A 144,179-nucleotide genomic window follows, 5' to 3' on the forward strand; every position below is an offset into this window, starting at 1 on the left:
GATTTACCACAGTCTGTGACTAATGACACCGGTGTAGTGTCAGAAAGTGTACCAGTGCATTGACTGTAGAAGGAGCATGTGCTTTCTTACTTCTTTCTGTACCCTTTGACAGAAAACACAAATTGGCCACCATTATGGACATGACATTTAATTTGAATTTTAAATGGGATTAATTCGTAAATCTTAACTGCCTTGTTGAGTTTTCTAAGACCAGTCCTTCTGACTTCAGATTCTGGAATGGCTCTTTGATGTTGTCGGCACAATGCGTTGATAATGAAGGGACTGTGGTTTTACTGGTTGGCACTCTGTGTCCTTCTCAAACACCCACAGCCACACAGCCCCTGAGTGCCGCCCCCTTCTATTACAACGGTTGGATTTTCAAATCAGAACAACGAGAGGTCTCAACATTTGAGAGAACCAATCAAACGCGGCACACAATTTCTGAGCGACTATTGCATTAACTAACACCCTCTTATCCAGAGCAGTGTGGTCACAGCTCTTTTGAGATGTGTAAGTGGGTGAAAAAAAGTGCCTGTTCTAATTCATCAAAAAAGAGAGAGAAAAAAGCTATAGAAAGTGCCTATTAAGTGCCAAATAAAGTGACAGGGTTGACCATAACAGCTTTGAGATTTAATCTGAAATCAGCCATAAATGGGCAACAGGTAGCCTAGCGGTTAAGAGCTTTGGGCCAGTAGACTAATAGTCGCTGGTTTAAATCCCCAAGCTGAATAGGTGATAGATCTGTCGATGTGTACTTGAGAAAGGTACTTAACCCTAATTGCTACAGGGTTGCCATCAATAATGTCTGATCCCTGACTATGACCCCAGTCTCAGAGGGTGTCTCAGGGGGAGTGGGATATGCGAAAAACTAATTTCCAATCCACACATGTATAATAAACGCAAAAAAGACAAATGTAAGCACCCACCTAATTATACATCTATTATTATTATACATCTATTTGTGGCAGGGGAAATGGAAGCTTGTTATGTGCAACAGGAAGGGGCAACTGAATTTACGCTTCACAATTGTTTTTGTAATTGTTGAAACATTTCTAGCCTGTCTATCTATGGGTACCAGAGTTGACGTGTTGTGCTCGACCCACTCAGTTTTCCACCAGAAAACACCAGACATTTTCCAAAAAGAGTAGGACCAGCTCACCTGCTTTCACACTATAATTTGACAATTAGATGTTCAATGTTTCTTTTGAAAATAATATTAAAAAGGAATAGTTTCACCATTTTAAAACAAGTCCAGTTCACCTAACAGAGTTGACCTTAATTATTTATTTATTTTTACGTTAAAATTCATGACGAATCACATGAAAAAAAAATTATCTGCAGAAATGACTTGGTCAAAAAAACTAAATAACTTGGGCTTTACAATGATGGTGAAAAATGTTGGGGTTTAAGTGAATTACAATCTTCCTGGAAGTCAAAGGAGGTACATGGAGGGACATGTCAAAATGCTGCATTTTGGCACTTTAGCAAGTCTTTATTCATAATAAAACCGTATTCATTGAATTCTCCATGTGGTCTATATTAAAGGGCACTTCATTGAATATAAGAGGCATTTGGTGAACAATTTCCACTTAAAATATTGAAGGGACGCAAAAGTCCCCCATTTTGTGGAACAACCCAGCAGATATTCACACAGTTAACATATTATATAAATGAATACATTTCGCAATGACTGAAGATGGAATTAGGTTTAGTACAAAAAACATTTATCACAGTGGGCTATTTCCTCCAACAAAAATAGCTTGGCCTGGCAATACGCCCCTAAAAATAGTACATTCACGTGATGCTATTTTGTATCCATTCGTTATCTCCCTCACTCAAATATGCATGTTAGTGCACATACAGTTGAAGTCGGAAGTTTACATACACTTAGGTTGGAGTCATTAAAACTCGTTTTTCAACCACTCCACAAATTTCTTGTTAACAAACTATAGTTTTGGCAAGTTGGTTAGGACATCTACTTTGTGCATGACACAAGTAATTTTTCCAACAATTGTTTACAGACAGATTATTTCACGTATAATTCACTGTATCACAATTCCAGTTTACAAGCACTAAGTTGACTGTGGCTTTAAACAGCTTGGAAAATTACAGAAAATGATGTCATGCCTTGAGAAGCTTCTGATAGGCTAAAAGGCTAATTGACATAATTTCAGTCAATTCGAGGTGTACCTGTGGATGTATTTCAAGGCATAACCCCAACTCAGTGCCTCTTTGCTTGACATCATGGGAAAATCAAAACAAATCAGCCAAGACCTCAGAAAAAAATGGTAGACCTCCACAAGTCTGGTTCATCCCTGGGAGCAATTTCCAAATGCCTGAAGGTACCACGTTTATCTGTACAAACAATAATACGCAAGTATAAACACCATGTGACCACACAACCATCATACCACTCATGAAGGAGACGCGTCCTAGAGATGAACGTACTTTGGTGCGAGAAGTGCAAATCAATCCCAGTACAACAGCAAAGGACCTTGTGAAGATGCTGGAGGAAACCGGTACAAAAGTATCTATATCCACAGTAAAACAAGTTCTATATCGACATAACCTGAAAGGCCGCTCAGCAAGGAAGAAGCAATTGCTCCAAAACCGCCATAAAAAATCCAGACTAATGTTTGCAGCTGCACATGGGGACAAAGATCGTACTTTTTGGAGAAATGTCCTCTGGTCTGATGAAACAAAAACAGAACTGTTTGGCCATAATGACCACCATTATGTTTGGAGAAAAAAGGGGAGACTTGCAAGCCGAAAAACACCATCCCAACCATCAAGCATGGGGGTGGCAGCATCATGTTGTGGGGGTTCTTTAATGCAGGAGGGCCTGGTGCACTTCACAAAATAGATGGCAACACGAGGAAGGAAAATGATGTGGATATATTGAAGCAACATCTCAAGACATCAGTCGGGAAGTTAAAGCTTGGTCGTAAATGGGTCTTCCAAATGGACAATGACCCCAAGCATACTTCCAAAGTTGTGGCAAAATGGCTTAAGGACAACAAAGTTAAGGTATTGGAGTGGCCATCACAAAGCCCTGACCTCAAACCCATTGCACATTTGTCTGCAGAACTGAAAAAGTGTGCGTGAGCAAGGAGGCCTACAAATCTGACTCAGTTACAACAGCTCTGCCGGGAGGAACGGGCCAAAATTCACCCAACTTATTGTGGGAAGCTTGTGGAAGGCCATCCGAAACGTTTGACCCAAGTTAAACTATTTAAAGGTAATGGTATCAAATACTAATTGAGTGTATGTACACTTCTGACCCACTGGGAATGTGATGAAAGAAATAAAAGCTGAAATAAATCATTCTCTCTACTATTATTCTGACATTTCACATTCTTAAAATAAAGTGGTGAACCTAACTGACCTAAGACAGGTACTTTTTGCTTGGATTCAATGTCAGGAATTGTGAAAAACAGAGTTTAAATGTATTCGGCTAAAGTGTATGTAAACTCTCGACTTCAACTGTAGGTTGCATCCCAAATGGCACCCCATTCCCTACATAGTGCATTACTTTTGACCAGGTTGTTGACCATTGTGTGGGGAATCTGTTCCACATAGAAAAACTGCCACTTCTGCCACACATGTTCATTAGTGAGGTATTTCTGTTCACAATGACAAAAATATACCTTGACCTTTTTCATTAGGTGATGTGTCATAGCTGAACACAGTGGTAGCCATCATGATTTGAGGCACACAGGCATGGGTTAAAAATAACCCACACGCAGCATCATCTGAATTCACGTGTATCTTCTCTTAGCAGACAATGGGGTGCTGTGACTCAATTTATTGCAGTAGCAAGAATTCCAACTACTGTACAGTATGTTGAGTATATCTCCATTAGATAAAACTCCCATAGATACAATTCCCATAGTAGCTTATCTTACTTAACCTGTTGTGAACCTCAAATAGCCAACACATTTAAAAAAAAATTAGAACATGTAGTATTTAGAAATGTAGGAACCTGGAAACTTGGAACCTGGAAAATAATAAGGAAGTAGAAGGCAGACTCTATCCAAAGTCAAGATTTGCAGGATACAATTCCATTGGGAATAGGCCTTTCTTAGTTCGCATAAATGCAGTTCAGTAACAGTCAAATATGGAGTATTCTGCAGGGTGCATCTTATACAATTCATTATAGAAGACCAGTATGCAATTTCATGTTTCATTTCATTAAAATGAAAACAAGTTAAATTAAATTGGATTTATACTCTTTGGATGGGGAAAAAACAATAATGCAGGCTATGCAAAACATGACTGCAATCACCCTAGTGTAGCTTTGAACTATGCTATATAATCTTCGATTTTCAAACTCATCCTGCCTCAATACCCCAGGCAAGTTCAAAGTCTGTTTGGCTTGAAAATAAATGGTTTAGTAATTGCAATGGGAGATCTGCATGGGAAAGCCCAGTCGGCAGTGGATGGGCGCAACGTGACCTGACAACAAGGAACCTCCGGGAAAACTGTCAGTCCCAAACTATGTGCAAAGGAAAGATCTTTAGGGGGTGCACGACAAACGACGCTTAAAATAAATACTATTTTAGACACGGTTTCAGTTGTAAATATGGTCTAAACTTACTTAATATACGTTTGAAATATATTTTAATAAATATGGTAAAAAAATAAGGTCCTGGTGATATTGTTTTTAGTAATTTATTTGGTCGTAGTTTGATCGTCGCATACCTCCCGGAGATGACATCCTGTGGTTGGGAGGCGGAGACGGGACCCCCGTTGACGTCAGTTGGCCTGTCTGTTTCCTGCAATAGAAAGTGAGAGAGGGAGAAGCGACAAAAACAGACCTTTACCCTTAAGGTGTGTTACACCAGAAATCCCTGACAACTATTAAGACCTCACTTGTAAGTATATATATATATATATATATATATATATATATATATATATATATATATATATATATATATATATATATATATGTGTGTGTGTGTAATGTATGAATTTAGTTTGTGGATATTTATTTGTCGTAAATGTGGTTGAAACTTTGGGCTTCATGCATGTGGAAGTGTTCTGGGGTAGTACTCTCACTGGGCGATCGTGTATGCTACAACGCCTGACGCCTGTCGGAGACGTTCTTGCTGGTTCGGCTAGTTATTTGTATTCAATGTATTCACCGTTGTGTTTCTTTTAGCTCACGCCTGTGCTTTCACGTTTGCAAAGAAGGAATGTCAAATTTTGGGATCAAACAAGTTAAGCTTTCAGAACCGTCGTTGCTTACCGTAGAATCGTTGTTTTTGTGTAACGTTATACGTCTGCAGCATTCGAATGTGGTGTGTGTAATGTTGCTGTCTTGCTTGCTACTGAATGTGCCTGTCTATTGAGCCAATAGGTAAGCCTGATCTATTGCCATTTATCTGATACATTAGCCATTTGTCTGATACATAGATATTGCGCAACAGATGAGAAAGTGTTCAAAAATACTGTCGCATATTTGTTGAATTAGGGAAGTGCCGCCGTAGTGTTGCAGAGAGCGAGGGGTTTTCCCTGACTCCTCCCTCAGTTAAAGCGCGTTCATGTGTTGCTTGTGCTACAGGCATAAAATACGCTATAACCCAGTCATTGTTTTTTATTTAGACTGCATTCCCTCACAATAAGATACGACTGTTGTGATGTAACATGGACTGTATAAAGACATTGATGCATGGCTACAAGGAAACAATGTTGTTCACCTGTTTTAGATGTGTCACTTGATGCCACCGTTATTGGTTAGATAGATAGAGGCATTTGATTATGTCACAGGGGTTTGGCTAATCAGTGTTCATATTTCACAATGAAGGACATCATGTCCATTGTTTTTTACATGTTACAATGTTGCTGTAAAATGCTGCAAGGTGACTGGAAGGAATCCTCCTAGGTGTGTGTTGAATGAGGCGTAAGTCTGTCGTCAGGGATTTAGAGAGAACATTCTTTTCGGACAGCTATAGGACTAGGCCTACTGCAACATTTACTCCGCCGCTTATTGTGGCATCCTCATCAAGCTGTCAGTTTCGGGGTGTTTCCTCAAAAAATTCTCAGCTGACACGCGCGCCGCACACGCACGTCTCGCTCTCCTCCAAATCACCAGCATCGTCTGAACTTAAGGTATTCGACCTGTCCTTCGTTCTCCCTGGGAGGCAGGTGGGAGCTTATGAACATGTTTGATTGTATGACTTTCATTGTCGTTCTTACTGGGCTCTGTGACCTGGTGCATGCGCTGTGTACATTACTGCCGATATATTTTGCGAGCTCAATGATGTCATTGCTGTAGCAGCGCACGTGTATCAGTATATGGTAAAACAATCCTACGGCTGTAGTAACGGACTGTTATGTAACATTGGCAAACGGAACAGACTGGATGTTGGAACAAAATGTACAGTGGAAGGGATTGATCTAGGAAGATCATGTAGGGAATTATCTATAAGCATAATACAGTATATACTATGTAAAATGTCTAGTCATTTTAAATACATTTATTGTTATGTATAGATAATGTATAGACTATAGTAATGCATGTGAATTTCTATAGATCATGTCTATAGAAATGTATGGGAGGGACTGAGGGAGCTCTGCTGATCATTCATTCTGCTTGTTCTTTTCTTTGCCTTGGGTTTTTGAAAGGTCAAGATTTGATATAATTTAGCTTCAACATACTGCTGATGGTGTCTGCTGATGTTTTTTTTGCAGAGCTCAGATTTGCATGAAGTCTAAAATTAGTCCCTTTTCATCCACTGTAAAAAGGGTATCATTAGCAGCAATACAATAAGATTAAACAGATACTATACAGCTATGAGATCAAGATGCCCTTTCAGTGTTTGCTTATGTCTGATGGTGATGCAATGATCTAATGCATGTTCACTTTTATAAGAAGATTTGTCTGATTGTAGCCCGCTAACCGTGTAAGCACCCTGGAGCGCTGACTACCCGCCAGACACAAGGCCTTATTGTTTGCGTCTTTCGTCACCTGAAACGTGTGTGTCATCAGAGCGAAGGGCAGGGCAGTGTATCTGACATCAACTCAATCACTTGTGTACCAAAAAAACAGCCATCTCCTCTTGGTTTAGATCAGATTATAGATAGCCACTCCAGGTTTATATTTATATGGAGAGAGATGCATTCACATCTCAGAGTTGGTCCAGAACTCACCTGATATCGGTAGAGGAGCACCCTGTCAGTGGTGCTGTATTGGATATTATGCCATGCCATCAAACTTAGCAGGAGCCTCCCTATGGGCAACATATGTTGACAAGACGTTGATAACCGTCTTTTCAACGTATTGTGCTCACTGGGCTTTGTTTTGTGTACGTTTGGACTGGAACAAGAATGTAAGCCTTGTACGTTTGGACTGGAACAAGAATGTAAGCCTTGTACGTTTGAACTGGAATTAGAATTTATACTGTGTACGTTTGGACTGGAACAAGAATGTAAGCCTTGTACGTTTGAACTGGAATTAGAATTTATACTGTGTACGTTTGGACTGGAACAAGAATGTAAGCCTTGTACGTTTGGACTGGAACAAGAATGTAAGCCTTGTATGTTTGAACTGGAATTAGAATTTATACTGTGTACGTTTGGACTGGAACAAGAATGTAAGCCTTGTACGTTTGGACTGGAACAAGAATGTAAGCCTTGTACGTTTGAACTGGAATTAGAATTTATACTGTGTACGTTTGGACTGGAACAAGAATGTAAGCCTTGTACGTTTGAACTGGAATTAGAATTTATACTGTGTACGTTTGGACTGGAACAAGAATGTAAGCCTTGTACGTTTGGACTGGAACAAGAATGTAAGCCTTGTACGTTTGAACTGGAATTAGAATTTATACTGTGTACGTTTGGACTGGAACAAGAATGTAAGCCTTGTACGTTTGGACTGGAACAAGAATGTAAGCCTTGTACGTTTGGACTGGAACAAGAATGTAAGCCTTGTACGTTTGGACTGGAACAAGAATGTAAGTCTTGTACGTTTGGACTGGAACAAGAATGTAAGCCTTGTACGTTTGGACTGGAATTAGAATTTATACTGTGTACGTTTGGACTGGAATTAGAATTTATACTGTGTACGTTTGGACTGGAATTAGAATTTATACTGTGTACGTTTGGACTGGAATTAGAATTTATACTGTGTACGTTTGGATTGCAATACGAATTTAGACTATGTACGTTTTGACTAGAATAAAAATTTAGACCGTGCAAGTTTGGACTGGAATTAGAATTTAGACAGGGACAACTGTTAAACTGACAGACGCAACAACAGCAGTGTCCTTTCTGATTCTTGCCAAGTGAGAGGACGGGAGACTGCACACAGACAGCCATAGACACACACTCACACACACTTAGTAAGAAGATAAGGGCTGCTTAGTGTTTATTGATCTATGGTGTGTTGAGCTGACACTGACCCTCTCTATGTGTGCTTTGTAGATGAACCCAGAGAGTGTTCGTGGTCCACCTGCATTAGAGAATTGACAACCTTTCAGAAGATGTGTCAGTGAAACAACCAACAAGAAAAGATGCCGCGAACCAAGCAGAACAACCCGAAGAACCTTAAAGGTAAGTTGCCAACCTGAATTGCTGCGTTTTAAATGTCTGTGTGTGTAGGCCTATGTCATGTCATGCTACTGTGTGCTGTGTTGTTACATTTTTGGAGGGCATGTATTGTGTATGTTTTTATTGATTTGATCAAACTCAGGACTCCCTGTAAATTGTTACTAAGTGTACTATCCTGGGTAAACAAATGAAAGGTCTTAAAAAAAAAACAAAGGTCATCTTAGTTCAGACTTTAATTTAATATTCAAAGGCGAGAGATGGAGGGAGAAATAGATAGAAGGGATCACTGAGCCATCTGTCCTCCCACAGTCCCCTAGTCCCTTACAGACTGCTGTCCACACTTGCCCCCTACCCACTTCTCTATCCACACTTGCTGACCAAATGTCTATAGAATCTGCTGAGCTGTGGTTGTCCACTTTCCTTTTGTGATTTTTTTCGTTTTGTCTTTTGTAACACAATTGTCTTCACTATTAGTGCTTAGTTTTCCAATCTGTGTGTGCTGTGGAACCTATAGGAAACACCTAGAATCGATTGTGTCGTTCTATGGTGGAACCTCCCTTTATGTCGTTGGAGTCCATATGTTAGTGTGTAGGCTATAACGGCTTATGTTTACAAGTGCATGACTGTTAATCAACAACAGAGCTTTTCTTCGACTTTATCATTTGCCTTTGATAGGCTAATTATCGAACAATTATGCGTTATCGCAGAGGCGAAGTGTCTGTCAGAACCTAAGGCATGTACACTAGTAATGGATTTATTTAGATGTTTGTGTGTGTTTCTATGTGTGTTGCATGCAAAGTCCATAAGAATCAAATTAGAAAGAAACGTACTTTGCCAATGTCGGCAAGCAGCGACCAGTATTTGAATGTTTATTTATTATAACACCCACACCCACAAATTTAATGCTTTGAGCTTACTTGGCCAAACAATGTAAATAATTTAGTTTTATAACAGCAGATTGCCTGAAGGAGCACACATTAGGCCAGTTACTGTTTTAGAGCGAGTGGAAACGCCCAGTTTTATTAGTAGCAGGGCTAGGCAGAGGTAATGTAAATGTCATGTAATGTGGGTATATCCATGCCAACTGTCCATATGTGGACTAAAGGGTGGGGTTGGGGCAACATCATTTTGATGAGCTGTTAGAAAGTTAGGATCAATCAATGTGAATGAGCAAATTCAAAAGAAGAAATGCCAGTCACCTAAAGGCAGGACCTAATTAATTAAGGAATGGAAGGAAGATGATATGATGATATGATATTTCCTCCATTGTTTCCTCTGGCAAAGTATGGATTTTGTTTTGTTACACATGCAAATACTGCAGTGAACAAGGATGTCCTGTCCCGTTCTCTCCTCTGCATTCCTCTGTTCCTCTTACCCCATAGTCCCCTCTCATACAGAGTAGGACCTGAATTTGACCACCCCGTTGCAGGAGAAATTTCCACTTTGAAATTTCCGACTTGATTTTCCCTTACAAAAAATGTTTCAACCCCTACAAAAATACCCATGAATTTTAATCCATATAATAATCCAAATTTCCTGATGCTGCAGGATTATTTTGCTGCTGTACAAAACTGGCTCATATTTAGATCCAACATCTGTGGTCTCGCTCTCTTTTGCCATCTGAAGTTACTCAGTGTAGGTTCAATAGGAGCTCAACGAAATGAGATGATCAGATATATTAAAAATAATAGTTGTTACTTGGTGCCTGTAGATGTAAATCCACCATTACAAATAGTATAAGAGTATTTTACAGCTTCTGGTACTTTATATTGAATAGACATGGGGTTGTTTACAGCTTCTGTATTGTGGCTTTTGACCTTTGACCTGTTTCATCACCTCCCCCTCTGTGCTCAGGGGTTAATTAGTCAGACAGGAAATGCTATGCTGCTTAGTGCGTGGCGTGGCATGCTATCACAGGCAAACTCACATTCTGCTGAAGTGAGAGTCATACCACTTAGATCCTTGTAACGTTCTTCTTGGGAACCCCACACACCCTCCTCCCATTCCATTTAAAAAAAAATGTGTGTGATTATGAAGGCATAAGTTTCAAGTTTTAATGTCACATGCACCAATACAGTGAAATGCCTTTCTTGCAAACTCTAACCCCAACGATGCAGTAATCAATAACAATGTAATACTGAAAATAACAAAGTAGAACCAAAACAAAAAATATATCAAAACAAGAAGAACACAATAAAATAAGTAAGCGTACTATATACAGGGTCAGTTCCAGTACCATATCTACAATGTGCAGGCATACTGGATCGATAGATGTAGCTATGTATAAGGGTAAGGTGACTAGGCATCAGAATATATGAAGAATATATGTGTGTGAGCAAATTATGTTTTTGTATGTGTGTTGGAGTATCAGTGTGCATAGTGTGTAGGGCCCTGTGAGTGTGCATAGAGAGACTGTATTTTATTGTTATTTTTGCACTAAGTTAAACTCTAATAGTCCGTGTAGCCATTTTCTTAGCCATTTAGCAGTCTTATGCCATGGGGATAGAAGCTGTTCAGGAGCCTGTTGGTATCAGACTTGCACTAGTACAGCTTGCCGTGCGAAAGCAGAGAGAACAGTCTATGGCTTGAGTGGTTTGAGACTAACGATTTTCCAGGCCTTCCTTTCATACTGCCTGATAGAAAGGTCCTGGATGACAGGGAGCTCGGCCCCAGTGATATACTGGGCTGTCCACGCCACCCTCTGTAGCACCACGCGATTGGGGGCAGTGTTATTGCCATACCAAGCAGTGATGCAGCCAGTCAAGATGCTCTCAATGCTACAGCTTTAAAACATTTTGAGGATTTGAGGGCCCATGCCAAACCTTTTCATCCTCCTGAGGGGGAAGAGGCGCTGTTGTGCCTTCGTCACAATTGTGCGGTGTGTGTGGACCATTTAGTGATTTGGACAGAGGAACTTGAAGCTCTCGACCCACTCCACTGTTGAGGGAGATCTATAGATCTGTTGGGCTCGTCTATGGATCTGTTGGGGCGGTATGCAAATCAATGGGCCCGCGACCTTGCGGATATTGACCTGATTAAAGACTTTACTCACATCGGCCTCGGTGAGTGAGATCACCCAATCTTCTGGGTCGGTGGCAACCCTCACACCTTGCACAATGTTGTTATTGTCAAAGCATGCATAAAATGCATCGAGTTCATCTGGTAGAGAGGCATTTTTGGCCAGATCGAGGCTGGGTCTTCCTTTGTATTCCATAATGGACTGTAGCCTCTGCCACACGCGCCAGGTGTCGAAGCCTGTGTAATATCATTCCACATTATTCCTATATTGTCCTTTTGCTCGTTTGATGACTCTGCGGTGGTCATTTCAGGATTTCTTGTACTTTTTCTATTCTCAGCCGTAGCCTCGGTTGTCTGCGATAGCCCTGTGTGGGGTAGCCCTATCTAACCTCAGTGTTAATCCATGGCTTTTGATTGGGGAAGCAGCAAAATGTAACTGTCGCCGAATCATTTCCTAATGAAGCCGGTGATGGAGGTGGTTAGCTCGTCAATGTTATCGGCAGAATCTCTAAACATATTCCAATCAGCGCTAGAAAAGCAGTCCTGTAGCATAATCACTGATTCTGGAGACCATTTCTCAACGGAGTGAGTCACGGGTAATTCGTGTTTCAGCTTCTGCTTGTAAACAGGAAGCAGGAATACGGAGTCATGATCTGATTTTACGAATGGCAAATGAGGGAGAGCCTTGTATACTTGCTTGTGGGTTAAACAGTGGTCTAGGACTTTATCACCCCAAGTGGCGAGGGAGATGTGTTGATGGAAGTTGTGCATCACGTGTCTTAATGAATTAAAATCGCCGGCAAGAAGGATGTTTTCCTGCTTGGTTATAGCCTTGTACATTTCCTTAAGTCCCAGCTTGTTATTTTTCTTGTCCTGAGGTGATATACAACAGTCACGATAACAGCTAAAAACTCTCTCGGGAGGTAAAAAGGTTGGCATTTGACCATCAGGTATTCCAAAATGGGTGAACCATGGGTCGACACTTCCACCATGCTCGAGACAGCACACCAGTTGTTGTTGATGAAGCGGCAACCCCCTCCCCCCTTGATTTCCCAGAATCCACTGTCCTGTCGGCACGGTGAATGGAGAATCCATCAAGTTGGAGAGCCAACTTGTCCGAGAGCCATGTTTCAGAACAGCAGAGAATATTGCAGTTGCGAGACTCCCGTTGGTAGCAAATTCGCGATCGGAGGTCATCCATCTTATTATCAAGTGACTATACATTGGCCAGTAGAATGGAGGGAAGAGGTGCCTGGGTTTCCCTTCGCCTTAATCTTGCCAGGATCCCCCTTCTCTTGCCTCTGTAACGTTGGCGTTTTCTTATGGGTAGCCCGAAAATTCGATCAGAATTACAGAAAGAGCCCAGGGCAGATAATCCGGAAATGAGGGAAGTAATTAGTTCTATCCTAGGGATATAGTGTACTTGCCTATTAATGTTATGTAATATTTAATGTTTTGTGTGGACCCCAGGAAGAGTAGCTGCTTCTTTAGCAGTAGCTAATGGGGATCCTAATAAAGTACTAAAATACTCCCCAAACTGACTCTTGCCATCACATGATAATGCTCAGACCTCAAGGCAACGTTACTGTATGTAACCTGACAGATTTTTTATTTTTTTTAATTGAAACTTTATTTAACTAGGCAAGTCAGTTAAGAACAAATTCTTATTTTCAATGACGGCCTAGGAACTGTGGGTTAACTGCCTGTTCAGGGGCAGAATGACAGATTTGTACCTTGTCAGCTCGGGGATTTGAACTTGCAACCTTTCGGTTACAATGACGGACTACCAAAAGGCAAAAGGTCTCCTGCGGGGAAGGGGGCTGGGATTAAAAATAAATTTAGTAAAAATGTAGGACAAAACGCACGTCACGAAAGAGAGACAACACTACATAAAGAGAGACCTAAGACAACAACATAGCATGGCAGCAACACATGACAACACAGCATGGTAGCAACACAACATCAAATCAAAATCAAATTTATTCATATAGCCCTTCGTACATCAGCTGATATCTCAAAGTGCTGTACAGAAACCCAGCCTAAAACCCCAAACAGCAAGCAATGCAGGTGTAAAAGCACGGTGGCTAGGGAAAACTCCCTAGAAAGGCCAAAACCTAGGAAGAAACCTAGAGAGGAACCAGGCTATGTGGGGTGGCCAGTCCTCTTCTGGCTGTGTCGGGTGGAGATTATAACAGAACATGGCCAAGATGTTCAAATGTTCATAAATGACCAACATGGTCAAATAATAATAAGGCAGAACAGTTGAAACTGGAGTAGCAGCACGGCCAGGTGGACTGGGGACAGCAAGGAGTCATCATGTCAGGTAGTCCTGAGGCATGATCCTAGGGCTCAGGTCCTCTCGGAGAGAGAAAGAAAGAGAGAAAGAGAGAATTAGAGAGAGCACACTTAAATTCACACAGGACACAGAATAGGACAGAAGAAGTACTCCAGATATAACAAACTGACCATAGCCCCCGACACATAAACTACTGCAGCATAAATACTGGAGGCTGAGACATGACAACAACATGGTAGAAACACAACATGGCAGCAGCACAACATGGTAGCAGCACAAAACAGGGTACAAACATTATCGGTCACAGACAACAGCACAAAGGGCAAGAAGGTAGAGACAACAATACATCACGCAAAGCACCCACAACTGTCAGTAAGAGTGTCCATGATTGAGTCTTTGAATGAAGAAATTGAGAAAACTGTCCAGTTTGAGTGTTTGTTGACGCTCGTTCCAGTCGCTAGCTGTTGGGAGCTGAAAAGACAAGCGACCCAGGGATGTGTGTGCTTTGGGAACCTTTAACAGAATGTGACTGGCAGAACGGGTGTTATATGTGGAGGAGTGAGGCCTAAGAGGGTTTTATAAATAAGCGTCAACCAGTGGGTCTTGCGACGGGTATACAGAGATTACCAATTTACAGAAGAGCATAGAGTGCAGTGACGAGCACCCTTAACTGCCAATCTATAAATTATGTCTCCGTAATCTAGCATGGGTAAGATTGTCATCTGAATCAAGGTTAGTTTGGCAGCTGGGGTGAAAGAGGAGCAATTTACGATATATCTAGACTTGGTTTCCTCTAACTTTAGCTTGCATCGTTGATATGTACTGAGAGAAGGACAGTGTACCGTCTAGCCATACTCCCAAGTACGTGTACGTGGTGACTACCTCAAGCTCTAAAACCTCAGAGGTAGTAATCACACCTGTGGGGAGAGGGGCATTCTTCTTATCAAACCACATTACCTTTGTTTTGGAGGAGTTCAGAACAAGGTTAAGGGTAGAGAAAGTTTATTGGACACCAAGAAAGTTTTGTTTTAGAGCGTTTAACACAAAATCTGAGGAGGGGCCAGCTGAGTATAAGATTGTATCATATGCATATACATGGATGAGAAAGTTTCCCACTGCTTGAGCTATGTTGTTGATGTAAATTGAGAAGAGCGTGGGGCCTAGGATCGAGCCCTTGGGGTACACCCTTAGTGACAGGCAGTGGCTGAGACAGCAGATGTTCTGACTTTATACACTGCACACTGTGAGAAGAAAGGTAGTTAGCAAACCAGGCCAAAGACCCCTCAGAGACACCAATACTCCTTACCTGGGCCACAAGAATGGAATGGTCTACCATATCTAACGCTTTGGCCAAGTCAATAAAATAGCAGCACAACACTGCTTAGAATCAAGGGCAATGGTGACATCATTGAGGACCTTTACGTTTGCAGTGACACGTCCATAACCTGAGCGGAAACCAGATTGCATACAAGAGAGAATACTATAGACATCAAGAAAGACAGTCAGTTGATTATTGACAAGTTTTTCCAACACTTTTGATAAACATGGCAAAATAAAAATAGGCCTATAGCAGTTAGGATCAGCTTGATCTCACCCTTTAAATAAAGGACAAAGCGTGGCTGCCTTTCAAGCAATGGTAACCTCCCCAGAGAGGAGAGCCAGGTTAAAAAGGTCAGAGATGGTCTTGGTGATTATAGGGGTAGCAACCTTAAAGAAAACCCAGATACGTTTAAGGAGCTCCTTTGGCACCTTGGACTCAGTGTCCGCCTGCAGGGAGAAACTTTGTAGCGGGGCAGGGGAAAAAGAGAGAGGAGCATTGGAGATAGGGGATTTAGAAGGGGTGGGAGATGAGGAAATGTTGGATGGGCAACGAGGCATGGCTGAGTCAAATAGGAATCCTGACTTAATGAAGTGGTGATTTTTAAAGAGCATTAAAGAGCTCAGCCATCAGTAATAACCACATCGTCAACTTTAAGGGACATGGGCAGCTGTGAGGAGGAGGGTTTATTCTCCAGGTCTTGAACTGTTTTCCAGAACTTCTTGGGGTTAGACCAACAGAGAGAGAACTGCTCCTTAAAGTAACTAACTTTGGCCTTCCGGATAGCCTGAGTGCACTTACTGTATTTCTCATTTACCTGAACGAGAGCCAGTCAGCCTGAGTATGTGTGTACCGAGCCGTTCACCAAATGCAATTCTTTAGGTGTAGTAACTCCCAGTCAAACCAGAGGTTGAACAAGTTTTTAATTGTCATTTTCATTATGGGGCATGTTTGTTAACAATATCACTTGAAATAAAAACAAAAGTCCAAGCATCTTCGACAGAGCTGTCAAGCTGATTCTATACCAATATACAGAGGCCAGGTCATGAAGGAGGGCTTGCTCATTAAAGTCTTTTAACAAGCGTCTATGACAAATCAGGACAGGTCGTTTCCTTGAGCAGCCATTACGAACACAGGCTGTTAAACAGTCATCTTTATGATCATAACAGAAAACACCAGACTGATACCTATCAGGATTATTTGTGAGGATAACATCGAGGAGAGTGGTCTTTTCTGGGTGTTTGGAGTCATACCTTGAGGGATTGGTAATAATCTGAGAAAGATTTAGGAAGTCCCATTGCTTTAGGACTTGGTCAGGTGGTTTAAGCATGTCCCAGTTTAGGTCACCTCGCAGGAGAAATTCAGACTTAGTGTAATGGGCCAGGAGAGAGCTTTTGGCAGGTAGGGTACAGGCAGGTGCTGATGGAGGACGATAACACCCAGCAACAGTCAACAAAGAGCTATTTGAAAGTTTAATGCTTAAAACCAGCAAATCAAATTGCATTGATAAGATGGCTATTAAAGTTATTTTTAGTCTAATACAATGAGTTAAATAAATATGAGAAGAAATATCAAACTCCAGGAAAACAAAACAGTGGCTTTGCCATCTTGACCATTGTGGAGAGGTTAGAGTCTATTTGATTGAGTGTGTGGACAGGTGTCTTTTATACAGGTAACGAGTTCAAACAGGTGCAGTTAATACAGGTAATGAGTGGAGAACAGGAGGGCTTCTTAAAGAAAAACTAACAGGTCTGTGAGAGCCGGAATTCTTACTGGTTGGTAGGTGATCAAATACTTATGTCATGCAATAAAATGCAAATGAATTACTTACAAATCATACAATGTGATTTTCTGGATTTTTGTTTTAGATTCCGTCTCTCACAGTTGAAGTGTACCTATGATAAAAAATTACAGGCCTCTACATGCTTTGTAAGTAGGAAACACAGCCAATTTTGCAGGTTATCAAATACTTGTTCTCCCCACTGTACTCAGTACCTCTTTGCTTGACATCATGGGAAAATCAGCCAAGACCTCAGAAAAAAAGATAGACCTCCACAAGTCTGATTCATCCTTGGGAGCAATACCCAAACACCTGAAGGTACCACGTTCATCTGTACAAACAATAGTACGCAAGTATAAACACCATGGGACCACGCAGCCGTCATACCGCTCAGGAAGGAGATGCGTTCTGTCTCCTAGAGATGAAAGTACTTTGGTGCGAGAAGTGCAAATCAATCCCAGTACAACAGCAAAGGATCTTGTGAAGATGATGGAGGAAACAGGTACAAAAGTATCTATATCCACAGTAAAACAAGTTCTATATCGACAGAAAGGCCGCTCAGCAAGGAAGAAGCCACTGCTCCAAAACCGGCATGAAAAAGCCAGACTATGATTTGCAACTGCACATGGGGACAAAGATTGTACTTTTTGGAGAAATGTCCTCTGGTCTGATAAAACAAAAATAGAACTGTTTGGCCATAATGAAAATCATTATGTTTGCAGGAAAAAGGGGGAGGCTTGCAAGCCGAAGAACACCATCCCAACCGTGAAGCACGGGGGTGGCAACATCATGTTGTGGGGGTGCTTTGCTGCAGGAGGGACTGGTGCACTTCACAAAATAGATGGCATCATGAGGATGGAAGATTATGTGAATATATTGAAGCAACATCTCAAAACGTCAGTCAGGAAGTTAATGCTTGGTCGCAAATGGGTCTTCCAAATGGACAATGACCACAAGCATACTTCCAAGTTGTGGCAAAACATCTTAAGGACAACAAAGTCAAGGTATTGGAGTCGCCATCACAAAGCCCTGACCTCAATTCTATAGAAAATTTGTTGGCAGATCTGAAAAAGCATGTGCAAGCAAGGAGGCCTACAAACCTGACTCAATTACACCAGCTCTGTCAGGAGGATTGGGCCAACATTTACCCAATTTATTGTGGGACGCTTGTGGAAGGCTACCTGAAATGTTTGATCCAAGTGAAACAATTTAAAGGCAATGCTACGAAATACTAATTGAGTGTATGTAAACTTCTGACCCACTGGGAATGTGATGAAAGAAATACAAGCTGAAATAAATAATTCTCTCTACTATTATTCTGACCTTTCACATTCTTAAAATATAGTGGTGATCCTAACTGACCTAAGACGGAGAATTTCTTCCAAGATTAAATGTCAGGAATTGTGAAAAACTGAGTTTAAATGTATTTGGCTACGGTGTATGTAAACTTCCGACTTCAACTGTAAATATTTTTGAAAATATTAAAAATCAGTGTTTAAGGCCAAAGTTCCCTCCATTTTCTTTTTGGCTTGAAGCTCTGTACTGACTACTGGTACCATGGTTACCAACAATCACGTCAGTGAGGGAACCACCCTTGTGTGTATTTGTCTGTGTGTCACCATGTATTCTCTTTAGTTTCTCACATTGGTCCTGTCAAGAGATACACAAGATTCATTGTTTTATTGACTCTCAACCCAGCTGTATGGGCAGGGTGCAAACAGGTGAAGTTAAAACAGGGTGAAGCTCCGATGTGTGTGTGTGATGTCAACATGACAGGAATGCTGTGACGCAGTTTGCGGGTAGCAAAGCAGGAAGTCAGGAACTCCGGACCCCCATCCAGGTCTTCTGTTTATTTCAAACAGCTGGTTTCCAACAGCTTTGGCTTGGCAGGCGCCAGGTCACAACAGTAGTTCCCCTTGGTTTCGCCTGCCACTTCCCCCGTCACTGACTGACAGATTCACACTCTATGGCCATCATACATACATTCACCATTGACACACATCTCCTTGGGATCTGCTTTTTTTTCTTGATTAAAAATGCAAAGTATTTGCTGAAAATGTAATTATTCTCCATACCAAGTGTCCATGATCTTGGATTTTTTCTTGTGTTGGATTATTAATGTCAGTAGTCTTGTAAACTTTATGATGTGTAGACTGGTACTGTTCAGTTTATGTTGTGTTTGGTCGGTGTTGACTTGCAGTAGCATAGCACCTCAGCTCACCCCCTAGCTACCCTCATCTCATATTTCTTTTTATTGTGCCCCTGAAAATGCCCAGTCTTGTTAACCACACCAGTTTTTATTATAGCACCGAGCTTGCATTCCTCCTGTCTTATAAAAGGTTTAATCTCACCAAGGCTCAGTATGTCTGGACCCCTGCTTTAGCAAACAAAGCACTGTCTGCAAAATGGTGAACAATTGCTATGCAGGGGTCCACACTTTTAACAAGGTTTTACATTTTACCCCTTTAGAGGGAAAAATACATTCAATCTCTGCAAACTGTATAGGCTATTGCATTAACTGGGTAATAGCTTAGGTTGATATAGTGTGTGCTCTGTGTGTGTATAACGGCTCTGTTAGCCAGTTGAATATTTCACAAATACTGTAGTTTCTGACCATACCAACATCACTCTGTCTGTGTCCCAATAAGCACCCTATTCCCTATATATTACTTTACCCTATGGGCCCTGGTTGAAAGTAGTGCACTACATAGTATAGAGAATAGGATGCCATTCGGGATATAGTCTGTTAATAATCAACCCATGGATCTGCAATCAATGATTTCATTGCTGCCAGTGGTTACTGGTTAGGTATTTTGGGGTCAGAGTCCCTGGTCTAACTCACACAGTAAACTAGAGAAATGGGAGACACACACACTCATTCTCACTTGTTTGTGGTTTCAAGACTACAATAATGTGTTTTTTTCTTCCTGCTTGGTGCATGTATTTACTGTATTTATTTAGGCTATTCACTTGTCTTTTTATGGTTTCAAGACTACAATAATGTGTTCTTTTCTTCCTGCTTGGTGCGTGTATTTACTGTATTTATTTAGGCTATTCACTTGTCTTTTTATGGTTTCAAGACTACAATAATGTGTTCTTTTCTTCCTGCTTGGTGCGTGTATTTACTGTATTTATTTAGGCTATTCACTTGTCTTTTTATGGTTTCAAGACTACAATAATGTGTTCTTTTCTTCCTGCTTGGTGCGTGTATTTACTGTATTTATTTAGGCTATTCACTTGTCTTTTTATGGTTTCAAGACTACAATAATGTGTTCTTTTCTTCCTGCTTGGTGCGTGTATTTACTGTATTTATTTAGGCTATTCACTTGTCTTTTTATGGTTTCAAGACTACAATAATGTGTTCTTTTCTTCCTGCTTGGTGCGTGTATTTACTGTATTTATTTAGGCTATTCACTTGTCTTTTTATGGTTTCAAGGACACAGTTTTTTTTCTTTCTGTAATGCATTTGCTGTAGTTAAGCCTATATATTTATTTACAGGATTTTATTTCGTTAAACAAAACTAACACACTCAGAAGGGGGAAGGGTAACATGATATCTTGTCTCTATTTGGTCAAGAGGTTAAAGAGCGACTGCCTTTTAAAAAGCAATGAATCCCTTTGAAAATGTCCTATGTGGTATTGATGTGTCAGAAACAGCTATTCTAGTGTCAAAATTTAGTACAAAGTGTAAATACGATAATTTTGGTCAGTCTTGTCGAAAATGGGTAAATGTCACATCCATGTGTCACAACGGGTTTTGATTTGACTGTTCATTTGACTGTTCATTTACCCACTAACATGGGGTGGACAGCTGCGGTGATTGCTCTCTATTCAATGGCAGTCTGTTTACATAAGACAACCCGTCACACATTTTTTTTACTTGAGAAAATGCTGCACCACACACCTTAATTGCAAAATTGCACATCTAATGCGTCTTGAGTTATCTTAGACTAATTCTGGGGATTTTTCAGGAAGTGAAATAGGCTTCTGCGTCTACAGTGTCTCATGGGGGACAAACATCATTAACCAAACGCGGAATCGGTCAGGAAACACCTCCAAGACTGAAGTCTAGTTTTTCTAATGAGCAACAGAAAACACGTGCCAATCTGTGTGTTCAGTGGCTCTTTAAGAGTGCTCTGTGCTGCTGGTCTGGCTCCTCTCCTCTGTTAGCTCTGCCCTACCAGGCCTCTGATGACTGCTCCCCTGCCCTGTCCTGATGCCCAGTGCACCCCTCTGAATTCCCAGCTCAGGGCCACCGGAGGGTCAGGGTCTGAAAAGTCACTATGGGCCCAGGTCAAAAGTAGTGCACTATAAAGGGAATAGGGTGCCATTTGTGACGCAGTCTGGGAGATTCCCTTTCCCTCCATACTTAGGTCCTCCTCTCAGGACAGGACCCCCATCCTGTAAGCAGTTAGGTCAGTTTAGTAAGCACTTTACCCAGGGCTGGATTGGAGCCTGGATTGGACCCTATATGCTTGACACCAGATTCTTAATATCCTAAGTAAATAGCCCAACAAGCATGCTCTATATTACTGGCCAGGTCTCTCTTGTAAAATAGGTCTCATGACCTCAATGAGACATCCTGGATAAATAAAGGTGAAATCAATCAAACGATATGTTGTATAGCATAGTGTCTGTCTGTCTACTGTACTTTTGAGTTTAGCTCAGCTAGAGTCAATGGTGCGTTGAAAGAGCTAACACCCTGACTCCTGGCATGGATTTCTACACGTTGTGTCATGCTTAGGAAGCCAAACCAGTCCCTCTGTACTGTACCTCCTCCTTCAAATTAATGTGTTAGAAACCAGCAAGATTCACACAAAGGGAACTTCTGCCCCAGAGGCAGGAAGGACCCAGGGTTTTAGCAACAGTAACTAGTACAACAGACAGGCTGGGACGGGTTCATGGATGTCTGTTTAACTTAGTGTTGACCTCTGAGAACGGGAGAAGCCTTTCACTTTGAGAGGAAAGAGGAAGGGAGGGAGGTGAGAAAGACAGGGGGGGGGACAAGGGAGACAAAATATAATTTTTATTGTCATATTTTGTGTGAATTAAATTGAATACGTTGAAAATACACACACCGGCTGTTCACTCTGTCATCTGTAATATGGGTTAAATTCTAAGCCATTTCCTATACAAGAGCGAAAAGGCAGTGTGTTTTAATGCTCACTGTGTTTTCACTTCAACTGGAAGCCACCAAAGAGACCATAGCCAATGTGATAGATTTATATTCAACAACGGAAAAGTAGACCTATGTTTTCCAATATGTAGTTTAGCTGTAACTCTTGACAACATTAGAATACCTTTTTTCCCCACCATTTAGTAGGGATTCAAACCATCAGGGGTGTCTCTCCAGTCTCCAAGAGCAGCTTGGGGGGTGTCTTTTCTCTAAAGAGGTGGGAGTTCACTGACAAATCACCTAGCCTAGAGGAGAGGGCAGGTCTGCTCTGATGACCTCTCCATTGCCGGCAAACATATGTTCTTGAGGAAGCACTTAACCAATGGCCAATTTCCAACAATCTCAGATGGCAGCAGTCCATTCAGGTAATTAGATATTTTTGGATGTGAATTTCCAATGAAATAGGCCAGAACTCGTTGATAGTTACTTGGATAGGAACCCAACCCACGACTTGACTCTCAGGCCCTCGAGCTACAGTTGAGTTAACTTCATACTAGTTCATTTTTTAAGCTGTGGGATTAGAACGCTTGTGTTGTTTTCTTGTTCTCAGTTTTATATTTTCTCTCTCTCTCACTGTTTGAGGCCTGCTTTCTTTTATTCCTCCCACCTCCTCTCAAACCATGCGCTCTTTTCAGACAGTTTCGGTTTGAATGTCTGTCAAAAACACTGCCTGTTTATCAGGCACTATATGGTGACTAATACCAGTGCTCACACCACCCACATGTCTGCGCAGAGAAGGCCCTGTGTGTGTGTGTGTCTAGTGTGTGTTGCCTGCGTCCTACTGTGAAGGCAGTGAAACATTTTTATTTCTGTTCAGTCCTTCCAGTACTTCTCAGAATGTGCCATACCCTTTAAAATGGAACTCAAGACAGTTTATTAATTGATTGTCAACTGTATAATTTACTTGTCAGGGTTGAGACATCCTATTTTGATGTTAAATCCATTTGAACTTGATCACCTTTTGATAGCACCTTTTTGGATTTGAACGAAGCCTTCCATACATACTAGTGATGCACCGATATGTCATTTTTGGCCGATACCTGATATTTTCCTTGCCAAAAAAACGATACCGATAACCGATATATTTTTTTTCTTCAGCTTTTTAAGCATTCTAGTACAGTTAAATAGTTAACACACACATTAATTCAGCGGTCTAAGGCACTGCATCTCATTGCAAGAGGCGTCACTACAGTCTGTATCACATCCGGCCGTGATTGGGAGTCCCATAGGGCGGCGCACAATTGGCCCGGCATCGTCCGGGCCGTCATTGTAACTAAGAACGTGTTCTTAACTGACATGCCAAGTTATATAAAGGTTACACACACACACACACACACACACACACACACACACACACACACACACACACACACACACACACACACACACACACACACACACACACACACACACACACACACACACACACAGAGACAAAAAATGTATTTTGTTGGCATTTTACGTATGTCCCCATAATCAAAACCTATTGATTTTACTTACTTGCTGTGCTGTCTCGTTGTTCATTTGTTCAGTCATTTCATTCTCAACCAGGGTTTTTATGGAACGCCGTTTGGGTCTTTGCATGTCAAAAAAGATACACGTCAAATAACACTTTTGATGTGTCAAATAACCTTGTTGACCAATCAGGACATGAATATGACTGCACATCACATAATTAAACGCGTTCATACATTTTTTACGTAGTTATTACACACTGATTACACTATCACTTGTATCTCATATGTCACAACGATTCATCACCACATGATGCTGGTAAAGTTGACTCGCGCACCTACAGTGCTGGTCACAAAATAAAGCTAGCTAGCTCATGGATGCAAACATTGTTCTTTTGCCAAAAACATAGCAAAACGACAATCTGTTTCAAGACCTCCAGTTAGCTAGCTAACTACATAGCTATGTGTCATCATCTAAAATAACCCTAATTTATAAGACAGTTTTTATTTGATTAAATGGTGGTCAGACTCATCTATGTGAAGCTAGCCACAATAAGGTTTAGCCACAATAGTGGACTTTGCGGTTAGCCTTCAACATAAAAGTATGGCATAATTCTACTATTTGTATTCATTTGCATCACTGTCAGTGACGTACTTTTACTTTTACTTTGAATGCAAACTGCAAATTCCACGATTGTGCCTAATCCTTATTGTGGCTAGTTTCACAACACAAACCCGGTCCTGTTTGAGCCTTACTAAATCAAATTTATTTGTCACATACACATGGTTAGCATATGTTAATGCGAGAGTAGCGAAATGCTTGTGCTTCTAGTTCCGACAATGCAGTAATAACCAACGAGTAATCTAACCTAACAATTCCAAAACTACTACCTTATACACACAAGTGTAAAGGGATAAAGAATATGTACATAAAGATATATGAATGAGTGATGGTACAGAACGGCATAGACAAGATGCAGTAGATGGTATCAAGTACAGTATATACATATGAGATGAGTAATGTAGGGAACGTAAACAAAGTGGCATAGTTTAAAGTGGCTAGTGATACATGTATTACATAAAGATGCAGTAGATGATATAGAGTACAGTATATACATATACATATGAGATGAGTAAAGTAGGGTATGTAAACATCCTATTAAGTAGCATTGTTTAAAGTGGCTAGTGATATATTTTACATCAATTTCAATCAATTCCCATTATTAAAGTGGCTGGAGTCAGTGTGTTGGCAGCAGCAACTCAATGTTAGTGGTGGCTGTTTAACAGTCTGATGGCCTTGAGATAGAAGCTGTTTTTCAGCCTCTGCACCTCTGCACCTGTACTGACCTGCACTGACCTCACCTTCTGGATAATTGCGGGGTGAACAGGTAGTGGCTCGGGTGGTTGTTGGCCTTGATGATCTTTATGGCCTTCCTGTGACATCGGGTGGTGTAGGTGTAGGTGTCCTGGAGGGCAGGTAGTTTGCCCCCGGTGATGCGTTGTGCAGACCTCACCACCCTCTGGAGAGCCTTACGGTTGTGGGCGGAGCAGTTGCCGTACCAGGCGGTGATACAGCCCGACAGGATGCTCTCGATTGTGCATATGTAGAAGTTTCTGAGTACTTTTGGTGGTAAGCTGAATTTCTTCAGCCTCCGGAGGTTGAAGAGGCGCTGCTGCGCTTTCTTCACGACGCTGTCTGTGTGGGTGGACCAATTCAGTTTGTCCGCAATGTGTATGCCGAGGAACTTAAAACTTACTACCCTCTCCACTACTGTCCCATCAATGTGGATATGTGGGTGCTCCCTCTGCTGTTTCCTGAAGTCCACAATCACCTCCTTTGTTTTGTTGACGTTGAGTGTGAGATTATTTTCCTGACACCACACTCCGAGGGCCCTCACCTCCTCCCTGTAGGCCATCTCGTCATTGTTGGTAATATATACAGCAACTTTGCACAGCCCACAATCAACAGCGTGATCGACTCTATGCAAAGGAGATATGTCGCGCTGTATGAGGCAAATAGTGGTCACCAGATACTGCCTGGTTTTCTGATCCATGCACCTACCTTTTTTTATGGTATCTGTGACCAACATTCCCAGTCATGTGAAATCCAATTGACTGATTCCCATATATGAACTGTAACTCAATAAAATCTTTGTTATTGTTGCATTTATATTTTTGGTGGACTGGTGGCCATCTTTGTGGTATTTAATTAGAAATTACAATTTCAGTTAAATTTCAAATTCAATGTTGCACCAGAAAAATTGCAGTTGTCTGAAGGGATATGCCCATTCTATGAGTTGTATTTCTATGATTGAAATGACACCCACCCATTTTTCAAGAGCATGTTGTGTCTCAACTAATGGTGGGCACAACACCATAACCTCAGATTATGTAAAATAGGGTCTAACTTATAACATATGTGAATATGCAAAACGCTTTTTCGTAGATATTAAGTAGTAGATCCCGAAATTCCCAATAAAAATACAATATAGTCATTAAGCTGGAATTGTGTAGTAATGCGAATAGGAAATGTATGTTCACCAGTAGGCATGTCCCAAAACCTTGCTCATCACTACTCAAATGACATTATCAGTACTGACCTATCATTCATGTATGTAGTCAAACAAGGTATTATTGAGTAGAACTTGTAAGGTAGTGATGAATAGTAAATACATTTAAAAAAATCATAAGGTTGTGGCAATATACTGCCACCTGGTGGCGACTACAAACAATTGCATAATAGGAACTATTACCAATTGATGGCCCTCCAAAATAAATATTAGTGCTTCAAAAATTACTTATAAGTCCTTGAATTTGACTTGCCGCTGTCTGTATGAACCCTGTTACCCAGAAAGACACACAGCTGTAGTCACTGCCAAATGTGATTATAATGTATTGACTCAGGGGTGTAAATGATATATTTCTGTATTTCATTTTCAATAAATTGGAAATTCTTTAAATATTTTTTTTCACTTTGCCATTATGGGGTACTGTGTGTAAAAAAATCTAAACGTTTTCATCCATTTTGAATTGGGGCTGTAAACACCTCAAAATGTGGAATAAGTGAAGAGGTATGAATACTTTCTGAAGGCACCGTATGAATAAGTGAATGGGTATGAATACTTTCTGAAGGCACTGTATGAATACTTTCTGAAGGCACTGTATGAATACTTTCTGAAGGCACTGTATGAATACTTTCTGAAGGCACTGTATGAATACTTTCTGAAGGCACTGTAGGAATACTTTCTGAAGGCACTGTAGGAATACTTTCTGAAGGCACTGTATGAATACTTTGTGAAGGCACTGTAGGAATACTTTCTGAAGGCACTGTATGAATACTTTCTGAAGGCACTGTATGAATACTTTCTGAAGGCACTGTATGAATACTTTTTGAAGGCACTGTATGAATACTTTTTGAAGGCACTGTATGAATACTTTTTGAAGGCACTGTATGAATACTTTTTGAAGGCACTGTATGAATACTTTCTGAAGGCACTGTATGAATACTTTCTGAAGGCACTGTATGAATACTTTCCGAAGCCACTGTATGAATACTTTCTGAAGGCACTGTATGAATACTTTTTGAAGGCACTGTATGAATACTTTTTGAAGGCACTGTATGAATACTTTCTGAAGGCACTGTATGAATACTTTCTGAAGGCACTGTATGAATACTTTCTGAAGGCACTGTATGCGTCTCTCACCTCAACCAACCACTATTTAGAACACTACTCCCTGATGCCAGTAGGTCTGACCTCCTGACTGGCCCTCCCTATAGTGTGTGTGTGTGTGTTTATGTGCCTTCTCTATCTGTGTGGGTTAGTAATGGTGACTATTTCTCAATCCGTTGGACTGAATCATTGATTGTGCAATTGTTCACTCGTTTTAAACTGAAGTTCAAGTGAAGAGCTGGCGAACAGAGGCCTCCCCACTACACCCCCTGATCACACATACGTACGTAGACACACACACACACACACACACACACGCACGCACGCACACGCACGCACGTACGTACGTACGTACGTACAGACACACACACGTTCCATAGGTGAGCTCAACAGCCCGGGGCTCCATTCCAACACCACTTCCTGGAACCTTGGTATAGCGGCATTGATGTTGCTTAGAAAGGGACATGTTTGCAATTTGACTGACCCGGACTGAGGGGAAAAACCGCATGGGAGCGGTCGAGCCCCCTTACAATTGCATCCCTCCTCGTCAGCACTATAAATCTGGAACCGTGGGAGAAGTCCCCTGCGGTCATGAAATGGTCCAATGATTGGACCTAGTGTGGTTTTGACACCCGTTCAGGAATCACGACACAGCGGGGGAAGTAAAGTAGATCCTCCCTCTATCTGATCTGCTTTAGAGAATGTGTCATTCCCAGAGAAATGCCTCTTGAACAAAACACTACACCTCTGTGTGGAGTTCACACACTGCGTTCTGTTTTCCCTCAGGCTCCTTTTATGATTGGGGAAAATGTGAGTTAATTCACTTCAGTTCAAATAAAAAAGGATTTGGAAAAACAGCTTTGTGTGAAAAAGAGAGGCAGTAGAACTGACGTATGCCAGCCGGAAACCCTTAATAGGGTGGTTGTGTGGGGGTGTATTTGTGTGTCTTTGTGTGTGAGTGCAGTGTGCTGGCAATGCCTAATGGTTTGCACAAGCGAATCCTGATGTAGCAGTTGCCAGGGCAACGGATCAGCATGAGTCTTAGTGTGCAGGTGCTGTTCCTTGTGTCCTACTCCTGGAGCCTCCTACGATGAGATAGAGGGAGGAAGGGAAGGAGGACAGGGAGCACTGGGCAGCTCAGGTAAGACTGATAAAATGGGTTTGATAGAAGTAGTGAAGTACGTAAATGAGGGAGAGAGTGATTTTAAGAAAGCCTAGTTACAACACTAACAGGGGATGAAATAAAGGTGGAAAAATAACAGAGGAAGAAAAAGGGGTAAGAAGAAGAATTTCACGCAAAAAGGACTCCAGAGTCTTTGAGGACAGTCCTGGACCTCAGCTGACGCTCGTTAGGGCCCGTAAGAAACATCATACTCCTGCAAAGAGCAGGGATGACTGAGGGAGAGAATGAGAAGTAGAGAAGAGTAGTTAACAGAGTAGGAGCAACAATGCAATAAACTCAGCAAGCCAGAGTGACTGGCAGAAGAATAGAGGTGTGGAGATCGGGGGGGGGGGCTTATGGCTATTGGGAGGGTTGGCACAGTGTCAAGACAGAGTGTGTGGATGCACGTCAGCTTAGATCTACCGGCCAAAGAGGACAGCCATGCAGTGTTACCCCCCCTAAAGTCTCTTTTCGCTTTCTGCTCCACAGTGACATACTGAAGGAAAAATAATAGCAGCCAGCCTCCTCGCTGGCAACAATGATATGCTCTCTGAGTCCCTGAGTCTCTGGGCTGGGGTTTGAATCACCACTGTTCTCATAATGTTTCCCTCTTTTATTCCCTTTTCCATTCACCATCTCTAGTCCAATAATGGAACCCCTCAAATCATCAAATAGCATTTATTCCTTGGCCTGTAAGTGTACCATTTGACTTTTTGGTTATAGGGCTCTGGTCAAAAGTAGTGCACTATGTAGGGAATAGGGTGCCATTTGAGATGCAATCCATGTCAACAACCTATTGGCAGTGGTGGTCATTACTATTAATGACACACAGTTCGTTGCCTGAACTTAATAGCTAAGCAGATCATTAATTCAATGTCAACATTTATATTCTGCATTCATACAGTGGACACACATTAGACCGTACACCATCTGACGCACACACATTAAAGAGCCGTTACATACTTAGGTTGACACACACACACACATTAGCATATGCAGGGCTGTATGATATTAGCACAAATGACTCCCGTCTCTCTTTTTCACGCACGCATGTATACACACCCTTTCTCCAGCTTTGCTATACGATGTTGTCTTTGACTACAGGTGACAAACAGGCTTTGGCCGGTGATGTGTGTTTGACAGTAGGTGGTCTCGACCTACCAGATGTTGGGGCTGACACATGGGTTGAGAGGGGCAGGTGGGTGGACAGAAGGGAAGTTAGGTGGAATTTATGTGGTGGTTGGGTTAAGGTCATGCTAAAGGCTTAAAGTTGTATCTCTAGCGACACGGCTGTACCGATGCATCAAGTCTGTAACCAACAGGACCCTGAACAGCTTCTACCTCCAAGCCATAAGACTGCTAAATAGTTTGTCCATGAAGCTATTGTTTACCTATTTTACGATCTGCGTTGACCCTATTTTGACTCGTGACATACACTGCTGCTACTGTTTTTTTATCTATCCTGTTGCCTAGTCACTTTATCCCTACCTATATTTACATATCTACCTCAGTTACCTCGTACCCCTGCATATCGACTCGGTACTGGTACCCCGCGTATATAGCCAAGTTATCGTTACTCATTGTGTATTTATTCCTCGTGTAATTATTTTTCTATTATAAAAAAAATATACACTGCTCAAAAAAATAAAGGGAACACTAAAATAACACATCCTAGAGCTGAATGAATGAAATATTCTCATTAAATACGTTTTTCTTTACATTGTTGAATGTGCTGACAGCAAAATCACACAAAAATTATCAACTGAAATCAAATTTATCAACCCATGGAGGTCTGGATTTGGAGTCACACTCAAAATTAAAGTGGAAAACCACTACACTACAGGCTGATCCAACTTTGATGTAATGTCCTTAAAACAAGTCAAAATGAGGCTCAGTAGTGTGTGTGGCCTCCACGTGCCTGTATGACCTCCCTACACCGCCTGGGCATGCTCCCGATGAGGTGGCGGATGGTCTCCTGAGGGATCTCCTCCCAGACCTAGACAAAAGCATCCACCAACTCCTGGACAGTCTGGTGGAGAGAGCGAGACATGATGTCCCAGATGTGCTCAATTGGATTCAGGTCTGGGGAACCGGCGGGCCAGTCCATAGCATCAATGCCTTCCTCTTGCAGGAACTGCTGACACACTCCAGCCACATGAGGTCTAGCATTGTCTTGCATTAGGATGAACCCAGGGCCAACCGCACCAGCATATGGTCTCACAAGGGGTCTGAGGATCTCATCTCGGTACCTAATGGCAGTCAGGCTACCTCTGGGGAGCACATGGAGGGCTGTGCGGCCCCAGTGTGAACCTGCTTTCATCTGTGAAGAGCACAGGGTGCCAGTGGCAAATTTGCCAATCTTGGTGTTCTCTGGCAAATGCCAAACGTCCTGCACGGTGTTGGGCTATAAGCACAACCCCCACCTGTGGACGTCGGGCCCTCATACCACCCTCATGGAGTCTGTTTCTGACTGTTTGAGCAGACACATGCACATTTGTGGCCTGCTGGAGGTCATTTTGCAGGGCTCTGGCAGTGCTCCTCTTGCTCCTCCTTGCACAAAGGCAGAGGTAGCGGTCCTGCTGCTGGGTTGTTGCCCTCCTACGGCCTCCTCCACATCTCCTGATGTACTGGCCTGTCTCCTGGTAGTGCCTCCATGCTCTGGACACTACGCTGACAGACACAGAAAACCTTCTTGCCACAGCTCGCATTGATGTGCCATCCTGGATGACCTGCACTACCTGAGCCACTTGTGTGGGTTGTAGATGCCGTCTCATGCTACCACTAGAGTGAAAGCACCGCCAGCATTCAAAAGTGACCAAAACATCAGCCAGGAAGCATAGGAACTGAGAAGTGGTCCGTTGTCACCACCTGCAGAACCACTCCTTTATTGGGGGTGTCTTGCTAATTGCCTATAATTTCCACCTGTTGTCTATTCCATTTGCACAACAGCATGTGAAATTTATTGTCAATCAGTGTTGCTTCCTAAGTGGACAGTTTGATTTCACAGAAGTGTGATTGACTTGGAGTTACATTGTGTTGTTTAAGTGTTCCCTTTATTTTTTTGAGCAGTATATATATATATATATATATATATATATATATATATATATATATATCTGCATTGTTGGGAAGTAAGCATTTGTTTATAAAGCATGTGACATTTATGTGTTAAGGGATTGGTTTTGCATGGGCTGTCTGTCACCACAACACTGTGGACTGTAAGCTCTCCTATCCTCAGCACACCTGTGTGTGTGTGGCTCTCAGGTTGCTCTGAAATGATACCCTATTCCCTATGTACAGTAGTGCACTACTCCTATTCCCTATTTACTGCACTACTTTTGACCAGAGCCCATTACGTTTGACTAGAGCCTTTGACCAGAGCCCTGGTCAAAAGTAGTGAACATTTAGGGATTAAGGTGTGATTTGTGACACAGCCTCCATGGTGTGTTGAGGGGCAGGACATTCTGAGGTAATTTGTCTTCAAGGTCCAGTAGAATGATGCTGAAGGTTCTCTGTAAAAAGCAACACAACAGGCCATCAATCTGACATTATTGGGAAGATTTATTCTACACAGGTTTTGTTTTGTTAACTGCTGCTGTGTATTTTTTCGTTGTAATATACTGTTCAAGGTCCAGTTGAAGGATGGTCTGAAATGAACAGCACAACCAGCAATCTAAAGCCATTCTCTGTAGAGAATTGCTCCACGATGCTTATGTAATGTTAATTGGTGCTTTGTGTGTTTGCTGGTGTAACCTGACAGATATTCCTGCCTGGTTTTGTGAGGATTAGTGCTGAGCGATTCTGTGCTTTTTGAAGTTGTTTCGGTTCGATTATTTAAAGAAATATCACGGTTTCGGTTTCAATATTATTTTTGTAAAGATTTAATGTATAATGAAATAATGACATGACAATTATTATTATTTTCAATTGAAATTCCAAAGCTCAAAATAGTGAACATTCAATTACCAAAACATTGAAAATATTCCATTGTCTCTGTCAGGTCCACATTGGGTAGACATCAATAGAAAAATAAGAAATTACTATGAAATAATAAAATATTTCAGTTGTGTATATTACTTTAGTTTTTATTTGATTACTATTCATTTTTATTCCTTAGTCATCATCTCATCTTTACTCAGACAGTTGCAGTCAGCCAGCCAGACCATCTTATCTATGTGCTCCCAATACTGTGCTATTTAACTAGCCTGCCTAAGTATGCTGCAGAGCTGTCTGACTAAATTATCTTACTAGTTCTTCAAAGTAGATAAGACGTACTTTCACAAACTGTCTCTGTCCCTCTCGTCGTTGTGTACATTCCTCAATTAGTTGTTTTAATAATTGAACCCCCCTCAGTACCGGTAATGATGGTCTTGTGTGTGGGTGTGGGTGTGTATGGATTTGTAGGAAGGGAGAGGAGGTGGAGGAGGAATTGAGTGTATAGGCCTATGGTCTAAAGTGTGTGCTGGTGTCAGCATGGCCCTATCCTTGGTTGTGTGGACCTGATGGATTCTAGCGGGTGGGTCGATGTTGACATATTGAAAGACCCCCACTGTGGGTGTGTGAGTCATCAGGAACATGAATGTGGGGTCAGCAGGGTCAGTCAGGTCAATATTATACACACACACACTCACTAATTTACTCCTGAGGGATCGGGTTCAGACAGTTCCTGACCTTTCACCTCTCAGACAGTGTACAGGCAGCAGAGCCCGTACTGACAGGTAGCAGTCAGGTGTAAGGGGTGGATGTATTGTCTGGACTCTGGAGGATCTGGTTTACGATGGGAAACTCATGCTCCACTCCTCCTTACAGGTCAAGCTCTGGCATCAAGCCTCCATCAGCTATCGAGTACTTCCCAAATGGCACCCCATTCCCTATTTAGTACACTACTTTTGACCATAGTCCTGGTCAAAAGTAGTGCACTAACTAGAGAATGGGTGCCATTTGAGATACAGCACTTCAGTTTGTTGACCAGACTCACTGTGGAAACAGCCTTTTCTAATGGAAAAGCCAGTCAGCCATGACACCAGTGTTTCTTTCCAAGCTGCCTCCCAAATGGCATCCTATACCTAGTAAACAGTGCACTATGTAGGGAATAAGATACCATTTGGGACTCCCAAAGAAAATGTGAAAAATGTTGACCAAGGCCCTGGATATTGAGGGTGTGAAAGAGAGCAAGTAGGAGATGAGGTGTTGGAGAAAGAAAGAGAGGGGGGGGGGGGGGTGTCTACTGTAAAAAGAGTTGAAGGGGCCTATGCCAACAGAGCTGACTGAGGCCCGTTTGTGTTGCTCTACATAGTTCTACGTACATTTGTGCGGCTGTGTCTGCTCTGTTTGCGTAGCCTTTGTTGAGCTCTTAAGGAGGCAATGAAAATAACTGTATGAGTAAGGGGGATGGAGGAGGGGAAGGGGAAGGGGGGATGAAGGAGGAGGGGGTTGACTGCCTGCTGGTTGTGTAACATGTGGGCCGTCTTCCTTTAGCAGCTGTTGCCATGGGGAAAAATGGTGAAGGGAGGTGTTTTCTGAGCTCACTACGCCTCACTCGCATACTCAGGAGAGAGAGACTCTGACTGTCTGGGGATTTCTAAGCTCCCTGCGACTGTCCTCAACCGACGTGTGTTGTCTGTCTGTCTGTCTGTCTGTCTGTCTGTCTGTCTGTCTGTCGAGGCTGAGAGAAGGTGCTCAAATTGTATGATTGTTTTTTCGAGATACTGTAGATCCTACTGAAACTGGATTGTGTTTCTAAACAAAGCATAAATTCTGTTTTAGAGGCCCTATCATTTGCCTGGATATTATCATGAACTAGACTATACTTTATTTTATAGAGCATGAGAGTGCGTGTGCTCTCACATGGTGTGTGTGTTTATGACTACAAATCCTGCAATGAAACTGCTGGGCTGGGACTCAATGCTCCCTCAGGTGTTCCTTATAAATATATATATATAGAGCTATAAAAAATAAACTGTGTCTCTCCCAGTTTTTCTGTGTGTGTGAGTGCGTTTGCACGTGTGTGGGTGCGCCAATGACTAACTGGGGTGGGTCTCAGGAGTGTGTTGGTGGAGTCACTGTAACCAGGTGACTGACAGACAGACAGAGAGAGAGGGCTGCTGTAGCACCAGCTTGCAGAGAGAAGAATACAGCTGAGACCAAGCAGCAAGTACACAGCACACAATGTGCAGCACTCCCTCTGCTGAGACTTCCTGGTGTGTGTTTCTGTGACAGAGCGGGAGATTCTGTGTGTGTTTGTTCGTGTGTGTGTTCGTGTGTGTGTGTGTGAGAGAGAGAGTGGGAGAGAAATAGTGAGAGTGTGTGTGTATACTGTGTGTGTGAGATAGCGAGAGGGAGTGAGCGTGTGTGTGTGCACTTTTCCCTGTTTCTCTTTTTATGTGTGAGTGTGTATGTGTGTGTCTGTTTCTATGTAGGAATGTGTGTTTGTGTGTGTCTGTTTCTCTGTCTTTCTCTTTCTCTGTGTGTGTGTGTGTGTGTGTGAGTGAGAGAGAGAGTGTGTGTATACTGTGCATATGTTTATCTTTTTATGTGTGTGTGTGTGTTTCTATGTGAGAACGTGTGTTTGTTTGTGTCTGTTTCTCTGTGTCTATTTCTGTCCTGCTATGTGTGTATGTGTGTGTTAGCTTCACTCATTAGTCCCTGTTTGTGTATTAGCTACAGATGTCCTCCTCGGCAGGAGCGAAGTGAGAACTCATGGTCCAGCAGCAGATAGGATCAATGCACAGGACAGATTGATGTGTATTCAAAGCTGATGTGGGGCCATGGGATGTTGTTGTGCACCACAAGTGGGTTAGCGGCTAATCTGCTCTGCTGTTGAGCAGTGTGTGTGTGTGTGCAGAGACGTCTTGCCCATCGGGGGCACAAGGGTACACCCCCTCAGATTTGTCAAGTTTTTATTTTATTTTTAGAACGTTCATTTAATAACTACACATAATTTTTTATCATGATTATTCATAATCATATCTGTCAGCTCTATTTTGAGGAGGGGGCACAGTGACTGGAACCCCCCCCCTTATTCTCCTTAGTAAGGGTCTCCTTTCAAGGTGCACCACGGAGAAAAGACACGCGTTGTTTGATTTGACTTTAGCTGCCGGTGATGGGCAGGACTCGCAGGAGGTATGTTTGTAAATTCATTTGCTCAAGATAGGTAGCCTATTGATTCCTTCTCGATTAATATAATGAACATGTTTTGTTGTTTCTCTGTAACACTAGCAACATCCATTTTAGGAAGTTGGCTTTAGCTAGCCAGCTAGATAGGTTCCCTGTCTCCCAACCAATAACTAGGTACCAAGCCAATTCAGGCTATCAATGGAGTTCGAGTCACTTGTCTAACTATCTTAGATTGCATGCCTGCTAGCAAGGTTGCTAGACTTTAGAAAAGCAAAGCATTTACTAAATGTACTGAATAAGACACATCTTTTCCCCCCAGATTTTACTAGAGACACAGAGAAGGATATTTAGTTTCTTTAAAAAAAGGATACAGACAGGTCAAGAGGTATGCTTAGATTACAGAACATACTTGGGTTAAATGTAATCTGGCATTTTATGATAATATCATGATATTTGTGTATTAATTATGATGCCATGATATGTGCCTGTATTGATGATGTGTGTTAATTATTTTTTTATTTCACCTTTATTTAACCAGGTAGGCCAGTTCAGAACATGTTCTCATTTACAACTATGACCTGGCCAAGATAAAACAAAGCAGTGCGACACAAACAACAACATAGAGTTACATATGGAATAAACAAAAGTACAGTCAATAACACAATAGAAAAGTCTATATACAGTGGTGTGTGAAAATGAGGTAAGATTAGGGAGGTAAGGCAATAAAGAGTCATATTGGCGAAATAATGACAATTTATCAATTAAACACTGGAGTGATAGATGTGCAGAAGATGAATGTGCAAGTAGAGATACTGGAGTGCAAAGGAGCAAAACAATAAATAACAATATGGGGATGAGGTAGTTGGGTGGGCTATTTACAGATGAACTATGTACAGGTGCAATGATCTGTAAGCTGCTCTGACAGCTGATGCTTAAAGTTAGTGAGGGTGATATGTGTCTCTAGGTTCAGTGATTTTTGCAATTTGTTCCAGTCATTGGCAGCAGAGAACTGGAAGGAAAGGCGGCCAATGAGGAATTGGCTTTGGGGGATGATCAGTGGAGTACCTGCTGGAGCGCATGCTACGAGTGACCAGTGAGCTGAGATAAGGCGGGGCTTTACCGAGCAAAGACTTATAGATAACCTGGAGCCAGTGGGTTCGGCGACGAATATGAAGTGAGGGCCAGCCAACGAGAGCATACAGGTTGCAGTGGTGGATAGTATATGTGGCTTTGGTGACAAAACGGATGGCACTGTGATAGACTGCATCCAATTTGCTGAGTAGACTGTTGGGGGCTATTTTGTAAATGACATCGCCAAAGTCAAGGATCGGTAGGATTGTCAGTTTTACAAGGGTATGTTTGGCAGCATGAGTGAAGGATGCTTTGTTGCAAAATAGGAAGTTGATTCTAGATTTAATTTTGGATTGGATATGCTTAATGTGAGTCTGGAAGGAGAGTTTACAGTCTAACCAGACACCTAGGTATTTGTAGTTGTCCACATATTCAAAGTCAGAACTGTCCAGAGTAGTGATGCTAGATGGGCGGGCAGGTGCGGGCAGCGATCAGTTGAAGAGCATGCATTTAGTTTTACTTGCATTTAAGAGCAGTTGGAGGCCACGGAAGGAGAGTTGTATGGCATTGAAGCTCGTCTGGAGGTTTGTTAACACAGTGTCCAAAGAAGGGCCTGAAGAATTCAGAATGGTGTCGTCTGTGTAGAGGTGGATCAGAGAATCACCAGCAGCAAGAGCGACATCATTGATGTATACAGAGAAGAGAGTCGGCCCAAGAATAGAACCCTGTGGCACCCCCATAGAGACTGCCAGAGGTCCAGACAACAGGCCCTCCGATTTGACACACTGAACTATATCAGAGAAGTATTTGGTGAAGGAGGCGAGGCAGTCATTTGAAAAACCAAGGCTGTTAAGTCTGCCAATAAGAATGCGATGATTGACAGAGTCGAAAGACTTGGCCAGGTCGATGACTACGGCTGCACAGTAATGTCTTTTATCGATGGCGGTTGTAATGTTGTTTAGGACCTTGAGCGTGGCTGAGGTGTACCCATGACCAGCACAGAAACCAGATTGCATAGCGGAGAAGGTACGGTGGTATTCGAAATGGTCGGTGGTCTGTTTGTTAACTTGGCTTTCGAAGACCTTAGAATGGCAGGGTAGGATAGATATAGATCTAACAGTTTGGGTCTAGAGTGTCTCCCCCTTTGAAGAGGGGGATGACCGCGGCAGCTTTACAATCTTTGGGGATTATGATCCCATGTACTGTGTTGTAATGTGGATGTAATATCCTAGGCATGTTAGTGCAGTCTGTTGTGTGATTAACAACAGTCAGTCTAACACCCTCATTAAAATTACAATTGAACATAATGACTTGAACACAATTCTCCAACCCCCCTACAATAATGGGTGCATTACGCCTCTGTGTGTCTGTATTTGTGTGAAGCGGAATTAGGCACCAGATCTTTTTTTCCCCCAGCATCCTGCTTTGGTTAGATTGTTTTGAGAGAGATATAGCCACGTTAATCTGTATTTATTACTTATTTTATTATTACAGATTTTATTTTCAATGATTCTATTTTTCTCTCTCTGAGTAGTTGCGAAGGGCCCGTAAATAAGCATTTAGTCTACACATGTTGTTTTACGAAGCATGTGACAAATAAGATTTGATTTGAGTGAGTGAGCGAGCGAGCGAGAGAGCTGACGCTTTGGTAGGGGAAGTCGGCACAATGGCAGCCAGGGCTTTCCCTGATTTAGAGCAGGGATTAAAAAAACTGGAGGAGATAGAAACGAAAAAAAGGAAAAGCAAGGCAGAAAGAAAGAGAAGGAAGGGAAGCTTGGCTGCATGCTAGCTGCCGCTCCAGCAAAAGGGGAGGCAGGCAGAAGTGTAAAGAGAAAGCTCAGACTCTTGTCTCACTCAGTGGAGTTTTGAGTGAGTGAAGTTCTCAGACAGACAGACCGTGACCAGACGGAGCTCTGCTCTGCTGTGGCATTTCAGGAGTTGAGGAGGGGGCAAGAAGGAATGTCAGCCGGTTATTGTTCTGGAGGAGCATGTCTGACTGACCGACTGTGTGGGGAATGTTAGGTCAGGTGTTCCCCTGTAAGCTACAAGTCGTCTGACTCGAAGGAAAGACGAGAAGAGAAGACAGAGACTTCAGACTACACAACAGAACCGAGTTCTCTGCCTCTTGCACAGGTATTGTGATGTGTTTGTGCGTGCGTTGATTTATGGCTGTGTGTTATTGAAACAGCATTATATACTCATATAGAGCTTGTTGAGTTTCAGTTTTCTCCTCTACTGTATCAATGGTTTTCATTTGGAGATATAGATATTTTAGGGCCGATATTGATTTTTGGGGGTCAAGGGGGCCGATGTCTGATATTTTAGACCGATATTCAAAAGCATTATATTTGTAAATTTTTATGACAAATATTCCCAGAGATTAATGCATACATTTTTTACTAAATTAACTACAAAGCAACATAATTGTAATACTTGAATACTCATTTGAATGGTAAATATTTTGATAAACTGTATGAATTAAGATGGCATAGGCCTACTCACAAAACAGGTGAATGTGGAGTCAGTAAGAGTGTGTGCATGCATTGAGTAATTGAGCTTGTGTTCCTTCCACTTGGGACTTACACAGAGTGGACAAAACATTAAGAACACCTTCCTAATATTGAGTTTGATTAAAAATCCTTCTTTAACCTGTCTCCTCCCCTTCATCGTCACTGATTTGAAGTGGATTTAACAAGTGACTCAAATGGCTAGTTAAGCTATCTGTCAAGAAATGGGTGTATTGTAACTTGATCCTACTGTTACATATCTCCCCATCGCTCATATCACTTGCTGCTGTTTACTGCTACTATGAGAACTAGCTCAATGGCAATGACATTTGCAACCAATCCATACAGTCTGCCCATTGTTTGTGAAGTGAGAATGCACACTCGCTCGTGCTGATCTACAGCTTTCTTGGACCCTAACCTGCAGGAAGATTCTTAAGTTGCTAAACCTATTTCCAACCTTTATTTAGGCCGCTTAAAACACTTCCTACTTTCCCTATTACAACAATCATCAAATCTGACTGTCAACTGTCAATTTACGGATACGATTGCGGCTGGTCAGATCATCACACCAGTAAATAGCTAGCCTTACTCCCCAAGTCAGATGGCTCGTTGCCAAAAATGGTGCATGTTCAAAAGGATAACCAGCTAATGTCGGATAGCTACATTGGCTATTATCTCCCGATATCTTAGCAGGGGTGTTTATCTAGCCAGCTACAGTAGCTAGCATAGTAGCTAATCTAGCTAATACCACAGATGATTCGTTATAATCTTTACTAACAGGGCACATAGCTATCTGCTTAGCTAGCTAGCTTGTTTATTGCATGCATGTCCGGGAATGTCGACACAAGCTTTATTATTAGTGAATTAACTAAATTAATATTTCTAGTCACAGCTAGCTTGCTGCTGATTTTCCTAGCTAGACATTCCTCTGCATTCTGCAGGGCTCGTGGCTCAGGCGGTGAGTGTCGACTGGCATACAGTACCAACAGTTTTGCTATGTAAAGGGGCTATCGGCAAAGCCAACAGAGAAGGGCTGATAGAATAGAAAAGGCCAATATCGGCCCGATATATCGGCTGATTATCGGTCCTTCACGATTCTCATTGATCCCCCTCTTTCTTTACCTCCTCTACTGTAGTCATGGTTCTGATTGACTCCTTCTCTCTTCACCTCCTTTTGTTATCTCTCACCTCCTTTCATCTAACTTCTTAGACCATTAAGAGTGCTGCTGCTACTTTGTGGTGTTTTTGTGTGGCACTGTGAACTGTTTGTCATATCCTGTCCAGGCGGAGTTGGGATTGAGGCCTCCCTTTTCCCTGATCCTTTTTTAATTTGTTTTTACCTTTACTGTAAAATAATACGTATCAAGGTTGGACGGTGGTATGTTATGGATGATGTGTAACATCTTAAAGAGTGCCTGTGTCTTTAAGAGTGTATAATAAGGAAAATAGCCTAGTGGGAATATGTTTTTTGTTCATATGTGCCCAACCAGATGATGCAGGTAGCCTAGTAGTTAGGGCGTTTGACCAGTCACCGATAGGTAAAAATCAGCCGTTCTGCCTCTGAACAAGGCAGTTAACCCACTGTTCCCCAGTAGGCCTTCATTGTAAGCAAGAATTTGTTTTTAACTTACTTGCCTAGTCAAATAAAGGTTCCGTTTAAAAAATGTAAATGCAGGCTACTCTCTGTCTGTTGGCCTTGACATTGGCAGGATGGTTGATGTTGGTCATGGGCTAACAAGGCTAAATGCTAACTCCACTCCCACTAACTCCTCAGTCAGTCCAATCATTGAGTGAGTCCTTAAGCAGGGCTTACTTACTGCACATGTTTGTGGTGTGTTTCTTCATGGGCAGAGTGACGTAGGACCAAGGAGGACGAGGTGAACCCAGCAGGATGAGCTGCTGGATGGGGGGTGGTTACATAACAGACAGCCAAGTCCTACAGATGAGAGCTGCGTGTGTGTGCTCGCGCATATGTGTGAGAGGAGGTGGTCTTGACTGACTCTTCCACCCACCATTAGCTCATCAGCTCACTTAGCTCATTCAGACACAATCCATGCTATGCATGGTTTAATATTAGCTAGCCCCTATCACAGCAATAGGGTGATGTGTGTTTGTGCATGTTTGTCTGTGTGTGGTGCATGCGCACAGTCATGTTTGTGTTTATGTGTGTAAGGTTGTACATTTGTGTGTGTGTGTGTGTGTGTGTGTGTGTGTGTGTGTGTGTGTGTGTGTGTGTGTGTGTGTGTGTGTGTGTGTGTGTGTGTGTGTGTGTGTGTGTGTGTGTGTGTGTGTGTGTGTGTGTGTGTGTGTGTGTGAGAGAGAGATCTCCCTCCCTCAGTGTTTTGTTCCACATAGCCATGGTCACCCTGCTTTATTTCATCAAGGTATTTTAATGACATAATCATCCTACTACCTCTGCTAGAGGTACAAGGACACCTTCATCTCAAATGGCACCCTATTCCCTTTATAGTGCACTACTTTTGACCAGGGCCCAACATTCACCATGATGAAATTAAAGGGTGGAAAAAACTAGCTCACGGGATTGTTACGATTTCTTTACCATCTGGGTGCAGTAATACTCTGTAACAGTGGTCTGATACACAACATTAACCTGATGTTCAGTGGATGTCTTTGTTTTGTTACGCTGTTATACGGGTGCAAAAGAGATGGAGGGGAAAAAAGGAGAGAGGAGAGAGAGTGGGAAGAGAGAGATGGAAAGAGTGAGGAGTGGGAGAGATGGAGAGTGTGGGGGGAGGGTAGAGAGAAGGCTCTCCTCTGTCAGCGATGTTCCACTGGGTGTGATTATGTAACGTTACCTCCTGCCTGCCTGTCGGTGATTGGCACCGAGTAACAACATGAGGCAGAGGCATGGCAGCAGCAACAACAACAGCAAGGTAGCTAGCAAGCAGTGCCTCTCTCCTCTCAGCCTACTGAGACCCTCCTTTCTGTGGACTGGTGTAAGACTCCACTGATTTTATGCCATTTTGCAACAGTAACACAAGCTGTTAACAATCCCGTAAGTGCACATTTTTGACAATCCTCGTGTCTTCCTTATCTTTCATATTTTGCTATAATAAGTGAAGAACATTTTATTTTTTGTGCACTGTTGTTCAAAAGACAGGCTGACATTATCTTTGATGAAGGTCTTGGCCAAGCAGTTAATTTCAGATGCATAAAGGAGCATTTGAACGTGGCCTTTCTGTCCCATTCCTGCAGTTCTGATCACAACCATATTTGACACAAACACTATGCTGTGGTCTAGAGAAAAGACTGATAGAAATGCCTCTCATAGGGAATGTTATTAAAGAAGAGGCAGGCTTCTTCAATACAGTCGTTGTTCATCTGCTGTTTTGTCACTCTGGATGGGAGGCAGGGGGGTTGATCGAAGCAATTGCTTTAAATCAGAGGAATTCTTGTAATTTCATGTTTGTGTGTGTGACTGTGTGAATTGTAAAATATAACCCTATGAATATTACACACACACACACACACACACACACACACACACACACACACACACACACACACACACACACACACACACACACACACACACACACACACACACACACACACACACACACACACACACACACACACACACACACACACACACACACACAAACTCAGATGTTTGTGTCCTGCTGTGAAACTTCCATTAATACACACACACAGAAACACTCTTTATCGTCCATTAACACACACACAATACCAGTGAGAAGTTTGGACATCCCTACTCATTCCAGGGTTTCTTTATTTTTACTATTTTTCACATTGTAGAATATTATTTAAGACATCAAAACTATGAGGAATCATGTAGTAACCAAAAAAGTGTTAAATCAAAATATATTTTATATTTGAGATTCTTCAAAGTAGCCACCCCTTACCTTGATGATAGCTTTGTACACTCTTGGCATTCTCTCGACCAGCTTCATGAGTCAGTCACCTGGAATGCATTTCAATTAACATGTGTGCCTTGGTAAAAGATCCTTTGTGGAATTGCTTTCCTTAATGCAACTGAGCCAATCAGTTGTGACAAGGTAGGGGTAGTATACAGAAGATAGCCCTATATAGTAAAATACCAAGTCCATATTTTGGCAAGAACAGCTCAAAAAAGCAAAGAGAAACGACAGTCCATCATTATATAGGACATGAAGGTCAGTCAATCCGGAAAATGTAAAGAACTTTGAAAGTTTCTTCAAATGCCGTCGCAAGAACCATCAAGCGCCGTGATGAAACTGGCTCTCATGAGGACTGCCACAGGAAAGGAAGACCCAGAGTTCAAATCAAATTTGATTTGTCACATGCGCCGAATACAACAGATGTGGGTGGGCCTTACAGTGAAATGCTTACTTACAAGCCCTTAACCAACAATGCAGTTAAGTCAAATGAAGTGTTAAGTAAAAAATAGATAATAGTAATAACAGTAACAAATACTTAAAGAGCAGCAGTAAAATAACAATAGCGAGGCTACATACAGGGGGTACCGGTACAGAGTCAATGTGAGGGGGCACCGGTTAGTCAAGTTTATTGAGGTAAAATGTAATAAGAAAAGCTAAATATGTCCATTTAAAATATCAAATTGATCAGAAGGTGTAGTGTAGACATTGTTAATGTTGTAAATGACTATTGTTGCTGAAAACGGCAGATTTTTTTATGGAATATCTACATAGGCCGTAGAGGCCCATTTTATAAGCAACCATCACTCCTGTGTTCCAATGGCACGTTGTGTTAGCTAATCCAAGTTTATCATTTTTAAAAGGCTAATTAATCATTAGAAAAACCCTTTTGCAAATACAGTATGTTAGCACAACTGAAAACTGTTGTTCTGATTTTAAAGAAGCAACAAAACTGGCCTTTAGACTAGTTGAGTATCTGGAGCATCAGCATTTGTGGGTTCGATTACAGGCTCAAAATGGCCAGAAACAAAGCACTTTCTTCTGAAACTCATCAGTCTATTCTTGTTCTGAAAAATGAAGGCTATTCCATGCAAGAAATTGCCAAGAAACTGATGATCTGGTACAACACTGTGCTACTCCCTTCACAGAACAGCGTGAACTGGCTCTAACCAGAATAGAAATTGGGAGGACCCGGTGCACCACGGTGCAAGAGGACAAGTACATTAAAGTGTCTAGTTTAAGAAACAGATGCATCACAAGTCCTCAAGTGGCAGCTTTGTTAAATAGTACCCGCAAAACAACAGTCTCAACGTCAACAGTGAAGAGGCGACTCCGGGATGCTGGCCTTCTAAGCAGAGTTCCTCCGTCCAGTGTCTGTGTTCTTTGCCCATCTTAATATTTTTTTTATTGGTCAGTCTGAAATGTGGCTTTTTCTTTGCAACTCTGCCTAGAAGGGCAGAATCCCGGAGTCGCCTCTTCACTGTTGACGTTGAGACTGGTGTTTTGGGGGTAGAAGCTGTTAAGAAGTCTTTTGGATTTAGACTTGGTGCTTCAGTGCCACTTGCCATGCGGTAGTAGAGAGAACAGTCTATGACTAGGGTGGCTGGAGTCTGACAATTTTTAGGGCCTTCCTCTGACACCGGTATAGAGGTCCTGGATGGCAGGAACCTTGGCCCCAGTGACGTGCTGGGCCGTACGCAATACCCTCTGTAGTGCCTTGTGGTCGGAGGCTGAGCAGGTATCATACCAGGCAGTGATGCAACCAGTAAGGATGCTCTCGATGGTGCAGCTGTATAACTTTGAGGTTCTGAGGACCTCTGCTGCCGAGGATAAGTTCATTAGAGTTAACTGCACCTCAGATTGCGGCCCAAATAAATGCTACAGAGTTCAAGTAACAGACATCTCAACATCAACTGTTCAGAGGAGACTGCGTGGAATCAGGCCTTCTTGGTCAAATTGCTGCAAAGAAACCACTACTAAAGGATACCAATAATAATAAGAGACTTGCTAGGGCTATAAAACACGAGCAATGGACATTAAAGCCTTGGAAATCTGTCCTTTGGTCTGATGAGTCGAAATTTGAGATTTTTGGTTCCAACCGCTGTGTCTTTGTGAGACACAGAGTTAGAGAGCAGATCTCTGCATGTGCTATTCCCACCGAGAAGCATGGGGGAGGAGGTGTGATGGTGCTTTGCTGGTGACACCAGCATGGCTACCACAGCATTCTGCAGTGTTATCCCATCTGGTTTGCGCATAGTGGGACTATCATTTATTTTTCAACTGGACAATGACCCAACACACCTCCAGGCTGTGTAAGGGCTATTTGACCTAGCAGAGTGATGGAGTGCTGCATCAGATAACCTGGCCTCCACAATCACCTGACCCTAACCCAATTCAGAGTGAAGGAAAAGCAGCCAACAAGTGCTCAGCATATGTGAGTACTCCTTCAAGACTGTTGTAAAAGCATTCCAGGTGAATCTGGTTGAGAGAATGCCAAGAGTGTGCAAAGCTGTCATCAAGGTGGCTAGTTTGAAGAATCTCAAATAATTTCTTTAACACTTGTTTTGGTTACTACATAATTTCATATGTGTAATTTCATAGTTTTGATGTCTTCACTATTATTCTACAATGGCAGATATATAAAAAAAAGAAAAGCCCTTAAATGAGTAGGTGTGTCCGAACTTTTGACTCTGTAGTTCTTTGTTGTTTACAGGCAGAGACCCTTATTCCTGTCTAAAATTACCACAGTACACTACTGCCAAATTATCCCAGTGTCTCCCTAATTAGTGTTGGGTTTGTTTTCACTGTTTGGGTTTTGTTTTGCAACGATTTACTGGAACACATACGTTTATTTACCACCACTTCACAGTGACATTGCAAAAAACAGTGTGGTCACTCACTAGGGTAGTGTCCCAAATGGCACCTTATTCCTATGTACAAATGTGCACTTCTTTTGATCAGGGTCGATACAACTCTGGTAAAAAGTAGTGCACTGTATAGGGAATAGGGTGCCATTTGGGAAACAGCCTGTGTTTGTCCCTGGCCTTGGTAAATATTTATCTGATTGGGTGAAGCCACTTGTTTAGGTTGGCTGGTTATTTTAGCCTTCAGGACTTCCACTAATAGCCATATCCAAAACTGAAACCCAGGGAAGTTCCCTCTTTATATAGCCAGGCCCAAATAATCAGGCCAAACCTCCATTCAGGTTTCTAACTGCTCTAACACTAAAAGGGCATGATAATAATTTTCACAATTTCAGAGTATTATTCCAAACTCAGTGTGGAAATATACAGGTATTTTGGAAACGCTTGAGAAATGAGGGCTACAGTGTCTATTGAACGCAGGTGGTCCCACATAAGTGTGGTTCCTGATTTAATTAATAAATTAACTTCCCATCATGCTTAGCCATCATGCTTAGGGTCATGTATAAAAATGCTGGGCAGGCCAATATTTTGCCCATTATTTTGGCTACCATGGCTACACCCTCATAGAATGACAATGCTAGGGCACGAATTGTCACTGATTGGTCTGATGAGCATGAAAACGATGTAAACCATATGCAATGGCCGTCTCAGTCACCAGATCTCGACTCAACTTAACACTTGTGAGATTCTGGGGAGTTTTCCACCACAGTCAACAAAACTACAAATGCAATTTCTCGTGGGAGAATGGTGTTGCATTCCTCCAATAGAGTTCCAGACATATAAAACATAGGAAAATCACGTTTTTGGCTATACAGGGCCTTTAAGTTGTTTAAGTGTAGATGAAGTTTTAGTTGAACAATGAATTGAGTGATTAATTTTGAAAGATGGCTTTAAGAAGATGCCACATTAATTGTGTATCCCCAGTTTTGCTATAGGCCTACGATCTGTTAAATTTCTCTCTAAATAAGTAGGCCTACCCAATTAATGTTTTTGCGCATATAGTAAGTTAACACCACAGCTGCTAAGACAAAGAACAAAGTTTGAGTTGTTTACCAGGTCTGAGAGAGGAGAAAATAATTACCTGGCTCACTCAACACCTGTATCTCCTCCTTGTTGAGTTAGAAGTTGGGCAGAAGGCAGTTGGCAGAGCCTACCACCCCAACTCCCGTCCTCCCCCCTCCGCTCCTCCCTTCCATCTCCTTCCACCATTGCCTCTGGCACTTCAGACAAACGCTCTTGCTCCAAAAAGAGAGCAAGAAAAAGAGAGCTGAGCGAGAGAGAAAAAAGGAGAGAGCTGAGAGCCGGAACCCCTGGAGGGTACCAGAGCTTCTTCTAGTGACGTCACCATACTCCACCACTGTGTTTGGGCTGGCCCAGCTCCCCTCCTTCCTCTTCCCCATCCCTCTTATCTCCTCCTTCCCTCTCTTCTGCCCTGACAGGAATTCCCCACCTTGTCGCCAAGTTACTGCGGCTACCGCTGCAGCTCCACAGCTGTTTGGCCAAAAATGATGACTTATGACTGTGTTGACTGATGTATGAGTATGTAAGCTATACAAAAGACTTGTTGTTTGCGTTTCAGGACAAAGGCCAGTCATCAAGTGTTTGTTGAATGTGAGATCAGACTAGCTAGCTTCTATATAGTATCTGGATGGAGAGATACATACTTTACAGTAGTCAGTAGGTAGGCTAGCGGTTAGAGCATTGGGCCAGTAACCGAAAGGTCACTAGTTTGAATACCCGACAAGGTGAATAATTTGTCTGTGCCTTTGAGCAAGGCACTTTAATTACTCCAGGATCACTGTTGATAATGGCAGACCCTGCTTGGCCCAGCTCCCCTCCACTCTCTGAGGGTCTCGGAGGGAGTGGGAATTAAAAAAATATCTCCATTTCACACACGTGAAATGGGAGAAATATACGCGCCCACTCATGCTATTATATATACCCCCCGTGACTTATACAGTGTGTGTGTGTGAGCTGAATGGGTGGACTGCTCCCCAGGGGTTGAGGGAGCGTTCAGGGTTGAGTGCCGCTAACTGCCACCGTCCACAGCAACGTGTTTGATGAGAGCAGAGATGACAGGGAGCAGCTCGGCTGCTGTCACTCATAGAGCAACTGTAACAACAATGGCAACCAATTTAATATGGACATTCATATGGTAAGGGACCAGGGATGGGGGAACCGACATGTTAAGAATGAAATAGAGTTCATGTAGCCTTCAGTTTTTGCCTCAGAACACTACTCCTGTCTGTTTTAAAGTTTATCCACAGGAGATCTATCTGAAGCAAATGTTAAATGAACATGCAAGGTGTAGTTTTTTTTTAGATAGAACAGCTTGTTAGTGTAACCGGTGTGAAATGGCTAGCTAGTTAGCGGGGTGAGCGCTAATAGCGTTTCTTAGGCGTAGTTTTTTTTTCAGGGTAGCCTAATATTAATGTACCACACACCCGTGCTGAATTTCTCCACACCTACTTCTGGAGTTGTGACTGAGGCCATGTCCGAGATGACACCCTATTCCCTATATCCCACCCCTAGGGCTCTGGTCAAAGGTAGGGCACTATATACTGTAGGGAATAGGGTGCTCTTTAGGACTCAGACCTGCAGTGAGTGAGTGGCAGAGGCTTCTCCAAACGACCTGCTTCAGCTAATGACTGTGTTGATGTAGCATTTAGCTTTAGCCAAGTGTGCAGAAGACATGGCAACTTCGGGCTAAAGTATCTAATTAATTAATGTGATTACGGAATGCATAAAAAAAAGTAATCTTAGTCTCAGCCGTGCGACAATCACCCAGCCCTCAGCTTACCTCGGCTGGTCCAAGGGCTTGTGTGAGGTTTGTTGTGCATGTGTATGTGTGTGACTGCATGTGAAGGTTGTTTTTACACTGAATTTAATGGAACATGCTTCCATTAAAGGCCCCGGTCGCCTTTGCTGGCTGTCTGTCCGTGGAGTCAGTTGAGTGGAACCGCAGTCTGGATGTTCATTCTGTCACACACACACACGCGCACACACACACACACACACACACACACACACACACACACACACACACACACACACACACACACACACACACACACACACACACACACACACACACACACACACACACACACACTAGCTCTGGTTCACGGCCCCTAGAAGAACCGACCAATGGGGAACTTGAGATTTTGATCCAATCAACTTTGACGTGTGGCTTGTTTTGTTTCCCGTTTTGGGGTTTTATGCAGAGAAAGGAAAGAGTGTGTGTGTGTGTGTGTGTATGTGTGTATTTGGGCTGGTTGTAACATTTAAATTATAATTTCTCTCCCCTGTCTTAATCAATCAGGAAGTGATACCAATCACATGGACTGATTTCTCTATTTTCTTTTCCCTAATTTCTTTACTAAATTTGCGTTTTGTTTAATTTGTTTTGTTTTATTTTATCTATTTATCTATTTCAATTAGATCAATCTTTACCCATTCCACTGATAGAACATATTTTCTGACATTTTACATTCCGTGAGTGATTTGTAAGACACATTGAATCACATACCTGTTTTATGTGTTCCTGATTGTTTGTTAAATGTAAATATCAACCAGCAATGTCATTTAGTTCTGTTTTCTAGAGCCAGTCTGAATCATTGGGTCTATTTCAGCACCATAATCACACCTTCCATGATTGGCAACTGAGAAAGAAACAAATCATAATTTAGCTCTGCTTGGCGATGTGTTTTGGTTTGGCAGTCTGTCTCTTTATTTACACAGGACAGATTTTTGTCTAATAGCGATGGAAGTTTCAGAATTCACATTTGTCACCACCCGCGCCATTACGCAGACACACACCCACACTAACCCCCCAACCAACACATCTTAATCTGACCACTGTAGTTTTATTTGCAGTACCAGTCAAATGTTGACACACCTACTCATTAAAAGGTTCTCTTACATTTGACTATTTATCTACATTGTAGAATAGATAGAAGACACCAAAACTATGAAATTACACATATGGAATTACAGTATGTAGTAACCAAAAAGTGCTAAACAAATCTAAATATATTTGAGATTCTTCAAAGTATCCACCCTTTGCCTTGATGACAGCTTTGCACACTCTTGGCAATCTCTCAACCAGCTTCACCTGGAATGCTTTTCCAACAGTCTTTAAGGAGTTCCCACATATGCTGAGCACTTGTTGGTTGCTTATTCTACAATGTAGAAAATAGTAAAAATAATGAAAAACCCTTGAATAGGTCGGTGTGTCCAAACTTTTGACTGATACTGTTCAAGGAAGATTCCCACCAATCAATGGACGCCTGTTTGCTGCCTGCCGGTCTACTGCCTGCCTGCCTGCCTACCTACCTCCCACTGTTTCCTGTGGGGCCAGCCGCACTGTAAAGAACCCACACCAAAACTTGTGTGTGTGTGTGTACATGTTCAAAACCAAACTTGTAAGTTGTGACTGGGTGTTTGACTCAGTTTGTGCATAATGCATGTTGTGTCCATTCACTACCTTGCCTATACACACCACACCACAACCATCTCCCTCCCAGTCTATCCCAATGGAACGAGACGCGCCCAGCCCCAACAGGAAACGCTGCACCATACCATCCTCCCACGCTGCCTCCCCTCCTCCTGTCCTCGCAGAGTGCTTAGTAGTCGGAAGCTGATCCCGTAACTGCAGAGACAGAGAGACGGAGCGAGATTCGCCTGAATTATTTGTTCGTCATGCTGCACGGCTTTTGAGAAGCGAAACTCTCAAACATGCAGTCAGCACTGAAGTCTGCGTGGTTCCCTTTTTATTTTTAATTCTCCTCGTTCTCTGCCCCCCCCCCTCTCTCTCTCTCTCTCTCCATCCCTCCCTCCTTGTCCACTAGGATTGACTGAGAGAGTCGGAGCACTCAGCACAGCACTGCAGTCTAGCACAGGATAGTCTGGGTGGTTATTTCTTTCTCATCCTCACACACTCTCTCCATACCTCCTGGTCTATTAAGGCTGATGGAGCCAGTCTTTCCAGTGAGTGTCTGTGGGAGTGGGGAAGGTCAAAGCAGTGTGCACTAGCCTGTAAGTCTGCTGATGATGATAGACTGTTGGGTAATAGGACACTAGTCACTGGGCTTCCTCATCTCATCTACCACAGTGTGTGTGTCACCCACTGACCGTAACCAGGAGGAGCTTACTGTACTTCCTAGAATACTGGGTGTAGGTTCTTCTTTTTTTGGTATCTTTTCTTGTCTGTGATTGGTTGTTTTCCCCAGACCCATAGGCGTCTCCAATGGTTTCTTGTAAGGGTGTGACCCAAACATGTGTCAGACAGACCGTACTGTACAGTAGCTATCTGCTTCAGGAGGTCCCTGCTGAGAGCTGCAGAAAAAGCAATATCTTATTTTCAGATGACAGGAAGAGTGCCCGAGGAGGAGGTAGCTCTTTGAGTTACACAATCTTCATCTCTCTCCCTTGCTGTGACAGAGAAGTGGGGGATGGCTGTCTGTTCCTGTCTCATCTGCAGCAGCATCAGTCTCACTTTTCCCCTCTCTCAATTCAGTGGGGCTTTATTGGCATTGGAAACATTTTATATTGTCTAAGCAAGTGAAATAAACAAACAAAAGTGAGAGGACAACAGCATCAACAAAAAAATATTAGAAATATTAGAAATGAGTTTCCTCATTTTGTGGACAGTGTGTACATAGCCCGTCTTTTCCCAAGGGCCAGATCTGCCTACAACGGCCTCTCTCAATAGCAAGGCTATGCTTACTGAGTCTGGACATAGTCAAAGATTTTCTTAATTTAGGGTCAGTTAGTGGTCAGGTATTCTGCCACTGTGTTCTCTCTGTTTATTGCCAGATACAAAGTGCCCTATTGGCCCTGGTCAAAAGTAGTGCATTATATAGGGGATGGAGTGTAATTTGGAATGCAGCCAATAATAAAGCCATCCACCATACTGTTTGCTCTGCAGCCCACCAGGCATTGTGCTCCATTGTTGAACTGAACACACATATGCCAATCACAGATTGACTTAGTTGTTTGGCATAGTGGGCATGGCTAGGCCCAGGCACCAGAAGGGCAGAGCAGGCTGTTGAGCGGAGCTAAATGTGTTACTGCCTGGCAGGGGGAGGTGGGCAGGCAGGGGACGAGGAGCCTGGTGGTTTTCTAGTAGCAGGCCGAGACAGGTAGCAGGTAGTGGGTGCTGCCTGTCACGAGGAGAGCCTCAGTCCGAGCCAGGCGTTTGCTGCAGAGGTGCCCTGCACCTCATGGGCACACTCCTCCAATTGTATTAATTTGGGCCTAATGCTGACAAGGGGCCCTGTTTAATTGAAAAGTTAGAGCAAGCTATGCTCCTCCTCCTCCTTGCTGTGGCTTGGTGTTTCGGGAATTCACTAACATGTGGGCGTTGTAGCCAAGTCAATTATGTTTCACATGTGGTGGTTGTGATTTGTCATTTTTGGTCCATGGTGACCAGTTTAATCACATTCCACCTCACACTGAAGTGAGCAAAGAGGGGGCAGTGTGTGTGCGTGTGTGCGCGTGCGTGTGTGTGTGTGTGTGGGGGGGGGGGGCAGCCTGCAATGAGGACAGGATTCCTGGTTGTCATGGTAGCGCCAACGATGACTCGTTTTAGGCCCACGGCTCTGCAGCTTAATTGACATGCATCCTGCCCTCACAAGCCACTTCCACCACCAATCTGATCCCCAGTTGTAATCACGTTGCCTGGATCAAAGTTTGACATGAGGGTCTTTACCGGGAGACTTTTCTGCATCCCAAATGGTACCAAAAAGTAGTGCACCAAATAAGGAATAGGGTGCCATTTTTCATGCTGCCTCTATTAATGGGCTGCTGACTGGGCCCATCATATAAGAGATTTGAGAGTGAGGGAGAGGTAAAACAGAGTGAGAGACAATGTAAAGGGAGTAAAATATGGAGAGAGAGGGGTTAAAGGGAGACTCGATGTTACACAGTAAATGTTAGTTTTGTTCGATAAAGTCCCTCTTATGTCCAAAACCGTTTTGTTGGCACGTTTTGTTCAGTAATCTATTGGCTCAAAGGCGGTCACAGCAGGCAGACGAAAAATCCAAATAGTACCAGTGAAGATCGTATAAACATGTCAAACGATGTTTATAATCAATCCTCAGGTTGTTTTTTGTCTAAATAATCAATAATATTTCAACCGGACAATAGCGTTGTCAATATAAAAGAAAAACGAAAGGTTGTTGCGCGCACCAAACAGCTCTGGGACTTTCCACTGTCCACTCATTGAAAGTGATCATTCTCCTCATTTTTCGGAATAAAAGCCTGAGACAATTTCTAAAGACTGTTCACAGCTGGTGGAAGCAATAGGGAATATCCTCAATGAAATGATCAAATATACAGACAACAAATTCCAATTGGCTATACTAAAACTCTTTAACATCATCCTTAGCTCTGGCATCTTCCCCAATATTTGGAACCAAGGACTGATCACCCCAATCCACAAAAATGGAGACAAATTTGACCCCAATAACTACCGTGGAATATGCGTCAACAGTAACCTTGGGAAAATCCTCTGCATTATCATTAACAGCAGACTCATGCACTTCCTCAATGAAAACAATGTACTGAGCAAATGTCAAATTGGCTTTTTACCAAATTACCGTACAACAGACCATGTATTCACCCTGCACACCCTAATTGACAACCAAACAAACCAAAACAAAGGCAAAGTCTTCTCATGCTTTGTTGATTTCAAAAAAGCCTTCGACTCAATTTGGCATGAGGGTCTGCTATACAAACTGATGGAAAGTGGTGTGGGGGTAAAACATACGACATCATAAAATCCATGTACACAAACAACAAGTGTGCGGTTAAAATTGGAAAAAACACACAAATTTCTTCACACAGGGTCGTGGGGTTAGACAGGGATGCAGCTTAAGCCCCACCCTCTTCAACATATATATCAACGAACTGGCGCGGGCACTAGAAAAGTCTGCAGCACCCGGCCTCACCCTACTAGAATCTGAAGTCAAATGTCTGCTGTTTGCTGATGATCTGGTGCTTCTGTCACCAACCAAGGAGGGCCTACAGCAGCACCTAGATCTTATGCACAGATTCTGTCAGACCTGGGCCCTGACAGTAAATCTCAGTAAGACCAAAATAATGGTGTTCCAAAAAGGTCCAGTCACCAGGACCACAAATACAAATTCCATCTCGACACTGTTGCCCTAGAGCACACAAAAAACTATACATACCTTGGCCTAAACATCAGCGCCACAGGTAACTTCCACAAAGCTATGAACGATCTGAGAGACAAGGCAAGAAGGGCATTCTATGCCATCAAAAGGAACATAAATTTCAACATACCAATTAGGATTTGGCTAAAAATACTTGAATCAGTCATAGAGCCCATTGCCCTTTATGGTTGTGAGGTCTGGGGTCCGCTCACCAACCAAGACTTTACAAAATGGGACAAACACCAAATTGAGACTCTGCACGCAGAATTCTGCAAAAATATCCTCTGTGTACAACGTAGAACACCAAATAATGCATGCAGAGCAGAATTAGGCCGATACCCACTAATTATCAAAATCCAGAAAAGAGCTGTTAAATTCTATAACCACCTAAAAGGAAGCGATTCCCAAACCTTCCACAACAAAGCCATCACCTACAGAGAGATGAACCTGGAGAAGAGTCCCTAAGCAAGCTGGTCCTGGGGCTCTGTTCACAAACACACCCTACAGAGCCCCATGACAGCAGCACAATTAGACCCAACCAAATCATGAGAAAACAAAAAGATAATTACTTGACACATTGGAAAGAATTAACAAAAAAACAGAGCAAACTAGAATGCTATTTGGCCCTACACAGAGAGTACACAGCGGCAGAATACCTGACCACTGTGACTGACCCAAAATTAAGGAAAGCTTTGACTATGTACAGACTCAGCGAGCATAGCCTTGCTATTGAGAAAGGCCGCCGTAGGCAGACATGGCTCTCAAGAGAAGACAGGCTATGTGCTCACTGCCCACAAAATGAGGTGGAAACTGAGCTGCACTTCCTAACCTCCTGCCCAATGTATGACCATATTAGAGAGACATATTTCCCTCAGATTACACAGATCCACAAAGAATTCGAAAACAAATCCAATTTTGAAAAACTCCCATATCTACTGGGTGAAATTCCACAGTGTGCCATCAGAGCAGCAAGATTTGTGACCTGTTGCCACGAGAAAAGGGCAACCAGTGAAGAACACGCACCATTGTAAATACAACCCATATCTATGCTTATTTATTTTATCTTGTGTCCTTTACCATTTGTACATTGTAAAAACACTGTATATATATATATAATATGACATTTGTAATGTCTTTATTGTTTTGAAACTTCTGTATGTGTGATGTCTACTGTTAATTTTTATTGTTTACCTTACTTGCTTTGGCAATGTTAACACATGTTTCCCATGCCAATAAAGCCCCTTGAATTGAATTGAATTGAATGCAATCTGGGTCATATCCCTTTATATAGTGGATAGGCTTTCAATGGAAAAACACCCATTTAAAGATAATAGCACTTCCTGGATGGATTTTCCTCAGGTTTTAGCCTGCCATATCAATTCTGTAATGCTCAGACATGATTTTAACAGTTTTGGAAACGTTAGTGTTTTTTCTATCTAAGCCTACCAACTTTATGCATATCCTAGTTTACTTTGGGCACACTTCTCATCTGGAGGTGACAATACTACCCCCTTCCCCAAACAGGTTTTAAGAACAAATTATTATTCACAATGACAGCCTAGGAACAGTGGGTTACCTGCCTTGTTCGGGGGCAGAACGACAGATTTTTACCTTGTCAGCTTGGGGATTTGATCTGGCAACCTTTTGGTTACTGGCCCAATGCTCTAACCACTAGGCTACCTGCCACCCCCCAAAGAATTTAGGCTGTTCTGGAGGCAAAGGGGGTCTGACCCTGTACTAGATGGGTGTACCTAATAAACTGGTCATTGAGTGTACATAAAACATGTCGTTATATACATGCAATTGTCAGGACCAACTCTTAAAATGAATGATCAAGGAAAACAAAATCACAAAAATGTTGTTCAAAATGGGGAAAATAATCCCTGAATGCATTAGTTGAACCCTCAAGTTGAGCATAAAGCTTTAAAAAATAACAAACAAATGAAATGGTTGGTGGAAACATAATTGGCTTTTCTAGCACTAAGGTTAAGAGTATATGAACATTGTTTCCAGATAAAAGTTACTGTATCTGACCTGGCAGATTCAATGAAACATTCATGTTCTATGACAGAGTGGAATTTATTGGAATTGCACTGAATGAAATGCTATTTTCTGTCACTCAAACTGAAATTCTAATTCTACATTCTGTGGGGTGTGGACAATTCAATTTGAATTTCAACTCATGAGTTGAAAGGGAATTAATTCTGAATTTATCACAACCATTACACTGGGTGTTATGTTCCAGTTTTGCTGCTTGAATACATGGTGAAAGCAGCTGTCTAAGTTGTAATAATTAACTAATTAAAATCAAGGAATTCATCTATGAAAGTGTAACCAAAGGGTGGTATAACCTACTTGTACTACTACAGACTCTGCCTAGGTCGTGCAGTGCCTTGTGTCAAAACAGCTGCATTGAACTGATTTATAGTCTCTGCTTTCTTGTATGAAAGCATCTTATGAACTTCAGATTTTTCTGTTTTCCTTAAGCCTGCACTCGACAGCAGTCCAGTCACTGGCAACCATAACATAGCTTCATGAGTTCAATACCCTAAAACAAATGTTGACCCTCCCTCCGTTTAAATTCCAGTCAGGCATGTGTCCCAAATGGCACTATATTCCCTATATAGTGCACTAGTCTTAGAGGGCTCTGTTCAAAAGCAGTGCACTATATAGGGAATAGGGTGCCATTTGGGATACGAACGTTTTAGATGATTGTGCTCTGTTCATCGTCACCGGCAACATAAATGCAGTGTTTATTTTTGTACGTTATATTTGATTAATCATGTAAAAATTGCGTGATTAACATCTCTCCATTTTCTCCCTCTCGTGAATCACGTAGCTGGCTGTCATCCCAACCATGTCCAACATCACATCATAAAAGGCTCTTCTGAAAGCTTGCCTTTAATAACAGGGGTACTGGAATAACACACACAGTAATAACAGTAGCTAGGAATCTTAATGAGGGGAATAGGAACACTAATCATTCCCCACGGTCTTAATAACTCCTAGCATTCTGATTACGTGTGTTATCTTCATCCCAAATCACACCCTATTTCCCTTATAGTGCACTACTTTTGGGGTCCCTGACATTTGGTCCCTGGTCATGGGCCTTGTTCAAAAGTAGTGCACTATAAAGGAAATAGGGTTCCATTTGGTGCCAGTGCCTCCCTTTCTCCCTCCTTCACTGCTTCATACTGTAACTGTGTTGTTCACTAAGGTTCAGAGGCGGTGTTGTTCACCACAGTTCAGAGGTGGTGTGCACTCAGTACTGGGCATAGTGGCTTATACTTAATAGGTGTGTCATCAATCATTGTGTATTCTGATCTATGGTGAATGCTGTCCCTGGTCTCATACCCCATATTACCCCTCAGATTGTTCTGTTGTAGTAGTAATCAGTGAAGATTAGATTGCCAGTGTGGTCTAATGCAATACATGTACAAACAATAAAGCATAATAGTAAAAGTCTACCCTCAAATCCTCTGGCCAATGAAAATGAGTATTTATTATTATTTTATATTAGTTTGCAATAATATAATTTGTGGTATGCTTTAGGGAGCTTTGGGTGGATAGTTATAGTGAATGCCTGGTAGGCAATGTGGTTCTATGAACTGAAGCTGAGGGAAGTGTGTGTGTGTCGGAGGGACTCTGTTACTCTGTGGTTACTGATTCTGTCACTGGAGGCATACCAACCAGGCCTCAGTGCCAAGAACATGCTATCTCAGTTCACATACACACAGACAGACAGACAGACAGACAGACAGACAGACAGACACACACACAATACACACGTGCGCAAACTGAACTGTGGGTGTTTACGATTGCTAGGGTGGTGGTGGTGGGGGGGTGTCACAATTTCAGACGATGATTGTCAAGCAAATGACTGTTGGTCTCACGGTAATTGACAGTTAATTAACAAACACATAATCTCCTGGCTACCACACACAGCCTTCAAGCCACTGATGCAGACCTTTGGAACGTCTACATTTTCAAAAGTCTAATGAATCCATGTAATATAGCCTATACCTTCACAATAAATCCATTAGTCTATTTAAAATGGCTGTGGGTTACATTAGTTCATTTAGCAGACAAGATTTTCTTAGAATTCCGTGGCATTATTTTATAGGATGAAGAATACAAATGAACAAAGCTGAATAAAATAGAAAGGATATTTTCTCCAAGCGATTTGAGGGAGTGCGCACATGCGGCTATTCTGTGTTGTGCGGTTAACAAAGAAATAGTTATTCCTATATGCTTAATTTAGAGTTATTAATGTAACTTTCGTTCTACAATCGTTGGGCTATATGTTTTGTAAGGCTGCATGATGTGAATAATGATGATTTGAAAAATGTCGCTTGAAAGGCTTGAGCTCTGCTTTGTTTTTTTTGCGCAGACTTCAATTTGACAAGAACTTGATAATGCCTCCAATTTCCCTGCAGCATCCCCTTTGTGTGGCCGTAATGCATCCCAAAAAAATCCATGCCTTTTACAGGCTACAAGTGAAGACAGACACATCCGGGACGCAACTGCTCGCGTCCTAATTCAATTCCGAGGTGCATATTGAAGATATTGTAAGAACTACATTTACTTTTCGTCAGCCAACAAGATGAGTGGGTCTAACGAACAGCAAAAGCACAAGCCTATGTCAATCTACTAACCCCATTGTACAAAGTCGACCTATTCTGTGCGAGAAATAATATTCCTAACGTGGTCTGGGACAGTTGTGGGATACGATCGTTTCCAAATTAATACAACCAGTAGAATTTAAAAACACTTTACCCACTGTGGCTGACGCAACAGATCAGAATGTTTAGCTTAAAATGTTGATAGCCTAATAGTTTATTTCTTCACATTATAAGCGCAGCAATGCTCATATATATATATATATATATATATATATATATATATATATATATATATATATATATATATATATATATATATATATATATATATATATATATATATATGCGTGAATGTTTCATTAGTGGAAACACCATTATCAAAAGTGCAATTTTGCATGTAATGCTTTTCTTATAAAGATGCATTTTTATGGGGAAAATTATCTTCCCTAAACTTGAAACTCATGCACTGCTTTTTTTTGCCAGTTAGGCTCTACACCCCTTATAAATCAGATTATTGTGCTTCATTTTAAGAAGTTATTTGGCCACTTTAATTGTGATACAAACCTTATTAAAACATATAGGCCTATGGGCTAGGCTACATGAGGTGGGCAACTATGATTTGAAAAAGTTTATGCTTGGCATCATTCACGAGTGATAATATATAATTCACCAGTGATAGGCTAATATCACCCAACAGACTATTCTTGATTTATTCTTGTCTTTACATATAATAAAAACTGTGTGAATTTTGTTTTGATTTAGAATGGACCATTATCACGCACCTGTATTGAAACAGGGGCAGCAGGAAAAAACATGTAATCTATGCACTTAAATAGCGAATGGAGGGCGCTTTTCTCCGTTGTTTATTTTCATGCCAGCCAGATAGGCTATACTCCTGTTGTAAATATAAGCACGGTGTTTAATATTAGGAAAGTTGAGAAATAAGTATACAGTCGTAGGCCTAGCCTATAGAAAGCTGATTCTCCTATTTTTAGTGGAGACAGTGATTAGAGGGACAATAGAGTGCTGAGTACCAGGCAGTTAGTACATTTGGTAGGCTACTAATAAAAAATATATATATTTCCCCTTTATTGAACCAGGTAGGCCAGTTGAGAACAAGTTCTCATTTACAACCCGGCCATGATGGAGCAAAGCAGTGCGACACAAACAACAGAGTTACACATAACACAATAGAAAAGTTGATATACAGTGTGTGCAAATGTAGTAAGATTAGGGAGGTAAGGCAATGAATAGGTCATAGTAGCGAAATAATTACAATTTAGCAATTAAGAATTTAGCAACCAAATGGCACCATATTCCCTTTATAGTTCCTTCATGTCACAATCGTTATAATGAGTGGACCAAGATGCAGCGTGGTATGGTTCCATTCTCTTTATTAGGAAGTGAAACTCAAAAAAAACAATAAATCGCAAAATGAAACGTGAAGCAACAATCGTGTTCACAGGCAACTATACGTAGTCAAGATCCCACAAAGCATAATGGGGATCATATTTAGGCAGCCATTTCCCCTATCAGAGACAACGATAAACAGCTGCCTCTGATTGGGAACCATACCAGGCCAACATAGAAATATAATTACCTAGATGACCCACCCTAGTCACACCCCAACCTAACCAACAGAGAATAAAAAGATCTCTATGGTCAGGGCATGACACTTCAGAAAGTATTCATACCCCTTATTTCACCTGTTGTGTTACAGCCTGAATTCAAAATGGGTTAAATATGTTTTTGCTTTGTTATCACCCATCTACACTCAATACCAGATAATGACAAAGTGAAAACATGCATGTTTTTGTTTATTTTTGAAAATGTATTGACAATGAAATACAGAAATATATAATATACATAAGTATTCACACCCCTGAGTCAATACATGTGAGAAACACCTTTGGCAGCGATTACAGCTGTCAGTCTTTTTGTGTAAGCAACTCCAGTGTAGAAGTGGCCTTGCGTTTTAGATATTTGTCCTGCTGAAAGGTGAATTAATCTCCCAGTGTCTGGTGGAAAGCAAACTGAACCCCGTTTTCCTCTAGGATTGGCGTCATGGTGGAATCCCTGAGCGGTTTCCTTCCTCTCCGGAAACTGAGTTAGGAAGGACGCCTAGTGACTGGTTGAATTGATACACCATCCAAAGTGTAATTAATAACTACACTATGTTCAAAGGGATATTATTTGTCTGCTTTTTTTCCACCCATCTACCAATAAGTGCCCTTCTTTGCAAGGCATTTGAAAATCTCCCTGGTCTTTCTTGTTAAATCTGTGTTTGAAATTCACTGCTTGACTGAAGGACCTTACAGATAATTGTATGTGTGGGGTACAGAGATGAGGTAGTCATTCAGAAATCATGTTAAACGCTATTATTGCACACAGTGGGTCCATGCAACTTGTGACTTGTTATGCAAATGTTTACTCCTGAACTTTAGGCTTCCATAAATAAGGGGTTGAATATTTATTGACTCAAGATATTTTAGATTTTCATTTTTTATACATTTGTACAATTTTTTGATAAACATAATTCTGCTTTGTCATTATGAAGCATTGTGTGTAGGCCAGTCAATTTAATCCATTTTAAATTTTGTCTGTAACAACAAAATGCAGAAAAGGTCAAGGGTGTGAATACATTTGGGACAAAGACACACTATAAAAGGTCTAATCGAGATGGAAATAATAAACAGCCATGTGAGTTGTGTTGTGATGTCGCCTAGGTTGTGCTTGATCTTATCCATACCTTGATCCTCATGGAATCCCTTCAGTTTCTTAAAGGTAATTAGAATTACATTATCCCTGCGTTCATTTTTTTAGCTCATTTTCCGCTAACATGTATCATGCATATGCTGTGGAATTGAGGCATTTTAAGAGCTCTCAACATTGTGTCCCAATTCATACCTTATTCCCTATCGTGCACTAATTTGAAAAAGGGTGCCATTTGGGACATTACCTATGTGTGTACCTTCCCTAAGAGCTGTTCACATAATGATGGTTTTTGTAGTATTCTGGTGTTCTCCCTCCCCTAAGAAGGTCTGGTTCTTATTATAATAAAAAACCTCTCCATATCACAACACCAGTGTAGGAAGCATCCCCAGGATCATTAGTTATTTTCTACATTGCCTATAGTGTGGATAATAATCAGCCTCTTACTTCTGGTTTGTTTCTCTGTGCTGAAAACCAACAGGTATCCTTCCTTTCTTGTGTTGCAGATAAAATCGAAGAAGCACAGAATGAACTGAAAGATACCAAAGCCGGCGCACAGAAAGGTATAATTTCTAATCGATGAGTAACAATCAAAGGGAATTAATGGAATGCTTTCACTTTCAACATATGCTAGTTAACTAAGTGTATGCTGTGACGGGAATTTATTTTCCTGTCCATACTTACAGTAACGCAGTGATTTGTAAAGAACGTACTGTGCCATTTTACGTTCTGCTGCAACTGCTGCTGTTCTGTGGCAAATGTTGGGAGTGTCTTTTTGAGCTCATCATAGGAAAAAGTATTGGTCCTTTGTGCGCTGTGTCAGTGGAGTTCAGTCATTACATTATGGAGATTACATTTTTAACGCAGGAAAAACTGCCTGGATATTTTCCGTCTTTGTTTCCTCAGGCAGTCATTGGGTGCTTCAGAAATGGCACCCTATTCTCTATGTAGTACACAAATTTTGACTAGAACCCTATTGGCCCTGGTCAAATGTAGTGCACCACATAGGGAATAGGATGCAATTTCTGACAGTCAGTGTATTGAATAAGCTTTGCATAGTTGCTACACAATACATTTTGTCCTCTGATGTTAATGATAACTTGAGGTAGCCTGTGTCAACCCTATGATAATACTGATGTAAACAGCACATCATTCAATGTACCCTAAAGTCAGTCAAGTCAAAATGTTCTTGTTTTTTTGTACAATACATGCAAGGAACCTTTTAATTGGCCAATCACAGAAGCTCATGAGGTGGAATACGGCGAAGGCTTTCTTTTTGAAAGGGGTTATGCTACTGTAAAAAAAACAACAGCTGTACAGAGGGGTATCCTATGACGCAAGCTAGATCTACTCAGTGTTTTCTAAAGCTAACCAGCTTCAGTTAGCTTGAAATTCCAGCTCAGTGCATTCAGAAAGTATTCAGACCCCTTGACTTTTTTCACATTTTGTTACGTTACAGCCTTATTCTAAAATTGATTAAATTGTCCTCCCCAAGCTACACACAATACCCCCTAACAACAAAGCAAAACCATTTTTTTTAGAAATGTATAACGAATAAACAGAAATACCTTATTTACATAAGCATTCAGACCCTTTGCTATGAGACTTAAAATTGAGCTCAGGTGCATCCTGTTTCCATTGATGTTTCCATTGGTCCACCTGTGTTAAATTTTAATTATTGGACATGATTTGGAAAGGCACACACACCCGTCTATATAAGGTCCCATAGTTGACAGTGCATTTCAGAACCAAAACCAAGCCATGAGGTCAAAATAATTGTCCGTAGAGCTCAGAGACAGGATTGTGTCAGCACAGATGTGGGGATTGAAAGTCCCCAAGAACACAATGGCCTCTATCATTCTTAAATGGAAGAAGTTTGGAGCCACCAAGATGCTTCCTACAACTGGCCGCTGGCCAAACTCTGCAATCGGAGGAGAAGGGCCTTGGTCAGGGAGGTGACCAAGAACCCGATGGTCACTCTGACAGAGCTCCAGAGTTCCTCTGTGAAAATGGTAGAACCTTCCAGAAGTACAACCATCTCTGCAGCACTCCACCAATAGGCCAGACGGAAGCAACTCCTCAGTAAAAGGCACATGACAGCCCGCTTGGCACCTAAAAGACTCTCAGACCATTAGAAACAAGATTCTCTGGTCTGATGAAACCAAGGTTGAACTCTTTGGCCTGAATGCCAAACGTCACATCTGGAGGGAACCTGGCACCTTCCCTACAGGGAAGCATGGTGGCAGCATCATGCTGTGGCAATGTTTTTCAGTAGCATAGACTGGGAGACTAGTCAGGGTCGAGGGAAAGATGAACGGAGCAAAGTAAAGAGAGGTCCTTGATGAAAACCTGCTCCAGAGTACTGAGAACCTCACACTGTGGCAAAGGTTCACCTTCCAACAAGACAACAACCCTAAACTCACAGCCAGGAAATGCAGGAGTGGCTTCGGGGCAAGTCTCTGAATGTCCTTGAGTGGCCCAGCCAGAGCCCGGACTTGAACCCGATCAAACATCTCTGTAGAGACCGGAAAAATAGCTGTGCAGCTACGCTGCCCATCCAACCCGATAATGCTTGAGAGGATCTGTAGCGAAGAATGGGAGAAACTTCCCAAATACAGCTGTGCAAAGCTTGTAGTGTCATACCCAAGAAGACTCGAGTGTAATCGCTGCCAAAGGTGCTTCAACAAAGTACTCAGTAAAGGGTCTGAATACTTATATATGTAATATACTGCATGTCTATGGTTGGTTCAAATAAAATTTGATGGTACAGAACGGCACAGGCAAGATGCAGATGGTATAGAGTACAGTATATACATATGATATGAGTAATGTTGGGTATGTAAACATAAGTGGCATTGTTTAAAGTGGATAGTGATATACATTTGTACATCAATTTTCCCATTATTAAAGTGGCTGGAGTTGAGTCAGTATGTTGGCAGCAGATACTCAATGTTAGTGGTGGCTGTTTAACAGTCCGATGGCCTTGAGATAGAAGCTGTTGTTCAGTATCTCTGTCCCTGCTTTGATGCACCTGTACTGACCTCGCATTCTGGATGATAGCAGGGTGAACAGGCAGTGGCTCGGGTGGTTGTTGTCCTTGATGATCTTTATGTCCTTCCTGTGACATCGGGTGGTGTAGGTGTCCTGGAGGGCAGGTAGTTTGCCCCCGGTGATGCGTTGTGCAGACCTCACTACCCTCTGGAGAGCCTTACTGTTGTGGGCGGAGCAGTTGCCGTACAAGGCAGTGATACAGCCCGACAGGATGCTCTCAATTGTGCATCTGTAAAAGTGTGTAAGTGCTTTTGGTGACGAGCCACATTTCTTCAGCCTCCTGAGGTTGAAGAGGCGCTGCTGTGCCTTCACCACGCTGTCTGTGTGGGTGGACCAATTCAGTTTGTCCGTCATGTGTACACTGAGGAACTTAACTTACTACCTCTCCACTACTGTCCCCTCGATGTGGATAGTGGGGTGCTCCCTCTGCTGTTTCCTGAAGTCCACGATCATCTCCTTTGTTTTGTTGACGTTGAATGTGAGGTTATTTTCCTGACACCACACTCCGAGGGCCCTCACCTCCTCCCTGTAGGCCGTCTCTTCGTTGTTGGTAATCAAGCCTACCACTGTAGTGTCGTCCGCAAACTTGATGATTGAGTTGGAGGCGTGCATGGCCACGCAGTCGTGTGTGAACAGTGAGTACAGGAGAGGGCTCAGAACACACCCTTGTGGGGCCCGAGTGTTGAGGATCAGCGGGGTGGAGATGTTGTTACCTACCCTCACCACCTGAGGGCAGTCCAGTACCCAGTTGCACAGGGTGGGGTCGAGACCCAGGGTCTCGAGCTTGATGATGAGTTTGGAGGGTACTATGGTGTTAAAATCTGAGCTGTAGTCAGCATTCTCACATAGGTATTCATCTTGTCCAGATGGGTTAGGGCAGTGTGCAGTGTGGTTGCATCGTCTGTGGACCTATTGGGGCGGTAAGCAAATTGGAGTGGGTCTAGGGTGTCAGGTAGGGGGAGGTGATCTGGTCCTTGACTAGTCTCTCAAAGCACTTCATGATGACAGAAGTGAGTGCTACGGGGCGGTAGTCGTTTAGCTCAGTTATCTTAGCTTTCTTGGTAACAGGAACAATGGTGGCCCTCTTGAAGCATGTGGGAACAGCAGGCTGGGATAAGGATTGATTGAATATGTCCGTAAACACACCAGCCAGCTGGTCTCTGTGCATGCTCTGAGGACGCGGCTGGGGATGCCGTCTGGGCCTGCAGCCTTGCGAGGGTTAACACGTTTAAATGTTTTACTCACGTCGGCTGCAGTGAAGGAGAGTCCACAGGTTTTGGTAGCGGGCCGTGTCAGTGGCACTGTATTGTCCTCAAAGCGAGCAAAAAAGTTATTTAGTCTGTCTGGGAGCAAGACATCCTGGTCCGCGACGCGGCTGGTTTTCTTTTTGTAACCCGTGATTGACTGTAGACCCTGCCACATACCTCTTGTGGCTGAGCCGTTGAATTGCGACTCTACTTTGTCTCTATACTAGAGCTCGACCGATTAATTGGAATGGCAGATTAATTAGGGCCGATTTCAAGTTTTCATAACAATCGGAAATCTGTATTTTTGGACAACGATTTGGCCGTTTTACTTATTTTTTAATATTTTTTTACACCTTTTAATCTTTATTTAACTAGGCAAGTCAGTTAAGAACACATTCTTATTTTCAATGACGGCCTAGGAACGGTTGGTTAACTGCCTCTTTCAGGGGCAGAACGACAGATTTTCACCTTGTCAGCTCGGGGATTCAATCTTGCAACCTTAGTTAACTAGTCCAACACTAACTACCTGCCTCTCATTGCACTCCACGAGGAGACTGCCTGTTACGCAAATGCAGTAAGCCAAGGTAAGTTGCTAGCTAGCGTTAAACTTATCTAATAAAAAAATCTATCAATCATAATCACTAGTTAAACTAGTACTATAGTAATATCGTCAACCATGTGTAGTTATCTAGCGTGTCCTGCGTTGCATATAATCGATGCGGTGCGTATCGTTGCTCCAAAGTGTACCTAACCATGAACATCAATGCCTTTCTTAAAATCAATACACAGAAGTATATATTTTTAAACCTGCATATTTAGCTAAAAGAAATCTAGGTTAGCAGGCAATATTAACCAGGTGAAATTGTGTCACTTCTCTTGCGTTCATTGCACGCAGAGTCAGTATACTGTATACATATTACCTCGACTACCTCGTACCCCTGCACATTGACTTGGTACTGGTACCCCTTGTATATATCCTTGTTGTTATTTTATTGTGGTACTATTTTTCCTTCAGTTTATTCAGCAGTTTTGTAGTTTTTTAGTCTGCATTGTTTGTTAAGGGCTCGTAAGTAAGCATTTCACTGGAAGGTCTGCACCGGTTGTATTCGACACGTGACCAAAAAGAAAAGTGATTTAATTTGAAATGGAGTTAGTCTTGAGTTAACCTGCCTCGTAGCAGGTTAGTTTTGAAGAATTCCTTGCCATTTGTAGGATACTTCTCTGATCAGAGTTTATCGTGGAGAAAGGATGCATCCCAATTGACACCCTATTCCCTATGTAGTGCACTACTTTTTGAGTAGTGCATTATACAGGGCAGTAGTTTTCAAACTGTGTTTTCCTAATATTGCTACTTTTTTTGAACACTCAATTATAAATGTAACCTGTGGAATGAATGTGATTATTTGATTTGGGAGCACCAGTCCCACTAGAAAGAATATCACTCAGATAATACATTGAATGGAACAAATGGTTACATCTGTATAGATTATTTGTAGTATGTACCAGGTGAGGTGGAGGTCATCACCACTAAATAAGTTCATAGGGACATTTGGGGAATTTTAGGTGTGGAATTGTTATCCCATCAGTGTGCCACGGTTGGGAACCACTGATAGAGAGAATAGGGTACTATTTGGGACCTAGATATAAATATTTACTCATGCCTTGAACGCTGTTAAGGCTATGTTCCTTAGCTAGGAAGATTAGTGTTAGTATGCCAAAGAGATTACTACATCAGGAAGGTTCCGGTATTTCCTCTATCCCATTAGATCCCCCCCTGCTTTCTGAGCAGGCCCTACATAGTATCCATCCTAAATGGCACCCTTTTCACTTTATAGTGCAGCACTTTCAACCAGGGCCCAAAAGTAGTGTGCTAAATAGGGAATAGGGTTCCCTTTGAGACACAGCCTCAGTCTCCTTTTGAATGAGGTTGGGTGGGGTTATGTGTTGAAGCGAGAGGATTCGGAACTAACAATGTATTGATCGTCTAAATCCCCTCTCCAAATACACCACTGGTGATGTCACCAGGCCTGTAAATCACAGGTTAATCCCCATGGAAAGGCACTATCAATAGGTGCTACTAGGACACCATTTCAATGGCTTCTCATTTTCCTTGTCTTTGTCATTTTTCTCCCTTGCGTTCTAACTCATGGCCATTCCCTGCAATGTACTATGTAATCCGGAATAGTAATCTAAGATTAAACATGGCTGGTGAAAAACTGCATTTCATTGCAAGCGCAAATAATTGATTTATACCTATTAATTTACAAGACCACCAAGCATAACTTAGTGTCTTTTTTAGAAATTATTCACACCCCTTGACTTATTCCACATGTTGTGTTACAGCCTGAATTTAGCATGTATTACCTTGAGATTTTGTGTCACTGGCCTACACACAATACCCCACAATGTCAAAGTAGAACGTTTTTTTTCTCAATGTTTACAACGTAATAAAAATGAAAAGCTGAAATGTCTTTTGTTATGGCAAGGCTAAATAAATTCAGGAGTAAACATTTGCATAACAAGTCACATAATAAGTTTCATGGACTGTGTGCAAAAATAGTGTTTAACATGATTTTTGAATGACTAGGTCATCTCTCCTGTTTTTCAACCACTCCACAAATTTCTTGTTAACAAACTATAGTTTTGGCAAGTCGGTTAGGACATCTACTTTGTGCAGGACACAAGTCATTTTTCTAACAATTGTTTACAGACAGATTTATAATTCACTGTATCACAATTCCAATGGGTCAGAAGTTTACATACACTAAGTTGACTGTGCCTTTATACAGCTTGGAAAATTCCAGACAATTAAGTCTCGGCTTTAGAAGCTTCTGATAGGCTAATTTACATAATTTGAGTCAATTGGAGGTGTACCCGTGGATGTATTTCAAGGCCTACCTTCAAAGTCAGTGCCTCTTTGCTTGACATCATGGGAAAATCAAAAGAAATCAGATAAGACCTCAGAAAATAAATGGTAGACCCCCACAAGTCTGGTTCATCCTTGGGAGCAATTTCCAAACACTTGAAGGTACCACGTTCATCTGTATAAACAATAGCACGCAAGTATAAACACCATGGGACCACGCAGCTGTCATACCGCTCAGGAAGGAAATGTGTTCTGTCTCCTAGAGATGAACGTACTTTGGTGCGAAAAGTGCAAATCAATCCCAGAACAACAGCAAAGGACCTTGTGAAGATGCTAGAGGAAACTGGTACAAAAAGTATCTATATCCACAGTAAAACGAGTCCTATATCGACATAACCTGAAAGGCCTCTCAGCAAGGAAGAAACCACTGCTCCAAAACCGCCATTAAAAAAAGAGAGACTATGGTTTGCAACGGCACAATGGAAGAAAGATCGTACTTTTGGAGAAATGTCCTCTTGTCTGATGAAACAAAAATATAACTGTTTGGCCAGAATGACCATTGTTATGTTTGGAGGACAAAGGGGGAGGCTTGCAAGCCGAAGAACACCATCCCAACCATGAAGCTTGGGGGAGGCAGCATCATGTTGTGAGGGTGCTTTGATGCAGGAGGGACTGGTGCACTTCACAAAATAGTTGGCATCGTGAGGATGGAAAATTACGTGGATATATTGAAGCAACATCTCAAGACATCAGTCAGGAAGTTAAAGCTTGGTCACAAATGGGTCCTCCAAATGGACATTGACCCCAAGCATTCTTCCAAGTTGTGGCAAAATGGCTTAAGGACAACAAAGTCAAGGTATTGGAGTGGCCATCACAAAGCCCTGACCTCAATCCCATAGAAAATTTGTTGGCAGAACTGAAAAGTGTGTGTGAGCAAACTACCTCACTTTGTTGATTACATGACCCTGTTCTCACTCTCCTCCGCTCTGACCAGGCTAAAACTTATCCAAGCCATAACGCAAAATATCTTCATCGCTGGCGACGAGGCAGGCGTCTTTAGGCTAAATGCCCAGTGGTGATAATACGTTGACAGGATGATCAAATGTAGGCACCGCTGTAGCCTAGTTTTTCCTGGGTAGAATGAATTAAATACATTTTTAAAAATGAAGAAAAAGTATTTATGATGCCAGCATTTCCCTTAGCCATGGCCTGCATATGTAATATATGCTCATACCCCGCGATCACTTTGGTTTGTTCAACACTATTGTATCAAACACACCGGATTTAACACCTCAAGTTTCCCGCCTGTCACGTGTTTGCCCTCTCTGGCCTCTAGCTCACCAGGCTGCTCGTTATGGTACACACCTATCACCGTCGTTACGCGCACCTGCACGTCATCAGGCTTACTTGGACTCCACTTCCCTGATTACCTTCCCTATATATGTCACTCCATTTGGTTCCTTCCCCAATCGTCATTGTTTCTGTTTCAGTTTTATGTCTGTGCGTTGTTCGTGTTTCTGGTTTTGTATTATGTTGCATTTATTTACAACACTCACTCCCTGAACTTGCTTCCCGACCCTCAGTGCACATCGTTACACCGTCTCACATGTGCAGACCCTCAGACAGGCTAATACCACAGCCTCTTTCATATATTCATTTAATATAGATCATAATAATTATTATTTAATTATAAATATTACTATAGATATTTGCTGCTACTGCTATAAGCAGAAAGGATAAGAGATTGAGTGGTTAAAAATAGTTTTATAAAGCCTAATATGAAGCAGAAAATGTGATCTTGATGCAATGAGGGGTGCAGAGAATAGTGGCAAAATGCAACAATCAAATTCTAGAACAGCAGCATAGAATTCTGGTACTGTGTGCAAAAATAACTCGCACTGTAAGGCGTTATTAATACTTAGAACTTAAGCGTCAAAAGGTTATTTCACTATGTTTAAATGTCACTATTTTTCAACTTCATATTCATCATCTCCAGCACCACCCCAACATTAACATATGTGAAAATGGAATGTTTCTACAGTATGTTTTATAGTAAAAAAGATGGACAATAAGTGATTCCAATGACACAATCAACCAATTAGTAAGTATTAGGCAATGCCTACTCATAGTTGGTTAAAATCACACAATGCACACGATGATGTCATTGGAAGCACTTGTCGTTTTTCCCACAAAACATAGACGTGCCATTTTTCCATATGTTGATGTTAGGGTGGTGCTGGAGATGATGAAAGAGATGTTAATTAAAATGTCACTATTTTTCAACTTCATATTCAAGGCCAGGTTTAGGAGTTCTGGAACAGCCCTCTATTGGTCTATCTGGTTTAAACAGTAAAAGCTGTATTTGGTTGGGTAACTGACTGCACACCCACAGGATAAAAGCTGCAATTGCACTTAATTGTGTGGTAACGTAGTAATGAAATACACCTGTTTCCCATTACTGTATTTGGTGTTATGTAATTATCTGGCACAATAATAATTAGCACCGGTAGCGCTGGTTCTCTCCAGGATTAAGTGCAATCAGGGATTGACTTCGTTACTCGACATGTTTCCATATACTCTAATACACATGCACTACCTATTTAATGTATGCATATGCAATGTATATACAATAACATTGCATTAGGGTACACATTTATAGGGAAGAGGTTTGCTTTTTATTAATCTATCCTCAACATCATTATGAAATGGAACATGTTAAGGGATGGTTTGAAAAGAAGTGGGAATGAGGAAGAGAGCGAGGAAGAGAGTGGGTTTTATTCATACTGTAATGATGCGTGGGCCTCAGTGGCTTCAGACGCACAGCTCGTGCTGCGGAGGAGAACTTCCAGAGCTCAAAATAAGAAGCCTCATCCATGAGAACGAAATGTGTCAGAGACAAAAGGCAGTGAGCGGTAAAGGTTGGCTGGTGTTGGTGTTGAGGATGGAGGTTTTACAGAACAAACGACAGACATAGACAAGTGATTTGCTGCTACCGTTAAAAATCTTGATGCACAGGTAGAGTACAGCCTTTTATCTTTGGTAGAAAGACCGATGGTTAATGCAACTGGGGATGCGTTTTATTTTGTAAAATACACTAATTGATTATCATGCTCTGAATATTTTGTGCAAGATAAAACATAAACTAGGAATATGCCTGCGTACAGAATTGTTTGGATGAAATTGACAGAAAAATTTCAGAGGAATTTGTTCATTGAGGAGTATTGCATAACAAACTTCACTTCCAATTAATCAACAAAACAGAGGCTTGGTAGCACAGTTTGCAGGGTGGTTTCTTCTAACACAGGCCAAACCATATTTTTTATCTGGTTGGTGAATTCCTGGTGAATCATATCTATTCTTCTCAGTGAAGATCCTCATAGCATATCAGATGATTTTTATTTTGCATAAACTGCAGCTCAGGCTGTAGAGCTTGGCGCTTGCAACTCCAAAGGGTCATGCGTTTGATTCCCGCTGGGACCACCCATACGTAAAATGAATGCACGCATGACTCTAAGTCGCTTTGGATAAAAATGTCTGCTAGCATGTTGTTATTGTATATTATATAATATTATTTCAATATGCATGCCAATTTCTCTTTTGTTTGCTTTACAGGGATCAATGAGGGTGGTCGAAGAAGTGCAGATAACATAAAGGCACTGAAGAGGAAAAAGGTTGTGGCAGAAAACCAGCTGAAGAAAATACCCAAATCTCCCGTAAAGAAGTCCTTGCAGTCCAAGACCTCCGTGGCAACACTCCAAGCTGCCTCGTCCAAGGAAGCCGCACCCTCTTGCTCCTACCCCAACAGCCCTTCTCAAAACCCTGCCAGCTCACCAAGCCAGAACCGAGGTACGGAGTATGTCCAGCCTAATGCTGAATCCTCTGAGGGAGTGACATCCTCCATTGACAATGATAGGCTAAAGCAGAGAGATACGTCCTTCTCAAAGCCACAGTCTCTCGATCCCATCAGTGGTAAAGAGGAATCTGTCTCTGGTGTTGGGGAGTCTCAGCAGCTCAAGGACAGTAAGAGTGGCGAAACAAGCTGTGAAGGTGACTCTCCTTACCATGCTAGCGCTCCCCTTGAAGTCTTGCTCAGGGCTATGGAATCAGACTTCAGCTCCTTGTCAGAAAATAAAAAATCCTTTCCAGTCACAGCCGTTGAAAAACCTGGCCGAACTCTTTCTGCTCAGTCTAATAGTGAAGTAAATGCTATGCCAGCTATACATTTTGGACTCCAAACTCAGCCTGCGCATATGCAGAATGACTTTGTAAATAAACACGAGACCTACACAATGCACTCCTCTACCCAGGCTGTTCCCTTGCAGACTTTGCAGCTTGCTACCCAGCATTTCAGCAACTGTGGGGAAAAGCCTGGCTTGCAGATGAGCTTCAGTACTGGCTCCTCCGATACCCTAACTCATTCACCTGTTCCCTCAGGCTCCAATTCCTTGCCTCGGAGCCAGCCGCCGGTGGTGCACACATGCCAGTCCCTATCGGCTAGTGTCCCTAGCACCATTCAAGTCCCTGTTACACCTGGTTACAACCCAGCCCAGATGGCCACGGTTGTGAACTTTGGGCTTGAACAGATGTGTAGCATCTCAGCAAAGGACCAGAAGCCTAAGAAGCAGGGGAAGTATGTGTGTGAATACTGCAGTCGGGCATGTGCAAAGCCCAGTGTGTTACTCAAGCACATCAGGTCTCACACAGGAGAGCGTCCCTACCCATGTGTTACTTGTGGCTTCTCATTCAAAACTAAGAGCAACTTGTACAAGCATAAGAAATCCCATGCTCACGCAATAAAACTGGGGCTTGTGGCGCGTTCTGACTCTGGAAGTGGGTCCCTCTCCGTGGAGTCTGACAAAGCACTTGGAACACATTCAGATGTGGAGGAAAGTGGGGACAGCGATGAGGAAAGTAGCACAGCAGACCTAGACCCTGACTCATCACAAAGCAGTGTTGCAGCGTTCTCTGAGAGCAGTTTGCTGAGTGCAGGCACAACACAAGGCAATCATGGGGATGCAGGGGAACCATCAGCTGTTTTCCCTCTGAGTCAGAGGGGCTATGAGTCCAAAGGGACAGCTAGCCTACCAAAAGTGGTCGTATATCCTGTCAATGTTTCCCCTCAGCGGGCGGACAGTCCAAGAGTCACAGACTCCAGCCCTGAGCAGGCTACTGCCCAGCGGCAAAAGGACTTCCAAACGGCACATCTGAGGTCCAGCATCACCGTCCTGTCGTCCTTGAAAGAGGTGGATTGCACAAACCCCTTACAGGATGCAGCAAGTGAGGATGAGGATCAGCAGTGCAGGACTCCACCAGGAGGCGGACATGGTCAGCTTCAGAGGCAGCAAGCCACAGACTTTTCTCAGCAGCAGCAGGGCAAGTGTCTGCTTAGTCCTCGCAGTTTAGGCAGCACAGACTCTGGTTACTTCTCACGTTCTGAAAGTGCAGACCAGGCCATGAGTCCTCCGAGTCCCTTTGTCAAAATAACCCCACCAACAGACATGGATGTCACCAAAAATGTACTTCCTAATCTCCCTGCAGTGGTTGCCACTGCCATGCATGTAGCTTCTGTGGAGAAGCCACGTGTTGTGCAAGGACAAATGCGTCCTCCGTTAGAAACAAAAGCACTCTCTCTTGAGGAACGAATCTCAAAGTTAATATCGGACAATGAGGCAGTGGTTGACGACAAACAACTGGACAGTGTCAAACCAAGAAGGACTTCTCTTTCTAGGAGAGGTAGCATAGACTCCCCCAAGTCATATATATTTAAAGACTCTTTTCAATTTGACCTTAAACCAATGGCGAGACGGTCGAGTTCCAGCTCAGACATACCCAAGTCCCCCTTCACCCCCACAGAAAAATCTAAGCCAGTATTTCTTCTATCTGTACCCAATCAGTATACACCAATGGACTGTTTACCAATAACAAGAAGTAATTCTATGCCCACAACTCCAGGGCACTCGGGTCTCCCACCAAACATTGTCCAGCAACCCCACCCACTACGGATCTGTCAGTCCTTTGATGACAAAATTAGTTCCTTAAACGATGATGTGTTTTCATCTGCCCCCTCTACCCCAAATCCAGCAATACATTCTCGTACTCTTGTACGACAAGTAGCAGTGGAGGATTTCTCCACAAGTGAGGGCCTTACCTCAGTCCGTTCCATGGACGAAGGTTACCATGGGTCTAGCATCTCCACTGAGTTAATGCAAAGAAGCAGGTCTTTTGAGCATGCACAAGACCGAAACCGAAAGCCTTTGCAGAGCAAAGGCACAATGTATGAATGTGAGACCTGTCGCAATAGGTACCGAAAACTAGAAAACTTTGAAAATCACAAGAAATTCTATTGTTCAGAGCTCCATGGTCCGAAAAACAAGCCAGTATCTGTCAAAGAGACTGAGCAGGATGTTTTTCAACATGTCATGCAGCAGCCGTTAGTCCCCAGAACAGTTATTTCAGGAATAATGGACCAACAGCAATCATTTAGAAAAAGAAGGAAAATGAAGAGTGTTGGTGACGATGATGACCAATCACCAACTGACACCAATCCCCCATGCTCTGTCAGTTTTGATTCTTGCCAACTATCAACAGCCAGTTCAGGTCGGCCATTTTCTCAGCACTCTATCATGGTTGATCTACAGCCTAAAAGCAACCCACCGCAAATAACTCAAAATCAACTAGTAGCAAGAGGTACAGATGCATCAGAATCAAGACTGTCACCGATCAGAGAAACCCAGGTTAACACCTCTGGTAAAGAGAGAGGCGACCTACAGAGGCAAGGCAGCGGTACATCAGTTATCAGACACACCAACTCTTTAAGCAAGCCCAATTCCTTTGAGACTTCTGAATCTATTGACAGGGCCTCTCCTGTTGATTTCATGTACAAAGATGGCCATAGCACAGGAAAAACTAAGACCGATGCTACTGCCAATATTTCATTAGAAAGCTACCATGAAAAGATGTCCATTCCTAAATGTGCCGACCAGGGGAAACAAGGGATGGAAAACCGTGTCGACAGCACTTTAGCAGCAGTGGCTGAGAGCTGTGCTGCTGTCCAGCAGTCTCGTCTGGTTCGCCAAAATAACATTCCTGAAATCCTGGTCACAGAGGAACCCGATCGGGAGCATGACGGTCAGAGCACTGAGCAAGGGGAAAAGGTTGCAGATACATTCAACTGGCCCCAGAGGAGCGAGAGCCTGTCCAAACTACCGACAGAAAAGCTTCCACCCAAGAAAAAGAGAATTCGTCTGGCTCAGATGGAACACTCCTCTGGAGAATCAAGCTTCGAGTCCTCACTATCTCGTAGCCTCAGCAGAGACAGTAGCCTCTCAAGATGCTCCAGTATCTCAGCCTCCTTCGACCGGGATGAGCCATCCAGGTCAGAAAGCCCCTCCAGAGGAGAATTTGTGAACAAAATATCTGAGCATCAAGGGCTACCAATAGCCTTCAACACCCTGGGGGTCCCTGGCATGATAAGACGTGCTGCCTCAGAACAGATCAGTTGCACTCAACCCTCAGTGGAGATCTTGTGCGACTATCGCAGCAAGTCCTTTGACTTTGGCAGTGTCTCCCCCAGCAGGTCTTTGCCACCCAACAGGTCAATGTCACCAATGGAACTGCCAACGAGTGCTCAAGCCTTCCCGTCTGTACAGGTACCTCTCATTGAAAGGCGAAGGGGGCCCTTGGTACGCCAGATGTCTTTAAAGATTGGGCCAGAGAGTCAGCAACATGTCGGGAGGCATGCCATACCTCTCCAGAGGCTCCCCACTGTATTCTCTACATCTCAGCAGAGGCCTCAACAGACTACCAACAAGCCACCCCTTGCCCAACCCTTTATTGTGCATTGTGGAGAAACTCTCCCTCAGAAGAATGAAAGAATGGTGCAAAGCATTAACTTGGGCAGCCAAGGTCAACTGCCTCAAATTCATGGCCTTCCACACCCTTGGCACCTAACGTCGAGGGTTCAGACATGCCAAAATGTACAGCAATCTGTGGTTCATGTCGTGGTTGGCCAAGAAGATGCCCAGAACAACTCAGATGACTCTCAAGACAAAAGCTTTGTGCCCAAATACCAACTGCAGTGTCCTGCTCTGAGACCAAGCCAAACATACTCTCTCTCTACCACACAGGGTACTCAGACAACTTTGCCCGTCTTAACAATACCTATTGCCAATCAGATGCAAAGTATTTTGAAGTCTTCAGATGTTCTCCACAATGTCTGTGTGGCACAACCGTGTTTTCAGATTGTAAGCAATAAGACACAATCAATAGTCTTGCCTGTAAGCCTACAAAATGACCCACCTTCTCAAAACCTACCAGGTGCTCTCCAATTGCCACAGATACTGATAACTCATGAGCAGATGCACCCTTCCCTCTCTGTGACCAGTAACCTGTATGTTGTAGATACTGACACAAAGACTGTACCAGAAATGAACAAGGACAGGCCTCCAGCATCTACTAGCCTTCAAGTAAAACACGGTTTAGTTTCCAATACCCAGAACCATATTGGTGAAATTCAAAGAGCTCCCTCCCTGGGGTCCTTACACTGCACACAGAAAATGGCAGCTGTGACCCTTTGCCCACAACAAGAGCCCATTGCCTCAAGCAAGAGAATGCTCTCCCCTGCCAACAGCTTGGATATCGCCATGGAAAAACATCAGAAGCGAGCAAAGGATGAACATGGTGCTGCATGCCTCACTGATGGCAGGTCAGTCAACTACCTGAACTCCAAGATGGCGGAGGTAACTAGGCAACGGAAGCTGATGCTAGTCCGGCAGGTGTGCACCACTGAACCGGTGGACAGTCCCATTGAAACTGAGGCCCCTCCACTGCAACACGAGAAACCAGTAGGTGAAAAGGACGCCCAGACTCCTAAGAACTGCAAGACTATAACACCTGAAAGCACCGGAAAGGATGAACCATCTTCTGTAGTTCCCCAGGAACAACCACGCTCTGCATTAAACATCGCTCCAGGGAGTCATGTCTCCTCCTCTGTGCCAGCTAACGCCTCCCTGAAGCCTCAAGACAAGAGCGAGGAAGAGAGATGGTCTCCCGCCAAGTCTCCCATTAGGCCCTCGACATTCCATGGACAGGTGAAATTGGCCTCATCTGTATCTGTCGTCAACACACGAGACAGTCATCGCCTGTCTTTCCCCAGCCTGAAAACTGCCACCACCTTTACTTGGTGTTACCTGATGAAGAGGAGGCCTCTGCATGTTCCACAGACGGACCAGAAGGTCTCGGCCTACTCCACCTGGGCGGTGAGCCCCAACAACCCCAACCCACTGGGCCTGCCCACCAAAGTGGTGATGTCTCTCTTTGACTCCAAGCAGAACTCGAAAAAAATACACTACACAGAGGCCATAACGACAAGTATGAAATCCGACATCTTGGCCTATTCAAGCAAGCTAAAAGACGTCATGCCTAAGGTAAGAACCAAACGTTAATTGCATTTTTCACATTTATTTGTAGAATTATCTGTGTTTAATTTTCCATAATTTAATCCCTTAATCCATTTAAATATATCCATAATTTCATGATACAAATTTGTGAAGGGCATGTCACATTATCTTTTCTGTCTTGTACTTAGTTATTTTCTCAATTCAACTTACTTCCTAGGTCCTAAAGCCTCAGAAAACTGAGAATAACAGCAAAGTGCAACCTGAGAGTCAGGTGAGCAGCGAGTCAGACAAGGATTCTTCCTCATCCAAAATAGAGCCACGGAGGGTCAAAATATTTGATGGAGGGTAGGTGTCTTAACCGTGATATAAATATTTTCATTGTCCCTTCAATTTGATTAGTTATTGGATTCAGTTATTGGATTCAGTTATTGGATTAAGGATTCAGTCATGTTGGGTGTATGCCCTTATTGTTTTTCACCTTCTTGTGAACCCTGCAGATTCAAATCTAACGAGGACTATGTCTATGTGCGTGGGCGTGGTCGTGGTAAATACATCTGTGAGGAGTGTGGGATCCGCTGCAAGAAGCCCAGCATGCTGCGTAAACACATCCGCACCCACTCTGACGTACGGCCCTACCACTGCACCCACTGCAACTTCTCCTTCAAGACTAAAGGTCAGAGCTTACCGCAGCAGTAGCGTGGTTTGGTTTCTAATAAATAAATCAATAGCTGTTATATCTGTAAACTGCTTATAAACCCTTTATAAATACAAGTTATATTATAACGTAATGTATATATTACATTATAAACTGGGAGGTTTGTGCCCGGAATTCTGATTGGCAGAAAGCCATGGTATATCAGACCGTATACCACGGGTATGACAAAACATCGTATTTTTACTGCTCTAATGACATTGGTAACCAGTTTATAAACTGAGCAAAAACAGAAACGTGCTCACAGTCAATTGCGTTTATTTTCAGCAAACTTAAAATGTGTAAATATTTGTATGAATATAACAGCATTCAATAACTGAGACATAAACTGAACAAGTTCCACAGACATGTGACTAACAGAAATTGAATAATGTGTCATTGAACAAAGAGGGGGGGTCAAAATCAAAAGTAACTGTCCGTATCTGGTGTGGTCACAAGCTGCATTAAGTACTGCAGTGCATATCCTCTTAATTGGACTGCAAGTTCTTGCTAGTTCTTGCGGTGAGATGTTACCCCAATCTTCCACCAAGGCACCTGCAAGTTCCTGGACATTTCTGGGGTAATGGCCCTAGCCCTCAACCTCCGATCCAACAGGTCCCAGACATGCTCAATGGGTTTGAGATCCGGGCTCTTCGCTGGCAGAACACTGATATTCCTGTCTTGCAGGAAATCACGCACAGAACAAGCAGTATGGCTGGTGGTATTGTCATGCGGGAGGGTCATGTCAGGATGAGCCTGCAAGAAGGGTACCACATGAGGGAGGAGGGATGCCCTCCCTGTAACGCAGCATTGTAACACAGCATTAAGATTGCCTGCAATGGCAACAAGCTCAGTCCGATGATGCTGTAACACACGCCCCAGACAATGACGGACCCTCAACCTCTAAATCGATCCCGCTCCAGAGTACAGACCTCGGTGTAATGCTTCCTTCAACGATAAACATAAATCCGACCATCACCCCTGGTGAGACAAAACCACGACTCGTCAGTGAAGAGCACTTTAAGCCAGTCCTGTCTGGTCCAGCGACGGTGGGTTTGTGCCCATATGCAACATTGCTGCCGGTGATGTCTGGTGAGGACCTGCCTTACAACAGGCCTACAAGCCCTCAGTCCAGCCTCTCTCAGCCTATTGCGGACAGTCTGAGCACTTATGGAGCGATTGTGTGTTCCTGGTATAACTCGGGCAGTTATTGTTGTCATTCTGTACCTGTCCTGCAGGTGTGATGTTAGGATGTACCGATCCTGTGTAGGTGTTGTTACACATGGTCTGCCACTGCGAGGACGATCAGCTGTCCGTCCTGTCTCCCTGTAGCACTGTCTTAGGCGTCTCACAGTACGGACATTGCAATTTATATCCCTGGCCACATCTGCAGTTCTCATGCCTCCTTGCAGCATGTCTAAGACACATTGAGGCAGATGAGCAGGGACACTGGTCATCTTTCTTTTGGTGTTTTTCAGAGTCCGTAGAAAGGCCTCTTTAGTGTCCTAAGTGTTCATAACTGTGACCTTAATTGCTTACCGTCTGTAAGCTGTTAGTGTCTTAACGACCGTTCCACATGTGCATGTTCATTAATTGTTTATGGTTCATTGAACAAACATCAGAAACAATGTTTAAACCCTTTACAATGAAGATCTGTGAAGTTATTTGGATTTTTATGAATTAATAGCAGTAAGGCTCCTCGGGGGTTTGTGATATATGGCCAATGCACCACGGCTAAGGGCTGTGTCTAGGCACGCCAATTTGGCTCATGCTTAAAAACAGCCCTTAGCCATGGTATATTGGCCATATACCACACTCCCACAGGCCTTATTGCTTAATTATACCAGTAGCATGGTTTGGTTTATAATAAATTAATCAACGTGTTATTGCTTTTATTAATTATCTATAAGCATTTAATAAATTATAATCCTAACAATTAATAATAATAATAACTGTAAACTCATCTTTTTTTTTTACAATTTGTATTATTTATAAACAATTTATAATGTGTAACATTATGTAAAGTGTTACCATTATTTGTAACTCAAGATGTTACATTTTTATTTGATCATCAAAAAAATTCAGAACCCACTTACACCTGCTATAAATAAAAGGGTTTTATCTTAATATGTAAGATACACCTTATATACCTTTGGTTTACATTAAATTAACCAATGGGTAACAGGTGTTTATTACAGATTTATAAATCAATAATATCTTAAAACGAATTATTATAATGTACGTATAATATATATCTTAAAGTGTTAACATTATATTATCACATTTGATTTGATTTATTTGTAACTCAAGATAGCTATTTGCTTATCTACAGGTCTGGGATCAATTCAAATTGAAGGCATTCAGTAATTTAATATTCAAAAATTGAAAAACTTTTCCAATAAATATCTTATACTCCTCAGTTTATTGAGAAGTCATTGATGCTGTTTTTCATTTTGTATTTTTGTATTAAAAGTGACACTACCGGTCAAACATTTTCAGACAGCTACTCATTCAAGGGTTTTTCTTTATTTGTACTATTTTCTACATTGTGGAATAATAGTGAAGACATCAAAACTATGAAATAACACTTATGGAATCATGTAGTAACTAAAAAGTGTTAAACAAATCAAAATATATTTTATATTTGAGATTCTTCAATTATCCACCCTTTGCCTTGATGACAGCTTTGCACACTCTTGGCATTCTCTCAACCAGCTTCATGAGGTAATCACATGGAATTCATTTCAATTGACAGGCGTGCCTTGTTAATTTGTGGAATTTATTTCCTTCTTAATGCGTTTGAGCCTATCAGTTGTGTTGTGACAAGGTAGGGGGGTATACAGAAGATATCCCAATTTGGTAGAAGACCAAGTCCATATTATGGCAAGAACAGCTCAAATAAGAAAAGAGAAATGACAGTCCATCATTACTTTAAGACATGGTCAGTCAATCCAGGAACATTTCAAGAACTTTGAAGTTTCTTCAAGTGCCATCTCAAAAACCATCAAGCGCTGTGATGAAACTGGCTCTCATGAGGACCGCCACAGGAATGGAAGACCCAGAGTTACCGCTGCTGCAGAGGATAAGTTCGTTAGAGTTAACTGCACCTCAGATTGCATCCCAAATAAATGCTTCACAGAGTTCAAGTAACAGACACATGTCAACATCAACTGTTCAGAGGAGACTGTGTGAATCAGACCTTCATGGTTGAATTACTGCAAAGAAACCGCTACTAAAGGACACCAAAAAGAAGACGAGAATTGCTTGGGCCAAGAAAAATTAACATTGGACCGGTGTCCTTTGGTCTGGAGTCCAAATTGGCGATTTTTGGTTCCAACTGCCGTGTCTTTGTGAGATGCGGTGTGGGTGAACAGATGTGTGTATTTCCCACCATAAAGCCTGGAGGAGGTGTTATGGTGTGGGGGTGCTTTGCTGGTGACACTGTCTGTGATTTATTTAGAATTCAAGGCACAGTTAACCGGCATGGCTACCACAGCATTCTGCAGTGATATGCCATCCCATCTGGTTTGGGCTTAGTGGGACTATCATTTGTTTTTCAACAGGACAATGACCCAACACAACTCCAGGCTGTGTAAGGGCTATTTTACCAAGGAGGAGAGTGGTGGAGTGCTGCATCAGATGACCTTGCCTCCACAATCACCCAACCTAACCAAATTGAGATGGTTTGGGATGAGTCGGACCGCAGAGTGAAGGAAAAGCAGCCAACAAGTGCTCAGCATATGTGGGAACTCCAAGACTGTTGGAAAAGCATTCCAGGTGAATCTGGTTGAGAGAATGCCAAGAGAATTCTGTCATCAAGGCAAAGGGTGGATATTTGAAGAAACTCAAATATATCAAATGTATTTTGATTTGTTTAACACATTTTTGGTTACTACATGATTCCATATTTGTTATTTCATGGTTTTGATGACTTCACTATTATTCTACAATGTAGAAAATAGTACAAATAAAGAAAACACGTTGAATGAGTAGTACTTCTAAATCTTTGGACCCGTAGTGTACTTCCTGAATTGACTGCCTTCAATCTGAATTAACTCCAGCCCTATAGATAAGCAAATAGCTATCTTGAGTTACAAATAATGCCTAGCAGTAGCTGCTGCCTGTGACAGGCTTTGGTGTCATAAGGGATGTGCACAGAAAACAGTCACATTGTCATATTTCTTTGGGCAAGAAAACAAGAATTGTGAGGCCAATAACGTAATGTTCAATCAAATGACAGGATAAAAAATCTTAAATGACATGTGTGGGCAGACATGAATTGCCTGCCAAGATATTGCACTTAATTCCTTTGTTTCTACTTTTTAAGGCCCTTTTTACTTTCAATAGCACATAACTGAGTTTCGCTCTAATCCTTTTCCTGTTAGAAGCCTCGATGGTTTTGAAGACTTTGTCTCTCTCTCTGTCTTCTAAAAGAGGCAGGATGATTCACCATTCTCGAACCTGTCTACCCACGCGGCACTGCAGAACAGTACTCGGTGTCAGAGCATCATCCCACGTTCCTTTAAAAACATTTATTTATCAATTACTCACCCATTACATGCAGCCTGCCTAGAGATAGTGGCGCAATCTCAAATGGCACCCTATTCCCTATGTAGTGCACCAGTTTTGACCAGACCTTATCGGCCCTAGTTAAAAGTGGTGCACTATGTAGGGAATAGGCTGTCATTTGGGGCACAGTCAGTGCTCTCAGACTTACGTAAGCTCCTCCTGTGGTGTGTAAGCTTGTCCCACCTTAACGAACTTGTGGCCTTCTTTCTTCAAAAAAAGAAATGATGTGGTTATGATGTGATGTTTGCTTTTTATTTCAAAATGGTCCTCTACTTGTAAAGAGCATCTCATTTTTATATTGCTGCTATGCATTGATGTTTATATTTAAAACTTAAATCTCTTCTTACAGGGAATCTGACCAAGCATATGAAGTCCAAGGCTCACAGTAAGAAGTGCATGGAGATGGGGGTGTCTGCAGGCCTCGAGGACCATGATACAGAGGACTCAGGTACTTCACGTTTCAGCATCGACCCGCTGTCATAGGGCCCCTATGTGCTGGCTATTTTAAAAATGAATTCACTGTTACGGTAAATGAGTGAGGAGGTGTGGAGTCAGGCTCAGAGAGCAAAAGATGTGGGAAAAAACACGCTTTAATGTCCCGGAAAAATGACATGAACAAAAGTAGGAAAACAAGTGATCAGAAATATAAACGGACAGCGCGAAACCCAAAATACAAACAAAATACACTCAAACATAGAAGAGACGAACAAGCCTGCACGAAAGAGAAGCGGGCTGAACAAACTATATATAACCCTACCCTAACAACCAAACAAGAAACAGGTGATACCAATTAGACAAAACCAAAGGAACACAGAACAACGGATCGGTGATAGCTAGTAGACCGGCGACGACGACCACCGAGCGCCACCCGAACAAGAAGGGGAGTCACCTTCGGTAATATTCGTGACATTCACCACAGATCTGTAATACACACAGGAAATGATGGGCAAAAATGTTAAAATATATTTACAAAATACCATAAATATTAATGTATCAAAATAAACTACATCGTACTAAAATACATGTATTTTGCATTTTAAAATACAGAAATACATTTGCAATTAGGTGGCCCGAACAGCAACAACATTCGCTGTAACGGTTACAGAACTGTTTTACTTGCTATGACTGTGATATGTTGTTGTTCATCTACCTTAGTTGAATGTACTGACTATAAGTCACTCTGGATAAGAGTGTCTGCTAAATGACCAAAATTTACATACAAAAATTAACTGCAAATCACACTGGGTATTATTATTGGCCTTGTTTTGGGGCAGAGCTCATTAGAATAATACTCAGAATGCTTTGCAATTGTACATTTTACATATACATGTATATTTAGTTAATTTAGCAGACACTCTTATCACGCCATAGTGTCATCAGACTTCTGATAACAATACAGAGTGAAAGGGGGTCACAATATGGTGAACCGCTATAAAAAATAGTGTAGAAAAGTATTTTGTATTTAGAAAATACAAATTACAGCAACCAAATGATCTTGTTACAAAATAAATTGGAGTGTAGTTCAGCCCATTGTAATATAAATGACAAAATACTAAATAGTAATTTAAATATATATTTCAAATACATGTAACAGAAATTCTGCCCATCTCTGCACACAGGTGTACTGACGTATGTGATAGGATAGCTGTTAAAGTCAGTTCATCACAGGTTTGAAAGAGAGCATAAACCAACAGGAATTAACGTATTCCTCTTAGTTCAAAGGGATATTACAGATTTGTAGTAATATTTGTGTTTTTTCACTTACAGTATCAGAACTCTTAATCCACACAGATCCCATAGCTAAACTGGGATGCGCTAGCATTCAGATTTAAGCCTGTGTTTATAACACAAAATGTGAATTTGATTTGGAAGGTTTACACCAATCTCATATGGATTCTAACAACAGAATCACCCTTTCCTTTAGTTCCCGAAAATGACTTCACACAGCTATGAAATGCCGATTCCCTGTCTGCGTAGTGTAGCCATGCCAATCAATAGCCATGATGCCACTGCTAGGTTTCTAATTCTAAATGTAGCTTCTTTATCAGTTAACTGGGAGTACACGTGGGCGGCGTGCACAGGCAGTGTTTAGAAGGGAAATTGCTGCGTCTAATTTTAGAAAGAGAGAGGGAGAGAGGCAGAGGCTAAAAGGCTTTCTATGGTCCCAGGCCGATAGGATATTTGTTTTTCTCCTTCTGCCTCCTTCAATGCTAGGTTGCATCCCAAATGGCACCCTATTCCCTATATAGTGCTCTACTTTTGACCAGGGACCTATACCCTTTCGGATGCACTCATTGTGTACTCAATCTTAATGCTATTCATTGCCAAGTTTTCTTACTTTAGGAGTGGGATATAGAAGCAGTGCCAGATATAGGATTTCCAAGGCCCCCATATGACTGTGTCAATGTTGGTTAATAGTTTAACATATTGACACTGCTGTCTCGTATACTAAGTGCCCTCTATATCTCTACCCCAGGAGACCGTAGCCAGGTGGGCAGTACAGACCGCCCAGATTCAGACGGAGAGGACTCGGAGGGCGCTGACGATGACAACGATGATGACAACGAAGAAGAGGAAGAGGACAGCCAGGCTGAGTCGGGCCTGTCCACCAACCCCTCGGTCTCGGCCAGCCCCCAGCACATACCCTCCTCCCTCCAGGCTGAGCTTCCTCCCAGCTCCCTCCTGGCTCAGATGTCCATCCACCACCACCACCCAGCTCCCCTGTCCCTCCCCCAGCTCCCCGCATCCGACTCCCACACCCACCACACCCACGACGCCTCAGACACAGAGTCCGTGCCCATGCTGAGCCCCGTCTCCCTGGTCAAGCAGATGTCAATCTCCGGAGGGTGCTCAAGCCCTGGCCCCCCACCTTACTCCCCACCCCCACACCTCCGACACTGAGTCGGTGCACATGATGAGCCCTGTCTCGCCGTGCAGGCAGATGTCCATCGACTACCCCGATGTTGACGTGCCCCCTAGTCCCCCCGTACCAGGCAAGGGCTGCTCCAAGCTCGGCCAGGTGAGACCCACCATGTTTTCCTCATCCCATCCTCTCTCTCTCCATCCCTCTGTCCCTGTCTCTCTGCACTTTCATACCCAAACTATTTTCCTTGAATCCCGCATGTGAGACACTTCAGCAAAGTTGCTCTGAATGCTTGAAAAGGTGAATACATTTCTGATGGGCAGCTTGTTAAAGGCTTGTTTTCTAGTAACAGATGATCTTCTCATGTCTTCACTGAGTTTTTCCTGTGAAAATATATGGGGAGTATGTTCAGTGTTTGTCCTGTTTGCAGTGATAAGACATGTAGAGTATGTAAAGGTCATAATTACTCATTTTATAAATATTTGCTGTTTCCCAGGATGGCTCTCCCACCCTACCAATGAGTGAGCCAGGTGTCCCTTTCGGGACAGATGTCAGCACTCAGACCGCCTCTTTCACCCCCCAGACTTCCTCCTACAGCCCCTGGCACTTTCCCTCCCAGGGCCCGACCCAAGGATCAGGGGCCACACAGGGGACACATACCCACCTCTTCAGCCACCTGCCTCTGCACTCCCAGCAGCCCTCTTGCTCCTCCTACAGCATGGTACCCGTGGGGGGCATCCAGCTGGTGCCAGCTGGCCTGCCAGCCTACTCCACCTTCGTGCCCATCCAGGCTGGCACTGTCCAGCTCACCATCCCTGCAGTGAGTGTCATCCACCGGAATACCAGTCCACTCCCGTTCCCCAAATCCTCTAACTCCCCCCAGCCTGAGGGCTCTTCCTTGACCCTCACCAACCAGCCCCTGGTGGTTCAGGAGCCCATCAGCAGTATCATGCCCTGCTTCCCCCTGGGGCAGGTCACCGGACTTCAGGCCCTTGGGGCCTCCCAGCAGACGCTGCAGTCCATGGGTCTGGAGACCATCAACGTCATGGGACTGACCAGCTCAGGAGGCCTGACCTCCACTCAGCTGCTGTCCCAGCACGGCCTGACGCTCAACGCCACCCTGGGCCTGCAGGCCCTGACTGCCAGCACCAGCTCCCAGAGCAGCATGGGCCCCCACCATCACCACACCCACCACACACCCATCCCCGGCCTGCAGATCCTCAACATTGCCCTGCCCGCACTCATCCCCTCGCTCAGCCCTCTCTCCGCCCTCAGTCCCCTCCCTGGACCCTCTGAGAGGCAGGGCAGCCCTGAGGCCCAAGGGGCCACCCGACTCTCCTCTCAGACTGAACTAGGACCCTTGGTCAGCTGTCCATCTGCTGCATCATCCCTTCCCACTGCCACCATGAGAGGATGTCCTGCCCAGGAAATGACATCATCAGTCAGCAGACCCAGCAGCTCTGGGCACAGGAGCTACGGAGGCTCTGATCACACGCAGACTCCCGGGAAGGAAGGGAGGGTTACAACATCTCTACCACAACCCTCCCCGGCTCCAGCTGCTGAGGGGGGTGTTGAGCGGGCAGGGGGAGCCAGTGAGCCTGTCATGCCTCGGAGGCAGTTGATGCTGTCACGGCAGCAGGTGACGGAAGACTTTATCGATGACTCAGCATCAAGCGATGACGAGGACCGACTGGTCATCGCCACCTGAAACCCCCAGTCGAATAGCCTGGTCAAATGAAACCGAATGCTGAGCTTACAATGGTATCGCAGCATCCAATCTGGGTTACCAGGCTACCTATCGAAAAGCTCTTTCTTTGTTCTCTTTTTGTAATGCTTGTCACTTTCTAAGACTGAAAACACTTCAGGGTGGGTTTGTTACTCTGCAAATCACCTTTCAAAGCACAGTTTCTGACATTCATATTGTATGTGCAATCATAAATGATAATTATTATTATGATGATGATGAGAATGATGACCAATCGTTTTTCTTTTTAAAAAATTTGTCAGCTTCAGACAATTTTTTTTTGTACATGTTGTATAGACAATTGTGCCTTTTTGGAGATACTTGTTTTAGGAACCTGTAAATAATACCTTAAATTCAGCAGTTGCTTGTGTTTATTTCGATGACATGGAAGTGAAAATAGAGGATAACAATTTTATTTTGGAAGGTTTTATGTCAATCGTAAATTTATGGAAAAATAAATGTGTTGTACTGGTATATGTACATTTCTATGGATTTGGGGCATTGTTTCTGTGTACAGATGTTGTGTTCAACTATTTATTATATTCCATTTAGTGCCCATGATTATTCATAAATCCATAGGTATGTGTAATATGGTAGCTTTACATTGCGGTATCAATATTATTATCAACTGTATCAGTAAAACCTTGTTTACAAATGTACAAATGGTATTCATGTTTTTTTGTCTCAGATGCACCTAAGTTTTCACATTTAATAAAATGTCATACTGTTTAGAAGATGGATTAGAGTTCTGGACCACATATGACAAAAGCCTTTTTCTTGATCATATGTACAACATTTTATCTCACATGCAGCAAAAGTTCACGGATTAAAAACAAAAACATGAGCTTTTCCAATGCCACGGTTCCCCAATGCTCTACATAATTTCACAATCAGCCTTATAGTGGATTTCATATTCCGTGGGAAAGAGCCATTTTCATCAGGAATGCTCTCGGAGGGCACTGACCAAACAAATGCAATCAGACCTCTATCACACTAGACCAGAGAGAGAGTGAACATCAGTGAGGAAGAGAACGTATTGCTCATCTCAAGAGTTTTTACAGTAAGACTCCTCATTACTCTAGTGAAACTGTGTATGCGTCCCAAATGGCACCCTATATTCCCTACATAATGCACTACTTTTGACCAGAGCCCTATTGGCCCGATATAGAGAATAGGGTGCCGTTTGGGATGTAGATGGTGACTTATCTGCCTATCATGGTTTGAGAGAGAGAGAGAGTCTGCCTCTGTTATTCAGTTAGTTAGTAGTTGTTGGGGCCTGAGGTGGATCCTGGGATGAGGCAACAGAGACGCCTAGAGGGCAATAGCCCTTCCTGTTAGAGCCGTGGGTGTAGTGTAGTGGAGCGATAGCCCTTCCTGTTAGAGCCGTGGGTGTAGTGTAGTGGAGCGATAGCCCTTCCTGTTAGAGCCGTGGGTGTAGTGTAGTGGAGCGATAGCCCTTCCTGTTAGAGCTGTGGGTGTAGTGTAGTGGAGCGATAGCCCTTCCTGTTAGAGCCGTGGGTGTAGTGTAGTGGAGCGATAGCCCTTCCTGTTAGAGCCGTGGGTGTAGTGTAGTGGAGCGATAGCCCTTCCTGTTAGAGCCGTGGGTGTAGTGTAGTGGAGCGATAGCCCTTCCTGTTAGAGCCGTGGGTGTAGTGTAGTGGAGCGATAGCCCTTCCTGTTAGAGCCGTGGGTGTAGTGTAGTGGAGCGATAGCCCTTCCTGTTAGAGCCGTGGGTGTAGTGTAGTGGAGCGATAGCCCTTCCTGTTAGAGCCGTGGGTGTAGTGTAGTGGAGCGATAGCCCTTCCTGTTAGAGCCGTGGGTGTAGTGTAGTGGAGCGATAGCCCTTCCTGTTAGAGCCGTGGGTGTAGTGTAGTGGAGCGATAGCCCTTCCTGTTAGAGCCGTGGGTGTAGTGTAGTGGAGCGATAGCCCTTCCTGTTAGAGCCGTGGGTGTAGTGTAGTGGAGCGATAGCCCTTCCTGTTAGAGCCGTGGGTGTAGTGTAGTGGAGCGATAGCCCTTCCTGTTAGAGCCGTGGGTGTAGTGTAGTGGAGCGATAGCCCTTCCTGTTAGAGCCGTGGGTGTAGTGTAGTGGAGCGATAGCCCTTCCTGTTAGAGCCGTGGGTGTAGTGTAGTGGAGCCATAGCCCTTCCTGTTAGAGCCGTGGGTGTAGTGTAGTGGAGCGGGTGGGAAGAATGTTGCCAAGTTAGAATACCCACCAAATCAGAGACATGGAGAGAGTGAGGGTTATCCGTAGCCTTTTTACTTTCAGAGCCTACCTTGTTTGTGCAACCCCAAAGCGGCTTCATGGTCTGTTATGCTATAGGTCTACTCCAAAGCCCTTTGAGATGGCGCCTATAATAAGGCTGAAAGAAGCTGCTTTATAGGGCTCTTATGAATAGGAATCTGAGGCTCTGCTCCCTGCATCATAGGCTGATGTTCTGACTGGAAAGGAGCCAGACAGGCTGTCCTGTCCTGTAGCCATTAGCACAAGCTGTTCCTTGGCCAATGGAAACTGTCTAACACCAGGCCCTTGATTAGGCCCGTCAGAACTGTTTGACTCAGAATGTTTTACTTTTATGTTTTTCCACATTGCACCGCTTTGTACCCCAGTCACTTTCCATCATTAGTAAATATGGAGCTCGATTCCCCCATCAAATTGTTTACAACAGTCAAATTTGCTACCAAAGCCTTCCATAGGGCTGTTCAAATTGGGATTAAACGTAGCTCAGGTGGTAGAGCATGGATCTTGCAATGCAAGGATAGTGGGTTCAATTCCCAGGACCAGACATGCGTAAAAAAATGCATGCATGACTAAGTTGCTTTGCATAAATGCACCGACTAAATGGCCTAGATAATCGGTGATGATGTCATCATTAACTTTTGGACCAGCCTTTGCCTAAGGTTACAAAAGAGCACTTGAGGTGAATTGCATTCTTTGATAATTTATTTAATGTATCTACTTTATTTGGCCTAAATGTTGCTAATAGATTGCCATTTTAACTGCCTTAATTTCCACACTCAAATGAGCATGCAGAAACAGGTTGGCATACTGCAAATATCTTATTGCTAACCTTTATAAATGTATGCAAAGTAGGCCTACAATCAGACCGGACACGGATCAATGAAAGCATGATAAAGTGTACAGGGGTGTCAAGAGCACTTTCCATGAACACTGTTTTCCACAATGGCAGTATAGCCAGAATAAAGTGATGGCAGAGCACTCCCCAGCTGTGGCGGGCCTCTCTCTACCTTTTCACACCATCTTTAGTTTGGCAGAGGGAAAATATACTTGGTGCCATTTTGGCCAAACCATGTATCAGAGGTAACTTTTTGTGACATTATGTTGTGTGTAATAAATGCGTAATACTGTATTTCAAATACATAGCGTCAAGTTGGCTCATTATTTATATTACATTCTCCTTGCAGTTTTGGGTCTTTATGCAGTAGGAAAGCTACTTTGGTTCGAAATATTAGTATCGATTAAATAGGTCTATACAGAAATCCCTGATGGACTGGGGCCTAGACCCAATTTACTCTCTATAAGCAAGTGGGTTATATATCTCAAAGCCTTCCTACGTGTATATTCAAAAAACAAGTGGGTTATATATCTTAAGGCCTTCCTATGTGTATATTTAAAAAACAAGTGGGTTATATATCTTAAGGCCTTCCTACGTGTATATTCAAAAAACAATTATAGATCTAACTTCATTTGAATATACCTACAACTTTTTAAACATTTTTTTTTAATTAATCAATTTACCACAAAATGGTTTTGTTAAAATATCTCCAAAAATTGTGATGACACACAGGACATTTTTGTTGAGCAAGAGCAGTGGCAGACAGGAAAAGTGTTACACAATGCTTCCATACAGAATCTTTCCAGATCCTTGATATCCTTCATCTGCTCTTATGGACTGCCCTTTTCAATTCAAACCACATGGTTTCAATAGGGTTCAAGTCCGGAGACTGAGATGGCCATTGCAAAAAATTATTTTGTGGTCAATTAAGCATTTCTTTGTGGATTTTGATTAGGCCTTGTGCCTGGGTTATTGTCTCACTGGAAGTCAGATTTTGATTAGGCCTTGTGCCTGGGTTATTGTCTCACTGGAAGTCAGATTTTGATTAGGCCTTGTGCCTGGGTGATTGTCTCACTGGAAGTCAGATTTGGATTAGGCCTTGTGCCTGGGTGATTGTCTCACTGGAAGTCAGATTTGGATTAGGCCTTGTGCCTGGGTTATTGTCTCACTGGAAGTCAGATTTTGATTAGGCCTTGTGCCTGGGTTATTGTCTCACTGGAAGTCAGATTTGGATTAGGCCTTGTGCCTGGGTTATTGTCTCACTGGAAGTCAGATTTTGATTAGGCCTTGTGCCTGGGTTATTGTCTCACTGGAAGTCAGATTTGGATTAGGCCTTGTGCCTGGGTTATTGTCTCACTGGAAGTCAGATTTTGATTAGGCCTTGTGCCTGGGTTATTGTCTCACTGGAAGTCAGATTTTGATTAGGCCTTGTGCCTGGGTTATTGTCTCACTGGAAGTCAGATTTTGATTAGGCCTTGTGCCTGGGTTATTGTCTCACTGGAAGTCAGATTTTGATTAGGCCTTGTGCCTGGGTTATTGTCTCACTGGAAGTCAGATTTTCAAAGTCAAACTCACCACATGTGTTCATGGCTGAAGATATCTATTTTCATGTAATCTGCCCATTGCACAGCTTGGAGTTTGATATTATGGCATCGGCACTCGGATTGGAACCGGTGCTGTCGTCAGATGACATGAAAATAGAGCTCTTTGGTCACGCACAGCAGTAGTGGGTTTGGCGTTGAAAAACAAAAGCATATTCAGAAAAGTAGGCCTACCTCATACCTAAGGTAAAATATGGTGGTGGATGTTTGATGTTATGGGGCTATTTCACTTCCATTGGTCCTGGGGCCCTTGTTAACTTGGATCTTCCAGCAAGACAATAACTCGAAGCACTTCTCAAAATCAACAAACACACACACACACATGTTATTTTACAACAAAATTAACATTTTGCAATGTCCATCTCAGTCACCGAACTTGAACCACAATTCAAAACCTGTGGTTTGAATTGAAGAGGTCAGTCCAGTTCTCCAATCAAGCCTGTGTAGTTATCCTCGCAAGGAGAGAGTGCTAGAGTATTGAAAACAGGGGCGCCCATTTTTATCAAGGGTGCCAAAAATGATGGACCTGACTATACATTCTATGGAAATTCAAACGGTTTAGAGAACTGATGCGATTATAAAGCTAATACATTGATACTTGGTCGCCATCTACTGTAAAATGTGTGCATTTACGTCTTCAGAACTTCCTTGGTCAAAACTTGGCTCGCGTCGCCGCCTGCCTCCCGGCGCCTCCATCCACAGTTCTTATCTTGGGCTGCACGTTGCTTGTCGGTGATTATTAACAAACAGCATTGTCTACGAATAAGTCAAAGGACAAAACTGTTTACACGCGACTGCAGGGGGGAGGGAGGAGGTGGTAAGTGCTTAGTATATAAAGGGCAGAAGGTGCACATTGGGAGGCACTGACAGAACCGTGCCAGTGGAATGCTTTTGCACTCCTTTGTGGACGTACCTTGTATGCGAACCTACGCAGTTGGCATCCGTGTCGCTTTTTGCTGGCTTTTTGGAGCCTTTTCATTAAAAGGGGAATATTCCATTTTGTGAACAAGATTATTTTAACTGTACTAAAGAAATATAAAAAATGGATTTTAGAATACTTTGCTCCATGTTGTCAATGATGTACTCTGGCATTTTACATGCGGGTAAGATCTTCCAAAACGAGCCTCATGTTTGAGCAACTATTGAATATCTTTGTTTTCAGTATTATTTGATTCACTTTTTTAACATGAATGGCCACAATAGGCTAGGTAACAACACATATATTTTACACTCTTTAATCCTGAAGCGGCATAATGAATCCAACACAATAACTGCGCAATCGTATTCGATAAATTACAATAGCCTATGCAATAGCATATTATGTTTTAATTGCTGGCATAGGTTTTTCAATATAATAGTATTCAATTTAGGTAATTAACCTACTTTCTCCCACACAGTCTCATCCGCTCCTATGGAAGAGGATACAGCGGCTTCCACAACAGCCACCCCGGTGCCAGTGCACCACATCAGGAACAAGCGATGCTCCTGCGCGACGTTCCTGGACAAGGAGTGCGTTTACTTCTGTCACCTGGACATCATATGGGTCAACACGCCTGAGTAAGTCACTTTTCCGACCGACAATTGATTATATTTCTTCTATTCTATTGTTACATTTAATGTAACTGGCTTGGTTACAGTGGGCTAATAATTTCGTTAATTTCTTTAGGCGCGTGGTTTCCTACGGTCTGGGCAACGCTTCCAGAAAGAAGCGCGCTATCAAGGATCCCGCCATCTCCAAGCAGGACCCTCGCTGCAAGTGCGTCCATGAAGATGACAGCACATGTACAAACTTCTGTCAGCTTGACATTTACCTGAGGTACAACATGTTATATAATATTAGCCAAATAACGTTAGTTAAAACATGTCAAAAACGTCTTACATTATGTTATTAGCCTAATATTTTGGGTAATTACGCGCGTTCCATTCTGCTACTGCTATGTGGATGTTGCAACATTTGTAGTTTATGATCAATAAATCACCCGTGTTTGGTATTTCAAAACGCCTTTTCTATTTATATTGGCAAGCTATTCAATTCGATTCTCATTTGAGCTGTCAACAATGCAAATCACCGTAACCTGTGTGAACAGGTTTACACGTCGTCTTGTTATTTCCCCCCCTTAAATGTTTCGAAACGATATAATTAATGGAAACCCGACTGACTCTATGTTCATGTCTTGTGTACTTTCGCTCTTCTTCAGATATGCTGCAGCAGCAGTAACGCCAGACACAGCGATCCACCCCGCCGTGGGCGCTGACTGTGCTGAGAGGCATCAGTGCAAACACAAGTTTGCAGCCAAAACGAGTAGGATTAAAAGGTAAGAAGAGAATACCACAGGTCTATTTGCAAAATAAATGGACATTGTAATTATAACCTCACGAAAGATAGACGTAATCTAGCAGAGTGCATACTTTCTCCGTGGGTAAAACTGTTGAAGGATCTGTGCCGCTGTGAAGCTCAGGCGGCACGCATTGTATAGTCAAAGGGAGACATTAAAAGACGTAATTTGAGAGAGTGCTGGCCCTCAAGCATAGTATATTATATTATGGGAGAGAGTCTCACTGAAATATGAAATGTAAGAATGTGAAAGTTTAGAAACAACAAAGAAACAGTTTTCTTTCTCTAATTTATTTATGTGATGGAATTTCCCCACTCAGACTATGAGGGCATGTATCACTTTCCCTTGCATAAATGTCATAGTGATCCCTGTAATGGAGCCTTCATCTGGCACAGCTCTTCTCATGTGGCATCAGGGTTGGAAACCTACCCCCGCTCAGTCAGGCGCCAGTGTCTGCTCACATTCATAAAATGGAAACATATATGGCAAATTGCTGAGCATTTAGGTTTGACGTGTCAAAAGAAACCTGCAGGCGAGACATATGTAGGATCTTAATTTGAGCCAGTTTGTTACAGCAGGAAAATAATCCTGCAACTACATGAAATGTGAATTACTCTATGTGGATTATAGTAAATATAAATTTTTCGTGAAGGGAAAACAGTCTGAAATTTCAAAGTGGACTTTTAAACCTCAAGTACACTGCATGTTTACATTTATTGCATTGCAAGAAAGTTCTCCTGCAACGGGGTGACCAAATTAAGATCCTACATCTGATTTGACAGGCCAGGCCAACCTTGTGGTTTTAGAATGCAAATAAACATCACCTGAATTCAACAGTCTTTATAGCCCTTCAGGGGATAAATACAGTTGTATTGAATTGAGTTAAGTCTAATCATTGGTGTCTAATGGGTCTCTCCTATTTCTCTCCAGGGTGAAATACAGAGACCAAAAAGCAGTGGGCCCCTCAGCTCTTCAGGCCACAGTCAAAGCTCGCTTGCTGCTGGAGAAATTGATGGTGGGACAACAACACAGGGCACGAGAAGAGAGATGAGAAGGGAGATGTCCACATACTCTGTCTCACACACAGAGAGGGCAGAGATTCATCTATCTCTCTCTATCCACCTGTCATTGGGGACCCATATGCTTTGGTCCCTCGAGATGCATTGGATACTCCACAGGAAGCCTGCTACTGGACTCCATGTTGGCTCAGTCACGGTGTGGGTCATTAAAGGGCAGTGATGGTGGGTGCAGTGTCAGAAAGATGCAGATGGTTGGAGACACATGCAGGAGAAATGCAATGAACTTGAGTCAACTTTATTGACACCACATCCTAAAGACAAAGACGGACACTCGATGGTCCTCCTGTGTACTGTTGACACACCTTTGGACTTCAGCAGCAACCCTCAAACAGAACTTCAGATCATAGCTAATAAATTGAATGGCTGAAAGTGTACTCTATGCATGCCTCTGATTATCACTGGATTTGAGGGACAGCTACTCAACAGCATCAGAAGCACTGTTGCTGCTACAGTGTATCCTGTCCAAGGTTCTTGTGTCTGCTCTCTCAAGAAAACATTGGATTCATAGAAGATCACAATCTCATAGACTTATTGAATTGACTCTATGACCTGGCATAATAAGAAACACAGCTGATTGATTTCAGGCGTTATCACAGTTTGACTAAGTTTCACTACTTTAGTGTTTGCTGATGATATTTGGTTCTATTTATTGCTGTCTGAGATTTCTCTATACATATTGTATAATAATTAATGCACATTGTTCTGTCCCTATGTTTTATTTATTCAATTTATTTATAGCCATATTGGCCCCATCCATGTGATAATTGTATGTCATTTCTGTGAAATGCTTTTGTCGCCAAGATACATTTGGCAAAACTTAGGGAAATAAATTGTCACACTTATTTAAAATCACTAAATCTCTCCTGGTATTCCTTCTGTTACACTCACATCACATTTTCTCAAAAACACCAAATGAGATGGTTCAATTCAAGTAGTTATAGAGATGCATCAAAGTGTTTAGTGATAAAACAAAAGGTGATAAAATCAGATTTATGAATAATCCTTAGAACGATTGAGTTCAGATCAGTGACCTTTCACCGAGTCTGAGCTCTTGCCTCTTTGTTTATCATCTGAATTACAGAGCAGCAGAGAAACCACAGCAGTGGGAATGGGATCTGTACTCACAAAGCTGTTTTAACATGCAATTCACTTCACTGCTACACACAGCCAGGTAATACCAACCACAGGCAGCCTCTGAAGACTGGTTTGCATCCCAAATGGTTTCCTATTCTCTATGTAGTGTACTACTTTTGATGGGGCTCTGGTCAAAAGCAGTGCACTATATAAGAAACAGGGTGCCATTTGGTATGCATATTAGCATTGAGTCAACAGTGAATAATGAGATCCATAAAGAACAGGAATAAACAGATGTCCTTTGAGCCCCAGTGTGCATCCCAAATGGTACCCTACTCCATAAATAGTTAACTACTTTTGACCAGCATCAAGTAGTGCACTCTTAAGGGAATACTGTGGCATTTGTGACGCACTCTGAGACTGTTGGGAGACCTGGGATAATGAGAGAGAAAGTGTTAAAAATGATTATATGGAAGCTTACCAAAGCGTTATATGAAAACTAAGGCTAACCTCAACCTTTAATAAGTGTGCTAAACCGATGCAAACTTTACAAGTTGTCAAAAAGCTGCAAGGGAGGATCTCTTGTGTGAATACCAGGACAAAAGTTACATGCATTGCTTAGCTTACTGCATAATTGTAGCTAGTCAGAGGTGCTTTTCATCTCCATTTCAATCAAGAAATATGTCAATTTTAGGACAATTAACTGTACATTGTAGTCCTTCTTATGAATGTTCAAGTGTTGCTTTCATTTTACAGATACTCCTAATCAGATTGATTTACAGGAGTAATTAGGGTTAAGTGCATATCTACAGATCTTTTCACCTAGCCAGCCTGGGGATTCAAACCAGCAACCTTTTAGTTACTGGCCCAACGCTCTTAATCTTTAGGCTATCTGACACCCATTTTCTGAGACAAGTGAGTTGTGACTCAGCAAAATGTACACATAAACAGCTTAATAAAGCCTTTGAAGCCATTCTCTAACACCAGCCCTGGCCTTAGAGACTCACCTTCCTCCAGTCTCTCTGTTGAGACATAAAAGCCATCATTTACAGCTGGCATCTCTTAATCAGCTTTCACCAAGCCCGAAGGGCCTTAGTGTCCTTGTTCCTCCTCCATAATATACCCCAAACTCCTGACACAACAGCAGATACCCCTTGCATTCCTTTTCTTTTCATTCTAATCAGCCCATGCTATTATCCCCTCCACTGACTGCCTGTCCTAAATGGCACCTTATTCCCTATATAGTGTAATACTTTTGACCAGAGCCCTATCGGCATTATGTTGGGAAATGGGTGCCATTTGTGACGCACATTCACTACAGGCCCATAGAACTCAATAAGAGCAGTGATTGGGGCCAGTGTGTGTGTGGGGGTTATATGTAAGTTACTAAACTAGAACATAATATGTGACATTTGACCAGTGGCCTACACTAAGTGTACAAAACATTATGAACACCTGCTCTCTTCGTGATATGGACTGACCAGGTGAATCCAGGTGAAGGCTTTGATCTCTTATTGATGCAACTTGTTAAATGCATTTCAATCAGTGCAGATGGAGGGGAGGAGACAGGTTAAATAAGGATGTTAAAGCCTTGAGTCAATTGAGACATGGAGTGTTTATGTGTGCCATCCAGTTTCCCGTGTGTATCAAGAATGGTCCACCTCCCAAAGGTCATCCAGCCAACTTGACACAACTGTGGGAAGCATTGGAGAACATGGGCCAACATTCCTGTGGAACGATTTTGATACCTTGTAGAGTCCATGCCCTAACAAATTGAGGCTGTTCTGAGTGCAAAAGTCTTGTACACTCAGTGTATGTTCTGTATTGAGTGGAATACTGTTGGATTATCTCAGGGTCCAACTTCAACAGACCCTGTAGAAGTCTATTGGCATGTCAAAATATCTTAGCTAATCGGGCAATACTATGCTCGTTACACTGTGAAATTCTCACTACATGACTCCTCACTGCATTGCAGAGATCACTTACGGTGGTTTTCAGGCCATTAGGAACTGAAGAAGTTATGCCACATGCCAGCCTGTAATAGCCTAGAGCCTGGAGAGTAGAACTGGATAGCTTTTGATGTCATTTTCAGCACCTCGGGCACTTTCTGCATCTTTTGCAAAGCCGAGATCATTGTGGTGAAATTGCTTTGCTTCAAACTGTCAGATTTCCCCCTTTTCAATCTCAGCCTTGCAGTCGATGCATGTTACACAACATGTGTTTGTGGTGAGTTACAAAAAATAGAAGTTTTATGTTATAACGCTGTTTTATGCTTTAACAAAATCTTCAGCATTTCTTAAAGTCCTTTACTTCCAAACTATTCGATCCCTCCTCTAGTTTGTATCTGTCAATCAGATGCCGGCTACAACAGGTGCCAGAGACACTCCAAGCAAATAGAAGAAGAAAAGTCTACATTTCCTTACCAGCTTATTTAGCCAAATAAGAAATCAACAGCAAACATTGTGCCTCTGGCCTGTTCTGAAGAACTGTCTCTACTTTGATGGTGTTTTTACAGGATTTCCTGTTGACTACAGGGGAAAGTTTTATCAGAGATCAATCTGCTGATATTTACACTCTCTTGGGGAACACAAATTAACTTGATATAGATTAACTGATCAGATGTTTGATAACTGTTATGTTTATTGCGCCAGTGGTCAGTAGTGATGATAATGACAACAGTAATGATGGTGGTGGTGCCCTTTATAATTGCATTACCACCATTTAAACTTCCCAAAAGCCCTCCAGCCCCTAAACCTTGATAACTCATTTCAAAAGACTCACTGGGTCTTTGTACTTTTCCATTCAGGTTCCAAACTGTGGATCTGTTCACCCAAGAAAGAGAAGATGACCTTTCATGACAGCAGTATGCAGAGGTTATGTTAACCCCCTAATCCTTTCTCTAAAGTGTTGCTGTGTTGTGGTGGATAGCAGTTAGTTCATCAGTGTACCTGGATGCTTAAAGAAGGTTAACAACTCGTGGACAGGCCCCGAGCCCCTAGCAGCCCTTGCAACAATGGTCCTCACCTTCTGAGCTATGCAACCTCTCTGCACGGGACTCCCCAGAGACATTAGCTTTGGTGTAACTCATTAGGCTTTTGAATAGTTCCAGCTTCTAACATAATAGCCCATTACACCGCAAGGAATCTCCTCGACTCGACAGGAATTTGCGAGTCTATGAGGCAAACAATGGGACTGTGTGCTAGATACGTCAGGGAGGGGTGGCCAGAACTTAGCCTCAGCCGCCCTGCCCCAGCCGCTCGATACCTCCACACACCCTGTTATCCAACTCCCAGCCACTCCAGTGCCAACAGATCTCACGAAACGCTGCTCGACCACAGGGACTAACCTTACTGATCCTCTATGTGCCCTGGTGCACACTTCTCAGACGTGATTATGGGAATTTGCAGACAGCTATCATTCAGCACTCAGTCAGTCAGTATGTCTGAATGCTGTAGTAATCCTGCTCTCTCTCTCAGCTCTGCCAAGCCCAGCCACTCTCTAGCTGTTTCCAGTCATTTCAGCTAGCACAACATCTGAGGAGCAGCCCTATGGAATATCCCTAAAACATTTTCAGAATAGTTCATAAACAGCCACAGTACTCTAATGGTGGTTCTGTGAGATCAACAATAGGGCAATGCTATCTTGTTCAAGCATTCTATGTTTTAACATGCAATCTTATGAAATGTTTGAAATAGGCAACTTCATGTACAGTACTCTGTACCTTGAGCGGCGGTGTCCCGGCCACAGATAAAGCCTAGTCCTGGACAAAAAAACTATTTTGGATAGAGATTCTTCATTGAGCTTGCTTAAACTGTGTCCGGGAAACCGTCACTGAATGTACATGATCTCTTCGCATTTTTAATTTACAGGTTTTACATAGGCCATACATAACGACAGGCATTACTCATGAAAGGTTCCAGATTTAATTATTTATCATCTGTAAAGTTAATCAACGTCAGACAAGAGAATGCCTCAAGGCCTGTTATCCAGAGAGAGCAACGCCTGCCTGCCCTACCTGCCTGTCTTCTCACAACAAAAGCCCCAACCAGAGGAATGAGCTGCAGGTAGTCGTATTTTTAGATCATGAGCGTCACGCCATAATGTTATTACCGTGTAGAGCAGGAATACCTTTGCCAAAACCACAGGTGAAGTGTAGTTCCCGGTGCAGTTTAATGTTGGATTCTTTTCTGGATCATAAATTGCTCCCAGTGGCAATTAGGTCTGGCTCCAGCAGATACTGTACCTTCTCACACCACAGATGCTGTCAAACATGCGAGATGAGACAGGATGTGGAAAGGTGCCAGAGAGGATGGTGCATTACCTCCACCAACAGCAGGTGTGGTGAAATTACTTTTAGAATTAGACACTACTAGCTAGCTAGTAGTACAGACGACAGGGGCTAGTTACCAGTATCTTTGCTAGCTAGTTAGCTAAACTACTAGCTAGCTAGCCCCTGTAGCAATTTTTTTAAGGTGACAAGGCAGTTAACGCACAAGTAACAGTGGTTGCTTGGTTGTTGTGATCTTTGGTATTAACATTATATACAAAAATTCTAAAAACAAAATTCATCCTGAACACATAGCTAGCTAGCTCTCCCACTTCATAATGTAAAGTAATTGCTCTCCCAACGTCGACCACTACGATATTAACGTACTAATATAACACAATGGATCAGAGCTAGTGCGCCGGCTGGTATGTGCGTAGCACCCCGAGACCTTGGAACACATCACGAGTTCAGGTTGCGTGCGCACATACCGACCAGGTGTCGTCAGTACGCATCATCGGTACCCGGATGCTTCTCCCCCGTGGAGGTGTAATCTTGCTTTTCCCTCGCAACATTGAGTCTGATAAACGTATTGGATTGAAGTTTGCATTTTGCTATCTACAGTAAATCACCCTTATATAATAGATCGATATAACTTCGGGATTACCTTTCCGAGAGTCATTTAGCACACATTGTAACACTTGTGATGCGTCCCAAATGATGGTAAAACTTGGTGGTAAAACCTACAGTGTTGCTATTTGCTTTGCCATCCTTTGTGTACATTGCTATGCAGGTGCCGAACAAGCTCTCTCTCTCTCCCTCTCGCTTTACCGTAGAGCTGCTCGTTATAAAGAATTACTTGAAATACTAGATACACACCCTGCATTGACAGGAGCAACTATTACCTGTGAAGTGTAATTAATTAATTTTCTTTACTTTCGACTCCCGTGTGCTGCATTATTCATACTACAAGTATAGGTGGATAACCTTGTCCTCAGGCTCATTTGCGACTGAGAGAGAGAGACAGTAGTTGGCTCGTTGGACCAGATTAGTAGGTAGATGATGCATGCAGGAATGATATCAATATCAGGTTAATTACAAAGATGAATCACAATGCATGCCAAATCTGCTATGTCACCACCTGTTATGAAAGTCAGTAGCCTATTAATTAGGGCAAAGTTGAGCACCTGTTATAATACCAAATGGGGTGATCAACATGCTCTGTTATGACCTCACAAAGTACAGTCTCACCTAAAGAGCTGGTGACAATCCGGACATCTTCATGCTTCTCCTCATTGATTTCTCACAGCTACCAATTGATAAATGTCCACAAAACAGCAGTAGTTAAACAATGCAGCAACAGCAATTGTGCCATCTGCGCCAAAGTACCAGGCCGGAGAGGATGCAATATTGACCCAAGACATACCTAGGATGCGTCCCAAATGGCACCCTATTCCCTATATAGTGCACTACTTTTGACCAAAGCCCTATTGAGCCCTGGGAATAGGGTGCTGGGCTCCGTATCCAAGTAGTGACCTATTTATGAAATGGGGTGCCTTTGGAACACAGCCCTAGGCTTTTAATCAGGGCATGGACGGGCACAAGCTCAGAGCCTCCTCGATCACGCTGCCAACGGCGGGCGGCCTGGGACAACAACACTAAGAACCATGGGTAGTTGTTATGACAGGACTACTGCCAAGTGATAAACTAGTGGGTTAGACTCATTGTGTACTCTGCTGCTCAGGGTTCGTTCTTTCTCTCCTCTGTGTTCTTTTGTGTTATAGTGGCCTTTCATTGTTTTGGTTTATGCCAACAAGGACTGTGTCCCAAATTGCACCCTATTCCCTATATAGTGCCCTATGGGCCCTGGTCAATGTAGTGCACTATATAGGGAATATGGTGCCATTTGGAATACACATAAAGTGATTGTTAATGGTAGGGTTTGAATTCACAGTCCTGGCCAGGTGGTGTTGCCCTTCCATTGTCCCACAAACAAGTTGTGGTTTGATCTGACATTATTCATGATTTAGTAAGTGATAACAACTATTATGCTGTCGGTGCCTCACTAGAATTTCTACGTATACAGTCAGTATTTCCTGGCAGCATTCAGGCAGTATTTTGGGATTATCATGTTCATTTCGTGACTCATCTTTTGTGCCAACATTGTGAAAAAGAAACATGGTGAAACTGTAACATTATTTTACCATAAATCAAACAATCTTCACATTTTAGTCAACACTTATCCAGAGCAACTAGGGGTTAGTGCCCTGCTTAAGGGCTACCTGCTGCCGTATTTGACATTTAATCTCAGCCAATCAAATTACTTTGTCTGGTGATGCATTTAGGCCTGTATCAATGGAATGCTGTATTAAAGAGGAATTTGTCACTGACTCTGAATAGACCCACTGAGAAATGTGTCAGTTCCTCTGATTATTTCAGATATTGGAGCAGAGATAGCTGTTCAATTTGGAGCAGAAAGGTAGAGGGACGTAGCAAGAGCAAGAGAATGTCAATGAGGTAATTCATTAGATATATTTAAAATTAATAGAGTAGGCCTAATAATAAGCTTGGTCCTGTAACACTTAATGAGATTGGGTTCAGAGGAAGGTCACAAGTTTGTGACACTCAGATCCAGAGGGAGCCAGGGAAAGGAAATATGGGAGTAACAACAATACGGGTGCTGGGTTGGAAATGCGATCTATAAATACTGGCTCCTTCCAGGAATGATGGGTGTGTTGACATCTATGCACTGCTACAAAGAAGATGCACCCGGGATGTAAACATCAAACCGCTTTGATCTGATTTGTGCAGGCCTAGGTCAAATATGTAAGCTCTGCAGGCCTTTTACTACAGGTCTGTACAAAGTGCAAAGCCCAGAAAGGGTTTAGCTAGTTTGCTATGGATGAACATTTTGTTGACTACAGCTTATGAAGATTGTAGCCTTGGTGATGTTCTGTAGATGATATGCTACTTACTGCCTCTGAAGCTCAAGGATCTTTGTATGGGAAACTGGTGTTTAGTTGCCTAAAGATTAACAATACGTTGACGACAGCCATGAAAAACATGCTTAACATTAGATTTTTTTTTTCCATGGTGATGTTCTATTTAGGTCTATTGATGTACTACTGCCCCCACGCTTCAAGTGTCCTTGCGTGGAAAACTAGAGTTCTGATCATGTCAAGCAAAGAGAAGGCCCCTGGGCATTCCGGTGACCCTGTGTCTCAATGACAGGTGATACACACTCACACACACGCGCATACACACACACACACACACACACACACACACACGCACACACACTTTTGGATGAACCTCTGGATGTTGTTGTTGTGGAGCAGACCTACCTATCCCAGGAGGAATGCTCTAATCCTAATCCTTATTCTCCTCCAACGAGTCACCCTCTATCCCTCAGAAAATTGATTGGAAAACTCAAAGTGCATCAACACTTGTTTTTTTTGACATCACATTTTGAATCCATGCCTATTATTCATCATTTCCATCAGAGCCGATTAAAGAAAGAGGCTTTATATGGTAACAAAATAAATGTACATTCAGACAAACAAGCAGCATATCACACTGCAATACAATTGTCATAAGAGTTCAATATAGAGTACAAACAATAACTTGTACTCAAATATTATTTGAACCCAGGTATGTCAGGCAATAACAATACTAATGGGGGGTGACCCATCCAAAACAAATGGAAACTACACTTCAAACGTGGTAAAGAAAAACTGTGTATTTCTCCACACCTGGTAGGCACGGTTTCATATTAGGAAACTATTATGATGACATTAGAGGACATAGTGTCTACTCATTAGCTTTGCTGGGGTGGCTTTGGTACAGTGTCTCCCTCTCTCTCACACACACACACACACACACACACACACACACACACACACACACACACACACACACACACACACACACACACACACACACACACACACACACACACACACACACACACACACTTTATTCCCCTCGCTCTCTCTCTCTGGGTGATACCTGAGAACAAGTAATGGTATTTTCCAAATGAGAGGTTACACATTCCTGGCTGTGTTTTTTTTCAGGGCGGTGCAGCTTTTTCAAACCTAGCTGCCAGTCTCACCGTAAGGCCCCCGTTCCCCCACTTGACACTGCATACCACGCTCACAGACACACACAAAACAAAAACTGACGACATGTTTCATTTGGTTCTTCTGGGATTCACTATTTCGCTCTCCTCTAACATGAATACCTGCAGTTTCAAATCCTTGTGTCATTTCATTTATTTGTACATTTTTCGTCAATGGTGTGCTTAATACGGTAATAAGGCAAAAAAAAAACATTTTATGCAACACATAACTGTAATTCCTCCATGTACAGTACAAGTCTATTAAGAGAATCCCACTGTGTCTGCATGTATTGTAACAGGTACGTTTGAATCTCCCCACACTGGCTTCAGGGAAGCTATCTGGCTGCAGAACCAAAACAATATTGTCTGCACTTGCACTATGTAGTTGTACATTGAATTAAAGTCCTAAAATTAAGAGCGCACTTTGTCAACAGCATATCGGTCAAATTATGAATAAGTCTCTCTGTCTCAGTCACACAACTAACCCAAACAACTAACAGGTACACCATTAACCTTAAAGGACTTGCAAATTAAGTTCATTTGTGGTGTTGCATTATACAGAATCTCTATGTGTATGTCTGAATGTATAGGTGAGTACATCAGTGAGGGCATATTACTTCATTTGAGCCTTTCTAACACTTTGAAGGTTTGGAGATAAAGATCATAGATCACCAGGGTGTGTATATATATACTTTATATATATATAGAGAGAGAGAAAGAGAGAGAGAGAGAGAGAGAGAGGAGAGAGAGAGAGAGAGAGAGAGAGAGAGGGAGAGAGAGCTTAATCGGCACCTGCATAGCAATGTATACTAAGGATGGCAAAGCAAACAGCAGAGAGAGAGAAGGACCTGGAGGCTTTCCTTCCCTCTCTCCACCAGCCTGTTAGTGTTTGGCTGTGAAATTAAGCGGAAAACGACAGTATGGCCACCTGTTTTCTTTGTTCCGGGGGTCTGACTGATAGAAAGGAAGAATGCCTCCAAAGCACATACACACAAAGGTCTCTCTCCCTCACCCCTCTCACTGCTGCTTTCAAGTCCAGGCCATGTACCTACCTGCTCCATTCAGGGGCCCTGAACAAGCCTTTTATAAGGGGGGCTACTTAGGATGCCATTCATGAAATTCTGACCTTCCTCCTGGGGGGGGGGGGTCCTTGGCTGTATCCAAAATGACACCTTATTGCTTATATAGTGCACTTCACAGGGGGTCCTGGTCAAATGTAGTGCACTATACAGGGAATAGGTTGCCACTTGGGACGCATTCCTCAGGGCTCAGAGGGAGACAGAAGGTAGGGACGGTGGCCGATGGGGTCATTTTTATCCTTCTCCCCCTTGTTTTGTGTCCGTATGGCCCAGCCTTCATATTTCACCAAATTTACTCCATTTACAATGTCACTAGAGTCCTTGATATAGGAAGGCCAGACCCAGTAACCTAACCCAGGGGTTCTCAAACCTCTCCTCGGGGACCCCCAGCCATTCCATGTTTTTGATCTGTTCCAGAGCTAGCACATTTGTCAATTAATCATCAAGTCCTTAATATGTTAGCATAGCATGGAATTGACTTGAGACACGCTGACCCTAATGTTTGGGTTTTTATGAAACATGTAAATAAACAAAATAAGTAGTATTTGTTATTCTCCAGCGCCTTAAATGCTGAACACACTGCTCGCGTCTCGTTGCAAAATAAATGTACACATACATGTTGTTCAATCATTGCACGTACAATGCTTGTGCACGCCAGCGAGCGTGTGCGTAGCTGGGTGCTAAAATAGAACTTGGTTCTATTTGTGATGTTCATATCACTGAAAGTCCAACCTCTCAAATCTCCTCACTGGTTTTTAGGAACATATACCCACGTGGGTGATTGAAAGATGAACTGAGGTCCACACTCCAGTCGGTTATAGTAATGCTGTAAAGTTGGTTGCCAACCGCCATATAAAGTCCAAAGAAGAAGAAAAAAGCCTGAAGGAAGGAGGAGAGATGACGAGAAACAAATTCGATTTAACGTTTTATCCGTGGATTGATTGTCAGAGTAGAGGATCTTGTGCATTTCAGGTAAAATAACAATCCAATGTTTATATCCCAGGACAAAATAGCTAGCAACAGCAAGGTAGCTAGCTTAATTGCCATCAATGTTTCATGCTTTTCGACCTGGCCCCAAAATAAAATAATTGGTTCAGAGTTTGTTTTGATATTTAAACCTGTGTGACCTGATGGCATCTGGTGTGGGGGGGACAAAATCAACATGGGCGCGATGGCGCATGCAGACGCACGCGTGTGTGCAGTCTGGTCAGAATGTTAGTGAGCAGCCAGTATCATAATTTTAAACCCTACTGGCGTGAAAACCTACCACTTCTCCCATCCCAAACAACATGTGGCAGCCTTATATTCCACATAGGTATGAAGAAGAATAAGTAAGTAAAACAGATCAGATAAGGGCTACATTACCCTATTAATGGTTTCCCAGAAATATACTATAACTATGACATCAGTAATGCACCTATGTGTAGGCCTACACCACAACATTTTAGATTGCATCCCAAAAAATGGAATTCGCAACAATTAATATTTATACATGAAGAATCTTGAATTATTTAGAAAATGTACAAATAAGATGTTAAATGAATCCATAGAAGTAGATTAGTACCAACATTTTGCATGTTTTGCTTATTTGTTTTTTCTTCCAGTTTATGTGCTTGGACAAAGCGCACAGGCAGAGGGTTTATTTAATGATAGTGCAGTCTCTGGTCCTCATCTTCCTGTCAGTCAGTCACTGTGTTCTGTTGCATTACGTGTCGCTCAGAGGTGGCTGGTGGCACTTTAAATGGGGAGGATGGGCTCATCGTAATGGCTGGAACGAATGATAATGAATTAATTCATTACTATGAGCCGTCCTCCCCCTACCAGCCTCCTCTGGTGTAGCTATACAAGAATAGCTAATAAAGGTAGACTCAGTGATATGACACAGATGCAGAAAGTAAACAGCATAGTGGGTCAATTTCCGCAACAACTATGAGCATTGAAGCGCAAGGCTAAACCACAGACGGGAGAGAAAGCGAGACACCTCACTCCCTCATTTTTTGGGGGATCGGGGCAGGGCCACTCTGGTCTAGTTATTAATTTTTCTGTCGGGAACAGTGGGGCAAGCCGGAGGGGGCAATAAGTAGGCCAAAGCCAGCAGTTCCCACTCTCGGGTGAGCATGCCAGATATTATGGAGAAACCTTGAGCTCACATGGGAAAAGCATGCTCACGCGAGAGAGGAAATGCCCACTTTGGTCCTGTGGTTACCACTATATAACAGCGTGAAGCGAACCCGTGCACATGTGCAGATAGCATGTGTGACTGTGTGAGAGTGAAGTCTTGCATCTCACTCATCTCAATATCTGCAGTGCTGCTCATGACAACATCATACCTTTACCTACTACCTCGCACTATTTGAAAATTAGCTATAGCCATTTACAAGGAATCAGATTAGTTCAATATTCCTGGACAAATAAACTAAGTTATTGGCTATTCTAACCATATCTGCAGGTAACTGTGATTTTTTGCAATTTTATTTAACCCTGACACAACCCAACACTTTGACAAAAGATAGGCCTATTCTCCTCCACTGTGTGATGTTGTAAGTCGCTCTGGATAAGAGCGTCTGCTAAATGACTTAAATGTAAATGTAATGTTTCAGTAATTGACCACTCAAGTCCTCCTCTGAATCACTCAATAATCCCTCTTTAACCATAAAAGTGCAAACAGGAAATACCTACATATCTACATACTCTTGGTCTAATTGTAGTCAATGATTGTGACTTAACCTTTTCCCACACACACAGTCAGAACTACTGTGAATTACTAGAGAAGTAAAGTTGCTGAATCTCTCCCATCTCCTCAGAATTTCTATGTGTCTTTACTGTACCTCGCCTAGAACAGAGTCTGCTGGAGATGCACTGTAGAGGCCCTCTGCTCTACTAGGAGCTGAAAGGAATAAGGAAGTTACCTGTTTCTATGTGTTATAGGCCTCTTGCAGAGTCTGGTTTTGGGTCCTCTCCAGTTATAATGTCCATTGTCTTTCCACAGTACTGGCAGGATGTCATCCTGACCCCACACACACCTTTTATACCCAGCAGGTCATCTCTTCCCAGTCATACAGAGGCTATGGTTCTGTCCCAAATGACACCCTATTTGCTATACAGTGCACTATTTTTGACCATGGCCACGAGGGTTCTGGTCAAATGTAGTGCACTATATAGGAAATAGGGTGTCACTATTTTAGGCTTAGAAACTTGGGTGGCAAGCTAGGACACGGTTCAATCAGGATAAGAGAAACTCTCACTTTAATTTTCAAAGGTGATCTCAAAACTAATCTCTCGTGGAAAGACTACGTAAATGAGCATTTTATTAAATTATGGGAGATTTTAGTTATGGGTTAACTGAGATTATCTCACAATAAACCCGACTGGAATCAGAATGGATTTTTCTTTATTTTCTAACAATTATTGTTTATGACCAGTGGTAACGTGGTATGCCAAGTGTCTTGTTTGAGACGTGATAAGGAGATCTTAGATAATTGCTTCTGCTGTATACACTGGATAAACGTAGGTTTTGTAGTTCTATAGTGTCTCATAAAATATTATTATAAGGGCATTCTCTATCTGTCTGTAGACAAGGAACTTTTAGCTAGAGGTAGAGGTCAGGTCAAGGTTTTCCAGTGACCTCTTCAGCCATTTCTACAGCCACCATTTACTTTACCAGCTGAGGATGACATTTCCTGGTTTTGACAGATGCATGTACTTACTGTGGATTGGACAGGTCTTTCGAAGATCCAAGAGGTGACCTGAGTGGTCCTGCAATTAGTACCAAAGTCAATATGGGTTAGAATCTGAACCAATGCCCTTTCAATGGAACTCCTCCTAAGGGTTCAATAAAACCACTCCTCAGAAAAGAGCTAAGAGGATGTCTAAATATTTATCTCTTGATGATCAGCCCCTAACTGTACTTAAACCAGTGGCCATATTGATAAAGTGCCACAGAGTAGGGCTGCTGATCTAGGAGTGGTTTTGCCTTTTAGGTTGCAATGAATGGGCAAGGGGGGAACGGATCCTGGATCAGCACTCTTATCTGAGACTCTTCATGAATACAAACCCTGATGCCAATGTGTATGTGATGTAATGTGATCTCTCACTGTCAATATTTGAGTCAAAGGTGCTATTGGTTGTTAGTGCAGATTCAAGCTGCAAATATTTAGTAATTTCTCACTGGAGTTCATCAAAACATGAAATTCTGGATTTTATACACTGAGTGCACAAAACATTAGGAACACCTACTCTATTCATGACATAGCTATGATCCCTTATTGATGTCACCTGTTAAATCCACTTCAATCAGTGTAGATGAAAGAGAGGAGACAGGTTAAAGAATGATTTATAAGCCTTGAGATATGGATTGTGTATGTGTGCCATTCAGAGGGTGAATGGGCAAGACAAAATATTTAAGTGCCTTTGAATGGTTTGAGTGTCAAGAACTGCAACGCTGCTGGATTTTTCACACTCAACTGTTTCCCGTGTATCAACAAATGGTTCACCACCCAAAGGACATCCAGCCAACTTGACGCAAGCGTGGGAAGAATTGGAGTAAAAATGGACCAGCATCCCTGTGGAACACTTTCAACACATTGTAGAGTCCATTCCCCGATGAATTGAGGCTGTTCCGAGGGCAAAAGGGGGTGCAACTCAACATTAGGAAGGTGTTGTATACTCAGTGTATGTAGAGGCATGTGTGGAGAGTATGTTGGCCATGTCTACACAACATCCTTTCTTACATCAGCTCATATTTGTTTGAGATATTCTACATCCGAATCTCTGACCACATGAATGCACTACGAGACATCAATCTGCCAGCCTGTGCCAGCTCTTTACAAATACATTTCAATATCAACACTTTTTCTTCTCATTCCATAGCCAGAATGATACAATATGCATTATGAAGATGTCATTTTTGTAATTTTCAACGTGAATTTGCTTGGAAGCTCATGGTATGAATTTGATACATTTTTTACAAAAAATTCATGCCCTGTAGCTCAGTTGTTAGAGCATGGTGCTTGCAATGCCAAGATAGTGGGTTTGATTCCTGGGACCATCCATACATACATTTTTAAAACCATGCATAACTGTACGTTTCTTTAGATACGTCTGCTAAAGGACATATATCAGTGCATTCGGGAAGTATTCAGACCTCTTGACATTTTCCATATTTTGTTATGTTACAGCCTTGTTCTAAAATGGACTAAATAAAAATAAATATGAAGCAATCTATACACAATACCCCATAATGACAAAGTGAAAACAGAAATACTGTATATATTCAGAATCTTTGCTATGAGACTCGAAATTGAGCTCAGGTGCACACTGTTTCCATTGATCATCCTTGAGATGTTTCTACAACTTAATTGGAGTACACCTGTGGTAAATTCAATTGATTAGACATGGTTTGGAAATTCACAAACCTGTCTATATAAGGTCCCACAGTTGAAAGTGCATGTCAGAGCAAAACCAAGCCCTGAGGTCGAAGGAATTGTCCATAGAGCCTCGAGATAGGATTGTGTCGAGGCACAGAACTGGGTACCAAAACATTTCTGCAACATTGAAGGTCCTCAAGAACACAGTTGCCTCCATCATTCTTAAATGGAAGAAGTTTTGAACCACCAAGACTCTTCCTCGAGCTGGCACCCCGGCCAAACTGAGCAATCGGAGGAGAAGTGCCTGGGTCAGGAAGGTGACTAAGAACCCGATGGCCACTGTGACAGAGCTCTAGAGTTCCTCTGTGGAGATGGGAGAACCTTCCAGAAGGACAACCATCTCTGCAGCACTCCACCAATCAGGACTTTATGGTAGAGTGGCCAGAAGGAAGCCACTCCTCAATAAAAGTCACATGAGTGCCCACTTGGAGTTAGCCAAAAGGCTCCTAAAGACTCTTAGACCATGAAAAACAAGATTCTTTGGTCTGATGAAACCAAAATGTAACTCTTTGGCATGATTTTCAAGCGTCACATCTGAAGGAAATCTGGCACCATCCCTACGGTGAAGCATGGTGGTGGCAGCATCATGCTGTGAGGATGTTATTCAGTGGCAGGGACTGGGAGACTAGTCAAGATCGAGGCAAAATGAACAGAGCAAAGTAAGAGAGATCCTGAGCCTACCTGCCTGCCGTCCTGTGCCTCTGCCACTACTCTGGATTATTGACCCCTGCCTGCCTTGACCTGTCGTTTGCCTGCCCCGTTGCTGTAATACTTCAACACAGTCTTCATTTGGGTCTTACCTAAAACGTGATCGTATGAACTGGCCCTGACTGACCCAGCAGACTTGGACTAGCTCCGCAACACCATCTCCTCCCAAGGAGCCGTCTTTAGTAGACACGAGGAGTTGCTTCGCGGTTCCATGGGTTCCAGTTCAATGGGTTCCATACCAGGCAGCCTACCATGATGGTAACCTCCCAGCCCCTCAGTAACCCGGCTGGCAGCAGCGCCATCACCCCGGTTTCCCAGGAACCCCGCTAACTACCCTCGGAGCGCTACGATGGAGATTCCAAAATCCGGGAGAGAGGCTGCCCGGAAGTTAGTCCAGCTTCGGCAGGACTCCCTCAGTGTGGAAGACTATACAGTGGATTTCCTTACCTAGCAGTGGAGGGTGCTTAGAACCTGGAAGCGCTGTTCGACATGTTCCTGAACAGATTATTGGAGGAAGTAAAGGACAAGCTTCCAGCCCAGGAACTACCGAAAGGATCTAGACTCACTCATCTCTTTAACCATCTGGATCGATGGCTGGCTACGGGAATGTAGGAGGGAGGAGAGATCTAATTGTGGTCCCAATCGCTCACTCAAGGATCCCACCTTACATCTGATGAACTCTCGGAAGTCCCAGAGAGGATTTGAGATTGCTTGGGTTCCTCCATGAGCCTTCGAAGATTGCCAATTTGCCTCTTCCAGAGCCGATGCAGCTCAGCAGGGCTAGGCTGTCTCCAGCCGAATGCATACGCAGATTTAACACCCAGAGTTGTCTGTATTGGAGTATTTCCGGTTGTTAGGTGCCTACCTGTCCCTTCAAGTGACCTAGATCATTGGTAGGAATGAGTACTCTGCTGGGTCCTAAGGATAATTTTGATAATCTTCTCCCCCTACTCGCCCCCCTCTCCATGCACCCTACGGTGGGGCGACCAGTCCAAGTCTCTCCAGATACTCATCGACTCGGGGGCCGATATGAGTCTTATGGACGCTACTCTGGCATCCGAGCTGGGCATCCCTACTCTACCCCACTCCATTTCTACAGGCCGGGTCATCCACCAACCTACGTGTGTCGGGAAACCACAGTGAGACGATCCAATTTCTGCTAATTGAGTGTCCGCAGGTACCTATAATACATTTTTGAACAAGGCTGTAACAAAATTTGGATAAAGTCAAGTGGTATGAATACTTCCGAATGCACTGCAGCAGACGCTCTTATCCAGAGCCACTTAGAGTGCATTCATCTTAAGATAGCTAGGTAGGACAACCAAATATCTCAGTCATAGTAAGTACATTTTCCTCAATAACCAATATCGGCAAAGTCAGTGCTAGTAAGGAGGGGGTGTGAGTGTTAGTTTACAAAAAGTTTTTGGGGGTGAGGAGGGGGTGCGAGGGGAAGTGCCGTTGGATAAGAGAAGGATACGGTCGATTCAAAAAGAACACAAAGTCCCAAGAGAACGAGACAGACAAGTATTTATTTGTACTGCATAATGGGACTAGCTCACTTTGTCTTATTTGCCAGAAGGCAGTCAATCGCTTAAACAAGCAAATTTAGAGCAACATTCCAGTCACAACTTGCCCACTTAGACAAAACATATCCGCCACAAAGCAATCTCAGAAACAACAAAATAGTGCAACTCAAAGGACAGCTCAAAGAACAACAACAAATGATGGAGAGAAAATGACAGAGGCAACATATGAGATTGCTTGGATACTCGTAAGAAACACAAAGGCCTTCACAGACGCGGATATTGTCAAAGAATATTTTTTGGCCTCAGCTGAAATATTGTATGCTGATTTCACAAATAAGGAAGCTATTTTAAAGCAAATTAAGGGACTACAACTCTCAGACTCGACCATTACAAGACCCATAGAAGACATCGGCGAGGACATCGGTAAGCAACTGACTACTGACATATCCGTGCTGTATTTAAGTATTGCGCTTGACGAAAGCACTGATGTTAGTGACATTGCCCAATTATGTGTTTGGGTCCGCTTTCCTCAAAACAAATCATTCAGAGAGGAACTTTTATGTTTACTGCCCCTTCGGGGACAAACACGGGGAGGGGATATTCTGAAAGCCCTTGTTACATTTTTTGCTGATGATAATCAAATTGACTGGTCAAATCTGGCATCTGTGTGCACTGACGATGCCCTAAACATACGAGGGAAGGAGAAGAAACTCAACAATAAACATCGTGAAACAAAAACAGAAACAGACTGACCAATGCACACTTGGATTACCTCACAAGGATAGCAAAAACAGACTATACATTTAGAATGAATTCAGTCACATTTTTGCTCATCCAACTACTGAGGTAACCCTTAATATGGGTCTTATACATGTGATGTAGCCTATTTGATGTGTGTATGTTTATTTGTAATGTGCTGTACCTAAAATCAATTGCATGTGCTCTATTGCTCTGAATTTGCTCTCAATTGATAATTGATAATATTGGAAGAAAAAGTACAACAAATTAAAGATCTGTGCCGTCCCTCTGAATGATTGTCTCAACACAAAGTGGCCCCCTTTCACGCTGTTGTAGCGCATGAACGCGTTCTCTGTAAAAACTGCTTTGATGTTTGCAGAGAACGACAGGGTGTTGTCCAGGATCATGGCAAGGTTCTTTGCACTCTAGGAGGGGGACACCGTAGAGTTAACAACTGTGATGGAGAGGTCCTGGAGCTGGCAGGCCTTCCCCGGGAGGAAGATCAGCTCCGTCTTGTTGAGGTTGAGCTTGAAGTGGTGGGCCAACATCCAAGCTGAGATATCTGCCAGGCACGCAGAGATGCGTGTTGCCACCTGGGTGCCAGAAGGGGGGAAGGAGAAAAGAAATTGAGTGTCACCCGCATAGCAATGATAGGAGAGACCATGTGAGGATATGATGGAGCCGAGTGACTCGTGTATAGAGAGAAGAGGAAAGGGCCTAGAACTAAGCCCTGGGGGACACCAGTAGTAAGAGTACATGGTGCAGACACAGATGCTCTCTACATCGCCTGGTAGGAGCGGCCTGCCATGTTGGATGCACACAAGTGTGTAAAGCCTGAGACGTCCTGCCCTGAGAGGGTGGAGAATAGGATCTGATGGTTCAGGGTGTCAAAGGCAGCGGATAGATCTAGGAGGATGAGAACAGAGGAGAGCCTCCGTAACACTGTATCTCCTTACTCAAACACTTGATATCGACGTGTTGGTCACTGCAATGCAGACATCCCTTTTGTGCTCACTTGACAAAAAGCACAATAGATAGGATACAGATTGTGATTATCTGTGATATGAGGGAGGCTCATAGAAAACTCTCTCTCTTTCTCTCTCTCTCACTCTCTACTACTTATCTGTCTCTCTCTCTACTACTTGTCTGTCTCTCTCTCTAATTATCTGTCTCTCTCTAGTACTTATCTGTCTCTCTCTACTAATTATCTGTTATCGATCTTCACCAACACATTGCTTGAAACACTTTGCTGAATGATAAAAAAGTAGCTTGCGACCAAGAGAAAAATAAACCATGGAACGATTTATATTTGCAGGGTTTGTTAGTCTTAAGCAGGCATTTTATGTTTAAAACAATGATAATTTCCCTTTGTACATAGGCGCAATTCCAGCAGAATCAAAACAAGCATTTTTCAAAGCAAAATTTCAAGGAATGGCGACACGATCAGAAGTACGGCTTCACCAGAGTGATGTGTGTTGTTCCTGGAGCAGCGGAGTATGAAAGATGGCAGATGATGTGAGAGTTATTGGGGCAATTTGCCGTTCAAACAACAACAAAGCAGACACCTCGTCACTCTTTTTATTAACAGCTGAAGGACAGGGCTGGACAACTGTAACCACCCTCAAATTCATAGACAGAGCTATGGATGCAAGCACTGGCCATCCATGAGATTAAAATTATAGTTCTAACCATATTTTGAGGCAATATATAGTTTTTTTAATAATATATATATACAGTGGGGCAAACAAGTATTTAGTCAGCCACCAATTGTGCAAGTTCTCCCACTTAAAAAAATGAGAGAGGCCTGTAATTCTCATCATAGGTAGTACACTTCAACTATGACAGACAAAATTAGGGAAAAAAATCCAGAACATCACATTGTAGGATTTTTAATTAATTAATTTGCAAATTATGGTGGAAAATAAGAATTTGGTCAATACAAAAGTTTATCTCAATACTTTGTTATATACCCTTTGTTGGCAATGACAGAGGTCAAACATTTTCTGTAAGTCTTCACAAGGTCTTCACACACTGTTGACGGTATTTTGGCCCATTCTTCCATGCAGATCTCCTCTAGAGCAGTGATGTTTTGGGGCTGTTGCTGGGCAACACGGACGTTCAACTCCCTCCAAAGATTTTCTATGGGGTTGAGATCTGGAGACTGGCTAGGCCACTCCAGGACCTTGAAATGCTTCTTACGAAGCCACCCCTTCTTGCCCGGGCGGTGTGTTTGGGATCATTGTCATGCTGAAAGACCCAGCCACATTTCATCTTCAATGCCCTTGCTGATGGAAAGAGGTTTTCACTCAAAATCTCACGATACATGGCCCCATTCATTCTTTCCTTTACACGGATCAGTCGTCCTGGTCCCTTTTCAGAAAAACAGCCCCAAAGCATGATGTTTCCACCCCCATGCTTCACTGTAGGTATGGTGTTCTTTGGATGCAACTCATCATTCTTTGTCCTCCAAACACGACGAGTTGAGTTTTTACCAAAAAGTTATATTTTGGTTTCTGACCATATGACATTCTCCCAATCTTCTTCTGGATCATCCAAATGCTCTCTAGCAAACTTCAGACGGGCCTGGACATGTACTTGCTTAAGCAGGGGGACACGTCTGGCACTGCAGGATTTGAGTCCCTGGCGGCGTAGTGTGTTACTGATGGTAGGCTTTGTTACTTTGGTCCCAGCTCTCTGCAGGTCATTCACTAGGTCCTCCCGTGTGGTTCTGGGATTTTTGCTCACCGTTCTTGTGATCATTTTGACCCCACGGGGTGAGATCTTGCGTGGAGCCCCAGATCGAGGGAGATTATCAGTGGTCTTGTATGTCTTCCATTTCCTAATAATTGCTCCCACAGTTGATTTCTTCAAACCAAGCTGCTTACTTATTGCAGATTCAGTCTTCCCAGCCTGTTGCAGGTCTACAATTTTGTTTCTGGTGTCCTTTGACAGCTCTTTGGTCTTGGCCATAGTGGAGTTTGGAGTGTGACTGTTTGAGGTTGTGGACAGGTGTCTTTTATACTGATAACAAGTTCAAACAGGTGCCATTAATACAGGTAACGAGCGGAGGACAGAGGAGCCTCTTAAAGAAGAAGTTACAGGTCTGTGAGAGCCAGAAATCTTGCTTGTTTGTAGGTGACCAAATACTTATTTTCCACCATAATTTGCAAATAAATTCATTAATAATCCTACAATGTGATTTTCTGGATTTTTTTCTCAATTTGTCTGTCATAGTTGAAGTGTACCTATGATGAAATTTACAGGCCTCTCTCATCTTTTTAAGTGGGAGAACTTGCAAAATTGGTGGCTGACTAAATACTTTTTTTGCCCCACTGTATATATTTACAAACAATATTGGAGTAAAACAAGCTTACAAGTTGGTTTCTGAAGGGGTACTGTAGTTGAACAATGCTCAAAGGATATTTATAAATTATATTCTTCTAGAATCAATTATTATATATGATTAATTTAAAAGTAAAACAATGGGCTATACGCAAACAGGTAAGAGGTTTCACTCACACCCCTTCACCTCGATGAGAAAGAAAACAAAAACAAATCAACATTACATTACATTACATTACTAAAGACGTTAGGATGGCAAGACATTGTGAAACACTATTTTAGTCCACTCCATAAAGAATAATCACAATGAATTGATTAATATAATTTTCTGGTTTCATTGGCGATGGCAGGGAAGTTACACATTTTGCCTAACAGACACATTGCCGTGAAATGGTTTGTCTCTTGCTTTCGTCAGTGGAATTAATCAGTGGACTGAGGCCACCAAAGCAACAAACTGAACCACCCAGAGAGGAACACTCCCCTCTCTCTGCCGCTAAAATAGTTAGACTCATCCTATTGTGTTATAGGCTACCCTTTCCCCTGGTAGGCACTGAACCAGAAATGTGTACCTTTAAGAGGGAAGAATGGCACAGACAACAGATGCAAAGAGAGCAGAGCGAGAGATGGGACAACGGAGGTCTATTCAGTGAAGGTGCCCCAGTGTTAAGTGACACCATGGAGGTGAAGCTTAAGGTTCAGTGGAGATCCAGTGGGGTGGCCAGGTCTGTCTATGTAAAAAATAAATATAGCCCGCACACTCATCAGCTGCCCCATGTACCTTTATTAATAAACACACAGTGTTTCTATCCTCCGAGGATCTTCGTCAGGTCATTTCACCAAAAGTGTACCACACCTTATTTATAGACAGAAGACAAGCACCAATTACGGTGGTCTGTACATATTTAAATTGAGAAAGGCAACACAAAAATAATAAAAAATAACAAGAATTATTCAAATATTACAATTGTATTACTATTCGTATCAGGTAGGCAAAACAGGTCTGTCTTTGGTCATGATTCATACTATGTAAACAGTACAAACAACAGACATTTCACCCTATTCACTTTGTAGTGCACTACTTTTGGTCAGAGGCTCTAGAAGGAGGCGTAGTGGAAATCTGGTGGGCGGTGGGCAGGTCTCTCATCATCATGTTTGAACAGCACAGATCACAGACCTTGTCTGTGTCTGAAATGGCAACCTATTCCCTATGTAGTGCACTACTTTTGGCAAAAAGTAGCACAGTATGAAGGGAATAGGATGTCATTGCTTGCAGGCACAGCCCTGGATAGATTCATCATTAACTTTCCACATGTTTAGCTACACCTGTATATCCATTCCACTCCATCCCAAGAAGACCACACAGAATCCTTTTAGAACGTAAAGCTGTTTATCCTTGGATTCCATGGCAAATAATGGAAACAATAGATAGCAAGCACAGTACGTATGAGTCTGTCTAATTCATCTCAAAGTGTTCCTTTATTTAGACACATATTATTTGACTGCCTGAACAGGAGGCTGATGTCGAGCTTAGTGTAATAAAGTGAAACACTTATTGTATTCGTCCCAAATGGCACCCCATTCCCTATATAGTGCACTATTTTGACCAGGGCTCATAAGGCTCTGATTAAAAGTAGTGCACAATGTAGGGAATATGGTGCCATTTGCGACAAGAATCTTGTGGTTGCCAACCACTCTGTTGACTCTTCTGTTATTTAGCTACCAGGTGGCAATGTTTTAATGCTAAAATTCTGCACACACACACTATATTAATTTCAACAACCCACACTGAAATGATGTTTTTGATATGTGGGTTTGTTTTCACAGTAGGGTCATAGCTATAGTCCGACACATCCTAATCGTGTCCTATTGACGCTCACTGAAAAGAGCATTACACATGTTTACTCAATTTGGATATTTGTTGTTTTTGTCGATGCCTGCAGGTCCGTGAAAACACCTTTATCCACTTTCTTCATCTCACTATGATAGTGGTGTCACCGTCTCTCTCTTCCCTGGAGTTACGTGGTTAATGAGCTTTGGCGAAGCCTGGCTAAGCGTGAAATATTTTGGCAAAGGGCCGTCTTGTCTATGTGTGTGTGTGTGTGTGTGTGTGTGTGTGTGTGTGTGTGTGTGTGTGTCTGTTTGTCTGTGGAATGAGTGTTTTTATTCCTCCTTCCTCTGAGCACCCTGGGAGACCCACAGCAACGACACCACCGATCAAAGACTGTGCGTGAAGATCATAAAGGTCACAAAGGTCATGGCCCTTTGTGACTGATTAAAAGGCAATAAAGTTAGAGATACAAACGGTAGATATAGTAGCATGAATTCAATTCTCTTTAAACTAATTGTTAATTGATCACATTTCCAAAGGCCACCTTTACAATCTACAGCTCAAGCGATCCGATGACGTACCAGGGGCGATTGTAACGTGTATGCTGGGAGTCGGGAAGCAAGTTCAGGGAGCGACTTTTAATAATAAATAAGATAAGGAACAAAAGAAGAAACACGAGTAGCATACAAACATGGAACAACGGAACAGAAACAATCACGCCTAGGGAAAGTACCAAAGGAAGTGACAAATATAGGGAAGGTAATCAGGCAGGTGATGGAGTCCAGGTGAGTGTGATGAGGCGCTGATGCACTTAATGATGGTGACTGGTGTTTGTATTAATGAGCAGCCTGACAACCTTGAGCACCGGAGAGGTAGTATACGTGACAGCGATGATGTTTTTCCAACAACAAGGTCATCCGATTTTCATCTTGATATCGAGAAGCACTCATGTATACAGTACCTTCAGAAAGTATTCACACCCCTTGACTTTTCCCACATTTTGTTGTGTTACAAAGTGGGATTAAAATGGATTTAATTAGGCCTCCCAAGTGGCGTAGTGGTCTAAGGCACTTGGTCTAAGGCTGTACCACTAAAGATTCTGGGTTCGAGCCCAGGCTCTGTTGCAGCCGGCCGCGACCGGGAGATCCATGGGGGCAGCACACAATTGGCCCAGCGTTGTCCAGGTAAGGGGAGGGTTTGGCTGGCAGGAATGTCCTTGTCCCATCGCACACTAGCAACTCCTGTGGCAGGCCAGGTGCAGTTCACACTGACACAGTTGCCAGGTGCACAGTGTTTCCTCTGACACATTGGCACGGCTGGCTTCCAGGTTATGTGGGCATTGTGTCAAGAAGCAGTGCGGCTTGGTTGGGTTGTGTTTCGGAGGACACACGGCTCTCAACCTTTGCCTCTCCCGAGTCTGTATGGGAGTTGCAGCTATGATACAAGACTGTAACTACCAATTAGATATCATAAAAACGGGCTAAAAAAATATCTTTACATTTGTAAAAAAATAAATAATAATTTAACACCGATATTTCTTGATTACATAAGCCTCCAACCCCCTGAGTCAATACACGTTCGTTACAGCAGTTAGTTTTTCTGGGTAAGTCTCAAAGAGGTTTTTTCACCTGGATTGTGCAACATTTGCCCATTATTCTTTTCAAAACTATTCAAGCGCTGTCAAATTGGTTGTTCATCATCACTAGACCATTTTCAGGTCTTGCCATATATTTTGAAGCAGATTTAAGTTGAAACTGTAACTTGGCCACTCAGGAACATTCACTGTCTTCTTGGTAGGCAATTATAGTGTTGATTTGTGTAACGTATTATACTTGAAGTCAGGAAGCAGGTGCAGAAGGTGAGTTTAATAATAACAACAGAAGGCAGATAAACAACACAGGAGAAGCGTACTGAACGTGAACAAAACCAATACTGCCTGATGACTGAGGCTACTTAGGGCTAAATAAAGGGAGAGTAATCAAGGTGATGATGAGGTCCAAGTGTGTGTAACGATTGGGAGCAGGTGTACGTAATGATGGTTGCCAGGACTGGTGGTTGGTAGACCAGTGCGTCGAGTGCCGGAGTAGGCGTCACAATTTGGCCTTGTGTTTGAGGTTATTGTCCTGCTGAAAGATTCATTAATATCCTATTGTCTGGTGGAAAGCACACTGAACCAGGTTTTCCTCTAAGATTTTGCCTGTTCTTAGCTCCAATCGATTTAATTTTTATCCTAAAAAACACCCAAGTCCTTAATGATTATAAGCATATCCATAACATGATTTATTCACTGTGCTTGAAAATATGGAGAGTGGTTCTCAGTAGTGTGTTGTATTGGATTTGCCCCAACCAAAACACTTTGTATAAAGGACTAAAAGTGCATTGTTTTGCCACATGTTATGCAGTATTAATTTAGTACCTTGTTTGTTAAGGGCTTGTAAGTAAGCATTTCACAGAAATGTCTACCTACATCTGTTGTATTCAGTGTGTGTGACAAATAACATTTTATTTTACTTTGATGCATGTTTTGTAATATTTTTATTCTGAGCTGGCTTCCTTCTTTTCACTCTGTCAATTGGGTTGGTATTGTGGAGGAACTACAATGTTGTCCTAAGTTTTCTCCTATCAGGGCCGTTAAACTTTGTAACTGTTATAAAGTCACCATTGGGCTCATGGTAAAATCCCTGAGCAGTTTCTTTCATCTCTGGCAACTGAGTTAGGAAGGACACCTTTATCTTTGCAGTGACTGGGTGTATTGATACATTATCCAAAGTGTAATTAACTTCCCCCTGCTCAAAGGGATATTTAATGTCTGTTTTTTGTGATTTGTTTTTACCCATCTGCCATTAGGTGCTCTTCTTTGCGAAGCATTGGAAAACCTCTCTGGTCTTCATGATTGAACCTGTGTTCGAAATGCACTGCTCAACTGAGGGACCTTACATACATTTTATGTATGAGGTACAGAGATGAGGTAGTCATAAAACAACTATGTTAAACACTATTATTGCACACAGAGTCCATGAAACTTATTATGTGACTTGTTAAGGAATTGCTTACTCCTGAACTTATTTATGCTTGTCATAACAAAGGGGTTGAATATTTTAAATATTTGAATATTTTTATTAGAATTTTAACATAATTCCACTTTGACATTATGGGGTATTGTGTGTAGGCCAGTGTCCCCAAAATCTAAATTGTATCCATTTAAAATTCAGGCTGTAACACAACAAAATGTGAAAAAAGTCAAGGGGTGTGAATACTTTCTGAAGGCACTGTACATACATACCCTTGTCTAACACAACTCTCCCAATCCATGTTGCCTGCAGCGCAAAGCACCGCCTGACAGGTACACGCCTAACAAATGTCTTAAACACACTTAACTGCTCTATTACCCTCCACCCCGCCATGGGCCACCACCGACAGGCACATTCTTACCCTTTACCACTGTAATTCAGACAGGAGTCGAACAACAACGGGTAAAATAGGAGAAAGCGAGGGAGGGAGGGAGGGAGGGAGGGAAGGAGAGGGAGGGAGGGGGAGAGAGAGAGAAGGAGAGAGAGGGAGGGAGAGAGAAGGAGAGAGAGGGAGGGAGAGAGAGAGAAAGAGAGAGAGAGAGAGAGGGAGGGAGGGAGGGAGGGAGGGAGGGAGGGAGGGAGGGAGGGAGGGAGGGAGGGAGGGAGGGAGGGAGGGAGGGAGGGAGGGAGGGAGGGAGGGAGGGAGGGAGGGAGGGAGAGAGAGAGAGGGAGAGAGCGAGGGAGAGAGAGAAGGAGAGAGAGGGAGGGAGAGAGAGGTAGAGAGAGAAGGAGAGGGAGGGAGAGAGAGAGGGAGGGAGGGAAGGGGTGGAAGGGGTGTAGGGAAGGAGGGGGTAATAACGGTGCTGAAAGAAGCTAGAGTTGCCAATGATGTCCAGAGGGAGGGAAGATGACTGACATCACTCAGCCGCAGTCTTTGTGTTCTTCCCAAATGGCACCCTGTTCCTTATATAGTGCACTACGTATGGAGTATGGTGCCATTTTGAAACTTGAAACTGTTTGAAGCCGGCTCTGACTAAAAGGGGGAGAAATTGAATAACAAAACCCTTGCTAATGCCTGCCCTGGACCCTGGCAATAAGACAAATACCCAGTGATTTTCTGAGTGTATAAGTACAGGATAGGAAGTGAGGTTGTTGGAAGATGGAAGTACAAGGTCTTCTTCTCTTTTAAAACATAAAACCAATCTTTCCAAAGCGGCTGGTGTTAGAGAAATTGTTTTCCACATAGAAGGAATCCACAGATTAAAGGTGAACGTGTGGCGTGAGGAATGTGGTGCTATGTTTAATGTATGAAGTACATGTAGTGGAAGTTCTCACTTCTGCTTCTTTTAACTCCCCAGCTCAACGTTTGACACACAACAGCACAGGGAAAACGTATTGCAGTGACTACAATAGCAGATAGAGAGAGAGCAAGAGAGAGCGAGAGAGAAAGAGAGAGAGAGCAAGAAAGAAAGAAGACAAAGAGAGACCAAGACAGAGATTGACATGGCTAAGAATAGCCGGAGGGTCTTATATGACATTAGTGGCACAACGGTCTCCCTTGGGGAGATGAAATGTACAGTATGCATGTAACACGCCTCGCGGGCGCTTCCTAAGGATTTTGGTACAGAGAATTTCTTTCATTCTTGTTCTCTCCTCTCTAAAGTGACCCCACAGTTCACGCACAAACATTCCAGAGGTGCAGAAGTAGATTAGTGATTATTTGTTTTCCAGCTCTCTATGCTAATGTAATGGTCGAGCTCCTCAATACTCCGGCGTTCCACAGACACATGGGGAGGATTTGGAAAATGACAGCGTGACAGCTGATGTTAAGTTTATGATGCTTGGAGCCGTGAGCGACTGAGGTTAGCAGATGTACAGTGGCAAGAAAAAGTATGTGAACCCTTTGGAATTACCTGGATTTCTGCATACATTGACCATCAAATTGTATCTGATCTTCATCTAAGTTACAACAATAGACAAACATAGTGTGCTTAAACTAATAACACAGAAATTATTGTATTTTTCTTGTCTATATTGAATTTAAACATTCACAGTGTAGGTTGGAAATACACTGCTCAAAAAAATAAAGGGAACACTAAAATAACACATCCTAGATCTGAATGAATGAAATATTCTTATTAAGTACTTTTTTCTTTACATAGTTGAATGTGCTGACAACAAAATCACACAAAAATTATCAATGGAAATCAAATTTATCAACCCATGGAGGTCTGGATTTGGAGTCACACTCAAAATTAAAGTGGAAAACCACACTACAGGCTGATCCAACTTTGATGTAATGTCCTTCAAACAAGTCAAAATGAGGCTCAGTAGTGTGTGTGGCCTCCACGTGCCTGTATGACCTCCCTACAATGCCTGGGCATGCTCCTGATGAGGTGGCGGATGGTCTCCTGAGGGATCTCCTCCCAGACCTGGACTAAAGCATCCGCCAACTCCTGGACAGTCTGTGGTGCAACGTGGCGTTGGTGGATGGAGCGAGACATGATGTCCCAGATGTGCTCAATTGTACTCAATCATGTCTGGGGAACCGGCGGGCCAGTCCATAGCATCAATGCCTTCCTCTTGCAGGAACTGCTGACACACTCCAGCCACATGAGGTCTAGCATTGTCTTGCATTAGGAGGAACCCAGGGCCAACCGCACCAGCATATGGTCTCACAAGGGGTCTGAGGATCTCATCTCGGTAACTAATGGCAGTCAGGCTACCTCTGGCGAGCACATGGAGGGCTGTGCGACCCCCCAAAGACATGCCACCCCACCCCACACCATGACTGACCCACCACCAAACCAGTCATGCTGGAGGATGTTGCAGGCAGCAGAACGTTCTCCAAGGCGTCTCCAGACTCTGTCACATCTGTCACGTGCTCAGTGTGAACCTGCTTTCATCTGTGAAGAGGCGCCAGTGGCGAATTTGCCAAACTTGGTGTTCTCTGGCAAATGCCAAACGTCCTGCACGGTGTTGGGCTGTAAGCACAACCCCCAACTGTGTACGTCGGGCCCTCATACCACCCTCATGGAGTCTGTTTCTGACCGTTTAAGCAGACACATGCACATTTGTGGCCTGCTGGAGGTAATTTTGCAGGTCTCTGGCAGTGCTCCTCCTTGCACAAAGGCGGAGGTAGCGGTCCTGCTGCTGGGTTGTTACCCTCCTACGGCCTCCTCCACGTCTCCTGATGTACTGGCCTGTCTCCTGGTAGCGCCTCCATGCTCTGGACATTACGCTGACACACACAGCAAACCTTCTTGCCACAGCTCGCATTGATGTGCCATCCTGGATGAGCTGCAATACCTGAGCCACTTGTGTGGGTTGTAGACTCCGTCTCATGCTACCACTAGAGTGAAAGCACCGCCAGCATTCAAAAGTGACCAAAACATCAGCTAGGAAGCATAGGAACTGAGAAGTGGTCTGTGGTCCCCACCTGCAGAACCACTCCTTTATTGGGGGTGTCTTGCTAATTGCCTATAATTTCCACCTGTTGTCTATTCCATTTGCACAACAGCATGTGAAATTTATTGTCAATCAATGTTGCTTCCTAAGTGGACAGTTTGATTTCACAGAAGTGTGATTGACTTGGAGTTACATTGTGTTGTTTAACCTCTAGCGTCGAGCAATCCCGTATCCGGGAGCGTAATCATAGCCTCAAGCTCATTAGCATAACGCAACGTTAACTATTTTTGAAAATCTCAAATGAAATGAAATAAATATATTGGCTCACATGCTTAGCCTTTTGTTAACAACACTGTCATCTCAGATTTTCAAAATATGCTTTCAACCATAGCTACACAAGCATTTGTGTAAGAGTATTGATACCTAGCATAGCATTAAGCCTAGCATTCATCAGGCAACATTTTCACAAAAACAAGAAAAGCATTCAAATAAAATAATTTACCTTTGAAGAACTTCAGATGTTTTCAATGAGGAGACTCTCAGTTAGATAGCAAATGTTCAGTTTTTCCAAAAAGATTATTTGTGCAGGAGAAATCGCTCCGTTTTGTTCATCACGTTTGGCTATGAAAAAAAAAGAAAATTCAGTCATTACAACGCCATACTTTTTTCCAAATTAGCTCCATAATATCGACAGAAACATGGCAAACGTTGTTTAGAATCAATCCTCAAGGTGTTTTTCACATATCTTTTCAATGATAAATCATTCGTGGCAGTTGCCTTCCTTTTCTGAACCAAATGGAAACGTGCATGCAGCTGGAGATTACGCAATAATTTCGACGGAGGACACCAGGCGGACACCTGGTAAATGTAGTCTCTTATGGTCAATCTTCCAATGATATGCCTACAAATACGTCACAATGCTGCAGATACCTTGGGGAAATGACAGAAAGTGTAGGCTCATTCCTTGAGTAATCACAGCCATATAAGGAGACATTGGAACACTGCACATTCAAAACCTGGGGCATTTCCTGTATGAAATTTCATCTTGGTTTCGCCTGTAGCATTAGTTCTGGGGCACTCACAGACAATATCTTTGCAGTTTTGGAAACGTCAGAGTGTTTTCTTTCCAAAGCTGTCAATTATATGCATAGTCGAGCATCTTTTCGTGACAAAATATCTTGTTTAAAATGGGAACATTTTTCTATCCAAATATTAAAAGAGCGCCCCCTATATTGAAGAGGTTAAGTGTTCCCTTTATTTTTTTGAGCAGTGTAGTATGCGAACCCCGAGGCTAATGGCTTCTCCAAAAGCTAATCAGAGTCAGGAGTCAGCTAACCTGGAGTCCAATCAATGAGACGAGATTAGAGATGTTGATTAGAGCTGCCTTGACCTATAAAAAACACTCATAACATTTGAGTTTGCTATTCACAAGAAGCATTTTTGATGTGAACCATGCCTCGAACAAAATAAATCGCAGTAGAACTAAGATTAAGAATGGTTGTCTTGTATAAAGCTGGAAAGGGTTACAAAAGTATCTCTAAAAGCCATGATGTTCTTCAGTCCACAATAAGACAAATTGTCTATAAATGGAGAAAGGTCAGCACTGTTGCTACTCTCCCTAGGTGTGGCTGTCCTGCAAAGATGACTGCAAGAGCACAGCGCAGAATGCTCAATGAGGTTAAGAAGAGTCCTAGAGTGTCAGCTAAATACTTACATAAATGTCTGGAACATGCTAACATCTCTGTTGACATGGAAAACACTAAACAAGAATGGTGTTTATGGGAAGACACCACAGAAGAAGCCACTTCTGTCCAAAAAACCCATTGCTGCACATCTGAAGTTTTCAAAAGTGCACCTGGATGTTCCATAACGCTACTGGCAAAATATTCTGTGGACAGATGAAACTACAGTTGAATTGTTTGGAAGGAATACACAACACTATGTGTGGAGAAAATAATGGCACAGCACACCAACATCAAAACTTCATCCCAACTGTAAAGTATGGTGGAGGGAGCATCATGGTTTGGGGCTGCTTTGCTGCCTCAGGGCCTGGACAGCTTGCTATCATCGACGGCAAAATGAATTCCCAGGATTATCAAGACACTTTGCTGGAGAATGTTAGGCTATCTGTCCAACAATTGAAGCTCAACAGAAGTTGGGTAATGGAACAGGACAATGACCAAAAACACAGAAGTAAATCAACAACAGAATGGCTTCAACAGAAGAATATATGTCTTCTGGAGTGGCACACTCAGAGTCCTGACCTCAACCCGATTGAGATGATGTGGCATGACCTCAAAAGAGCAGTTCACACCAGATATCCCAAGAATATTGCTTAACCGAAACAGTTTTGTGAAGAGGAATTCCTCCTGACCGCTGTGCAGGTCTGATCTGCAACTACAGAAAATGTTTGGTTGAGGTTATTGTTGCCAAAGGAGGGTCAACCAGATATTAAATCCAAGGCTCACAAACTTTTTCCACCCTGCACTGTGAATGTTTACACGGTGTGTTCAATAAAGACATGAAAAAGTATAATTGTTTGTGTGTTATTAGTTTAAGCAGACTTTATTTGTCTATTGATGTGACCAAGATGAAGATCAAATCACATTTTATGACCAATTTATGCAGAAATCCAGGTATTTACAAAGGGTTCACATACTTTTTCTTGCCACTGTAGGTGAACTGGCTGTAAGCAGTGGTAGTGCAGTTTATGATGGAAAGTGACGATTTTAAACGTTCAAATGACAGCTTCTTCTTAGCCTCTGATCAGTTTTCACACCATGAAACACAATTACATTTTTCTTGAAATCAAAACCAAATGTTTTATTTGGGCAAAGTCATTTTTAATTAGCCTTGATATTATCTTGACGATGTTAACAGTAAATGAATACATAAATATACCATTTCCGTGAGCACAAAGGTTTAATGTGTCACAATCAGAAGTAATTTCAATGTAACTGCAGTCTCTGAGATCAAGTGACATGGACATTCCTGTGCTTCTAGGAACAATGTCAAAAGGTTTCTTAAAATTGTTTTGTACATGATCTTATTTTTCTCTCTCTCTATCTTACTCTCTCTTTATCTCTTTCTTTGTTTAAAACATGCATATACAGTTGAAGTCGGAAGTTTACATACACCTTAGACAAATACATTTAAACTCAGTTTTTCACAATTCCTGACATTTAATCCTCTCTGTAAAAATTCCCTGCCTTAGGTCAGGTAGGATCACCACTTCATTTTAAGAATGTGAAATGTCAGATTAATAGCATAGAAATTGATTTATTTCAGCCTTTATTTCTTTCATCACATTCCCAGTGGGTCAGAAGTTTACATGCACTCAGTTAATATTTGGTAGCATTGCCGTTAAATTGTTTAACTTGGGTCAAACTTTTCGGGTAGCCTTCCACAAGCTCCCCACAACAAGTTGGGTTGAGTGAATTTTGGCCCATTCCTCCTGACAGAGCTGGTGCAACTGAGTCAGGTTTGTAGGCCTCCTTGCTCACACACAGTTTTTCAGTTCTGCCCACAAATTTTCTATGGGATTGAGGTCGGGGCTTTGTGATGGCTACTCCAATACCTTGACTTTGTTGTCCTTAAGCCATTTTGCCACAGCTTTGGAAGTATGCTTGGGAAAATTGTCCATTTGGAAGACCCAAGACCAAGCTTCAATTTCATCACTGATGTCTTGAGATGTTGCTTCAATATATCCACATAATTTTCCTACCTCATGTTGCCATTTATTTTGTGAAGTGCACCAGTCCCTCCGGCAGCAAAGCACCCCCACAACATGATGCTGCCACCCCCATGCTCCACGGGTGGGATGGTGTTCTTTGGCTTGCAAGCCTCCTCCTTTTCCCTCCAAACATAACGATGGTCATCATGGCCAAAAAGTTATATTTTTATTTCATCAGACCAGAGGACCTTTCTCAAAAAGTTTGATATTTGTTCCCATGTGCAGTTGCAAACCGTAGTCTGGGTTTTTATGGCAGTTTTGGAGCAGTGGCTTCTTCCTTGCTGAGAGGCCTTTCAGGTTATGTTGATATAGGACTTGTTTTACTGTGGATATAGATACTTTTGTAGCTGTTTCTTCCAGCATCTTTACAAGATCCTTTGCGGTTGTCCTGGGATTGATTTGCACTTTTCGCACCAAAGTACATTCATCTCTAGGAGACGTGTCTCCTTCCTGAGCGGTATGACGGCTGCGTGGTCCCATGGTGTTTGTACTTCCGTGTTATTGTTTGTACAGATGAATGTGGTACCTTCAGGAGTTTGGAAATTACTCCCAATGATGAACCAGACTTGTGGAGGTCTACCATTTTTTTCTGAGGTCTTGGCTGAATTCTTTTGATTTTCCCATGATGTCAAGCAAAGAGGCACTGAGATTGAAGGTAGGCCTTGGAATACATCCACAGGTACACCTCCAATTGACTGTAACGGCTGTTGGTGGAAGAAGGTGAGGACCAAGGTGCAGCGTGTTCATCCCTTTATTAGTTGAACTGAACACTGAATAGCAAATCAACAAAGAGAACAACCAAAACAGTTCTGTCTGGTGCAGACACAAAAACAGAAAGCAACTACCCACAAAAACCCAGTGGGAAAAGGCTACCTGAGTATGGAACCACACCTGGCCAAACAACAAAGAAATACAAAACATAGAAAATGAACATAGAATGCTCCCTCTGGTTACACCGTTGTCTAACCAAAATAAATTCAAATGATGTCAATTAGCCTATCACAAGCTTCTAAAGCCATGACATAATTTTCTGGAATTTTCCAAGCTGTTTAAAGGCACAGTAAACTTATTGTATGTTAACCTCTGACCCACTGGAATTGTGATACAGTGAATTATAAGTGAAAAAATCTGTCTGTAAACGATTGTTGGAAAAATGACTTGTGTCATGCACAAAGTAGATGTCCTAACCGACTTGCCAAAATGATAGTTTGTTAAGAAGAAATTTGTGGAATGGTTGAAAAACACATTTGAATGACTCCAACCTAAGTGTATGTAAACTTCCGACTTCAACTGTACTTACAACTTCATCAGTCTTTGATTTACGGGATATCATATCCATAGTGCGTCCCAATGCAGACGTAGTGTGAGGTCTGTCTGCAGAGAGAGTAGGGTGGGTGGGAGAGATGGAGGACGGAGGGTGAGACAGGAGAACCTTCACCTGGAAGTACTTGTCAGGGGTCAAGGGTCAGTGCTATTGAACCAGAGTGACAACACCCATATATAAACAAACAGACACCAATCAGTGTATCAAGCGACAGCTCCATTTTCCATTGTCTTGTTTTTTACCTCTTTCAGTTTCTTGTTTTTACATGTCTTTTTTAGAGTGGCACAAGTCTCTAAATTTGCTCTGAGGCTATGCATTGTTTTTTACATTGTAATTGCAACATAATGCAACTCTTGTCTGTAGCTATATAATACATTCTGAAGATTTGTCCAATTCCTAAGAATTTATTAAGACAATCAGACCATGCCAAGTAGCTGGATTAAAAACGCATTTATCAAAAAGTTCAAATCACAGGAAGGAGAAAATAGAGGAGTTGAATGATAACTGGGGCTAAAAATGAAACAATTACTGATCAATTACAGATCAAACTGGCGTGCATCCCAAATGCCACCTTATTCCCTACATAGTGTACTACTTTTGGCCAGAGACCTATGTGCACTACTTTCGACCAGAGCCCTATGGGCCCTGGTCAAAAGTACTGCACTATGTAAGGAATAGGGTGTTATTTGGGACGCATCCCTTTTCTTCCCTTGACATGTCCTTGAAAGTGCTACAGTAGTTTCAAGAAATAGTTCCTGTAGACAATGACAGGAAACATTAAAATGCTCTAAAATCCTACTGGCCATCTCATTTTTCATTATGGACAATGTCAAGAGAGGAATGAAAACCCTGTAGACACTGTGAATCTCAAATGCACCCTATTCAGTACATAGTGTACTACTTTTGACTAGAGCCCTGTAGAACCCTGGTCAAAAGTAGTGCACTAAATCGTGAATAGGTTGCCATTTGTATTTGTTTGTAGTGTATGTTAAGGATTCCAGAGTATAGACTGTAGACTGTACTGTATAGGCCTACTAAGGAGTCCATGATTAATGGCGTGAGCAAAACACACAACAGGGATTTCCAAGATATGGGCTGATGACTGAAATTAGATTTAAAATAAATAAATAAATATATATATATATATATATATAAAAACAACCGTCCGAATGTACTCCACAATCACTTTTCAAACATTTAGTAAAGTGTCCATGATTTACCACCAGGCTAGACTGTCAGCTCCAATACAGCTAACAGTAGGTTTTGACCAGAGGTGGCACCTCTTCTTGACAATTCTTTGCTCCGCTTAAAATTTGCATGAAGTAGAGCAGAGCTCAACTTTTTCTGCCGCTCGCAAGCAGGGTTCTCCACCTTCCCACAATTGTCACGCCCTGACCTTGGGGATCCTCATTATTCTCTGTGTTTGGTTAGGTAAGGGTGTGACTCGGGTGAGAAAGTCTATGTTTTCTATTTCTTTGTTTTTGGCCGTTTGTGGTTCCCAATCAGAGGCAGCTGTCTATTCTTGTCTCTGACTGGGGATCATATATAAGTTGTCATTTTCCTTTTGGGTTTTGTGGGATCTTGTTTTCTGTTTAGTGTTTCTGCCTGACAGAACTGTGGGCTTAAATTTTTTACTTTTACTTTTTTTTTTTTTTTTTTGAGTGCTTTTGAAATAAAGGAATCATGAACACTTTCCACGCTGCGCTTTGGTCCACTCTTCCTACCACCAACGAGAGCCATTACAACAATCCCCTGGACATTTCTCCTCAAGTGCCCTTGTTGAAAATAAATTGCGGTGGAATTTCTGCCGAATTCATTGTTATCCTTACCGCAGAAATTCATCATCACAGTGTGATTGAAATTTAAAGGCAATGTTCCCGCGTCAGTGGAGACTGCATTCATGGTAATCACTGCAGATGTCGGCTCAATAGGAAATGACCTTTACATTTCTAGCGAGCTATCTTTAATGCTTCAGCCCTAAATAAACACACACAATCTCCAAGAGATGGGCACAGAAAAAAATCAACAAGAGCCTATGTGAATGCACTTCACAATCACTTTCCAAACAAGAACACGACCAGTCCCCACATGTATATATATCCATCCTATCCAACAGTCTGTTTCTACTGATAACGCGTTTCCCCATCTCAAGAATGCTCCCCGTAATCTGTCCTTCCAAAAAACAACTAGAAACACCAAAGATGTTAGATAATCATCAAAACAAAGGTGATGAACTGCATGAACGGATGATGATGAACTGCATCCTTGTATAACGTTTACAGCACATTATAAAATAGCCTACAGTATCATCAAGTATCCATGATGATACAGTTTGAAAATACTAGCCTAAATGAAATGTAGCATAGGAATCAACATGGCTAAAATGGATTGACCCTCTTTAGAATAGGAATAAAAATTGATCCAAGGTCACCAGAACCTCTGAGCAGATCAGGTCTCAAATTTAGTCTATTGAGCTTTCTCTGTTCACAACATCCATCACAGAGGTGGTTCACGTTCTTCGTGTCTCTGCTTATTGAGGAATGCCAGTGCATCACAATTTGTTTGTCTCTCTCTCTCTCTCTCTCTCCCTGTGTGTGTGTGTGTGTGTGTGTGTGTGTGTGTGTGTGTGTGTGTGTGTGTGTGTGTGTGTGTGTGTGTGTGTGTGTGTGTGTGTGTGTGTGTGTGTGTGTGTGTGTGTGTGTGTGTGTGTGTGTGAGTGTCTGTGTCTGTGTGCATGCTTGTGCGCAATTGTGTGTGCATACTGTGACCTGAATGCAGACATGAAAATATCATGTGAATTCACCTTTTCAAAATTCCAAACACTTGTAGCTCCACGAGCCAAAACAAGGGGATGATTTCCTGTTTTGTTCTTTGGCCTTTATAAAATGACCCCCCCCCCCCACACAAAAAAAGCCAACCCCTCCTCCACCCCCCACCTTCAACAACACTCTCATATTCAAAAGGGTGGAACATTTGGGGAGGAAACCTGAAAAGCTTTTAGGATGTATCCCAAATGGCACTCTATTCCCTATATAGTGCCCTATTTCCTATTTGGTGCACTACTTTTGACCAGTGCTAGGCTCTGGAATAGGGTACCATTTGGAACGGGCCCTTTTAAATTCCCCATCAGTGAGTCATTTTCCATTTTAGGCCTGTTCTATTGACTTGGATCTAATTAACCAGCTTTGTTCCTTTATCTTGGCTGGCTGTGACTGATTATTCTATTGGTACCTGTTCCATTAACATGTTGCACAGTTTACTACTCTAGACTAATATCCAGAATATCCACTGGTTTCCATAATTCCTTGTTGATTTAGTGGTCACTTATAAGGAATTGTTTGTCTCTGTCAAGAGGGACAATAACAACAAAATGCATGATTTCTCTATGATGCATTTTTAGGTTACTAGTTTCGCTAATAGAGACATGATCACTATTTAGCTGCAGGTTGACACGCACGCACGGACGGACGCACGAGCACACACACACACTTTCTGTGATTCCTTACAATGTGACCGTGTTGCTCTCTTCCGGTAAAAAACATTGAATGAGTATCAAGCTTTCTAACGTTTCAGGAAGGATTGCTTAAATAGACATGGGGAAGGAGGGTTGGAGAATGCTTCTGTGAGGGGGGGTCTTTTCTTGCAAAGGTTCATTGTTCTCGAAGTCAAAACAACGCATGCTCAGGCCACCGTGGATTGGCATTGTAATAACAAACAATCCTTATTTTATGCCATTGCCTCCATAAGCAGTCTAGATGGTTGGGCAGTGAACGGGGCTGGGGTTCAGTGGCAGCCAAAGAGGGCACATGTCTGAATGTGTCCCAAATGGCACCCAATTCCCTTTCTAATGTGCTACTTTTGATCAGCCCTATGGTTCCTGTAGTGCACTATATAGAGAATAGGGTGCAATTTGGGACCTAGCGCCTATCTGCCTGGGCGACATGGGATCCCAATAACAGGAACCACACAGCAGCTCCTGCAACCCAGCAGATAAGAACCAACACTCAGGCTGAATGAGTCTTAGACCAGACTGTTCTTACTATAAGAGAGCGTAATAAAAGATCCATTAACCCAATAATAACATACTTATCATGTCAATAAACAAACTGGAATAACCCATACAGGGCCAAGAACAGACAGAAGCAAAGAGGAGAGGTATTGGAGATCCAATAGTCAATGATTTGTTTCTTTTTAAAGGGGCAATCTGTGATTCGTAAATCCATTGTGTTAGTCTAGTATGATACTGGAAACAGAAGGGGTTCTAGTTGCTGTTCAGGTGCAGGGGTAATTTAACTGTTAGGGTTAGTGGTTGACAAAGAGTATTTTGTTTACAATAGGTAAAGTGAATGGGAAAAGAGGTTTGAAGTTTCCTCACCTGTCTGTGTGTTATAAAAACAAATCCGTAACTTGAAAGCCCTGGTTGCTAGGGTCATTTTAAGAACTTGTTCTCAACTAGCCTACCTGGTTAAATAAAGGTGAATATATATATATATATTTAAAGATGTCAGGCTTGAAAATATGTTCAGCCATTTTTGCACAGTGAATCACTACCCAAACCAGAAGCAACTGGTTTCAAGTGGCCAAGAGACATCATATGATCTCCTACTGCTCTCTAGTGGAAGAACTGGGAATCACACAGGGGATATATTTACATCAATGGATATGTAGACACTTCAGCTTTCTCCATCATATGTATGTCATTCCTGTAAGACTAAAAAGGAAGGCATGTGGCACATTGCACAAGCCCTTCGCTTTTAAAATGGCGGATTTCCTATGGAAATTTGCACGTTCAAAGCGACACCATTAAGTAAAATATCAGGTAATTTGTGACATATTTTATTTCAAATCTAGACATTCAAATATCTTATTCCCCAACATGGGGACAGTAAAAAAAAGAATGTAAAAATGTTTTGGCTTGCTGAATCTCGGGATTTGTAGTAGTCACATTGTTTCTGACACCTTTATCATAATCCCACGGTTCTTAGCATGTGTTTGTAGGATTTATAGTTTTGAAAACTAAATGTACTATGAGGGCAGTTGTATACAATATCATTAGAAAATATCACCAGAGGGCATCAGAGTTTAAGAGGTTAAGTACCTCTTGGAATGCCATCATCTTTTAACCCTTCTATGTGGTCTGGTCTTCCAGCCATGTAAACATTCACCTCATATGACCACTCGTACAGAGATGTCTGTCTGGGCAAAAGCTAATGTCCTAATGTATATGGATTTTCCTTTTCCCCCTGTAATTGATTGTCTGTCTAGATTGTTGGAGTACTGTACTTTCCATTGTTTTGAAGATGTCCCAGGACAACTTCCATTCAGAGTCAAAGCACTGTTGTTCTTTGAAAGTGAAAACATTATGGAAATATTAACTGATATTTGAAAAACAAATGAGATGTTTGTCAAGTTGGTTTATCTATGAGGAATTGGGCTTTGAGGAAAGGAGGTGCCAGTCAGAGCCTTATGTAATACAACTGACCTGGTATATATATTTTGGATTATGGTCAATTCAGTACACACATATTGTTCAGTTCAGTAGGCTAGGCCACTATACAGTAGACCAGGCCAGTATAGAGTAGGATCGGCCATTATATGATTTGGAATGTCGTGAGTGCACACTTGACACCCAAGGGTAGTGTTATTGGGTGTTAATAAACACCATGGTAACAGAGGCATTTGCAGGAATAAAACCAATCAGCCCTGTTGAATCATAGTTGGCACAAACAAACCTTTGGTGTGCACCAACTTGCTTCTCAAAGTGCGAGGCCTCGCAATCATCACACATCTAGATTAATTATTTTAAATATAGATACAAGCTCTCACATGAAGCGCTTTGTCCTCCACGGTGCTGGAAGAGAAATAAAATGACACCAGCAGAAATGGAGATCACTGGAACAAAGCAGGTTGATGTTTTATTGTCTTGCCCTGGAGGCAGAATTGAGCGATTTCTGCTAGATGGGCCAGCTGCAAAGTCAAAATTGTCTATATTGTAAAAATTCATGAAAAATAAAATGTTTGGTTAGGGTTAAGCATTAGGGTAAGCAGTGTGGTTAAGGTTAGGGTTAAGGTTAAGTTTAAAATCCGATTTTATTATTTGTGTCTGTGCCAGTTAGTGTGCCACAGCTCCCTTCAGAACAATATTCATGATAATAAATGCCAACCTGTGGAAAAAATATATGATAAAATGGGTGATGCATTTTTTGCCATAATTGACATGTTCAAGCCATGGGATTGAATTCAACATGGCTGTTTGGATGTGTTTTGTGGTAACAATGCCAATGGCAGAGTGTGGCATAGGTTAGTTGAGACAGAATGGAGAATGTGTGATGGGGCATTGTGTGATGATAGAGTACAGTAGACTGGAAACAAAGGGGGGTCTTGTTTCTGTTCAGTTGCAGGGGTAATTTAACTGTTAGGGTTAGTGGTTGACAAGAAGATTTTTGTTTACAATAGGAAAAGTGAATGGGAAAAGAGGTTTAAAGGTTTGTCACCTGTCTGTGTCTTATAAAACAAATACAATTCCGTAACTTGAAAACCCTGATTGATAAGTGCAGGGGTCCCCAATTATATTCAGCCATGCACCGATTTTTCCTTGAGCCGATGGTCAGGGGGTCCGAAACATAATTTTAATTAATTTGCAAATTGGACGCAAGAATCCCAAACATATATAATATTTAACAAAACAGAAGCATTTCAAACCTTGATTACGTTGGTATACGATCACACCTGCCTCTATTTATGAGTGGGAATACTGGGGAACAGATTTCCTAAATTAAAATCACTTTGTGCTGACTTCCTGGTGATTTTCTAATCTCTTATGTCCAACAATGAAAACAATTTACAGTACCAGTCTGGACACACCTACTCATTCAATGGTTTTTCTTAATTTGTATTATTTCCTACATTGTAAAATAATCCTGAAGACATCAAAACTATGAAATAACACATATATAAGCATGTAGTAACCAAACAAGTGTAAAATAAAACAAAATATATTTTATATTTCAGATTCTTCAAAGTGGCCACCCTTTGCCATGATGACAGCTTTGCACAATCTTGGCATTTTCTCAACCAGCTTCACCTGGAATGCATTTCTAACAGCCTTGAAGGTGTTCCCACATATGCTGAGCGCTTGTTGGCTGCTTTTCCTTCACTCTGCGGTCCAACTCATCCCAAACCATCTCACTTGGGTTGAGGTCGGATGATTGTGGAGTCCAGGTCATCTGATGCAGCACTCAATCACTCCCCTTCTTGCTAAAATAGCCCTTACACAGCCTGGAGGTGGGTCATTTTAATGTAATTTTCCTGTTGGAAAAACAAATGGTAGTCCCACTAAGCGCAAAACAGATGGCATGGCATATCGCTGCAGAATGCTGTGGTAGCCGTGCTGGTTAAGTGTGCCTTGAATTCTAAATAAATCACAGACAGTGTCACCAGCAAAACACCGCCAAACCATCACACCTCTTCCTTTGTGCTTCACGGTGGGAACCACACAAGCAGAGATCATCCATTCACGTACTCTGCGTCTCACAAAGACACAATGGTTGGAACCAAAAATCTCAAATTTGGACTCATCAGACCAAAGGACAGATTTCCACCGGTCTAATGTCCATTGCTCGTATTTCTTGGCCCAAGCAAGTATCTTTTTATTATTTAGTGTCCTTTAGTAGTGGTTTCTTTGCTGTAATTCAACCATGAAGGCCTGATTCACGCAGTCTCCTTTGAACAGTTGATGTTGAGATGTGTCTGTTACTTTTATTCATTTATTTGGTCTGCAATCTGAGGTGCAATTAACTCTAATGAACATATCCTTTGCAGCAGAGGTAACTCTGGGTCTTCCTTTCCTGTGGTGGTCCTCATGAAAGCCAGTTTCATCATAGTGCTTGATGATATTTACGACTGCACTTGAAGAAACTTTCAAAGTTCTTGAAATTTTCCAGATTGACTGACCTTCATGTCTTAAAGTAATGATGGACTGTCATTTTTTTTCTCCAAATAGGGCTACCTTCTGTATACCACCCCTAAATTGTCACAATACAACTGATTGGCCCAAACACATTAAGAAGGAAAGAAATTCCACAAATTAACTTTGAAGAAGGCACACCTGTTAATGAAATGCATTCCAGGTGACTACCTCATGAAGCTGGTTGAGAAAATGGCAATAGTGTGCAAAGTTGTCATCAAGGCAAAGGGTGGCTAATTTGAAGAATCTCAAATATATAATATATTTTGATTTATTTGTCACTTTTTGGGTTACTACATAATTCCATGTATGTTATTTTATTGTGTTGATGTCTTCACTATTATTATACAATGCAGAAAATAGTAAAAATAAAGTAAAACCCTTAAGATGAGTAGGTTTGTCCAAACTTTTGACTGGTACTTTATAAATAAAAACAATTTTGCTCAGAAAACTTGGGGGGCAAATAAAATCACCTCCTGGCCCCCTGTCTGCCAATTGGGGAATCCTGATATAGTGTATCATTGCATACAGTAGTCAACAATGACAACCTATTTAGAGGTTTTATACCATACAGTGACTCAGTGATGTTCAATCATAGCCATTATCACAAACCAGCAGGTTGAATACAATAGAAGTTCACCCAACCCCTATCGTAACCGCCAAAGGGCCCAGGGCACACATTGAAAGTAACACCCATCCTGCGAAACACTACATAAAGAGATCCCGAAGGAGCACAACAAAATACGGTGTTCAATGGGATATGCAAATGGAGGAGAAATAACAGGAAAATACCCTTCCGGCACATAGAGCCCTGTCAAAAGTAGTGCACAAGATAGGGAGTAATGTGCCATTTGGGACACTGTAACGATTTTCTTCTGGGGAAAGAGAGGCGGACCAAAATACAGCGTGGTTAGTTTTGTACATCTTTAATAAAGATGAAAGTACAACAATCTACAAAACAAGAAAAAACCAAACCAGTCCTAACTGCCACAAACACAAAGACAGGAACAATCACCCACAAAACCCAACACAAAACAGGCTACCTAAATATGGTTCCCAATCAGAGACAATGACTAACACCTGCCTCTGATTGAGAACCATAACAGGCCAAACATAGAAATAGACAAACCAGACACACAACATATAATGCCCACCCAGCTTACGTCCTGACCAACACTAAAACAAGGAAAACACACCCTAATGATGGTCAGAACGTGACAGACACAAGCAATGTCAGCTGACTAAGAGTACGTTCTGTACCACACCCACAATAACAATGAGTGTCTCTCCTGGACGGCACCCTATTCCCTATATAGTGCACTACTTATGACCAGAGCTCTATGGGCCCTAATCAAAAGTAGTGTACTATAAAGGGAAAGGGTGTCATTCTGTCTCTCGCCCTCTCCCCACTCTCTCCCGCTCTCTGTTTGCTGTTCAGGTTGTGCGAAAACTGTTCTTGTGTCAGCCTATCACTAGATCTTTAGTGAGAGAGGAAGATACTGCTACTCTTGGGTTTTGATTGGCGTACATTGTTGTGTTTGATACCAGAGTCTAAGGCTACCATAATCTGAGTTCTGCATTTCATTCATTTAAGTTAGGTTATAAATAGGGTCAAGTGACATGACCAGGAAAAACTCAGGCCTAGTTAGGTCATAACGCACTTCGAGGCAAACACCAATGAAGCATGCACGAGAGTACCAACTGTTCTGGATGACTGTGTGATAATGCTCTCGATAGCCGATGTGAACAAAACCTTTAAACAGGTCAACATTCACAAAGCCGCTTGGCCAGACAGATTACCAGGAGGTGTACTCAAAGCATGCGTGGACAAACTGTCAAGTGACTTCACTGATATTTTCAACCTCTCCCTGACTGAGTCTGTAATACCTACATGTTTCAAGCAGACCACCATAATCCCTGTGCCCAAGGAAGCAAAGGTAACCTGCCTAAATGATTACCGCCCTGTGGCACTCATGTCTTTAGCCATGAAGTGCTTTGAAAGGGTGGTCATGGCTCGCATCATCAGCATCCTTGCGGACACCCTAGACCCACTCCATTTCGCATACCGCCCTTACAGATCCACAGATGATGCAATCTATATCGCACTCCACACTGCCCTTTCTCACCTGGACAAAAGGAACACCTATGTGAGAATGCTGTTCATTGAGTACAGCTCAGCGTTCAACACCATAGTGCCCACAAAGCTCATCACAAAGCTAAGGACTCTGGGACTAAACACCTCCCTCTGCAACAGGATCCTGGACTTCCTGATGGGCCGCCCCAAGGTGGTAAGAGTAGGCAACAACACATCTGCCATGCTGATCCTTAACACTGGGGCCCCTCAGGGGTGTGTACTTAGTCCCCTCCTGTATTCCCTGTTCACCCACAACTGCATGGCCAAACACAACTCCAACACCATCATTAAGTTTACTGACAACACAACAGTGGTAGGCCTGATCACCGACAATGATGAGACGGCCTATATGGAGGTCAGAGAACTGGTTCTACAGCTCCGCCATCGAGAGCATCCTGACCGGTTGTGCGAACGGCCCTGTACATCACGGGGCCAAGCTTCCTGTCATCCAGGACATATATCATAGGCGGTGTCAGAGGAAAGCCAATACAATTGTCAAAGACTCCAGTCACTCAAGTTGTAGACTGGTTTCTCTGCTACCGCAGGGCAAGCGGTACCGGAGCGCCAAGTCTAGGACAAAAAGGCTCTTTAACAGCTTCTATCCCCAAGCCATTAGACAATTGAACAATTCCTGAAGATGAACAATTCCTAAATTTGTCACCGACAATTTACATTGACCCCCCCCCCCCTTTTGTACACTGCTGCTACTCGCTGTTTGTTTTGTGACCTATGCAAAGTCACTTCGCCCCCACCTACATATACAGACTACCTCAACTAGCCTATACCCCCCACACTGACTCGGTAGTATCGGTGCCCCATGTATATAGCCTTGTTATTGTTATTCTTATTGTGGTACTTTTTATTATTTGTCTACTTGGTAAATATTTTTTTCTTCTTGAATTGCACTGTTGGTTAAGGGCTTAAGGGCTTGCAAGTAAGCATTTCACAGTAAAGTCTACACTTGTTGTATTCGGAAACAGCAGATTTTTCCTAGTTGGTTATCCAAGCTCACCCTACCGATAAAACATTGATTTACAGTAACACTAATACTAATAATGTCAATACCAGAATGACATCATAAAAATTAGTTGGACAGCCCAGATTATTTTACAAGTCAAAGTGTGCTCTTGACTTTAGATCGATCTTTACAAAAAAGGTGCTATCTACGACCAAGAAGAGTTCTTCGGCTGTCCCCATAGGACAACCGTTTGAAGAATACCTTTTGGTTCCAGGTAGGGAAAGAAAAGGGGTTCTCCTTTGGGGACAGCCACAGAACCCTTTTCTTCTTACAGTGTACATTACACAGACATCTCCAGCCCTGGTCAAACATTGCTTTGGGGGCCCTGGTTAAAGAACCTGTTACATGTATTACCAATACCTGCAAGACACAAACACATAAACATACACACACACGCTAACACATCACATTCTGCATACACATAATGTTTTAATGTTGTAATATTGTTGTATTGTGGTATTGTGGTATTATAATATATATTTCTTAATCCTTTCTTAATCCTGTTTGGAACCCAGGAGCTAATGGGAATCCTAATAAATACAAATACAAAAATACTTCAGGCTCATCCCACCCACACATACATGTACTACAGTGGAAGCTGCTGAGGGGAGAACGGCTTATAATAATGGAGTCACGTTCGGACCTTAGTTCCTTTGTGATGTCTTTGTTTTAGTATGGTCAGGGCGTGAGTTGGGTGGGCAGTCTATGTTCTTTTTTCTATGATTTGGTATTTCTGTTTTTGGCCTGGTATGGTTCTCAATCAGAAGCAGCTGTCAATCGTTGTCCCTGATTGAGAACCATACTTAGGCAGCCTGTTTTCACCCTTGAGTTGTGGGTGATTATATTTCTGTTTAGTTGTGGTTTGCATCTGACGGAGCTGTTTCGGTTGTGCTTTTCTTTTGTTTCTTTGTTTGATAGTGTTCAGTTTAAATAAATAACATGAACAAGTACCACGCTGCGCTTTGGTCCTCATCTTCTTCCACTGACGACCATTACAAATGGCTGGAATGGATTTAATGGAATGGCATCAAACACATGGTACCATCCGACCAATTCCGCTCCAGCCAGTTAAGGTACCACCATCGTCCTGTTATGTGCTATGTTCATAATATTGTGTGCATGCTGTTCCTCTATCACTTCAAATCAGCCTCTGAGGTCCAATTTGCGCGAGATGGTGAGCAAGATGGAATATAATTGAGCAAGCAAACACTGAGTCAAGAGTGCAGAGGATGGGTCCTTGGAGCAGAGAAAGTGTCCCGCGAGCCGACAGGCCAACCTTGAAAGCTTGCAAGTTTGACTTTGGGCAAGCAGAACATTATTGCAGCCGATCAAAAATAAAAATGTGTGAATCAAAAAATACAGTGCATTCAGGAAGTATTCACACCCTTGACTTTTTCCACATTTTGTTGTGTTACAAAGTGGGATTCAAATGGATTTCATTGTAATTTTCTGTCAACAATCTACACAAAATATTCATGACAAATCATGCCAAATAAACACTAA

General features: G+C 42.5%; 2 protein-coding genes across 2 annotated transcripts; both read left to right on the forward strand.

The window, feature by feature from the left end:
* Positions 1–5,563: 5,563 nt before the first annotated feature.
* LOC135549732 (zinc finger protein 40-like) lies at positions 5,564–88,551 on the forward strand. Its single transcript, XM_064979985.1, is given in 10 exon segments — positions 5,564–6,114; positions 8,431–8,559; positions 61,966–62,022; positions 72,236–78,048; positions 78,239–78,366; positions 78,519–78,694; positions 83,631–83,729; positions 85,758–86,151; positions 86,153–86,300; positions 86,641–88,551. Coding segments are annotated over 9 exon segments (8,067 nt in total). The 5' UTR covers positions 5,564–6,114; positions 8,431–8,519; the 3' UTR covers positions 87,853–88,551.
* A 4,822-nt stretch (positions 88,552–93,373) lies between these two features.
* On the forward strand, positions 93,374–96,826 carry edn1 (endothelin 1). The gene is made up of 5 exons (XM_064979986.1): positions 93,374–93,668; positions 93,963–94,122; positions 94,232–94,381; positions 94,764–94,880; positions 95,832–96,826. Exons 1-5 carry the CDS (start codon positions 93,608–93,610, stop codon positions 95,950–95,952), a joined length of 609 nt encoding a protein of 202 aa, XP_064836058.1. The 5' UTR covers positions 93,374–93,607; the 3' UTR covers positions 95,953–96,826.
* Positions 96,827–144,179: the final 47,353 nt, after the last annotated feature.

The sequence above is a fragment of the Oncorhynchus masou genome, chromosome 12 (genome assembly GCF_036934945.1).
Source record: "Oncorhynchus masou masou isolate Uvic2021 chromosome 12, UVic_Omas_1.1, whole genome shotgun sequence".
In the NCBI taxonomy this organism is placed as follows: Eukaryota; Metazoa; Chordata; class Actinopteri; order Salmoniformes; family Salmonidae; genus Oncorhynchus; species Oncorhynchus masou.

Bases quoted from the DNA above. Each gene is read 5' to 3' on its own strand.
- edn1 (XM_064979986.1), top strand. From the start codon at position 93,608: ATGGATTTTAGAATACTTTGCTCCATGTTGTCAATGATGTACTCTGGC. The intron at 94,123-94,231 runs GTAAGTCACTTT...TAATTTCTTTAG, and splicing joins ATATGGGTCAACACGCCTGA to GCGCGTGGTTTCCTACGGTC. The intron at 94,382-94,763 runs GTACAACATGTT...GCTCTTCTTCAG, and splicing joins CAGCTTGACATTTACCTGAG to ATATGCTGCAGCAGCAGTAA.